Source organism: Boleophthalmus pectinirostris, unplaced genomic scaffold (genome assembly GCF_026225935.1).
Source record: "Boleophthalmus pectinirostris isolate CB_2022bp ecotype Guang Dong unplaced genomic scaffold, ASM2622593v1 HiC_scaffold_19, whole genome shotgun sequence".
NCBI classification, from domain to species: Eukaryota; Metazoa; Chordata; class Actinopteri; order Gobiiformes; family Gobiidae; genus Boleophthalmus; species Boleophthalmus pectinirostris.
Genome location: NW_026571140.1, coordinates 2,655,415 through 2,777,310, shown reverse-complemented (window position 1 = coordinate 2,777,310; position 121,896 = coordinate 2,655,415). Strand labels below are relative to the sequence as shown.

At 40.0% G+C, this 121,896-nt stretch overlaps 3 protein-coding genes and 3 non-coding genes across 6 annotated transcripts in view; 2 read left to right on the top strand and 4 right to left on the bottom strand.

The window, feature by feature from the left end:
• Nucleotides 1-7,516: 7,516 nt before the first annotated feature.
• cln6a (CLN6 transmembrane ER protein a) lies at nucleotides 7,517-35,150 on the top strand. Its single transcript, XM_020939360.2, has 7 exons — nucleotides 7,517-7,660; nucleotides 12,167-12,284; nucleotides 12,399-12,497; nucleotides 13,692-13,880; nucleotides 18,688-18,743; nucleotides 27,923-28,042; nucleotides 33,925-35,150. The coding sequence occupies exons 1-7, from the start codon at nucleotides 7,611-7,613 to the stop codon at nucleotides 34,193-34,195; spliced, it is 903 nt and encodes a 300-aa protein (XP_020795019.2). The 5' UTR covers nucleotides 7,517-7,610; the 3' UTR covers nucleotides 34,196-35,150.
• A 6,951-nt stretch (nucleotides 35,151-42,101) lies between these two features.
• Nucleotides 42,102-67,109, top strand: calml4a (calmodulin-like 4a). The gene is made up of 5 exons (XM_020939359.2): nucleotides 42,102-44,523; nucleotides 47,119-47,149; nucleotides 48,882-49,022; nucleotides 60,931-61,119; nucleotides 66,179-67,109. Exons 1-5 carry the CDS (start codon nucleotides 44,521-44,523, stop codon nucleotides 66,274-66,276), a joined length of 462 nt encoding a protein of 153 aa, XP_020795018.1. The 5' UTR covers nucleotides 42,102-44,520; the 3' UTR covers nucleotides 66,277-67,109.
• trnat-agu (transfer RNA threonine (anticodon AGU)) lies at nucleotides 59,392-59,465 on the bottom strand. The gene has a single exon. It is a non-coding gene; the product is annotated as a tRNA-Thr (tRNA).
• trnat-ugu (transfer RNA threonine (anticodon UGU)) lies at nucleotides 59,702-59,775 on the bottom strand. Its single transcript has one exon. It is a non-coding gene; the product is annotated as a tRNA-Thr (tRNA).
• On the bottom strand, nucleotides 60,025-60,098 carry trnat-ugu (transfer RNA threonine (anticodon UGU)). Its single transcript has one exon. It is a non-coding gene; the product is annotated as a tRNA-Thr (tRNA).
• Nucleotides 67,110-80,632: 13,523 nt separating the features above from the next.
• LOC110172376 (A disintegrin and metalloproteinase with thrombospondin motifs 7) overlaps nucleotides 80,633-121,896 on the bottom strand; it is a 197,634-nt gene continuing 156,370 nt past the window's right edge. Inside the window, exons 22-24 of the mRNA XM_055154811.1 lie at nucleotides 119,171-119,317; nucleotides 111,815-111,977; nucleotides 80,633-80,871 (exon numbers count right to left, since the gene is read on the bottom strand). Coding sequence (XP_055010786.1) covers nucleotides 80,633-80,871; nucleotides 111,815-111,977; nucleotides 119,171-119,317 — 549 coding nt within the window. The remainder of the gene's footprint in view (nucleotides 80,872-111,814; nucleotides 111,978-119,170; nucleotides 119,318-121,896) is intronic.

Genomic DNA, 121,896 nt, shown 5'->3' with positions numbered 1-121,896 from the left:
CTCCTGATTTTCCCACTGGTCTCCCATCCAAGTACTAACCAGGCCCAGCCTTGCTTAGCTGACAGGATCAGGCTGTGACAGGCCGGTATGGCCATGGTTTAAGGCTTCTTTTCATTTCCACTCTCATTTTTTAGAGTTTATTCACTGAAGAAGCCGATAATGCTGCTAACATATGTTGACACGTGTATGTATGTAAACGTCCTGTTGTGAATTACAAGAAGTTATTCGAGCAGGACCACGGCTCCATATGTGGTCCTTTCATTTCAAGCTGTGAGGATGTCCATGTGCAGATCTGTGTAAACTGACATGTGTCTGAAACATACACTACTGTGTGTGGTACACAGCTGTCTGCATAATGCATCACATTATTCCATACATTATCCTGAGTGTGTCTTTGACAATATTTCAGAAGGTAGATACATACATGCTTTCATTTTCATTTCATGACAACAACAATGATACATAATAATACTAATACTACTACTCCTACTACTAATTATACATCAGTAATTCAATTTACAGTCGTATGGTGTGTGGAACTAACGACTTCCAGAGTGTGTCCGTGGAGCAGGAGAGGGACAACGGCCTGTTCCCAAAGGTGCTCTCCTGTCAGGTGATGGTGCTGTGCAGGGGGTGCTGGGAGTTCTCCAGGATGGACAAGAGCTTGTTTTGGCTCCTCTTCTCAGCCACAGCGAGTGAGTCAAGCTCTGCATCCACTACAGATCAAAATATACGCAACTTTCCAGAGCCTGAGCAACACGTAACTCTTTCACACCTCTATCAAATGTATACACGCAGAATAAAATCTCACAAGATCATTTTTCCTATGTATGCACAGTCTTGTGGCAATTTGTATACATGTAAAACTTTATTTGAACTCTTTAGTGCAAAAATATGACTGCACAAAATATAACTTCACTGCATTCTGGGGCCTGGGGTAAGGGTTTCATTAATTTAAATTACAGAATTTGGGAGAAATAATCAAATTGATACTATCAGGTATTAATACCTTTTATAACCATCCCAATCAGGAGGATTTAATTAGAGAAGTAATTATAGTACAGTATAATAATGTATGTTCAATATTTCCATCATTCAAATGTGAATACAATACAAATAATACAAGGATCCTTTTGTTTTGTTTTGCTCTGCTTTATTGTTTCTGTGCACAACAGTGAGGGGGGCTGACACAGAGTCTAGACACAGAACAGCCTCCTGTACCACCTCCTCCTCTTCTTCTGCACCTCCTGCTCCAGTGCTGTGTTTATGTCCTCCAGCAGGGAGCACTGTTCTTCTGTCCTCCTCAGATGCTGCTCTAGGGCGCTGCATCTCTCCACCTGCAGGGAGCGCTCTGTCTTTAGGTCCTCACAGGTCTTTAAGAGATCTGTTTTCTCCTCTACTAGTGCAGCTTTGGTTTATGTCAGCTGCTCCACTTCCTGCTGTAGTCCACTGTTCTTTGCAACTAACACAGAGCGCTCTACCTCTGAGGTCGTCAGTAGGTCTTCTAGAGTACTGCGTACCTCTTCCAGCACGGAGCACTCCTTCAGCACATCAGCTCTGTCCTGTTTGTCCTGCTCCACCTGATGTTCAAGTGTGCTGTTCTTGGTGAGCAGCAGGGAGCACTCTTCTTCTGCAGGAATCTTCTCGCATTTGCTCCAACGTCTGTGTCAAATCTGTGACCTGAGACTTGAGGCTGTGCGTTTGTCTCTCATTACCTACAATAATGAGCTTCATCTTCCTCAATAACTGTACCTTTTCCTCCTCATGCTGGTCACGATCTCTCTCACGAAGCTTCTTGAGCTCCTCCAGCTCTTTGAGCAGCTGCTCCTCTCTGGTTCTAACCTGAGCAGCTTTAGAGGTCATTTGGAGTCGAGACATGACTAAGGCCATTCCCCTCTCCTCTTCCTCCTTAGACCTCTGTTGTTGTCGAGGTCCAAGCTGCTCTCTTTCTAACTCCTCCAGAGTTAGAAAGGAGCGGACCGCCTGGTCTGATGGTCCAGAGGCCTGATGTGGGTTGGTGGGTGTTTCCTCCAACTCCTCCATCAAGTTGAACTCCTGGGTGTAGAGGAGTTGGTCGTCTTCACTCGTGTAATCACACCAGTCTTTGGACATGTTTGTCTGAAGTGGGTCTCTGCGTTTCGTTCGAAGGCTGAGCTTAAATGACTTTCTACAGAGACTTGTGCTGCCCCTACACACGCTTCAGTAGAACCTTGATGTCATAAACCAATAGAATGTGGATGGAACGTGTTGCCAGGTGTTGTCAGGTCAAGTCACATGTCATTATTCCATATGTGGGCGTGAGTGGGTTGCTATAGTTACATATCAAGTCCAATAGAACACTGATGTATTTATATTGGTTATTAATGTAATTCAGCCTCAATTAACTATACTATTATTTTGAAACAAAGTCATATTTTAACATATTTCAGCAGTGCAACACCAAATCAACAACAATTTGAACTTCAACAACGAGAGATATGCAATTCTTTATGTAAGATTTCCTATCAAACTTTTCAGAAGTACCACCTTGTTAAATATGTGGCCTCCTAAGTAACACCAGCGTCCATTCACTATTCTTCCCACTACTTACTGATAATCCACAAGAAATGCCAATATACAAGACATGCTTCTTTCCTTCACAGACCTAGAAGAAAAAATATAATTACTACTGCTACTACTACTACTACTACTACTACTACTACTACTACTACTACTACTACTACTACTACTACTACTACTACTACTACTACTACTACTAAATGAATTTTCTCGTAGCATGCTGCTCTTTAGCATAATGCAAATAAATTTCTACAATATTAAGACACATGGACAGTTATCTAGTGTTCTTACCTCCCATGTTTCTGTTATGTTATTCCTCTCAGCTACAGACATTTCACACAATACGCTATAGATTTAAAAGTTTTGTCATAAACGTCTGCGAGATTATCCTAAACGAACCAATTCCCATTACAGTACCAGACTACGAACTAAGAGAGAGACATAATTCATGCAAGTTATCTAAAGTTCAAAGTTTAAAACGTATTTTCGCGGATTTTGACGGAATTTAGGCTGCGTTCAGACTGCAGCCTGAAGTGACCCAAATCCGATTTTTTGGCCTGTATGTGACCTGTATCTGATCTTTTAATGACTGTCTAAACGACACAGATCCAGTTTTTTCAAATGTGACCCAGGACACTTGGATATGTGCTCCTGAAACTGATACATATCTGATCTTTTGACATGTGACTTCAGTCTGAATGGCCAAAGCGCAGTTATTCGACCTACACATTATCAACAAGCCACAAACGTCACTATTCTGCACTGAAGTAGGCGAAAATTGTTAATGAACTCAGTGTCACTGAAGTGAAGCACATCACCACTCACCACTCTTGGCTCCGTCTCCACATCCACATGTTCCTTTCAACGGACGTCACTGCCGCTGTCCCACAAAACACCACGACCAAAAACCTCGTCCTTCTCCTTCTCAATCTCCTCCTTAAAACAAGCAAGTTGTTCATGTTCTGGCTCTGGTACGAGAGGAACTTTAAAATCTCCAGGTGCTCAATGCTGCGTCCATGTTTGGACAACTTCCGGTGTTCCGGATTGTCTGGTGATCAGTTTAACTGGTAAAGGCGGAGCCACATCTGGAAGCATGGGGGGCGTGTCCTCTCGGCTTCCATTCACTCCCATAGAGACACAAAACTGCCAGAGCTGTATTGTCGCGTTAAACCTTCTTTATCGTGGCGTATTATTTCCCCATAGGAAAATAATCCAAATGTATCCAGCACATGTTCCCATCACGACCTGGGGTTTGAAGTAACAAACGTTGCTCTTTACTGCAGCGCATGAACGCGCTCAACCACTTGATCTGGTCGCTGTTCCAGACGCTCCTATAACAGGTGACATACCGCTATGTCGTGTAACAAATAAACATGGTCAAGCACAAAATGCTGTCTGTGTCATCACTGTCATGAATGTTGTGTTTGTGTAGACATGTACAGACTTATATAATGTGTACAATGATCTAGTTCACACAATTTGCTACCAAAATAGGGACTGACTCATTGGATCATTTTAACACAATCACCCAGAGTGAAATATTACACAACATCTTGCTGTGAACACAACAGGTAGACTACATCGCCTGCATCCAGATCCAGATGTGTTGGGCGTGTCCACTCAGCTGCAGATGTGGTGGGCGTGCACCATGCTCCCAATCCTTTTAGTCAGGTACAAAAGAAATAACTATCATATAGGCCAAGTCTTTTACACGTTCCGTATTTGTCATCCCTAATGCACTGTTGCCCTGTGTAATTGGCTGGTCTAGAATAAATAAAAAATGTGACTGCGTTTGCTTATTATATGCTTCGTGATACAGAATATACATTCATCTGACCAGAAACAGACAAGAATGTTTTAGTATCAAGATCACTGAAAAACACTACACAATGAACATATAAACTTCAGTGACTACAAAAAGCCTCCAGTCCAAAAGGCTTGTATGCAGCCGCAGCGCAGCAACAACCAGATCAAGTGCTTAAGGCACGTGCACGCACATCTGCAGCCGAGTGGACACGCCCATCACATCTGGATCTGGAAGCAGGCGATGTAGTCTACCTGTAGTCTACAAGCAAGATGTTTTATATCTGGTTTTATCCTACTTTAGACCCATATTAAGGCAGCAAATTGTGTGAAATGTCACATTGCATATATGTACATATAATATAGGCCTATCGCTACACACGCAGACCCCTGAGAGTAACAGGACTGGCACCAGTTTATCTTTGAGTATTTTTATCGGCAAGTTTGCGACTTGAAAGACAGCACAAGAATCATATTAGTTGTTGACATGGAGCGTCTACAGCAGCAGCAGCCGCAGCGCAGCGACAACCAGATCAAGTGGTTAAGGTGCACGCCCCACCGCATCTACAGCTGAGTGGACACGCCCACCACATCTGGATCTGGAAGCAGAAGATGTAGTCTACCTGTTGTGTTCACAGCAAGATGTAGTGTAAGATTTCACTCTGGGTGATTGTGTCAAAAAGATCCAATGAGTCATTCCCTATTTTGGTTGCAAATTGTGTGAACTAGGCACATTATATAAGCCAATACACAAAAATAAAAAAATAACACAAACACTACATTCATGACAGTGAAGACACGGGCAGCATTTTGTGCTTGACCATTTTTTATTTGTTATAAAACATAGCGATATGGTACTTATTTGGTTATAGGAGCGTCTGGAGCAGCGACCAGATCAGGTGGTTGAGCGCGTTCATGCGCTGCAGTAAAGAGCAACGTTTGTTTTTTCAAACGCCAGGTCTTGATGGGAACATGTGCTGGATACATTTGGATTATTTTTCAATGGGGAAATAATACGCCACATTAAAGAAGAAGGCGAAATACAGCTCTGGCAGTTTTGTGTCTCTATGGGAGTGAATGGAAGCCGAGAGGACACGCCCCCCCATGCTTCCAGATGTGGCCCCGCCTTTACCAGTTAAACTGATCGCCAGACAATCCGGAACACCGTAAACACGGAGCACACTCGCTGCGGTTGACGTAATCGTGTCTCCAGTGCACATGTGGGACACTTTCGGGCCGTTTAATGTTCACACTGGAGATCACAGACAAGTCACATTTAATTGGAAATGTGAACGACCTCGCAAAAACATCGGATTTCACAAAAAAAATCGGAATTGAGCGTTAAGCCCTGCAGTCTGAACGTAGCCTAAGAGAGAGACATAATTCATGCAAGTTATCTAAAGTTCAAAGTTTAAAACGTATTTTCCCGGATTTTGCTGGAACTTAGTTTGTGAAGTGCGTATGCGTCAACCTGACCCAGCATCACGCGCCCGAGTAGCGTGGGTTCTGTTTACTTTCGTTTTTTTTTTTTTTTTTTTTTTTTTTTTTAATTTTTTTAAATTTACTTATTTATTAATTAACATACAAACAATCATAGACCGTATATGCAAACAATATATACAATATAAAAAAATGAAAATGGATTTATTTTATATTGGTTATTAATGTTATTAACACCATCTATCTGGAACCAGCACACAAAGAAAAGAAGAAAGCCCTCCCCCAGCACATCCAACACAGTACACAATCAATCAAGTTTATTATCATTTGATAATAAATGATTATAATATTATAATAAAGTGTAATTCCTACAATTCTTCCTGTTGTAATGAACTCCAGTGGGGTGTCACTATGTGTTGAAAACAGGGATGAAAACAGATGGGTCAAATGCAGACATATAAGACAATAAGACAAATTTGGTTACAGGGATAATAAAGTTTATCTTACCAAAAAGATGACCAGATTGAAAATGAAGTGAAATTTGTATAATTGTTCTAATCTTATATCTTTAATCAGGCATTGTACAGCTCCGAGGCCACACACGGTCCTTTGGATGACTCTGACCGGCCCGTTTAAGAACATTTGGAATTACAAAATAAACATATTTGATCAATTTAGCTCATGCATCGACTAAAGCTGCATTGCTTTTATTTTTTATTTACATTTTTGTAAGGCAGCTTCACTTTTTCATTGCTTACTATTACTACTACCATCTTACCAGCTTGCTAAAACAATGCTAGTTTAGTTTGGTTACGCTACCCATGGCGCTCAGGACTAATAAAAGATACTGCGTCAAAATCCTGCAGTGCAGGACACTTGCCTGACCAGCCAAGACCATACTCGCTTTTGCAATACTGAACAAGATGGTAGGAGGTTCTGGTTGGTCAGGCAAGGACACTTGACATTTTACCATAAGAATCAGTGCAATTAGAGGTCCACCAAAAGCCACGTTTCTCTCACTTTTCCACATATTTTAGACTTTGTATCAACAGCCACTATGTAAATGCCTTATACAGTAGTGTTATTTTAGAATTTTTATTCTAAGAAATAAGACTTTTTTTTTTTTTTTTATATAGCAACAAGTTTCACCATATCAATACATAGAGCCGCTGTTGTGCGCCCTCAAGTGGCCATTTATGCATACTACACTTAACAGTTCTCTGTCAAAACGGATTTAAACTAATAATTTATGAATGACAAGGACTGAAATCATTGGAAACTTTAGTTTTCTGATATTATATTTTGTTTGAAATAGGCTATAATCCACATAAACGTCCATTTCATTTTGTAGTTGTAACTGGGCTTTAACTGCTACATTTATGGGCTGCTAGCTTTAATTGTGAATGGATCATCATTTTTCCTGCTTCGTTGATTAGAGCTCTGGCTACATCTAAAATATATATGTATAATATGTGTAATAATAAACATCTCTGGCTTTGTGTCTGAGAGGCGGCCATCTTGGGATGACCTCCGCTGCTGTTGCTCAGTCGTACGTGAGCAACGGGCGGCGGCCATCTTGGGATGACCTCCGCTGCTGTTATTCAGTCGCATGTGGCCATATGCACGTGGTTTCTATATTCTTATATTCGTGACTTCTACCCTATTGGTAGAACGACGGAGTGGGCGGAGCTAACGGGATAAACAAGGAAGTAAATCACGAGTGAAGAGGATGCCACTACTCGAGGCATTTTACTTTGGATTTTGAATATAAAATATAATATATAATAAGTTACTGAAACGCTCTGAAAATGCAGACCGTGAGAAAACGTCGCAGTCCTCCATCCTCAGCACAGATGAGGTTTGTAAAAACTCTGTAGGCTGCTATGTGCTTTTATTTGAGCTCAAATAGAGCGGGGTGAGCGCTTTTCATCCAACTTCAGGACCTGAGCGCTCACGTGACACGCCGTATCAATGTGTGCTTAATTTATTATTACGGATATATTTATATATTAAAAAAACTTCTCTGTCTGCAAAACAGATCGTTTAAGGAGTTTTTTTTAGTTGCCTGCACTATTACTGTCTTAAATCACATCTAAACTTTGTTGATCATGCAGTTTCTAAATCTGAAAATAGACATACATTTATTTTCTCAGAAATATGGACATACCAGGCCTCATGTGAAAGCTCAAAACCTCCAGAATTCCCTCCTTGAGCTGAAGAAGCTGCACTAGCACTGACTCATGACTGGTGCAGGTGCTGGACTTTAGGGAGTGACCATTCATATCAGAGAGAAATTTTAGGTGTAAACCAACTGGATTTCAGCATTGAACCTGGCAACACAAATGAGAGAGTCATATGAGGCGCATTGGAAACTCTCTTTAGAACAAAACACCAAATTATAACAAATGGAACATGATGTCAAATACGATCTGAACATGTTCACTTCATTTCTGAGGACACATATAGGTCATGTGAAATTTAAAATCTAAATTTTATACACAGTTCTAGAGCTGAAAAATAAATTTGTATCAGATATTAGGGGTGGGATGAGACCAAATTTTCACGAGACCTGAGATTAATTAATTTACAATAATCAGTTCAATCAATTCACAGTTTTAGTCACATGATTTTAATTGGTTTAATGTTTTTGTACATTATGTTGTGAATGGGTTTTTGTGTTGATATAGTTATAAAAATCACATCATTTTCATTATGTTTTCAATAACCTGAATGATTTAAACAACTTTTATGCTTTAAACTAAATTTCTACAGTCTAAATCCCCACATGCACCACTGATTATTACAGTATACTCAATATACAATATGTCTGTTAAACTTCCTTTTTATTATTCAAATGATTAGCCTCCTTCCCCTCTCCCCCACTGTCCCCCACTATCCCCCACAGACAGAGGAGCAGCACTTCTCCCTTCTTTCTCACTTTAAACTAAGTCATCATGGAGGTCTAAGAAGGTCTAAATATTGTGGATCTATTTGATGATATTATTTCACAATCATTTTTAATCAAATTTAGCACTGATTATTTGTGTCAATATTGATCCTGTCACTACAGAATAAAACCCGAGGCACAGTTTAAAGTGCTCTCTGTCTGAATATGTGAATTACAAGTCTCTGTGTGTGGAGGAATCTTTTAGCTCCAGCTGCTCAAATATACTCAACTTTCCAGAGCCTGAGCACACGTAACCCTTTCATGCCCGTGTCAAACGTATCCACAGAGGATAAAATCTCGCGAGATCATTTTGTACACACATATGCACACAGTACAATCACCAATTCTATGTGTACCTTCCAGCAAACATAATGCAAGCACAGGAGGATTTAGTTAGATATGAGTCTTCCATCACACCTTGGATTTTGGACCAATCTTGACATGTCTTTGGAACAACTTATCAAACAGTTTGCCAATAGAATTTCCGCTGGGACTTTTAGAGGTATTCTTCTTTTTGTTATATTGTCCACACAGAGCAGGGGGAAATTGCACAATGAATGTACACATGTGTTGAATAGAGTCTTATCTACAGCTGCAAACTCAGCAAACACTGTTCATAAATAGACAGAAAAGACCACGAGGACAGGAAAAATACTGTTTTGGTAGTTTTTTTATAGGCTCGTTGTACACGGCACTTTGCTTTTATGATAGGCACCAACTTTCAACCAATTATGTCAAAACTAGAGAGAATAAATCACAAGCACTAGTGTATTTTAGAACAAGATGTTTGAAGAGTGCACTTGCATCTCCACAAACCTGTCTTGGAGGAGGGCCTCCTTGTGCTTGTTTCCATGGAAATGTTGTTCCTTTGGCTATAATATAACATAATATACACATTATGGCATAAAACATCTCTCTCCATGGAGAATGTTCTGATGTACGGTTTTAACTTTCTATTTTAGAATCAGTCAGAATATATGTTGTTTTTGTCCGTGTCAGTGGAGGCTGTCATGTAGATTAATTACAGTTATTTAAAGTGACAGTGACGTGTGTAAAGTGGCAGGTGTTGTTAAGTGGCAGGTGTTGTAAAGTGGCAGGTGTTATAGAGTGACTAGGGATGGGACAAGATCTGGTGTCACAGCAGACAAAATTGCTAGAAGATTGTGCACAGAGGAGGAAAATTATCCTGTGAGATAGTTCTTCTATGTTCAATTACATTTGGATGAGACATGAAAAGTGTTAAAGCGGCCGTTACCCACTCCTGTTGTATTCTCACACATCACCGCTAGATGCTATCTACACTAGTGCAGTCTGATAGTGACCTGACAGAAGACCAGAAATCTGGTTCACATTACACTATGATGCCATTGTTCTCCTTAATGACCCCAGTGAAGACCAACTTGAACAGAAATTCTGTGTGCAGCACTTGTAAATTCACTGAAGCGGACCACATCCTGCTTGGGCTCATCATTTGTGTCGAGCTGTAATTTAGTGACATCAGGAGACTGGTGTTGGATTACTGTAGCTGAATGAATATGTTGTGGAAATTTAGATGTTTCTTCAGTTTCCAATAGCGACTGGTCCTCTTCCTCTATTTTGGACAACACTTTTCAATTTCCACTAGATCTTTCAGGTCAGTTCCTGTTGAGTGTTGTCCGGATTGCTTCAGCTGTTTCTTCCTGGGTCCTATTATCCACCAAACCCATTGCGGCCAACATTGGCAACACATCTGTGAAAAGCTGCGGATAACGGTCCACTGATGGTGATTTTATTGTCACAGTCCTTTTTTGTTTACTTGTTTTCCCCAATCCAGTTCCTTTTCTCAGTCTGTTCCGGTCCTCGTTTTGCCACCTCCCTCCTTTCCCTACAGCTACCCCTCATTCTGTAATCAGCCCAGGCCCAGTCTATATATACTCCCTCTGCTCCCTCAGTCTTTGCCAGATTGTCAACCTGTTAAGACAGACACTCAAGCTCCTGAAAACCCTGAATCATAACCCCTGAAGCTGATCTGTTTGCTTCTTCTGCAATTCTGTGTTTCCCTGTTTGTTGTCCCTGAGTTTGTTCCTGAGTTTACTCCCAGTCTGTTTTTTACTAGTGTATTCCCAGTCTTGGAAGATATTTTCATTCACACTTAATATCATATATTCCTCTGTTGTATTTCCAGTTTGAGTTGCCATTATAAACATTTCCTGTTATAGGACACTTTCAGTTATTTAAATAAGACTTTGTTTGCCGGTGTACATGTGTTGCATTTGAGTCCAAGTTACCTGCATGATATTTATCTCCTTCTCTGTTTGGTTAACATCATCTTGGGAAGAAGAGATGTTATCTAGGGAAATCTCTTGATTGTTGATTGTCCTGAGTGTTAAAAGAGTCTGTTTCTGGTGTGTGTCTCTGGAGTGTTTCATGTGCCATTTTTGGGAAGGCTGATGTTGGTACCTGAAAGTGACACCTTACTAATGTCAGGTATGTGGGAGTGGCCAGGACAGGGAAGGGGGGGCAGGTTTTATATCTGCCATCTACCTGTGAAAAAAAGACACTGTGGTTCCAAAAAGAAAAAAAGATGGCAGTGTATTTGTCCTTTTGTGGTAATGAGTTCTTAGTGTAATTACTTAAATAAGTGGCTTTTAAATGTAGCTGTTACAGATTCATGTAGTTGGAACCATTGTGTTTAAAGGAGGCAGACTTGACTTTATACTTCTTTTCTTTTTCATTCAATTCACATTGATGTATCTAACATCATTATTTGATATCCATCTTAAATGAATGAAACAAAATAAAAAAATTAATAAAATATGATGACAGTAAAAGTATGAAATAGAGTAAATCAAAAATGGTATGGTCAAAATTAGGTACTGCATCGTGTCTAGTCTTGTGAAAATTCTGTCTCGTCCCACAGGTGTTATAGAGTGACAGGTGTTATAGAGTGACAGGTGTTATAGAGTGACAGGTGTTATAGAGTGACAGGTGTTATAAAGTGACAGGTGTTATAGAGTGGCAGGTGTTATAGATTGACAGGTGTTATAGATTGACAGGTGTTCTTGTAGCGAGAGGTTCTGATTGGAATGGACCGTAGCTTCCTGATATTTCCGTAGAATCATGCAGGTGATGTATGTCGAGGAAGTTTGACAGTGTACCTTGAAATTATTATTAGATTAATTAGGATTAGTATTATGGATGCACCGATCCATCATTATTGGTTCGATACTGGAAGCTGATATCCGATCCTGTAAATGTATCAGTATCGTCCCCAGTATTCGATATTGGTATTGATTTAGCGCTTTCCTAATTAGTATGATTTAAGTAGTAATTTCCTCTTGTTTATTCATTCATCCAAACCAAACAGAAAAATGATCCTGATGTTGATCTCTGTTGATTGTTTAACAGTCACGGTGTCTCTGTAAATGTCTTTTCCAGTTCTCCGTCTGCTCTGAAGGATCACTCACCACCGAGGAGAAAGCACTTCCACCTGGACCTGTGGATGGGCCTGACCCTGCAGAACTGGATTCTGGACTTTGGAAGGCCTATAGTCATGGTAATGGCCTCTCACAATCACAACACCGTGCTGTTTGAAATGGGGTGTTAAAATCTGGTGAGTGATGTTATAATTTGATAAAGGATGCTCAGAGATGTGTTTGTGTTGTTTTAGATCATCCTTCCACTGGAGTGGTTCCCACTGAACAAGCCCAGTGCGGGGGACTATTTTCACATGGCCTACAATGTTCTGACTCCCTTCATTATGCTCAAGGTAAAGGACAAATAGAACTCGAGGTTGAAAAACACCTGTAAAAAAATAAATGTTGTAGAATATATTAAAGTATATTGACCTGGAAACATGAACCGTGAAGACACTATGATAATGTTATTCATTCTGTTCAGTACTGTCCAGTCCGGCCATGCTTCTGTTGTAGGGAGTATTGTACATGATTTAGGCCAAAATAACTGAGCTGGCAGTAAAATTCTTTCTCAATTCACAATTTTTTGTTTTCACCACAAACAGCTATTAACAGTTTAGAAAATCTCAAAATGTTACCTAAAAATGTATACAAATTACAAAAATATAAAAGTTAAACCAACAATTTAATAAGCATTAATAAGCAGTAAGTCAGGTCAAAGATGGGTCACAGCGATGGATTTGAATGACTCCCTCCCACAGACCTCTAACACAATGACAGCTGTGAAAGGTCCACTGGGGCCAGACCTCTGTTCCCAGAGCTAAAAGGCCAGTTGTTTCACTGCCAGCTCAGTCCTTGTTATCTTGGACTAACAGAAACAAACATACACCATGCAGAGTACAAAACATGCAAAAACCAACAGTACAAAGCACCAAGTACAAGTGTAGGGTCCGCCACCTGTTTGAGATGTGAGATGCTATTGCCTTTGCCTTTAATATTTCACTGTATGGGATTAAACTAATCTATCTCCATAGAGACAGCAGGTGACAGCACCAGGCCATGTTTCAGAATACATGTTTTTTCAAGATAGTATTACCTTGAAACTCCTGAATCTCCATGGAGACAAGCAGCAAGAAAAGTGACATAGTGTGCCTTTTCAAACATTAACTAAACTGGACTAGTCCAGGACAAGAACTAGACTAAAAGAACAAAACTGGGATACAAACTCGTCAAGCACTGCTCCTCAAGCTCTTTACAGTAGTCTCATCACTACTCCATGATGACCCAGGGCGACCAGTCCAGCACACTGATAATATGTGAATTCCACTACTGTTTTAAAAAAATACATTTGATATTAATAAGCCAGTCATTATGCACGGATTCTGTGCAGTAACAGCTTTGTCCTACGAAGCAGTGAAGTAAAGTTATACTTTGCATTACATAATGAATATATTTACACCTGAGTGAGCGGACGTCCTGCTGTGATGCCTCCTCACTTGTACAGAACACAGTGTTCCTCTTTATGTGTAAACATATGTTTCTAACAGCTGATAGAGCGCAGCCCGCAGACTGTGCCGCGCTCTGCAGTCTACCTCTGCATTATCACCTTCGTCATGGGCGCCAGCATCCACCTAGTGGGAGACTCCATCAACCACCGCCTCCTGCTGAGCGGATACCAGCTCCACCTATCAGTGAGAGACAACCCCATCATCAAGGACCTCAAGCCTGCCTCTCTGGTACCAACGCACACATACACACTTGCACACACACATACACACACACATGCACACACATGCACACACATGCACACACACATGCACACACATGCACACGCACGCACACACACATGCACACACACATGCACACAGATGCACACACATGCACACACACATGCACACAGATGCACACTCACGCACACACACACAGACACACTTAGGAATTATGAATGACAAGAACCCTAGTTTGCATTTGATTCAGTTTGACATTCACTCGCAGGGCTGCACTGCACTGTTGATCTGAGCAGCAAAAAACTGAATTAAGCAGTGGTCGGTCATACATGAACTAAAGGCGAGGCCAGACTAACAATCAACTCCCTTCCTGAAATTCTGAAATGTGTAGCAGATGTATCTCCTAATTAAATACATAATAATATAATTGTAGCTTTTACAGTAACACAATACCAATGGAATTCATGATCATTTTTAAAAGATGAATGCAGTTTAACCAATTCAGTGACTTTTACTGCGGTGGATTTCATGATTTAATTGTGTTGAGATATCAGAGAAATGGACAGATTTTGAGTTTCCCACAATTCAGTTTCCTCCCGTGAACAGCAGGTGGCAGTAGTGACTTGTGACTAGAGTTGGTTTAGTCTCTATTGAGAAGGACATACAGTTTTACAGAGATGCTGCATCTAAACCCACAAGACTATGACATGTGAAAAGTGCACACATGAAGGATCACGAGTTATATCTTTTTAATGTCAGCAAAGGACTCTTTTTCACTTTAGCATCAGTGTGGCCAGATTTGTGAGGAAACAGACATGGCCCTGTGAGTTTGCACAAGCAGGAGGTTAAATACAAGACAACAGGACTATAAATAAAGTGTGTCTTTTTCACCTAAACATGTTTGAAGCAGAGGGCCACAGACCGGAGCTTAATACAGTGGATCTGTTCATTTGACACAGATTTGTTAGAGCCACCAGTTCTTGGAACACACGTTTTACACATGTATCACAAAACAAAATGAGGCATTTGATTGAGTAGTGGTAGATTTACTTACTTTTGTAGTACTAGCAAGTGGTGCCTATGATCAGTTGAGACAATTCAGCATTTGGTGTGAGGGCCACAACTGGCCACTGAGCTATAGTTTGGCCATCCCTGATCTAGGCTATTCTAATGTAAACCCAATATGGGTAACAGTAATTATTAATGTATAATACTGCTTGGATGTGTCAGATAAACATTTATATTTATGTAATATGTGAAATTTGCAATGCGCTTTGTAGAAAGGCTCATTTATTAATCAGTCAAATAGAGATGTCCACCATTTAAGAGTACACACTACTGCAGTACTGAGATTTAAGTCTAATATCATACCCATGATATATGAGACAGTTGAAGGAAATACATTTTTTACATTTGTTATGGTGACTTTTTATAATGCCAGTTTTATGTTTTATCTTTATCTGATGTTCTGATTGGCACAATTCAGGATTAGTATTGAATATTGTCTCCTGTCAATCTTCAATTATAAGTATAAATCTACCATCTAAAAATACACCTCTTCCTTTTTCCAAACTAGTGACACATTCTTGTGTATCTGTTCAGTCTGCAGTATCACACAGATATTGTCAAACGACATGATTTATCATCACATCAATCTAATATTTACTAACTGCATTAACCTGTCACGGTTAATGCAGGACGGTTAGAAGAATATCAGATTTATATCATCATTCATATAGATACAGAGATAGAGTTAGTTTATATCTGCTGTCAGGATTCATACACTTCTCCAAGCAGCTTCAGATGTTTCCCACGTGCTCCTGCTGTGAGGGGCCTCCACAAGAGTCTGTACCTCTGCATTCACTGCTCCATTCTGACATCATCACACTGCTGACAGTAAAACATCACTTGACACATCCGGGCCAAGGTAACACAGCTATTTTTAGTCACAGCTCTATGTAAATAAGACAAGTTGTATTATCAGAACACCAGAATGCATCTTATATAACACAATAGGGAAGATAGGAGCAAATTGTCGGGTAGGTTTCAAAATGAGGATTGTGTTCAAAGTGCACATCAAGGTTCAAGATGACTTTATTGCTACAGGACAGGTCATTTTTGTTATCAGTGAGCAGGCTCATTCATTCACATACACATTCATACACATCTGCATCTGGAGAAGAGACCACAGCGCATAGTGCAGGCGAACAAAACTCAAACTAGGAATAATATAGCAGCTGAAACTAGGCCTGTCACAATAACTGATATTGAAGTATGATATATCACTGAAGAAAATATCCATGATAAACAATTATACTGAAACAAATGACACATTACCCTGAAGTAGGACAACAAAAAACTCTTCTAAATGGGGTGAAAACGCAAACTAATAAATATACAGCCGAATTCAACACTTTAGGAGTTATTTTGTCTCTCTAATGAGCCATAGAAGATATTGCATTCAGCCATCTACGGCTCAAATTTTATTGATGTATAAAAAAAATCACAAAAATACACCCCCAGTGTAAAGAAAAAGTACTGCAATAATATTAACGTCTCAAAAACTGTTGTTCCATCCATCATCTATTGAGCGATAGTCATTATGGTGACTGGTCTAGTTGAAACTCGTTATTAAGAGGATGGGAGTGGTCTTTCAAAATGACCTCTGCCGGTCTCTGTGGCAGCCTCGAGTAAAGAGACGCAGGGGAAAACAGACACAATGTAAGTGCAGTGCAAACCACTCAACAGGAGCATTAACAGTTTTTTTTTTAAATCTATAGATTATTTTTTATAAAAATACAGGATATTTTGTTCTTTGCAGAAGAGACGCAGGAGAAAACAGACAGAGCATAAGTGCAGTGTAAACCATTCAACAGGAGCATTAACATCCATCCATTTTCTTGTGCTTATCCGGGGCCAGGTCACAGGAGCAGCAGTCTGAGCAGGGACTCCCAGTAACAAGTAATATCTGGTTATTGTGGAACTTGATGTTTGAAAAACATGGCTCTTCATATTTCACCACAAAAATCCAAAAGCAAGGGCAGTATGGCTAAAATGAATACCATGATTTTCCTGGAGCCAGATCATGATGAGTTTATCACAATTCATTTACACTTCATATTTCTCTATTGCCTTTAAGAAGTAAAAAAACACCAGCTTCTTCTGGAGTTCACACTTCAGTGTGATTAAATGTGTAATGTAGTGCTTAAATCCAGCTGTCACTCAGTCAGAGCCTAGAGGCTAATGGGACTAATGGGAGAGGAAACAGAATAATTATAATGCATGATTTATATACCACTTATGCTCCAGTATTCATTCACTCCACACTCTGCCCTGGGGCAGACTGAAGAGAGACTGCTAATCTGCACCATCAGTCCCTGCGACCACCACCTACACTCACACGCCACATTTATACTAGCCAAGGTGGGTGAAGTGACTTGCCAAAGGACACAGCATTTTGACACTGCTGCCCCACCTGTCACAGACCTGTCACAGTGACACATTAGGCGTTTTCAGGCCGACAGAGAACTGTGCCGGTTCCGGTTCCCGCACCTAATCTTGAACCAACTCACATGTTCACGCCGGAAATCAGAGCGTTCAGGAACCAAAAAGTTGGTTCCCAACAGGAACCAAGTAAAACTTGTTTTTTCTAAGCGAACCGTGACGACACAGAAGACATGTTCATCAGCATGTTCATCCAGCTCATACGCGGTAAAATAAACAAACAAAGAGCAACTGAAACTATCACGTATTAAATTAAAAGTTTAAGTCTACAAAAACTATTACGTACCGTTTGTTTTGCATGTATCTGTGTTTGCCTGATAAGATTACATCTTTGTATTCGGCGTCGGTGCCGTCTTCTCCACAGCAGATTGATGTTGTTGCAGAGCTTGGTGCACATAAAGAATGACTTGTATAAGTCCAAATGCTGGTGTTGATGATGAAATCCATGATAGTTATTTTCCTCTCTGTGACATCCATTTTCATATGGCCTTGTTTTTATTTGGTGGTAAATCCACACCCTCTGACGATGACGCGTCATGGGCTCCCATAAATAGTATGAACGCGGGTCGTTCACCAGTGAGCACTTTGGTTCCCAGTGGAACTAGTACGGGAACCGACACCAGCACCGTTCTGACCGGCCTGAAAACAGCTATTGTGAAGTACAGTATATCACTACAGAGAAATATTGTTAAACGTTAATATCGAAATTACTTTATGCTGCTGACTCAAAGCAGGAGAATTCCATTGAACAGATAAATAGCAGAAGGAACCACTTAGCCACAGACGTTATTTGCTCCAACCTCTACTGCTCAAATCTTATATTATTACATAAGAATGGAAAACATCTCCCCATTATTGCAAACAAATTGTACACACAAGAAATATTGAGCACCAGAATATATGATTTCCAGCTTTCGTATAGTGATCAATAAGTCGATATAGTAATTACCGTGACAGGCCTAGCCCCACTGTGGTACCTGTTATTCCCAGCAGTCTCCCATCCATGTACTAGCCCGGCCCGGCCCTGCTGAGCTTCTGAGATCAGACAGGGCTGGGCATGACGAGCAGGTAGGACCATGACTGTGAATACAAGCATGTGCATTTGAGCAGACTGCTGCATTAAATAGAGAAATATAGAATCCAAATACAATGATAAGACCAAAATAACACATTGTCACAGTGATGAGTTCGTGATTGGATTTATCCCCATATTGGCCAGACCTATATATAAATGCATAACTCAGAGGTCTTACAGAAGCCTGAAGAATGTGGAATAGCACTGCTGTGCATGACTCACTGTGTCTCTCCTCAGATCGATTCCTTTGAGCTGCTCTACTATTACGACGAGCAGCTTGGACACCTCATGTGGTATGGATACACTCACACACACACACATGCACGCACACACACACAGGTGTCATATGGAAGCACAGTGCAATTACGCAGGCCAGGAGTCCAGCCTCTCTCCATGTGCACCGGTCATTAGTCTCAGGAGTGGCATTGCAATCCTAGTGTCTGAAATATCCCACAAATCTGAAGGTGCACGTCCACAATGTGCTTATTAATGGTGTGTGGAATTCTTTTTACACCCAGCTCTATTTTATGATACATACACGGTTGGCTGCATGTGTGTAACCTAAACTATTCCCCCTTAATGGATGAAGAAGAAAATAAAAGTAAATCTGATTCTGAGACTGCAAAGTTCTACCTATAAAGATTTCTATCCAATTCTTTGGAACTGTAGTAGCCTGCATTCTTGTTGTTATACTAAACTAGACTGCACTGGACTTCATAAATGTAAAAAAAAAGAAACAACCAAAAAAAATAATTCTCACAAATGAAAATATATTTGTGGTTGTATGTATATATGTCTTTTTGCATTATGTATGTATGTATGTGTGTGTGTGTGTGTGTGTGTGCGTGTGTGTGTGTATGTGTGTATGTGTGTGTATGTATGTGTATGTGGGTGTATGTGGGTGGCTGGCTGTGTGTATGTGTGTGTGTGTGTGTGTGTATGTATGTATGTATGTATGTATGTATGTAGGTAGGTGTGTGTATGTATATGTGTGTGTGTGTGTGTGTGTATGTCTATATGTATGTATGTGTGTATATGTGGGGGTGTGTGTGTGTGTGTATGTGTGTATGTGTGTATGTGTGTATGTGTGTATGTATGTATGTATGTATGTATGTATGTATCAACCACATGTTAAGGTAAAACAATTGGGGTAGGACACGATACGTTTTTTAAACTCCAACCTCCTCCTTCTGAGCACAAAAATGGTCCCAGACATGCACTTGTACATATTCTTACAATTGGACCTTGCGCAAACAAAAATAAAAAATTAAAATGAAAAAATTGACTGCAGTTGTAACTGAAGCTGTGTCTCTAGAGCCTTAAGCTGCAGATAGAGACACATCCAAGTTTGTGTCAGTCTCAGTATGTGGACAGGTGTCATGTGAAGCTCAGAAACTCCAGAATTCCCTCCCTGAGCTGCAGAGGCTGCACCAGCACTGACTCATGACTGGTGCAGGTGCTGGACTTTAGGAAGAGACTGTTCATATCAGAGAGAGGCATTTTAGTTTTAAACCAACTGTATATATGCATTGAAACTGGCGACCCAAATGTGATTCCTGTAAATACAAGTTGGCAAACAGTCCAGTTGTTATTGAGGCTTGAGTTATTGAAAAATGTGTTAAATCCATGTATCACACCTTTGCTAACTCTATAGTTGTTGATGTTTTGCTTTTCTGTGCCAGTGGCATCTTGGATTAAATGACAGTCAGAGGTACTGCCTGATTTGAATATGAAGAGGCAGGACTAACAGACACAGAGGTAACCAATTATAGAGAACAAAAGAATAGCAAAGAAAAAAAAAAGGATCATACCTGGATGACTGAGGGATTACACAGATAATTACAGAGACATCATTTTATCAGCACAACTAGTCAAGCTCAGAGGAAGTATTTTGCTGAAGGATATAATGACACTGGGCAATGCTGGTAATGAGTTTTGAACCAACAACCTTTGGACTAGTTGGCAAGTGCCACTCTTCTGTCCTTGAGTAAGGGCGTAGATTGCTCTTGAATAAATCCAGTCTAACCCTACGAGGCACCATATTACACAGTGACTTGCGAACAGCTCCCCTTAAGTCCTTGAATACTTCATTGATTCCTGCTCGAGTGGCTGTGATACAGAAAAATCATTATGAACGCGGAGCCTCTCATGTCTCAGGGTTAATACAGTTTAATAATTCAAAAGATTAGCCTTAACCGCCACGCTCACAATGCATTCACTGAGCTCTACACCAATGGCACTTTTATACAGACGTTTATTGCCATTGGATGAATACAAATGATACTTCCTCTTATTGTGATCTCAGTCAGGAACATATCGACATCGAATTCTAATGAAGAATATTGTACAGGTGTTCTTCAGTAACCCCAGCAGCACACATCTATATGCATACATTGAGTCAAATTATTAAAGGCTACCATGATATAATGCTGTTCCCTCATCAAAAACACGCCGGTAGAGGTTTTACATTTCATCCATGCATGTTTGAGTAATCTAGTGATCTCTCCTGGGGAAAATAATATGTTGTTTTTGACAAATATAGCATTTTCAAAACAGTAAAAATCGGGGACTGGAATCTGATTTGTGTATAGATCTGTAAACAGATGTTAGTGCTGTGCATGTGTAAGTAATGAGAGTGTATGTCTGACCCATACATTTGAATCCTAATGTTGGGTGAGTGTGTTTTACAGTGCATTAGTGAGAGATGCATGTAGGAGCGGGTATTCTAGGCTTTTGTCATGTTTTCTGAATTGCGCGGGTGATGCAGCTGGCCTTGGTCCAGCAGGGGACTAAAGATGGAAATGAGCTTTGGCTACAATCCTGCATATTTACAAGTCCATGTTTGTCTCTTACATTATCTTGTCTTTTAATATGCATTTTCCCATAAATAAATAAATAAATACATACAAATACAAACATGGTGATGTAAATATGTTATGTGTTCATTGTCAATACCCCATAGAAGTGTAATACTCCCTCTTTACAGCTGCACCATGTATCTTTTCTGCTGATGGGTCTGTCACCTGCTTTTCTTCACGGACGAGCTATTGTTTTCCCTGGAATGTTCCACAGTATGGCATTGAACTGCTATCTATCTATTAAGCTATCAAAAATCTTGATAAAGATAAAGATACATTCTTGTATCTGTGAGCGGCGTCACCTCTCCATAGATCTGACCTGTAACTTGGCCTGGTAGAGCTGCATGCTTGCAGAAGATAAGTAGACTATACTGTAGAATTAAACAATGAGAAGTTTCAACATTTGTGGAGAGTTTGGAGTTTTCTTTCAAAAACAGTGAATCTCCTGTAGTTACATAGGCCCCTGCCATCCACATTTGAAATATAAGTAGATTTTAACCATAGACTGTATATAGAAATGGGCATGGCTAACCCGTGATTTACCCAGAACGGAAATATGAATAATCCAGTTCTAAGCTATGCCTACATCCGGACTGAATTAGGTATAACGTAGTCTATTGTTGGACTAAACCTAGGGTGACCAATCGTCCGTTTTTCCCCGGACATGTCCGTTTTTCCCCGGACATGTCCGTTTTTTGCGTCCTGTCCTGGAGGTCCGAGTTTTTTTTTAAAGTGATGGGAATGTCTAGGTTACCGTTCATTGGGGGCATTAAACTGAGCGTCAGAGAGCTACTCTCTGCGCACTCAGAAGGAGCAAGCAGACACAAACAGTCGGTCAGTCTGCAACATGCCAAAGCGTAAAAGTGCATTTAACAATGACTTGTATAAGAAATTCTCCGGTTTCCAGCCCAGTCGGGACAAGTGGGAGGCCATGTGCACAGGTTGCGAGGTGAGAGTAGCTCAATGTCGAGGCCCCACCCCCTATAAGGTGTCTGGGTTTTCACAAACGGAGATACGGTCACCCTAACTAAACCAGTACTGAAACCAGAACAAAAAACCTTAAATCATGTATACAGTAGATTCAAATGAGTAACAAGGCGGGAATAAATTAATCAGATCTAAAACAGGATTACATTTGACCTGAGCGAGGTATAAAAACAATAATCTAACAATCTACAAACTAGGACTAAATCAGGTCTAGTCCAGGTCTGGATCAGGGATTTTCTACAATATTGCCAAAGCAAGAAAGTGAAAATGTTTACTCAAAATGTTGCCTTCTTCTATATCCTGTATTTTCATATTCTATAAAAATGAATCCACAAAATATATACAGCCTTGTGCTATGTCAAGAGTGCTTGAATATGTGAAATTATTATAAAAAGCATAGGAAGCTCCTCTGTATTTGTGTTTAAATGAATAAAACACATGTGACCAGATAAAAACAAAAAGCAGAAATGGGCATGGCTAACCTGCCAACGACTACATGCCAAATAGGCAATGAGAATGGGTGCACTTCTGACTCCATCAATTTCATGCTATTGGAAAACCACCTCCTCTCTCTTTGTAACCGCTGCGGTGGGTCTCGTCATTTTGGTTTTAAAATGTTCGTATTAACCCACACTACATGATCCTGGTGTTTTTATTCTGCTATTTTGTTCGTAACTCAAGATATGAACATTAAAAATGGACCAATCAGGCACATTCTTTCCCTGAGATTACTCCTGCTTGTGTTGGCAAAAGGTTTGATTGACATCGTTGCTAAGTGCCCAATCCCTGCTGAACCACTGGTGTTACCTTCAACAGTCTGGCCGGATTAGCTATTTGGTTGCTTGGCAGAATTCCATATGGAACTCGACTCTAAATTCGCCCCATAACCCTAGAACTGCGACATCACACTCCCTTAGTCTGTAGCTATTTAGTACAACATCTTGAGTTCTCTGAGTGTGTTTATAGTGCTGGAGATAGAAGACGTGAGTGCAGATGATGAAACCAGATGGATGTATTGTGAGTTGTGGGTCAGTCTGTCCCCACTGTGAGCTGATGCTGCTGTAGATAAGTAGGATGGAGGACGGCTTTGTTTGAATTGAAAAGGAGGTCTGAGTGCAGCTTTTAGCCTTGATGCTCATAATTCTTGGAAAGTGAGATTGAACAATATGTGGAGGTGGGTAGTACTCAGTTACACTGATTTGAGTACTTTTCTAGCAGGATACTTAAATAAAATAACAGCACTTACTTGAGTAAAAGTCTAGAAGTGACAAAAGCTTTATGTTGACAATATGAAATGAATCCTAGTATGCCATTAAATACAGGGTGTCCCAAAAATCTGACATCATTTCATAGGCCATTAATTTTGGCAATTCTTGTTGAAATAACCTCACATTTTCACAGAATGTATAAAAACAGATCAAGATTTTATATTTAATGTTTTACTTTTGTTCTGTTTTCAAGTTTATCAAAAGAGACAGAAAACGCACACCAAAATTCTTGTAGCGGTGCAAATGCAAGGAGTAGCCAGACAAAAGTGAAAAAATGCATAGTGCACTCAGATGGCCGATGTCCAAAAGCTTTTTTATTTTCAAAATAATGTTTTGGCAAAAAAAAAAAAAGAAGCCTTCATCAGATATTTTTCTTGCTTTGGACCACTTGCTGTCACTTTTGTCTGTTTTCAGGTTTAACCAGACCGTTCACTCCCACAGAGAAGTCATTTTGTGTCTTGGAAGCTGCTCGCACACACTCCCCCAAGGCTGTGCAGCCTTCAATGTAAAACTTTGGAAAAACTTCACCAACTGGCAAAAATTTTTTGACTTGGTACCAAAAATTTAAAGATTGCTTATATAGGGCTGAAGGATCTGGTAGAGCCGGCAGTAGCTCAGTTGGTAGAGCAGGGGTCTCCAACTTTTTTCCTCCAGTGAGCTACTTTCTGTAAAACAAAAATGTCAGAGATCTACTATTTTATTGGCTGCCAGAAATTTTGTAAATATAAGAGCCATGGTAAGCTGAAGATGAGATACTGTTAGATATCTATAAAACATAAAAACTCATTATCCAGTTATCAGTGCACAAAATTAGGCATCAAAAGTATACATTTGCAAAAGAAATAGGCATTTAATCAATCAAATTTATATAAGTTATTCAACGCAATATGTATAATTCAGAAATCCCTTGGCGAGTTACTTGGAAGGAGGTGGAGAGCTGATGGTAAGTAAGTAAGTAAGTCTTTATTTATATAGCGCTTTTCACAGACATTTTCTGTCCCCAAAGACGCTTTACACAGCATTATTCAGCATTATTCATTCAGCATTCATTCATTCACTCTATACCTGGTGATGGTAAACTACTATTGTAGCCACAGCTGCCCTGGGGCAGACTGACAGAAGTGCGGCTGCCATGTCAATCGGCGCCATCGGTCCCTCTGACCACCACCATCACTCACACACACACCACTTTCATACTAGGCCATGTGGGTGAAGTGTCTTGCCTAAGGACACACAATGATTGAATTGATTGTATTTAATTGACCTTGACTATCAACTGTTCTGGAGACCTGTAGCATGTTTTGGGTTGTTGGTAGCTTCCCATCTGCAGGTTGGAGACCCCTATGGTAGAGCATTCGCCCACTAATCTGAAGGAAGGTTGGTGGTTCAAATATTAACTCCTGTTATAAACATCATTGGTTAAGCGCTCAGAACCACTGACCCACTGGTTTGCTGGTGTGATTCCAGCTCCCACAGATGAATGCTGTCGTTGTGTCCTTGGACAAGACACATAACCCACCTCGCCTCTGGTGTCTGTGTACTCTGGTGTGTCAATGGGTAAGTGTTCCTGGTTGTAAAGAGCTCTGAGTGCCTCAAAGGTGGAAAAGCACTATAGAAAAATGTGACCAATTACCGTCAACATCAGAAGACAAGGTTGAGCAAATTCTTTTTGGGAGTGAACGGCATCGCTCAACCTGAAAACAGAACAAAAATAAAACATTAAATATAAAATCTTGATCTGTTTCTATAGATTCTGTGAAAATTTTGCCAAAAGTACTGGCCTGCAAAATGATGTAACATTTTTTGGGACACCCTGTATTTCTGTCTTCATGGAGATTATCTAGGTATTTTGAAGCTGTGAAACCCCCTGTATTTTAATGAATGTAAGGTAGACCTGTTTAATGTCATACTGTGGAACATTCCAGATAGAGCAATAACATATCCAAGCCGGTGACGAACAACCAACCAAAACAGTGCACCTTCAATGTTTGAAGTTGAAATTATAAATTAGATGTTACGTCTCAATACTTACTATCTAATAGCACTTTTCAAAAATACTTTTTTAGTCTTACTTGAATCATTTCTTTGACCACTGCTTCTACTTGATTTGGTTACTTTATTGACTTCTGACAATATGACAAAACAGTACATTGTCTTTCAAATATCACTGCAGATGGATACTACTACTAAACTGATTCATCAGCAGGTTTCACTTCGTTTCACTTCAAAGAAACCGTCTGACCTTGCAGTGTTAGAATTCGTTCGCTCGACGGTAGATGGGTGCTTTTTATCATTTAACCAATCGCTGCTATTTGGTCGTGACGTATGTAATGCTCCACTAAAGGGGCTAACTGCTATATTAAGCTTTTCCCAAATCCCGTAGGAAGCAGGACAATAACGTCTTTCCCCTTGATAAAATTCACCAAACATTTTCTTTATTCCGGCTTTAAATCCTCGATCTCAGGAATCGTTGACAACACTGAATGTATGGCTCTGCACTGACTGGCTGGTGCCTGAACTCGCACTTCCGGGGTTTTTGCAAACCGTCTAATTTATTCTAATTTCTGACCTAGTTGCTGGAGAGAAATGAAATTGAGCAGAGGCACTGGGTGGCGCCAGTCTGGCTGTTCTACTAGACCTATCACACTAAACAAACAACAACTATAATACTGGAACTACTTTACTTTCAAATACACGATCGTCCCAGTAGATCCTTTTCTAAATGTAACTGTGTTAAAAAACATGAGAAGCATTAGTAGTTAGTTAGTATCTAAAATTGGTCATAGAAGTTACCCGTTTAATCAATCACCAACCAATTTAGGTTTTATTTTTACACATATCAGTCTCAGCCATGTTGCCAGGGCTTCAAACAACAATCCAGTTTTAATGCATGTCAGAATAGGAGCATGATGTCTTATTAAACATTCCCTTTAACCATGAAAATCCCACTGAATAACAATTAGCCAACCATCTGTCACCCTTCAACCCACTTTGGCTCAAATCTGATCATACAAATAACAAATCTGACTGGATGGCCGTGTGTGAGCGACTCAAGGCACGACTGAGGGAGAAGTGACCAGACTGATATCCCTCTGTATGAAAGACAGTATGAAGATGAACTGGACTAAGGGAGTGTAACATCACCCATAGCGCATGAGGGAAGTGGTTATTGGAGCGAATAGTAATTGATTTAAGGTCAAAATAGTGACATAAAAACACCAGGATCATGCAGAGCAGGTTAGGATTAACATTTTAAGACCAAAATGTGGAGCCTTGACAGCAGCAGTTACAGAGCGAGGGCTCACATTTCCTCAATACAAAGTGAATTAGAGCCAGAATCACTGGACCCAGAAGTGTCACCATGCTCATGTTGTAGTTGGAACACAGCGGCTACCGTGTTAGCTATGTCCACTTATATATACACTTATATATAAACTCTATGCCAAGTGCCTCCAAACTGTAGTTTGGGGAGCTACCAGTAGCTCTTCACGCCCTTATAAGTAGCTCACGAAGGTATTTTTGAATTATACGTATTGTACTGAATAACTCAAATTTGATTAATTATCTTTGTCAATGTGTTATTTTGCACTTTGTGTACAAATAAATGTATAATTATTTTATGTTTTATAGGCTGTTACTGTACCATCTCACACAGACCTGGACACTGTCCAGCTCCAGGGCCACATACTGCCCTTTAGTTGAATCTGATCGGCCTTTTAAGATCATTTCGAATTACAAAATAAGGCAAAAGAAGAGATTCAATTTGCCAACTGGACAAAAGTTTATTTAACTTAATAATAAATAAACTTTTGTTTTGTTTGTCCAGTTGACAAATTGAATTTCTTCTTTTGCTATCGATTCTACCTGGACGACTGAAGGATTGTACACACAAATTACAAAATAAACATATTTTATCATTTGACCTCATGCATACTAAAGCTGCATTGCTTTTATTTTACAGGTGTTTTTTAAATGAAATTTTTTGTAAGGCAACATCACTTTTCTATTACTTAGTCAGAACACAAACTCTTCCCAGTCTGACCAGTGCATCAAAACAATGATATTTACTGCTTTTTATACAGAAATTAAATTTAATATTATGCAGAACTTAAGCATTTTGGCCTCCACAATATTTTCAGTTTTTCATGTGGCCTCATAGTGAAAAGAATTGCCCACATCTGATCTAAGACTTGCCCTCTTATGTCGAATTAATAGCTCTCTGGCATTTTCATTTTTGTAAAGGTAGCTCACCAAAGGCAAAAGGTTAAAGACCCCTGCCTATGCTCTCTTTAAAAAAACAAAACAACACTGATCCCAGCCTGACTACTCTGTACATCTGTTCTTGTGTCTGTGTTCCAGGTATATTCCGTTCTTCATCATCCTGCTCATCTACTTCTGTGGATGCTTTAGCCAGGCCAAAGAGCAGACGCTCCCAGTGTCCGGGTGGCTGCTGCTGGGGCCCAGTGCCCTCTACTACTGGTCAGTGTCTGCTCATAGTCCTGATAAATGTACAAACTCTGCTGATACTTTGCAGCTGTCAGGCAACATTCCATGCTTAAACAACTCGCTCACACAAAGTTTTTTCTAGCAGTTTTTCAGTTGGTCACAGATTAAAATCAAACACCTAAAAAGGACCATGGACGCTCGGGCTGATCACCATTACATTTTTTTTTTTTACATTTACATTTTTTGCATCATTTTTTTTTTTTCATTTACATTTATTGCATCATGTCACCATAGTAACTGTTGAACATTCTGCCAGTAGACATAGATGTAGAACAACCTCAGCGTGATGTTACTGCAAAGTATCAACTCTGTTCCGACTTACCCAGGGAAAATGAAGTAACAAAAAACAATATGTAGTAATAAGGTCACTGGCTTGTCACCATGGAGATATTATTGCTTTGCCTGCAGCATTCCACAGTATGGCATTAAACTGATCTTTCTTGCATTCATTCAGTTATAGGTGTTTATATATGCCTTAAAAATACCCAGAAAGAGACGCATTCCAACATGTTTGGGATTGGATTGTAACTTGGTGGGCTCATCTGCTTGTATCCAGTTCCAGTCCCAATTAATTAGTAAGAAATACATAATACTGACTTTAAAAGAGAAGAGTAGTATTATCATGATACTATTTCAAACTCAATTTTGATACTCAGGTCTGACTCGATACTCAAAACCAATTTTGATACCACTGTCATACTAAAAAACTTTCTTTAGACAACATCCATCCATCCATCCATCCATTTTCGTCCGCTTATCCGGGCCGGGTCGCGGGGGGAGCAGCCTAAGCAGGGACTCCCAGACTTCCTTCACCCCAGACACGTCCTCCAGCTCCTCCGGGGGACCCCGAGGCGTTCCCAGGCCAGCCGAGAGACATAGTCCCTCCAGCGTGTCCTGGGTCTTCCCCGGGGCCTCCTCCCGGCGGGACATGCCCGGAACACCTCCCGAGGGAGGCGCCCAGGAGGCATCCGGAACAGATGCCCGAGCCACCTCAACTGGCTCCTCTCGACGTGGAGGAGCAGCGGCTCTACTCCGAGCTCCTCCCGTCTTTAGACAACAGAAAGCGATTTTCAGCATTAAATCATAGTACTGTCTTTTCTGTTCACATGAAGCCTTATATCTGTGTACTCCCTCAGTGCCACTGATATAAGGGTAGATGAGGCCTCAATGTGTGTGTAACACATTTTTAACACTGTAGTGGTGCATTCTATAGCGACTTCTGATGGTTAATGAAAATGATAGTAAAATAGTAACATAATATAGTTCTTTCAGTAAATCTGTAGTGACAGACAGAGCTCATACAGATAGACCTGTCTTCTGTTTCTCTGGTTCTGTGGTGTTGAACAGACTCAGCCTCACATGCTTCACTCTAAAAGAACTGCCTCAGCGCTCCCGACACGAGCCACACCAAATGACACAGTAGATGTATTGGTCACTTGACTTTTCTAAAAGTGATACACACAGAAACACAGCTCGACACAGGCGTCACTTGCTGAGCTTGACACGAGTGTTGATTCGTTTGGCCCATCACTACTACTACTCGTGGTGCATGTTCCATAGTGGTCCATGTGCGTATACTAGTCTATGTATGTACTCTCCTACTTGTTCTCGTACAGTTCTACATCATTCTAAAGCTGTTTATTCCTGTGAATGTAACTTTTTTAGTATCGATACCTGCTCTGTATCTAATTTCGATACAAGTTTTAGTTTTATCAATTAGTATCTGATTTTTTAAATACTTTTGACAACCTTAAATACAACACAATCAAATATCTCGTAATTATTCATCATCTTTAGAAAATACACTTTAAAGAGGGGGTATTATGCAATATATATATATATATATATATATATATATATATATATATATATATATATATATATATATATATATATATATACACTTAACTGGAGGCAGAAGAATATATATATAGAGAGAGAGAGATATATAGATATATAGATATTTAGCTTTCTACCTCATTTTAATGCTGTTCTCTTATCAGAAACATGCTTGAAGAGATAATAGATTTCATTCATGCATGTTTCAGTAAACTAGTGATCTCTCCTGAGTCCTATTTGAACCCTCCTTATGGTTAGCTATAAGACTCTGCCTGTGTCACTCATGGTCCCACATGACAACTCTCCATAAATATATAAGAACATGATACAAAACTGTGCACAGCAACTTGACAAACCTGATGTGATATGCAGTAGTTTCATTAGCGGGTTGCACACCGATTGTGTTGTGATAGCGCTCTGAAGCGAGGGGAGGGCTGCTAAAACAAAAGTGAAACTTATAAAACATGTTAATATGTTGTTTTCATGTGAATATAGCCTTTTCAAAACAATAAAAGTTAACATGGTGGTCTAAATATGTTATGTGTTAGCAGGTAATCCCCCAGAGAAGTAAAATAGCCCCTCTTTAAAACAGAAAGCACAGATCCTAGTATTTTTACTACTATGTCCACTACATCTGGATACATTATTACTCTGTTTCTTGGACTGGTTTGAGCAGTATGGGGGAGCACATGCCGACAGCCCTGTAAACTAACTCATAAAAATGTGCATAGCGTGTGAGTCGGATTTTATTATCACCAAAGTAAACATTGGACAGAAGGCAGCGCTGCAGTTTCACAACTCAAACAGCGACAAAACTTCACATTTACGACATAATATTATGGTCCAGAGCAGGTGGCTGTTTGTGTGTTTATATCGACTGGTGCGATGATGCGTTCACTTCAGACAGAATAATCCACTTCTTTGACTTTGGTAAGTTTTTGTGCCCGATGGCCTCACAAACACAGAGTGAAGGACCTGCCCCCGAGTCACATCACTAATCTGGTGTATGTGCTCTGTGTTGGCAGTGGTACGACTAATACAAATGATACTGGAGGATTATGCCTTCTTAAGCAGCAATCACACAGATTCAAATGAAGTGGTTCAAATTGAGAACTGAACTGTTCTATATTCATTGAGAAAGGGCAGAGTGTTTTCATTTTCAGATTTCATTAACATGACCTAACTGTGCATGTCCCCAGATGCAAGATAAACAAATCAAATACAGATTTTCCTGGTAACATTTTGTAATGCTGATTTATTCTTCATTACAAAAGCATACACGCATCAAGAATCTCGGACTTCCGGTCATTGCGCAATTCATACTGGGAAGGATTTTCTGAAAAAGTGAGCATCAAACCTCCATGTTTGTTTTCCCAGTGGGATGTGTCTATTGTCAAAGTCGATCTTTTCAAGTCTTTTGAACCATATCACTTTTGTTTCTGGTTCTGATATTGTCATATTTTAGTTTTGGAATTCGGACATCGTAATTGTGTGGTTGTTGGATCCCAACAGCGGAAAACGTCTCAAGAAATTGGTTTGCGAACTTCATAAATGCAAAAGTGAATCAGATGTGTGTGACTGCAAACCTCTGTTCAAACTGTTTCTCTTCCCAACAGAATTGAAAAATAGTGAAAGGTGAAGGTGACTGGCAGGATTGATCCACGGGAAGGATGAAAAAGGAAACCTTTGTCTGCCTAAGAAATCATCCCGAGTTTACAGAGAACATTTTGTATGTGGAGCGACGACAAAATAAAACCCCGATCTCTCGCTCCACCTTGGTTACGGATTTAAAAAATCAACGCCAAAGCGAAAGGCACCAACTGTTCACCAAGAAACACCTTCCACTGCAAAGAGACCAAGACTCAATGTTGCTGTAAAACTACAAGAACAAGAAAGTGCAGCTCAGTCTGTTTGTCTTCTGCACCTCTCGCTTAACAAACAGGATCCCACTTTGTTGTCGCTCCACATACAAAATGTTCGCTGCAAACTCGGGATGATTTAGGCAGCCAAATGTTTCCTTTTTGGTCCTTCCTGTGGATCAATCCTGCCCTTCGCCTTCACCTTTCACTATTTTTCATCCAACAACCACACAATTAACGATATCTGAATCACGAAACTAAAATATGACAATATCAGAACCAGAAACAAAAGTGATATGGTTCAAAAAGACTTGAGAAAGATCAGCTTTGTCAATAGACACATCCCACTGGGAAAACAAACATGGAGGTTTGATGCTCACTTTTTCAGAAAATCCTTCCCGGTATGAATTGCGCAGTGACTGGAAGTCCGAGATTCTTGATGCGTGTATTGGATACAATGGAGCTGTTTATGTTATAATAGGTTCTGTTCACGCTTACGTCACAAACCAAGAAGACGTTTGGAAACATGCAATGACAACTTCCGGTGTAGTTCCAGACACTGAGCTCACTGACAGACTGTGATCAAACCCACCGAAGTAAATGTGATCAGTGGTAAAATGAAGACTGCAGATGGATGTGCTGTTTGGAATCATCTGGAATTCGGATTCGCATGTACCCAGTGCACTCGGAGTTGTGTCAGTGGGGAAATGATGAAAACTGAGGGATGGTTGTAATTGTTGATTTGCTGAACAGAACGGAACACTACAATGACTTGGAGGTGGAGAAAACTGGGACATTTTCTCATTTTTCCTACATTTTGTCAGACTTTTTACCGTGAGCAGAGCCCAAAGAAAGTTGTCATCGCATGTTTCCAGACGTCTTCCTGGTTTGTGACATAAGCATGGATTTGGTTTTTTGGTTCTCAAGACAATTATCCAATCAGAAAGCAGAATGAGCCTCACACGAGTCTCTCATTTGGGTTGCAAGTTTCAATGCTGAAATCCAGTGTGTTTAAACCTAAAGTGTCTCTCTAACCAGAATGGTCTCCAGGTAAACCCCAGCACCTGCAGCAGTCATGAGTCAGTGCTAGTGCAGGTTGAGTTGTGCTTTACAGTAACTTTTACTCCAGTAAAGAACAGTAAGCTCACAGGCTACATGACCCTCTCTTTAATGAAGAGATCCTATGCTTTTTCTGGTATATAGTAATTCATTCTGACATAATATGATAGTGATTTTACATTGTGATCAGTGAACCACAATACTGAGAACTGGTTTAAGTTGTTTTCATTGTTTTTGTGTATTTGGTTTTATAGTTTATTATAACACTGTTAAGTTTATGGTAAACACTTTGATTTAACAGGTATTTTAGACCCATGTAAACAAAATCCTAGCTTTAAACTTTTGAAAGTTACCCGTAAAGGAACTGGTCCTTACTTGGGGGAGGTACTTCCTGCTGGGGGTATAAAAGCAAACAGGTTTTCTGTGCAGCTGGGTGCATGTTATAATTTTGTTGTATTTGATTTAAGTTACTTATTTTCTGTTTATTTGTTTGAACAGTTTATTTATAATCAATTTATTTTACGTTACATTGGAAAATCTGTTTAAATATATTTTTGTCTGGTCAAAGACACGTTTGTTGTTTTTAGTCTGCCTCCTACTTTGACCACGTCAGGCCAGGTTCCCACAATGTCCAATTTTTGCTGATAGTTTGATTTTTACCAGGGAAAAGGTTACATGACATGACTTAATCTGGTATTACAATATACTGATTTGACAGTGCAACCAGGAATCTTATGAAAGTGGAACTAAACACTAAATCAACTTTTTACTACTAAACTGGTTCTGATGTTTTAATCACATTATCTACTGTTCATGGACATTTTTTATTTTTATTTTTAGCAATTTTAAGTGCAAACTAGGTACATTTGTAGCTTTGTGATCAAAAAAGTATTAATAATGGACGTGTCCTGGATCCAGTGCCCAATATCCAGTTGTTGGTGACATCACAAGAGACTGCCCTGATTACAGCCAGGCATTTGTGATTAAACACTTGACTACAGGGGCTCCAGACCCCACCTCCCCTCTCCCCTTGCTCTCCCCTTTACTCCTCCAGGTCCTGCCCAGTTCAGCAGTTATCTTTCTCTATTCTTCCTGCAGGTACTTGGTGACGGAGGGTCAGATCACGGAGCTCTTCCTCGTCACCCTTGGGTGCATGGGCGCTGTGTGGGTGCTGCAGACGCGCCGCGGCCTGGCTCTGGACAGTAACGGCCGGTTCCTGCTGCTCAGCTTCGGCCTGGCGCTGCTCCTGGTGGGACTGTGGGTGGGCTTCCTCTGGGACGACCCCACCCTCCGCGCCAAGTACCCGGGTCTGGTGTATGTGCCCGAGCCCTGGTCCTACTACACCCTGCACATCAAGAACACACACTGACAGCAGGGGGCGCTAGAGGAAAGCCGGTGGTAACGGGTGATAGGGTACTGAACGATGCACTGTGCAGGTTTGTGGAGTGGGGCTGCGTGATATGACCGTGAAAATGTAATAGGCTGTGTTCACAATCAGCTGATGCTTGGACCTGGACGTGACATCACATCATTTTTATCTAAAGCAGATCTACCATATTTTCTGAACTATTGGGCGCACCTGAATATATGCCGGAACAACTAAATTTGAACAAAATTTTAAAAAATTGTACATATATAGACCGCACCTGAATACAAGTCCACGTCTTTAAGAACGTTTTCAAGTTCAGGCCGTCTGCTTTTATCGTCTCTGAAAACTTTTGTTGTCTTTTTGCTTTGAGTCAGTTCGTCACACTGCCGTTGCCAAAGTCTCACCATCAACTCACTGATGCTGAGCTCACATGTAGCAGCTCTGTTTCCTTCTTCCACAGTCACAGCAATCGCCGTTAACTTAAAAGCTGCATCATCTGCATTTCTTAGTGTGTTTTCCATGAGGAGGGTGTGTGTATGAAGCGCAAAATAACAGTTCAAAACACAAACAAACGAGCATCTTCCTCAGCGCATCACCCCGTCTCTCCCTGCGCATGTCTCCTGCAGAAAGAGTCTCTGTTCTGTTTGTATCATGTCAGTGTCTTGGAGGATTTCAGCAGATTTCAGACTCTCTCTGGGACGGGGTTAGTTCTGTCAATCAGGTCTGAGTGGTTGTGCGGCTACTGAAGTTTGAGACGTTTCTTCTCGTCATTTACACATATGGGTAAGACGTATCCCCCTCACTAATGTTCACTTAGCATTGTAACTTAATTTATCAAACGGCGATAAACTATTTGAGTGTGCTGACAATATCACGAGATAGTGTAACAACTTCATGTTAAAGGGACAGTTCAGAATTTTGGACATAGGGTCCCATTTCCTAGTGAGCCAGAGTGTTGGAGACATGTGGAGACACTTTTTGAAATATTCCATCAAGTCCTTGTATTTGGAGAGGTTGTTGGTGCTAGACTAGTGCATGTCAATGGCCATAGTTCTCCTGCCACTAAAAACAGTCTTACCCACTCCACAAAACACCTGAAACAAATCTATTATTACACCAGACTGTCCATGTAAATGTCTGTGTCAGTAGAATAATTTTAGAAGTAAAACTAAGGCAAGGCAAGGCAAGTTTATTTGTATTGTATTAAAATCATAATAAAAACAAATCAAAACATAAATAATCATGAAGATTAAAATAAAAAAAGAGAGACATAAATTGGAGAGAAGAGTGCGGAATGAAAACCTTTCAGTTATATGCACAGTCAAACAGAAATGTTTGGAGCCTGGATTTAAACAGCGTCACAGAAGAGTCTGTCTCACATGTTCAGACTGTTCCAGGTTTTAGCTGCATGAACCTGAACCGCTGACTCCCCTTGTTTAGTCCTGACTCTGGGCACCAGCAGGAGGCCGGTCCCTGAGGTCCTCAGAGTGCGAGATGGAACTAACAATGTATCGCATGAATCGTCGCACGTTGAGGGACTATTTTCTCAGCAGCAGCAGAATTTTACTCTGCCCTAGTTAGTTGTGATGACATGAATGTGACCACATCTGGACCAAGCTTCTTCTGTGCTCTCTGTGTCGCTATGGTAGTTGCAGGTAAACAAACTATTACAGAGCCAGTTGGAGCTTGGTGATATCAGTCCACCTCTGCCGAGCTTTCTATCAGGAAGTACAACACTGTGCTGCTGCTGCTCAGACATAAATCCTTCAAATGCATAGTTGGTTTTACTTCTAAAATGATTCTATTGACACAGACATTCACATGGACAGTCTAGTGTAATAATAGATTTGTTTCAGGTGTTTTGTGGAGTGTTTTTAGTGGCAGGAGAACTATGACCATTGACATGCACTAGTCTAGCACCAGTGACCTCTGCAAATACAAGGACTGGATGGATTATTTCAAAAAGTGTCTCCACACGTCTCCAACACTTCGGCTCACTAGGAAATGAGGTCCTATGTCCAAAATTCAGAACTGTCCCTTTAACTCTAGATTCGTGTTTTACCCGCCCAGACAGTGTCGTTTTCTGCACTCAGGCTGCGCATATCCACTATGTTGCCAAACCGTAGACCGTATGTATGAAAGGACAATGTGGCAAACAAAGAATCTGTCCATATATTTGCCGCATCGTTTTATTAGCCACAGGATTCAAAGTGTGAGAAAAAAGTAGTGGCTTATATTACGGAATTTACAGTACTGCAAAATTTACATTTTGTACATCGATTTTTAACCATGTTATAGTTGTTTCTTCTCATTGACCCTCTGAAGTTGTATTTGGAGTGATTCGTGCATGTTTAAGTGATCTTTAATCCCTTATTTTCAAGACGCCTTTTGCCGATCAACTCTCGTTTTCATCTCCATTGGTGCACTGTCACTGCTTTGTACTTACTTTGTTCTTCCAATTAAATTTTCTTAATCTATGATGCGCGTAGGATTCAGCGACTTCACATAGTCAGTGAAAAGAATCCACAATTCTCACAACCCTTCAAACGAAACATTTCTTAGAAAACAGATGTATAAATATAAAAGAGAGACAGGTCAGTGATTGCATTTCCAGGGCTTTCTGTTGAAATAATCCAGAGGTACAGGGTTTTCGAGTTCAAATGTTTTCTGTAGAGAGTTCCCATCAGCAGGAGACCAACACTGAAAAGCCATTGTCCTCCCTCTGTCCTGACGTGAGGGACAGTGTGTGTGTAGGCTCCACATCCTGAGAGTGCAGTGTGACGAGTGTCAGACCTGTGCTGGACAAACTCACTAAACCAGGGGTGTCAGTCATTTTGGTCCGGGGGCCGTATCCAACCTACTTTGATCCCAAAAGGGGCCGGATCAGAAAACTCATGGCATAAACCCCAAAAAGAGCAATAAGATCAAATATTTGTGCAGAGAAACACAAATCTATTACAGAAATCTTTTTTTAATTGATGAACTCTTTCTTTTACAAAATATTATAGTATTATGAACAACCTTTAAGAAAAATGCAATTTCAACACAATGTTTTAACATGAACTTGTTTGCATTTCATCGAATTTAGTCCTGCTTTGTTTTTGCTCCTGAAACTTGGCATCTTTTGTCCTGCACAAGTGCATCAATATCAGGCACCGTGTCCTGAGGAGCTGCTGTCTTCAGAATGTCATTCACATTAGAAGTTTTGATTGTGAATGGGGTGCGAAAAGTGACAAAATCTGTCAGGTTTTAAAATATAATTAAAATATTTTAGTAGAAAATCAGCCGAGGGCCAGATTAAAGGTCTTGGAGGACCGGATCTGGCCCCCAGGCCGTATGTTTGAAACCCCTGCACTAAACTATAATTTTGAATAAGAATAATAAGAAATTCAAAATCAAGATCATGGCTCAAGAAATTAAAGGTAAAGCAAATTCACCCTGATTATTACGTAACGCTCTTTCTTTGGGACAACAATATAATGTGTTATAATGTGTTGCCATGGAAACTGTTGACCTCCAGATGAATGCACCTGACTGATGTATGTGCACTGTGTGATGTTTGTGCTGGAGCGACCGCCGTCTTCTTGTCTCCATACAATAGCATCAAATGGATCTATCGCCATGGAGACGAGCAGGCGATGGTAACAAAGTGCCTGTTATTTAAAGATGCACTATGTTACTTTTCTGAACAATGAGAAATTCTCCATATTGTGTCTTTGAAATGCAAGACAGAAACGTTGCATACCTTATTTTCCGGGCTATTGGGTGCACTCTTAAGCCTCCAACCCCATCAAAAAATGACTGCGCGCCCCACAATCCAGAGCGCCCCTATACACGAATCCACTCGGGTGTCCCAGCACGACTTCAGTAAACTACAAAGCCGCACCACCCGCAGAACACACAAACACACACGGAGCAGACAGCGACCGCACAGAGAAACACACCCACAGACACACTCATCACTCCACGCCGACGAGGAACGGAACGGAGGAACGAACCGAAAAAGCGAGTGCAATGTGTCACTTCTAGACACAACTGAACAACTGAGTCACTGTGAACACGCCGACAATCCAGTGGTCCCAGACAGCACCCTCCCTACACGCCACAACTGAACAAAGCCCAGAGTCACCGTGAACGCCACAAACAAACAAAACCACTCACCCATCACACTGTTGGGTTTCCTTTAAAGTCTGGTGCGGTTTATTTGTGAAAAAAGTTTGAAAATAGACCATTTAATGACAGTGCGTCTTATAATCCAGAGCAACTAATAGCCCGGAAAATGTGGTAATTTGTCCATTTAAAGGAGCACTCTGTAAAAGCTCGGCATTTTGTCCAGGGGTCGGACTAAACGTTCCATTGTCCTGGCAAAACTGAGCTGTATTTTTTTAGACAAAAGAGAATGATAAATAATTTAACTTTACTTAACTTTATTTAACAGATCACAAAAACACAAGCACTCTTGCTGAACTTGTTGACTGTTTGTGTATTGTTTGTGGTGTCCTCTGTTGTTTCTGACGTGGTGTGTTCAAGTGTAGGCGTGCGGCGCTCCAGCAGAGGGCACTGTTTGATACTTGACCTCTGGGACTAAAGCACTGTGCTGCTGCTCCTGTGTGGGACGAACTATCACAGGCGAAACAATGTTACTGAACATCACTGTTAGAACACTTTTTTAAAGCAATAACATAACATTTTTCTTGTTTGTGTCCTTTTCTATACATTGAATTTTTTATATTACACTATTTTCTGATCTGTGTTATCATGTTGTTTCCTCATCACAAACACACCTTATATACATAGTTGTGTTTTGTTGTTTTGACACACAAATCCTGCATATTTAGTTCTTCTCTCAAGCAGAAAACACTCCACACGTCCACCTTGTGATGTCATGTGGAAATCACTGTTGGGCAAGTTACTTTAAAACTGTAATGTGTTATTTATTACTTATTACTGTCATTTCCAAGTAATTTGTTACATCACAATATTACTGCATTTAAAATGTAAGGCGTTACATTACTGTTGCAGCACTTTAAGTTACTCTCACCAAAATAACTGCGAAGTTGCTGAACTTTTGCACCGTATATGGACTGAACCAGGACTAAACCAGGACTGAACCAGAGCTGAACCAGGACTATAACAGGACTAACCTCAGGCTGATTCCAGGATTGAAGAGGAGAACTGAACCAGGACTAAACTAGGACTAAAACAGGACTCACTGTTGGGACGGGCTCGAAGGTGACCACAGGAGAAAGGACCGGCTCTGCTCCGCACTTCACGGAGGTAAGAGCGGCTGTTGCCCGATCGCGCTTAGGACGCAGCGGGAGGAACGCAATACACATTCATACACTGTAAAAACAAAAGGCATGCAAAACTGAACAAAAAATAAATAAATCAGGGAAACAGCGAGACTGCGAAAAGTGAACCGCGATAGAGCGAGGGACGACTGTAAACCAGGTCTAAACCAGAACTGACCCAGGTCTAAACCAGGTCTAAACAGCCTGGAGTTCTGTGTCGGTCCCTTCCCCCGCGGTCACCTGACGGTCTACGCGGGCGCCTCTCTGGCGTTTCACCGCTGCTGATATCGCGGTGATTTTAGTGAATTTGTACGAAGGAAAACCCACCACTTCAATCCAGGTTAAAAAAGCATTGTAACACGCTTTACTGACATTTGTACCGAGTAAAATATTACAATTTTTTCCCCTGTAATGCCGAACATTACTGCGTTACAGCAAAAAGCAATGCATTACAGTAATTCGTTACTTTTATAACACATTACTCCCAACACTGGTGGTAATACACTTTGTGCTCCACTATGTTTTTAAATTCCAGACACCTTCACTAGAATCATTTGGATTATTTGAGCCTTGAAATTGCCAATCTGTACTGAACTAAAGATAAAAGGAGCTGCTCACTTGAAGACTGCCACTTCATGACATCACAAGGTGGAACAGAGTATTTTGATGTTTAGAGATGTAGACAGACTAAAAATAAAGAGTTACTCAAACATGTGATTGAAACAAAAAGTGACTCCAGGTCTGTTTATGAGGAGGGAACAACATTAGAACATGACTTAAAGCTCACTGTTTGACTTTTTAAGTGCATATGACAGGTTTTCAAGTTTTGTCTGTTTACTGCTTGGTTTGGATGGATAGTTCCTGTGCTCAATATTTATTTATTATAGTTTTACATCAGTTAAGAAAGAGTTTATTAAAAAAAAAAAGTTGATAAGAAAATAACAGGGTTCTAAAACTGAATACCTCTACCTGTCTACTTTGGTCTGTCAGAAACTCACACAATTCTCTCCAAAATGCAGAGACAATTCCGACTGTTGAACCCTTAATTTAACAAAATAAAGGTGTTATTATTTATTTACTTAATCATATAAATAAATATTTCTAATCCTAACAATTATAATCATTGGTTAATTAGTTTTGGCCTTCTGTGCTTGTTTACAGTGTGCTTCTAACAGTTTTTACATGGGCAATGTCACATCTGCTCCAGGAAAATCATAAACCACCAAAATAAAAAGTTACAATTAAAAATAAAATAAATAAAAATAAAAAAGAAGTATATTAGTCTAGTCTTGCTGCATATAATCATTTTAACTGTGTGTGTATTGAAATGAACAGTCGAACTTGTCATATGCACTTCACTATACTGTGTACTTGTCATGTGACCATGTAAAGTTTGTAGTTTTTAGTTTAAGGCTGGGGTGGGTGACTAAAGTGTGGCCTGCAGACTGGATGTGGCCCTCCAGGGGTTTGGTTTGCTCCGTGACAGAGAGCTGAGATCTGTAAAGACAGTCTGTTTTGATCCGGTTTTGAATTGAAAAGATGAGACAAGATGTAAATGAGACGAAGCCTGTCAGTCTCCTTAAAACCACAAGAACAAGAGAATTTAACCAGAAGTCTGACTGAAGAGGACATGTTTGTTTTGACCTGTTGGGGAAAGAAAATGTGAGCATTCCCGGTTTAAGACTTAAACAGTCAATAGTGTTGGGGAGTATTACCTGTACCGGAGTTACGTAATCAGAGTACAAATTATGAGTAACTGTATTCGGTTACAGTTACTGTTTCAATTAGTGGTAATTGGATTACAGTTACTTTGTTGAAATAAGTGGATTACACTGAGGTATTTTCCTGTTTTTACATTTTGGGCTAAACCAGGTTTAAAACCATGACTAAAACCAGGTCTAAACCAGGTCTAAACCAGGTCTAAACCAGGTCTTAAAACCAGGTCTAAACCAGGTCTAAACCAGGACTAAACCAGGTTTAAAACCAGGTCTTAAACCAGGTTAAAACCAGGTCTAAACCAGGTCTAAACCAGGTTTAAAACCAGGTCTAAACCAGGTCTAAAGCAGGATTTAACAGGACTAAATCATGGTGTGTCTCCTCGTCTTCTATCAATAATATTTTTAATATGGTTCAGTAAAGTCTGGGCATTTTCTTTTCTTTTAGCAAACAAAACTTCTTATGTTACAATATCCTCATCTTTGCTTCTCTACAGCAAATCAAGTAATCCAAAGTATTCAGATTACATTACTCACTTTAAGTAACTTAATGGATTTCGTTACAAACTACATTTTGGTGTATGTAATCTGTAATCTGTAATCTGTAGGAGAATACATTTTAAAAGTCACCTTCCCAACACTGACAGTCAAATATGCCAACACTTATTAAACAACAGTAAAAAGGAGTTAAAAGAAAGCAAAACCAAAGTTGGAAGCTGGCTGGAATTAGAGATCCACTGATATGTTTTGTTTCTATGGAGTATGAAAACTTTCAGAAATATTTGTGTGCATATTTGGGGAATCCGTGCATATTTGTCTGTAGTTGATCATAAAATAAATATTCGTTAACTCTTAAATGAGTCCAGTCGTACATCAAATATATTGTGTGTATTTTATCTATCAGAATACGAACTGAGTAAGTTACAATGTCAAGAATTACAATCACCAAATGAAAATGTACAATTACACTTTCTTCAGTATGATTATGAATTCACAGACGTGACTTTACTGTCAAAAATACATCATCATTTCACAAACTTATTTACTGAACAGAAGAAACATTGATCGAGATGCCTGGTTCAGTCATGGTTCCGTCCGTATGCGTCGCAAAAGTTCGGCATCTTGATCGATGTTTGTTCTGTTCAGTAAATAATGACGTATTTTTGACAGTCGAGTCGCGTCTGTGAATTGGTACTGAAGAAAACATAATTGTGCATTTTGATTTTGTGAATGTAATTCTTGGTGTCGTAACTTTTCAATTTGTATTCTGATGGATAAAATACTCACAATATTTTATGTTCGAGTGGACTCATTTGAGAGTTTACAGATATTTATTTTATGCTCAACTACAGACAAATATGCATGGATTTCCCAAATAGGCATGTGAATATTTCTGAAAGCTTTCGTAGTCCATATGTTTCATTCGCACAAACCTTCCATATTTAGGCTGAGTTCTTGTGATCCCTGCTTTAAGAAACTGCAAGCTCATGTTTTTATTTTTACTGATGTGTTAAGTCAAATTGAGACTTTTAAGACTGCTGACGAAAGTATGACAGATGTATGTGGATTTTCTGTCATGCGTTGCTCTCATGTAAATACAATGTTGTGTTTTTTCACAGTTTACATTTGCATGAACAGAATCTGTTTATAGGTTCTGTTCACACTTACCAGAAGACGTTTGGAAACACGCGAATGATGAATTCCGGTGTAATTCCCGACACTGGGCATGTGATAAAACCGTGGATTCAGCAGCAGCGTCTTCACAACCTGACAAAGCTTTCCATGAGGGACGCGACTCTATTCACAGCTTACAAACAGCTTTTTAAAATGAAGTTATGCAAATTATAATACACAAATTAATAGGCAATTGATAAAAGGAAAAAGGAAAGAATACAAAATCTATTTTAATGAATTAAAATAATCCACATGTTTCCAAACGGCTTCTGGTTTTGTGACGTGACCATTGGACAGAGCAGAAGTCGTTGTTTATTTTATTTTGTTGACATATTAAATGCATTTCTTTTCGTTTTTTGGTTAGTATTATTATGTTCATAGTAGTGGTAGCAGTATTAGTAGTATTAGTAGTAGTAGTTTTGTCCTCTGCTCTGTGCACATGACTGAGTTACTGGTTTGTCTCAGGTTTCTCTGCTTTTGTGAAGTCATGAATAAAATATAGTGACTAAACCTCATTAGAGGGGAATACTTAATCATCTTCTGACGTTTCTTTCTTTTTTTTTTTTTTTTTTACACCCGGCTGGCACTTATTTGACTTTTTTAGACATCAGTAGTAGTAGTAGTAATAGTAGTATTGTAGTAGTAGTATTAGGCCTATACTATCACAATATTATCTTGAAGTAACAATTGGCCTTTTGAAGTTTTAACTTGACTTCTATTATTTCAGCAAAGTCCACTCATTTTTTATTTTTTTTTTTAGTTTCTTGTTTAATACAGTTTTTCTCTTGTTGTCTTAAATTAAAGCTGCAGTATGTAACTTTCTGGACCTGAATGATTCCATGGAAATCGAAAGTCAGACAAATCTTAGGCCAGAGTTTGTAACATTATAGCCAAAGGAACAACATTTCCATGGAAACAAGCAGCAGGTGGGGCCTCCTCCAGGACACAGACGAGTCTGGTATAGTTATTTTCTGACAAAAAAAAAAGTGACCTTCTACGGCAGGAGTGTCAAACTCAAATTCACAGAGGCCAAAATGAAAAACTGGGACTAAGTCGTGGGCCAAACTAAATATTTATTGAGATATTTCAACAACATCGGCATGTAATGTTAAACCTTTTCTTTGAATATTTTCTTGTTTCTTAAAATACATAATAAATAAATAATAGTTTTGCTTAAACACTGAATCCAGAACATGCTTAATATAAAATAATAACATTTTAAATAAATAATGTCTCTATAGTCTATCTGTGGCCAGTGGGCAGCTCTAATACTTATTTGATATGATCTTGTGGGCCAAATATAATTATATTGCGGGCCAAATTTGGCCCCCAGGCCTGAGTTTGACATGTCTGTACTATGGTTTTAACTTTAATCAAAATGTATTAGTGCTGTTCTGTCAGGATGATATAGTTTGGATACTGTTCCCCTCGTCTCTCTGTCTTCTCATGTCCAGGTGAGATGTTCCCCGGGGAGTGAAAGTGCTGTGTTTAAGGGGGTAATTGCGTGTCTGCCCTCCGGCTCTGGTATCAGTGTTTCCATGGCGACGCGTGTTAAATTACAGGCAGGCTGTCGCGAGCTGGACTTTGGATGGACAGGTGAGGCACGGTCTACTTCCTGGAGCACAGACAGGACGGCACCGCAGCTATGGTGAGTTTGTACGTCCTTCTACATAAATATGTGTTAAAATGGGATTAAATGTGATGTCATTACATTTTTGTGTTAAGAGCACAGGTTTATTTGTTTGGATGGATTGTGATGAGTTATTACCGTGGGAGCAACTGTGTCAAATAGTGTGTATGACTTAACCGTCCTACAGCCTCGGTACATTTTTGTACATCAAAACTTTTCTTTTTAGTATAACTTTGGCTGTATTACACCAAATAGCACCAAAATTGGCCAGTTTGTGTAGTTTGTGGTGTATTTTAGATTTTTGTGTATATTTTTTTCCCAAGATTAACTGAATGGTCCATAATCAAAATACTCACCCACACATTTTTGTTCCATTGACTTCCGTTCATATTCCATTGTGTTTTTTTGTTTTAGTATCTTTTAGAGTATTTAAAAAATATATTTTTTTCTGTTCAATATTTGAAAGACATATGAGTATTAAAGCAGAAGTCCAAATGAAAACGCTGATATAAAAAGTTGGACAAAAAATGTGTACTGCATAAAAAATATTTGGTAAAACTTTTTTCAGTGTACATTTTTGTCATGGAGGAGCACAGGTGTGACTCTGATACACGAGGGTAAATATACAGTCAGATTCTCACAATTATTTAAACAGCAGTAAAAAAATTGACAATAGTTGAGAGAAAGCAAAACAAAAGTAGGCAGGTTAGAATTATAGACTGGCAGATATGTTTTTTTTTTTTTTCATGAGCGATGCCGATACCAATTGTGTAGTATCCAGACAAACGCAGGGCCGATAAACTTTGCCGATATTTTTAGGCTGATATTTGATCATTACTACAAGCTCCTAGAGCTCGTATAACCCTGTTTTACAGCAAACTGAATACAAGGGTGTGTTCAAATAAAGTGATCATCATTATTTAATTCTTCAATTCAGATTAAATAATTTGTTCTCTGTAGTCTCACTCACTCACTCAAAAGTTCTATTATACATTGATAAGTTTCATGTGCAGAGTAGACAGAGGATTACACTATTTATGGTTTATGTTGTTTATAATGTTATAATATTTTAATGTTTATATTGTAATCGTCATTTAAACAGACCTGGATTTGTGTTTTGTTTCATTCACAAATGTTTAACGCACACATTCTGTGGATTTACCCTGTGTTTGAGTGTTAAACCTTGTGATGACATGTGGTAATACAGGAAGTGCTCCACTGTGTTTTTAAACTCCACACACCTTCACTAGAATCATTTGGATCATTTCAGGCCTAGAATTGCCAATCTCTACTGAACTGAAGGTAAAAGGAGCTGTTCACTTGAAAACTACAGCCTGATGACATCACAAGGTGGAACAGAGCATTTTGAGCTTTGGAGATGTAGACAGACTGATAATAAAGTTACTCAAACATGTGAATGAAACAAAACACAACTCCAGGTCTGTTTCTGAGGAGGGAACAAGATTATAACAGTCAATTTTGCATGTAAGAAGGTTGTGAGTTTGATTCCCAGACTGAGGCATTTCTGAGCTGTGTTTGCATGTTCTGCCTGTGTCTGTAGATTAACTCTGTGTGCTCCAGTTTCCAAAACCAGCACTGCATTGTAAAGCGACACTGCCATTTTTGTCGCTCATTTATACACGCATCAAGAATCTCAGACTTCCGGTCATTGCGCAGTTCATACTGGGAAGGATTTTCCGAAAAAGTGAGCATCATTTCTCAGTGGGATGCGTCTGTTAACAGAGTTGATCTTTTCTAGTCTTTTGAACCATATCACTTTTGCTTCTGGTTCTGATATTGTCATATTTTAGTTTTGGGATTCAGACATCATTAATTGTGTGGTTGTTGGATCCTAACAGCGGAAAACTGCTCGAGAAAATTGTTTGCGAACTCCATAGATGCAAAAGGGAATCAGATGTGTGTGACTCAAACCTCTGTTCAAACTGTTTCTCTTCCCAACGGAATTGAAAAATAGTGAAAGGTGAAGGTGATGGGCAGGACTGATCCACAGGAAGAACCAAAAAGGAAACATTTCACTGTCTAAGAAATCATCTCGAGTTTGCAGCGAACATTTTTTATGTGAAGCGTCACTGGGAAAACAAACATGAAACATGGAGGTCTGATGCTCATGTTTTCGGAAAATCCTTCCCAGTAGCACTGAGCAATGACTGGAAGTCCGAGATTCTTAATGCATGTATTGAAGGAGTTTGAAGTCTTGTGGCCTGACGATGTCACTTTTTGTTTGGGTCCATCACCTGCTTGTTTCTATGGAGATGTCTTTGCTCTGCTCAAATCTTCCACAGTGTGACATTAAACAGTTCTACTTTACATTTATTCAATCACAGGTGGTTTTATAGCTCAAAAATACTCAGAAAAACAACATTCTGACTGTGAGCGGGGTCGCCTCTCCACAGATCTGACCCGTATCTTGGTCTGATTTGGTCTCCGTGATAATAGAAAAGTGGAATACCATACTGTGAAACATTCCAGACAAAGCAATAACATCTCCGTGGAGAAAAGCATTTGACGAATCGAATTGCGGATTTGAAACGGTCACTAGAGTTTTACATATTTCACACTTTTTAATCTTGTTTTGTGTGTCCACTTTTACAGGCCAAGTTCTTCACTCCCGTTCAGATCAACGGTAAGAATCTGTGGATGTTTGTTTGTGCTGATAAGAAAATAATGAAAGTGTGATGTAGTTTAAGAAGACTGGAATGAGATGGTTTCAGAACGTCTGAGACACGACATAGAATTTAGTGCAATTTCTCAAAAATGTCACTTATTTCTCGTTTGTAAATCTTGATGCCTTTAATGTGACTGACCTCTCCTCTTCCCTCTCTCTCTCTCTCTCTCTGTCTCCTCCCTCTCTCTTCTGTCTGTCTGTGTGTCTCTCTCCCTCTCTCCTCTCTTTCTGTGTCTCTCTCTCTCTCTTCCTCTCTCTCTGTTTGTCTCTCTGTTTCTGTCTCTCTCCCTCCCTCCTGTCTTTTTGTCTCTCTCTCTGTGTGTGTCTTTCCCTCTCTGTCTCCTCTCTCTCCTTTCTTTCTTCTCATTCTCTGCCTCTGTGTCTGTCTCTCTTCCTCTCTTTCTCGGTGTGGGTCTTTCCCTCTCTCTGTCCTCTCTCTCCTTTCTTTCTCTCTCTCTCTCTTTCTCTTCCTCTGTGTCTGTCTCTCTGCCTCTCCGTCGCACTTCCTCTCTCCTCTCTCTTTCTCTCTCTCTCTGTGTCTCTTTCCTTTTCTCCCTGATCTCTCTCCCTCTCCCTCCCTCTCTCTACTCTCCCTCTCTCTCTCCCTTTCTCTCTCTCTGTTTCTCTCTCTCTCTCTCTCTCTCTCTCTCTCTCTCTATCTGTGTCTCTTTCTCCCCCCTTCCCCCCCCTCTCCTTGCTCCTCTCTCTCCTTTGTTTCTCTCGTTCTCTTCCTCTGTGTGTCTCTCTTCCTCTCTCCTCTCTCTCTCTCTCTCTCTCTCGGTGTGTGTCTTTACCCCCTCTGTCTCCTCTCTCCTTTATTTCTCTCTCTCTTCCTCTTCCTCTGTCTGTCTCTCTGCCTCTCTTCCTCTCTCCTCTCTCTTTGTTTCTTTTTTTGTCTCTCTCTCTCTCTCTCTCTCTCTCTCATCTCTCTGTTTCTCTCTCCTCTCTCTGTCTCTCTCTCTCTTCCTCTCCTGCTTTCTCTCTCTCTGTTTCTTTCTCCTCTCTCTATCCGTCTCTCTCTGTCTCTCTATCTGTGTCTCTTTCTCCCCCTCTCTCCTTTCTTTCTTTCTTTCTCTCTCTCTCTCTCTTCCTCTCTCCCCTCTCTTTGTTTATTTTTCTCTCTGTCTCTCTCTCTCTCTGTTTGTCTCTCCCCCTCTCTCTCTTTGTCTCTCTCTCTCTTCCTCTCTCTCTCTTTCTCTCTCTCTGTTTCTCTCTGTCTCTCTCTCTCTCTCTCTCTCTCTCTCTCTCTCTCTCTCTCTCTCTCTCTGTCTCTCTCTCTCTCTCCTCTCCCTCTTTCTCTCTCTCTGTTTCTCTCTGTCTCTCCCTCTCTCCTCCCTCTGTCTCTGTTTCTCTCTCTCTGTTTCTCTCCATCTCTCTCTCTCTGTCTCTCCCTCTCTCTCTGTGTTCTCTCTCTCTGTCTTCTCTCCGTCTCTCTCTCTCTCTGTCTCTCTCTCTCTCTCCCTCTCTCCTCCCTCTCTCTCTGTTTCTCTCTCTCTCTCTGTCTCTCTCTCTGTCTCTCCCTCTCTCCTCCCTCTCTCTCTGTCTTTCTCTCTGTCTCTCCCTCCCTCTCTGTTTCTCTCTCTCTGTTTCTCTCTCTGTCTCTCTCTCTCTCTCTCTCTCTCTCTCTCCCTCTCTCTCTGTTTCTCTCTCTCTGTTTCTCTCCGTCTCTCTCTCTCTGTCTCTGTGTCAGAATTCAAAGAGTGCTTCTCTCTGTACGATAAGAAGCAGAAGGGGAAGATCGAGGTGAAGGACCTGATCACCGTCATGCGCTGTCTGGGAACAAGCCCCACCCACGGAGAGATAGAGCGCCACCTGCAGGTCCATAAGATCGGTACAGTACACCTTTTTATAGAAGAAGAACTCAGTGAGTGCAGATGAGTGAAGGATGCGATTTATGATTTGATAATAGAATTGTGTTCAAAGTGACAAAGTAACACAAGAATCACATTTCAGAACACATCTAACTACCGGGTGAGAAGTTTTGATACAGAATACCGTATTTTCCGCACTATTAGGCGCTCTGGGTTATAAGACGCACTGTCACTGAATGGTTTTCAAACTTTTTTCACAAATAAATTGCGCTGTACGGAAGCCGAAAGGGGTCACAACAAACGCAAACACCGCAACAAATACAAATGCGACAACACAACAAAAAGCCACAACAAACCAAAAAAAGCCACAACGGAAATGACCGGCATTTGCGTTTGTGTTGTGGCATTTGTATTTGTTGCGGCGTTTGCATTAAAACAGAGTCCTGTGGTCATTTCCTTTGTGGCTTTTTTTGGTTTGTTGTGGCTTTTTGTTGTGTTGTCGCATTTGTATTTGTTGTGGCGTTTGCGTTTGTTGTGATCCCTCTGGGCTTCCGTAGAATTGTATTCAAAGTGACAAAGTAACACAAGAATCACATTTCAGAACATGTTTGTACACATCTAAACTACAGGGTGAGGGCTCTGGATTATAAGACGCACTGTCATTAAATGGTCTATTTTCTAAACTTTTTTCACAAATAAACCGCACTGGACTTTAAAGGAAACCCAACAGTGTGATGGGTGAGTGGTTTTGTTTGTTTGGTGCGTTCACGGTGACTCTGGGCTTTGTTCAGTTGTGGCGTGTAGGGAGGGTGTGTCTGGGACCAACAGGATTGTCGGCGTGTTCACAGTGACTCAGTTGTTCAGTTGTGTCTAGAAGTGGCACATTGCACTCGCTTTTTCGGTTCGTTCCTCCGTTCCGTTCCTCGTCGGTGTGGAGTGATGAGTGTGTCTGTGGGTGTGTTTCGCTGTGCGGTCGCTCTCTGCTCCGTGTGTCATGTATAGGGCGCTCTGGATTGTGGGTCATTTTTTGATGGGGTTGGAGGCTTAAGAGCGTGTCTGATAGCCCGGAAAATACGATAAGAGCTTTAGTTGTTTGTGAAGGAAATGATGGGACTTAAAGATACAGTTTGTTAACTTTGTGGAGGTGTAACATTACCTGCATGATTCTGTGGAAATAGAAAGTTAAAGCCATACTTTGGAACATGCTCTGTGGAGATTGATGAGTTTTATGTCATACTGTGGAAGATTATTAATCGTCTGACCTCGCAGTGTTAGAATTTGTTCGCTCGACAGTAGACGGGTACTTTTTATCATTTAACCAGTCGCTGTTATTTGGTTGTAACGTATGTAATGCACTGCTAACGGGGCTAACTTGTATATTAAGCTTTTCCCAAATCCCGTAGGAAGGAGGACAATAACGTCTTTGCCCTTGATGAAATTCACCAAACATTCTCTTTATTCTGGCTTTAAATCCTCGATCTCAGGAATCGTTGACAACACAGAATGTCTGGCTCTTCACTGATTGGCTGGTGCCCGAACTTGCACTTCCGGGGTTTTGTAAACTGTTCTGATTCCTGATCTAGTTGCTGGAGAGAAATGAAAGGAAAGAGAATGAGGCTCTTTTCTGATCTATGTTATAATGTTGTTTCTTCATCAAAAACAGACCTGGAATTGTGTTTTTTTTCACTGACACATGTTTAAATACTCCTTTATTATTAATCTGTCTTAGGGATGGGACAAGATCTCACGAGTCAAAATTGCGACAAGACTGTGCACAGAAGAGAAAAATTATCTTGTGAGATTTTTTTCCCCCCTGAATTTATCATTACATGGATAAACAAAAAAAAAAGGGTTACGAGCTGAGAAGCTGTAGTTCCAGAAAGAAGGACTACAATAACCACTAAAGTATTACATAAACGAAATAAAAACAGTGAAATAGATTGCGCAACTTATTTATTACAAATTCTGTCAAAATCTCATCTTGTCTCGTTCTCGTGGACCTGATCTCGTGGTGTGTCTCGTTTTGTGAAAATTGTGTCTCGTCCCACCCCTGCTGTCGACAAGCCCGATTCATCAGCTGGTTTCACTTCGTAGAAACCGTCAGACCTCACAGTGTTAAATTTCGTTCGCTCGATGGCAGGCGGGTATTTTTTATCATTTAACCAATCGCTGTTATTTGGTCGTGACGTATGTAATGCGCCGCTAACAGGACTAACTGCTATATTAAGCTTTTCCCAAATCATGTAGGAAGAAGGACAATAACGTCTTTCCCCTTGATGAAATTCACCAAACATTCTCTTTATTCTGTCTTAAATTCTCAATCTTGGGAATTGTTGACAACACAGAATATATGGCTCTTCATTGATTGGCTGGTGTCCAAACTCGCACTTCCGGGTTTTTTGTAAACTGCTGAGTGTATTCTGATTCCTGACCTAGTCGCTGGAGAGAAATGAAATTGAGCAGAGGCACAAGGTGGATAGAAGATTATAGCCAAAAGAACAACATTTCCATAGAAACAAACAGGCCAAATAAGAGTCAGGTTTGTGGAGATGCAAGCCCGCTCACTGTAAGGACACGTTTTTTTCTAATTATTACCAAAATCTTTTGTGATTTGTTAATTACATCCATTCAAATTTCAGTTTCAATTTGCTTACGATTCATCTTCCAGCTCAAGTATTATGATTTTCGACATTTCAGTTCAAGCCCATTTAACACTGATTTGAGTGTCATTTTGAGTCTAAATACATTTAATATAATCATCTGCAGATCAACTTTCTCATGGGAATGTCACAACAGCAGCGCTCAGAGGAAGTTTGATAAACATGATTCTAAATGAGTCATTTATTACAGCAGAGATCACAGTGCAGGGAACAGCCCAGACTAAACATGTGTTATCTGAGCTCAGAGCACGATTGGAGCTCTCACACTGAATCTACACTAAAGCTTGTGTAACGGGTGTGTGTCTGTTCATTAAAAGTCTAATATCTTGGGGCACACCCCTTAACCCTTAGTATATATCTGCGTTGTGTTCTTGAGCCCTGCACTGGGCCAAGGAAGGACCATGAGACACCGGTGACCACTGGATACACTTTTACTGGTGGTTCTGCACAAATGAAAGAAAAATACAAATCCTTGTCACATGTTACCTCATGCACGCAGGTCATCTGTCCCCTGTTAGCAGGAAAAGACATGGAAAAGGCTGAAGCTCGCTCTCAACTACATGTGATTACAATAAACTTAAACAATACAGACATGAAACCGCTCCTACATGGTCCAAATTATACATGTGGATTTGTAAATTATGATGTTGTGATGTTTTACTGTGAACTTTTAGATTTTTAGTGCCTAAATATCAGAATAAAATAATATATTGACATTAAAAAAAACTTGTGCTCACCTCCTCAGTAGCATTGGGCAAACTGAGAGAGGTGCAGATGTGCAGCGGCAAACCACGTTGCTCTTAAAGGGACAGTACAGGCAAAATGTGCAACTCTTACTAAAAGAATAATAACATTGGGAAAGAGGCTAAAACCATGAAATAACAATAGAAATTTAATTGAAGTGAAGGATTTGATGAAATTCAAAATAAAAACAAAGGTCAATTTTTCCTCGGTTATACTTGAGTTAAATTTAGATACACATTCAGAATATACAGGTGGGGAAAGATGTTCAAATTAACCTGAGTTTTACTGTCTTAAAAACCTGAAAGACAGAACTGGTTCTTTTGAAACAGTTTGCAATGGTCCAATGCTTTATAATTCTTCACAGTCATGAGTTTATAAGTATAAGTGCTGTTACGATACACACACTTCAAATGATTTCAGTACAGTGCAATAGACTCCATACTCGATACAGCTTCTAATACCATGATGAAAATAAAAAATCCCTCTCTTTCATCCTTTCTTTAAACAATACAATGCGAGGTTCACCATTAAACTGTAATACTTTTTGTACTTTCTTATATCTATGTAATCCCTCAGTGGTGCAGTAGGTTCCATAGAGTCCATGTGTGTATATTAGTCTATGTGTCCTTATACTTGATCTGATACAACTCGACATCATTCTAAAGACATTCAGGAAAGACGTTTTTAGTATCGATACCCTCAAATGAGTATAGTTTCAATACTACTTTTAGTATAATTCCTAATTGCTTCCGCTGGCAGTGCACAGCAGACTTGTCACAGTCTTAAAAGATAACTGTGAACATTTAGAAGCAGAAATCAGTGTTTTTAATTCAGTTTATACCAAATAAGTGTTACACATAAAGTTATGTCCAGATCAGGATTAAACGGGGTTCATCTGTGACCCACTGCATCCTGTAAACTTTGAGCAAAAGTAAATGCAGGAGTTCACAATTTTAAAATTGTGTCTTAGTAACTGTGAGTAATTGTAAATCCTTTTTTTTGTTTTGTTTCATTAATCCTTATTAGGGCTGAGTATCATTCAGAAGTTGTTGATACGATACATATCTTGATACAGTGCACTTTCGATTCAATACGATATATTTCAAATCAGTTTGATATGGATCAATAAAAAATAAAGGCTAAATCATGGCTGTGACACTCAAAGTCTTTGTTAAATCACTTTTTGTGCAAAGTCAATATGAAACACAAACATCAGAACAACATCATCAGAACAGTGAAAATGTCAAATGTGTAGCAGAAAGCTTCCTTTAAACAAGCAACAAAACTGTAGCTGTAACAAAATAAATGAGTAAAATATACAGAAAAATTGTCTTGGTGATATATCGATACAGCAGCCCATGATATCGATACTGTATCATCACATTAAACGACATGATATATTGATATTTTGACATTTTTGCACAACCTTAATTCTTACAATGATTCTAATGTCCTTCAGGGAGCAGGAGAAGAGAGGCAGCATTAACATACACTTTTGTACTGATTCATTTTTAAGCTTAACCAAATATTAAAGCCTAACACACAAAGAGGCTGCAGAAGAAGAAGAGCAGAAGAACCCTGGTGAGAGACAGGACCAGAGCTGGAGCCAGACACAATTACCACCAGACAAGAGCAGACATGAGATTAGGTCCAAGAGGCGAGACAAGAGACCACAGGCTACACAATTTATAATGAATCCATTGTGCGGTTCTGTTCTCCATTTTGTGTTTATTTTATTTCATATCTTTGCTGTCACTGTAGCCCTCTGTTCTCTAATCTGCTTGTCTCCGTGGAAAAGTTATTGCTTTCCACAGTGTGGCATTAAAACAATCTTTCTAAATACATGTGATTTAAATGCTAAAAAATCCTTTGAAAAACATCCATTCTTACTGTGAGTGGGGTCGCCTCTCCATAGATCTGATCTGTAACTTGGCCTGGTAGCGTCACCTTCTTGACTCCATGAAGGGTTTAATGCCATACTGTGGAACATTTCAGGCCAAGTGCAGCTTTAACGTGTGTATCAGTCATGTCTTGTGAGATCTTTTTGCACGAGATCTTGTCTCTAGACATGATTTATAGTCGTGTACAAAACTTTAAAGTACAGATTGGACTACTCATTTCACTAAAACATAATTAAAGGTGCACTATGTAACTTTTTAGTTGATGGTCTGTCACCTGCTTGTTTCTATGGAGATGTCATTGCTCTGCCTGGAATGTTCCACAATGTAACTTTTAACAGCTCTACTTTACATTTATTCAGTTACAGGTGGTTTTATAGCTCAAAAATACCTAGAAAAACAACATTCTGACTGTGAGCAGGGTCGCCTCTCCACTGATCTGACCTGTAACTTGGTCTGGTTTGGTCTCCATGATGAAGGAAACGCTTAAATCTGTTAATGTTCTGAAGGGGCTGATGCGGGTCCTTGAACTTTTTCTTAATTCGTTTCTATCCATCCATATTCTTCCACTTATCCGGGGCCGGGTCGTGGGGGCAGCAGTCTAAGCAAAGACTCCCAGACTTCCTTCACCCCAGACACGTCCTCCAGCTCCTCCAGGGGGACCCCGAGGCGTTCCCAGGCCAGTCCAGAGACAGTCCCTCCAGCGTGTCCTTGGTCTTCTCCGGGGCCGGAACGTGCCGGGAACACCTCCCGAGGGAGGCGCCCAGGAGGCATCTGGAATAGATGCCCGAGCCACCTCAGCTGCTCCTCTCAACGTGGAGGAGCAGTGACTCTACTCTGAGCTCCTCCCGTGTGAGTGAGCTCCTCACCCTATGCTAAAGCCCAGCCACCCTGTGAAGGAAACTCATTTCGAGCACTTGTATCCGCGATCTCGTCCTTTCGGTCATTACCCAGAGCTCATGACCAGAGGTGAGGGGAAGAACGAAGACAGATCAGTAAATTGAGAGCTTCACCTTTCAACATGAACGACCCCCTCCAGCCCCTGACTGCACCTAGAAATGATGTCCATAAATACAATGAACAGAACCGGTGACAAAGGGCAGCCCTGGTGGAGTCCAACATGCACCGGGAACAGGTCTGACTTACCTCCAGCAATGAGGACACAGCTCCTGCTCCGGTCATACAGGGACTGGACAGCCCTTAGCAAAGGACCCCGAAACCCCATACTCCCAGAGCACCCCCCACAGGACAGCACGAGGGACACGGTCGAATGCCTTCTCCACTAATTTGTTTCTGTTTTTGATAAAAAAGGAGTCTGAATCTCATGGACGTGTAACATGAATGGAAATCTGTAACCCACTTCTTTTCTGTCAGATCAGCTGTTCTGAGAAGAGTCTGGAGCAGTTTGTACTCCAAGCTCCCCCACAAAAAAAAGGTGTTATAAGAATCTTATATGAATTCCATCTGGACATTTTTGTCTCTAAATCTCAGGTTTAGTGAGATCTGCTTCAGCTCTGACAGGCGAATTGTCCAAACTCAACAAATACTTAATCTACTGTTTCTCAGATCATCCCCAGAGACACCAGCCATACCTGTTCTTATATTTACCCCAAAAATGTAGGCAGACTTTGAAATCTGACTTTCCTCTGTGTAGCGCTTGTTCCCACTTCAATTGAGAGTACAGAGACATTTAGAGGACAGCAGAGGCCAAAACTCCAGAGCCTCGGCTTCACAAAGAGTCCAGCCGTTTGTCTGAACTTCAAAGAGTTCCCAAACAGATTTAGTTTGAATTGAGAGTCACCTTAGTCAGACATTGTAGGAGCAATAGGTTGAAACAATAAGTCTTTTTAATACCATACCATACAGATAAAGCTATAACATCTGCTTTAAATAAAAAAAACATCTGACGGACCCTCCACCAGAACATTTACACAGTGCACCTTTAGCTTTAACCCTTTCCCCCTTGGACGCCCACTAGGAACAACCCATACATGTATTACTAGGACTACCATAGAGCATAATAAAATAAAATAAAACAAACTTCCACGAGTGATTAGAAATGATTTTCACACTCATGAACTTGATTGAAACACAGACATATTTAGTATCTTCTGAAACCTTAGACTCTGAACTCTTCATTTCTGGATGTTTAAATGTGATTCAACACATTTACAGGTTTATAACAGCTCACTGAAAATGAGAGTTTACCTGGTCAGGTGCAAAATCGAAAACAAAAAACTACATTCAGCATCTGATATCTGCATGTTCTGAGTAGTGTATTCATAAATGTTTTAAAAAATATATTTGTCAAAGTATTTCAACAGATTTCATATCACCAGATACAGTAAAGCCAAGTGTGCACCTGTTTTTACCTGTTGTACACCTGTGTGGACCTAATTAGTTTTTTCCATTTAACTTATTCAACTCATTTAGCTTATTATAATATAATAATATAATAAAACTCTTCCCTGTCAGTATTTGTCATCTTAGTTAGTTTCTCGTGTGCAGAGCTCCATGTAAGTATTTGTTTCTGTAGCAGTTCTGTCATACAGCTCATCTTGGAAAAAAAATAGATGAGCAACAACCTCAGCAACATCCAGATTTCGAGGCAATTTTGGTCCATAACTGAGTATAAAGTCCCCGATAGTTTGTTTGAATATCACATTGCTCCATGCAGACACATCACCGGCATTCTCATCTTGGTAAATTTCACTCTCCGAAAGTCCGTTGCTACTAATACTACTAATACTACTACTACTACTTCGATTAACTTTGGAAAAAAATGGCAAAACATATCCTTGAATCCTATTGGTCAGCTCAGTGTGGGTTGTAGTGGCTCCACCTATCACAGTCTCTGTTTACATGTGAAAAACATTAACCATTTCTAATGGTCGTCAAATCATGTCTTTAGTGATACAGCGGAGGTGTCAAAACATGTCTTTAAGGGTACGGGGGGTCAAATGTCCTCTTCATGGGGGAAAGAGTTAAGGTTTAACAACACATTTTGCTCAGTGATTTCTAGCTTTGTAATGTGGTTGAAATTTGTTTGGAATTTGGAATGTTACTTTCTGGATGGACTTGGGCTAAAGATATGATATAGAGATAACAAAAGCACGTCTAAACTGCACAATAGTTATGATTAGACTAATAAAGATAAACGACAACATCTTTGTTTTGTTAAAAGAAGGTTTATATTCAGGCACTATTTCAGCAGTCCCTACATTTTGGATGGAACTTTCTGTTGTAGAAGTTGTCAGCTTGACCAAGAAAGGGTGGAAGTAAAAGTCTGGAGACCAACTGGACGTCTTAAGCAGGAGAAGTTTATTTACCGTCAATAATACGGGCCCGGGAGACATGAGAAGTCAACATAGTGTGACTTCAAGCCCCTTTTAATGGTGTAAATATCGATTTTGTGAGTCAATGTTAAACTGAGAGATGCATGTGGAGGATAAATTACTTAAATTCTCTTACACTTCCTGTATTGACGACACTGAGGGATTCTGTTGTAGAACTCATCTATCTGTGATAAACATTCAGCACAGGCCCCACCCAGTCACAATTAGAAAAACATACCATTGTCTCTAGAGTAAGGTGACCAGACGTCCCTATTTAATCGGGACAGTCCCAGTTTTGAGTCTGTGTCCCTGTCCCAGCAGATTAATCCAAAACCAGTAATTTGTCCCAGTTTTATTCAAGAAATGCCCCAGGTGCATCCATTGTCATTTGTATCCATTTGTATAATTTGTATTGTCATTTGTTTTGGTAAAATACAAAAAATTGTCTTAAAAACTACCAAAACACAATGAAAATGTGACTCGTGTTCGTCATGAATGGTCTATGCATAACAATTTTCCTTATAACCCGCTAATTTCACAATTTTATTATGACCAACCACCACAAACTGAGAGTCCGTTCCCAGTTTTTGATTTTGAAATTCTGCTCATCTTACTCTAGAGCGTTAAGTGATTATGTCATTTCCAGGTCCAACCATAAACTTTACAACTGATTTCTAGTTAATTGTTGTTCCTTATTCATCAAACAAGAGACAGATTTCTTTTAAAAAGTGCCAAACATGCACTTTTAAAAGAAATCTGTCTCAGTCTAAGGAGAAACAGTCTGAGGTTAAATAGTAATGTAATAATAATCTGTCATAACACAGGAACACAGTCTTAATTTAGCCTCCCGTCTTCCCTCAGTTTATGTGCTTTTGACCTTTGGAGCTTGAAACAACTGCAGTCTCTTTTTAATGTGTGTTCATTCACTAGAATCACAATCAGGGTGACCAGAATTTCAAAATCAAAACCTGGGACACTCCTGGTTTGTGGTGGTTGGTAATAATAAAATTGTGAAATGAGTGTGTAATTAAGGAAAATTGTTCTGCACTCGGCCCATTCACGACAAACACATGAGCCTGTACAGTCACATTTTCTTTGTGTTTTGATCATTTTTAAGCAGCTTTTCTTTATTTTACCAAAACAAATCACACTTTTTGTTTCTCTTTACTGTTGGCAAAGATCAGATTAGTCAAAAATAGGGACACCTGGGACACAAATCACTGGTTTTATATAAATATTTTGGGACAGAAGACATGGGGCTCAAAACTGGGGCTGTTGCATCTGGTCTCTCCTGGTCACAATAGTCATCTAAAACCCGACAGGCTTGTCAAACCTGATCCTGTCATGAGTCTGAAACTAATGTGGAATAACAGTGGGAATCCCAGGAGCCACAGTGGGACACCGGTGACGAAAACTGTTGTTGTGTCCTCAGTATGGATGTAACAGTAACTGAAATATCATGATATCATAATGTCAAAGGTCTCACAATAACACTGTGGACCATCATAATATATCAAAGAACTCTTCAGGCACATGCACACAGACAAAAATCCAGTATTAGGTAAATAAGCCCCAGTCATACAAATAATCCAGCACATTCAAAAATTAAACCATGGCAGCATTTTGATGACCACGTGGTCTAATAGATATTGAGTCTGACTTCAGGTGAGGAGATTCAGGGTTTGAACTGCTTCGTGTTAATCAGAGTATTCTTCATTGTTTTAATGTTACTCACAGAGAATAGAACGTGAAAGGCACTGCTGGGATTTGAACCCAGGATCTCCTGTTTACTAGACAGGCGCTTTGACCAACTAAGCCACAGCACCTACACTTCCTGATGTGAACATGTAAGAAAGCAACAATTTGGACACTTGGCATATTGTAAATAATAGACAAATGATCCTGCTCATTTGCAAGCGAGTAAAAACAGTGACCCAGGAGCATGTGGCATGATAGGTCGGGCCTTTGACTTTGGATCAGAAGATTGAGGGGTTGACTCTCTTTGTGATTATCAGAGCACGCTTGTTTTTTGGACATTTACACAAGAGAACAGAAGGTGAAAAGGCACTGCTGGGATTTGAACCCAGGATCTCCTGTTTACAAGACAGACGCTTTGACCAGCTAAGCCACAGCACCACCCACATACACCTTACGCACATGCACCCAGATGAAAATCCAACATTAGTTACAGTGTAAACAAGCCCCACTTCTACAAATCATCCAGTACGTTCAAAAATTAGACCATGACAGTATTTGATGACCATGTGGCCTAATACATACTGTAAGGAGTCTGACTTTAGATGAGAAGATTGACAGTTTCAATCCCTTTGTGGTTATCAGATCATGCTATTTTTTGGATATTTACAAAAGAGAAGAGAATGTGAAAGGCACTGCTGGGACTTGAACCCAGGATCTCCTGTTTACAAGACAGGCTCTTTGACCAGCTAAGCCACAGCACCATCCACATACACATGCACACAGAGAAAAATCCAATAATACAAGCCTCAGTCATACAAATCATCCAGTACATTCAAAAATTAGACCATCACAACACTTTGATGACCATGTGGCCTAATAGATCAGGAATCTGACTTCGAGTGAGAAGATTCAGGTTTGAACTGCTCTGTGGTAATCAGAGTATGTTTGATTGTTTTAATTTTTGCTTAAATAAAAAGTTATGGTGCAGTAATAGCTAAAAAAAAAAAAAAAAAAGGAGGGAACTACACAGACCATGATCCTTTGCTCCATTTCAATGCAGACTACAAGAAGAAATAACAGTTCTAAGCAGTTTTAAGTTTTAGTTCTTTGGATTAAGTCTTGTCAAGGCATTTTACAAGTATTATACAATTATACAAGTAGTGTATTCACAGTTTTGTTAGTCTCCACGAAATACTGCAGTAAATATTGTACCATGAGATATGTATTGTCAAAATACCGTACTGAGAGATTTAGATATCATTACATCCCTAGTCCTTAGACAAGACACTTCACTTACATTGCCAGGTGAGACTGTGGTGTGAGTGTTGGTGTGAGGGGCTGATTGCGCAGACTGGCAGCCTCACTTCCACCAGCCTGCTCCAGGGCAGCTGTGGCTACAGTAGTAACTTAGCCCCAGTGAGTGCGGAGTGAATAATAATGATCTGGAAAGTGCTCTGGGTGTCATAAGAGGCTCCGTAGAAATCCAATGAATAGTTAATTAATTTTAAAAAGAGGAAATTGTAACATGTTCTTTGTTTTTAATCTGATGGACAAAGAAGTGATATCACACTTCAAAACTCTCTTGTGTTGTAGAAAAGTCTGGAGCGGTGGACTTCTCCACGTTCCTCACCATGATGCACAGGCAGATGCAGCAGGAGGACCCTAAGGCTGAGATCCTGGAGGCTCTGAGGATGACCGACAAGCAGAAGAAGGGCTACATCCAGGCCACGGAGCTCAGGGCCAAGCTCACCAGCATGGGGGAGAAGCTCACGCACAGAGAAGGTACAAGGGCTCCTCCTGTCTCCTCTCTTCCCTCCTCTTCTCCTCCTCTCGTCCTCCCTCACTTTCCTCACTTTTCTTCCCCTCTGCGCCCCTCTCCCTCCTGACCTGTACAGAGCAGATGTGTGTTAAAGAGGTGCTCTTCTATCACTAATGGAGCACACAGTGTACTCTCTGTACTTAAGTGCTTCTCCTTATTGTCTCCACTTGTAAGTATATGTCTTATATAGAAGTATCTGTCTTATGTAGAAGTATATGTCTTATATAGAAGTATATGTCTTATGTAGAAGTATATGTCTTATGTAGATGTCACTCTGACCTCCACCTGCAAGAACCATTTTCACGATTCTAACAGTTTTGATATGAAAATAGCACATATTAAAGAACAATGTCACTAATGTATGCAGAATTGTGTCCCAGCCCAGAATCGAGCTCAGTGCTGTTTGTTCACATGTTCATATGATCATTTTACTAATAACAATGTAATGTAGATTTATCCATAATTACAAACTCCACATGACATGGACATGATGATCATTCTCAGTTTATGTTCAGGCCTCCAGAAGTCCCTCCCTGAGCTGCAGAGGCTGCACTAGCACTGGGTTTAAGGAGAGACAATTCAGATCAGAGAGACATTTTAGGTTTAAACACACTGGATTTCTGCTTCCTGATTGGATGATCTTTTGTTTCTTTTGTTTTGGTAACTTAAGAATAAATGAGCATTAGAGTTGTCATCAGTAAAAGCTCTAATAAGACTAATGTGTTTGGAGACATGATTTTGGAAAAGAAAAACTAAAATTCTAAACACTCCCCTTTCATAAAGACAATAGTCATTAACAGTGTTATAATAGAGTTCACTAATCACACACTTATGAACAAACACCAGCTGTATTTTGACTGATGCATGTTTGGACGACATCTAAAACCTCTTGAAGCATGTTTTGATCTTTAATATTGCATTTGACTGTTAAAGACACTGTACTCACTTTTCTCTCTTGTATTTGAGCAGAACTTTCTTTTCCTCTGTACTGTTGTGTGCTGTTTTCAGCTAATTTGAAACTACTTTATTGGCTGATAATCAGAAGGTATGTGTTAGTATGTTAGTTGTTGTTAGCTTTACAGTGATGTCAAACCACTACACTTGTCTTAAAGTTGTGGAAAGTGCTCATCACAGTGAATAATTAGGATGCTCAGAATGCAGAGAGAAAAAACACTGCAAACCAACATCAAAATGTGTGGAAGCCAAAGAGTCCACAGAAAACAATCCACCTTCACATAAAACTGAGTGTATTTACCATGTTTTCAATGTAATTATTAATAGTTAAATTTGTCGTTTATTATCCTCTCCAAAATCCAAACTCCAGCTCCAATAGCAGGATTACGGGGTATATGTAGTGCAGAGATAAGAGGAACAGTATCTTCATCTGAATGGCCTGTTGATGATCTGAGCTGTGGTGGTTACAGATGGTTACTCGTCTGTCTGTTGGTCAGTGGGCACTGGACCATGGTCAACCTGTTCCAATATGGCAAAAGAGTTAGTGAAAAGTTTAAAGGAGAACTAAACACGTAAACTCTGCTCATTACCACATGTCAAATAGAGCTGATAAACTGGGCACCTGGAGGATTAAAGGGGACAGTGAGGGGGAGGAGGGGTGGGGTCTAACAAGTATCCACACTTCAAACTCACATTTACAGGACAGTGTTTGTAATGTCACGTAGTACTTGAAATTGCAGCACAGGCTCAATTTGTGACTGTTTTGAACAGGATTTGGAAACAATATTATTCAAAAACCAAAAGAAAAAAGTCTGTATGCAATTTACTATTTTGTTACTTTGTCTTTGTGGTACAGTAACAAGGGATTTGAGCCTATAATGAACTGACTGACTAATGAACTGATTTAGAAAGTCTTTCCAAAGCTTCAGGAGCGTTCACACTTGTCCTGTTTGGTCCCGGTTTGACTTCATAGTTGAGTCCTGGTTTGTGATGTTTCGAGATGTGCCGAGGCTTCGAAGCGTGTGTAGAGTAATGAAGGGGGTGTTTCCGTGAAGCACGTATCAAGGCTCGCTTCACTTGGGGGAGGAGCCAAAAATAATGACGTCCGAAACCTCGCTGCCTGGCTGTACCACGTGACTGCTTCAGGAAGTGGTTCACATTTTGCAGCGAGCTGTTACAGTGATATAGACCATCAGGCTCCAATCAAAATGTGGTTGTTTAGAGAGCTGCGCTCAGTTGAGAGTTTGATTAGAGTTTGGAGAGTTTGGATACTAGAGTCTGGATAGAGAGAGCATTCATTGTAATTCATTCAAAACCAAAAACTATTGAGAAACTCTTGTTTCTGAATAAAAATAAATAAAATTTCCCCTGTCCTATACATCATCGTGCAAGTTACATAAGCATAATCTCTGCCCTTTTCCTAGTTCCACAAGCACTTTCACTGTCCTCTGCCTGATTATGGCCTTGCCATTTTCAGAAAAAACTGCTTCACCTGCCATATTATGATATTACCATTTTGGGAAAATTTACACACACAGAATACAAAATGTATTCTACACATATGTGATAATATATAGAGAGAAATGATTTGGTCATAAATCTTTTGTAATTCATATTCATTCCCAACAGACAAAACAGAAATTCGATGCATCAGACATGATGTGGTTCAGATCCAGCTGCCTGTGATTACACATTTGGCCAGTAGGTGGTTTCGTGCGCACATGAAGCTTCAAGAAATGAATCCTTTCTTGAACCAACTGGCTCAAGTGGTTCAATGCCTCATGAGGCTTCATCTCACCATCACTAGTCCTGGTGCAGACTTGGTTTAGCCCCTGTCATGTGGTGTGTGTGCAGGAGCTGGGGCACAACATCAAACCATGATTTTCTCTTGTTAAAATGTGGAGAACTCATTTGGCTGACACTCAGATGTAAAGTTTTTATGGTTTGTCAAATAGTGTGTGGTGTGATTTGTCATTTGAATACAAAGTGTAATTCTTAGTGACACTTGTGACAGAAGAACCACGTCTCCTCTGGATGTGAGCTGGACCCCCCAGTCTGCAGCTGTCACATTAGTGCTTCTGTCTGCTACAAGGAACTAACACACTGTACAAATCACATCATAAAAATATAATGTATATATCAAAAGAGATATTAACTGACAAAGTGCTCAAACTTTTAAGCGAAGAAATAAATGATGAGTTATTATTAGCAGCTCTTCACTTTGGGGGTAACTAACTGGAGAGTTGCTGGTTCAATCTTGTCTGTGTTCACACTGCTGATGATGTGTGGTCACACTTAGGACAGAAGGAATCTGATGTTAAACATACAACCTACAAACAAACCCAGAATCAAACCCAGACTGAAGGATGGAGGTTGTGTTCATGCACCATTTGATGATGTCATAGTTTTTAGTTTTTGACCAACTAAGGCTACGTTTACACTGAAACAAATCACTGTATCACCGTATTACTATATTACTCTATCACTGTATTGGAAATGATCTGTGTCCACACACATGGTTTCTGTGTCCACAGGCCTTTCCTGTCCTCACAGCTTTGAGCAGATTTGTTTACGTTTTACAGAAATTAAACTTAAAACCTCAGTTTCAAGTGCTCAAAAAAAAACAACAGCTCGCTATTGTGTTGATGCGGTTCAGCTTCTGTGGGACTAATGGACACGACTCAGTGGAATATGAGTGTTCTTTCTGTGACAGAGGGGTGTTCTGCTGATGGTGAGTCTGTTCTGTGTTTCTGTCGAGTTGGAGATGGTTCATGTGAAACTTTTCAGAGATTATACGTGTGCAGGTCATACACACAGACACACATTTATATGAATGGACACATATTCTAATCTCTTAGTGTTTTGGTGGTGAATTACTTCACGGTGCACAGACCTACATCAGAGTATCAGTGTTTTCAGGCGTCCACACAGTGCCGGATCAGATCTGTACTCAGATGAATTTGTGAGAGCTTGAGGCACCAGATCGTTCCATCTATGGAGCCGTTTTCAATCAGATTAGTGTGAATGAACACTACATCCACAACGAAAACCACTCGAACTAGTGTGGATGACTGCAGTTTGAGCAGTTTGTTTTTCCTGTATCCATAGTGACCATTCATGGTGGGGCTAGCTCTATTAACCGGCTAGCTCTGAAATGCTACGGACATTTTACACCAGATATGGCAGAAGATGTCACCGAGGAAATGTCCCATCTCATCACCGATCGAAACACCAGAGAGGAGAGAGAGGATTAGGAGAGGCTTTGCTGTGTGTCCAGAGGTCACCTGATGCCCCCTGGAGGCTGCAGGACACAGAGGAAGGACACTTTTATCCTGAGGACTTTTACTTTCCTCAAACTGATAGATATAGAACTACATACTGATATAGAACCTGATGACGTGTTGAGCTGCACTGATGCTGTTGTTTGAACGTTTCTATAAATGTTATATTTTACTGCTCAGTGTGCTTAAGCTGCCTCTTGGGGACAAAAGTGATATTAATTTCCACCATAGAACTGTGACCTGTCCTCCAGCTCTGTTGTTGTTGTGCTGTTGTTATGTCACTTGAACACTGCCTATTAACTCGACCATATCGGGCATTATTATCAGACATAATTAGCATACACAAGTGAACATACGGTATCATTACATCACTTGACATACAGTGTCTTTGTGATAAACAGGATGAGAGGAGACGCTGGAGCAGATGGCGCTGCATTAAAGGGTGTTTAAGAGTGATTTATTCTGCTAAATGGACTTTTGGAGCTTTTGAACATCACAATTAGACATTGTTAAGTCATTTATGTTTTACCACTCCACTGTAGAACAATGAGACCCTCAAATGTACATGTTTAAGAGAGAGACCCCCGAAACTCAATACAACCAGGAGCCCACAGCCAAATGAATTCAACAGCAGTGAAATAAGTTAAATCTGGTTCAATGTAATCATGATAACTGCTGAACATTCTGTTATATCGCTCACAGATGGAAGCATCACCAAAAGAGAGTAGATTATATTGAAATACTGCTGATGTTCAAAAGTCAAAGTTGTACTTGTGTTTGTTTGCAGTGGATGAGCTGTTCAGAGAGGGCAACATCAAGCCCAACGGGACCGTCAACTACAAACAGTTTGCTGAGATGGTGACGCTGCCCCCTGTGGACTACTGATGGCACTGCAGGAGGACGGAGGAGACAAAGGCTGAACGTGTCCCCTTAGAATGATATGGTCCCAAGTGCCTTCTGGGTATTTGTGGGTAGTTTTTAACCTCTCACACAGCAAATTAGACACTTGGAAATTGGTTTTGCTCATAAAAAATCTCAGAAAACATCCAAAATGTAAGAATAATTGAATCAGGACTTAACTGTTGGACAGGACCATATCCTTTAAAAGGGACACTGTGTTCATTTACAAATAAATATTCTTCTTTCTTGAGTATATGTTTGTATAATGCATTTACATTGACTTGTTCTTTTAATGTGTAATAAATAAAGGCAAATCCCAAATGTTCATTAACATCTTTAATTGTTTAATGTTAAACAAACTGTCATTGTATGTTTATAATAATGTGATGTATAAGAAGTGAACATTATTCAAAAGAAGACTGTTTAGATCAGGGATAGGCCACATCAGCGAGTCGAGGGTCAAACCTGATGCCAGTTTGCACATCAAAATGTTCTTCAGGAATGAGGTTTAGGATTACATTGACTTCATATACTGGCAAATTGACTGAACTGAATGAAAATAGATTCTTATTTCAATTTCAGCACCAGGACTTGGACCAGAATTAGACCCTTAGAGGACCACATCTAGCCCGTGGGCCCTTCTTTTGGCACAACTGAGATAATGTGTTTTTATTTTAATGTATTTATGCAGTAGACAGTTTTAAATTATAGATCACATTTCAAACTTGATAAAAGCTAGTTGATCTTATTATTTCTAGTCAAAATAAAATTCATCTGTCCTGTTAATTTATTAAAGATGCACTATCACCACTTTGAAACTTTCCTTCATCTATTTTGTATTTATGTTGTGGCGTCATGTGATAATAAGTTTTGTAAGTGAAGTATAATTATATGTTAAATGTGTTTTTAAACTCATACACCTTCACCAGAATCATTTGGGTGATTTCAGCCTTGAAACTGCCAATCTCTACTGTCTGCTCCCCCCTCTGCGCCCCTCTCCCTCCTGACCTGTACAGAGCAGATGTGTGTTAAAGAGGTGCTCTTCTCTCACTAATGGAGCACACAGTGTACTCTCTGTACTTAAGTGCTTCTTCTTATTGTCTCCACTTGTAAGTGTATGTCTTATGTAGAAGTATATGTCTTATGTAGAAGTATATGTCTTATGTAGAAGTATCTGTCTTATGTAGAAGTATCTGTCTTATGTAGAAGTATCTGTCTTATGTAGAAGTATATGTCTTATGTAGAAGTATATGTCTTATGTAGATGTCACTCTGACCTCCACCTGCAAGAACCATTTTCCTCATTCTAACAGTTTTGATATGAAAATAGCACATATTAAAGAACAATATCATTAATGTATGCAGAATTGTGTCCCAGCCCAGAAACGAGCCCAGTATTGTTTGTTCACTCAAAAACAAACTCTTTAAAAGAACAGATGCAAAGTCAAGATTTTGTATTTTACTACTTTTGGGTAATGATCATTTTACTGATAACAATGTAATGTAGATTTATCCATAATTACAAACTCCACATGACATGGACATGATGATCATTCTCAGTTTATGTTCAGGCCTCATGTGAAGCTCAGAACCTCCAGAAGTCCCTCCCTGAGCTGCAGAGGCTGCACTAGCACTGGGTTTAGGGAGTGACCATTCAGATCAGAGAGACATTTTAGGTTTAACCCTAGAACACTATCGCCGGGTGATTTTCACCCGAGCAAATGTATTTACATGATTTTCAATATGTTGCAAGTGATCCTGCCACATGTCAAGGGTGACAACATTCAGTCTCACCATATTTACTGTCCCTCTCTGACATCTCAGCTAGTGAGTAACACATAGGTAAGGTTTAGGTAAGGTGTCGATACTTTTGACCAGATGTGTGGTCACTATGGCTGTGGAAGGAAAACCAAGAGATGGCCACTTTGTGTGTTCTATGGTATGATCAATGCTTGTGTGATTAACTCCTGGATCATTCACAATGGGAATGCGATGAAGAGAGGTGACAACCAAATGCAGAGGAGGCCTTATATGCAGGCTTTGGCACTGGCACTCATCAAACCATGGGCAGAGCAGAGACTGTCCTCTTCAAATCTGTCATGTCAACTCAGAGTCCTGATCTGTAGTGTGCTAGACATCCCTACCTCTGGCACTCTTGTGAATGAGGCAGGACCAGTGGCAGCAGAAAGCAATAGTCCCTTAGTGAGGTGTGCTGACTGCCCCGCAGGCTCGGACAGGAAGACACGGCACAGGTGCCATGTCTGCCGTCGACCGGTGTGTCCACGCCATTACTACCCTGCGTGTACTGACTGCATGTAAGGAATAGGTAAGTAAGAATGTTCTTGGAATGTGTATTCTAGCCTTATTTAGTGCAGTGGTTATGAATATATATCACAAAGTGGTGATTTCAAAGTGAATTCTTATGGTGAAAACAATATTTTAATCAAGTGGTCATTTTTACACACTGAAAAAATACTATTTTTTGTTCCTCTCTCCTGTAGCTGTTTGCGTGCCAAGGAGTCTGTGCCTTCACCAGGGAAGTCTCACATGTCTCAGGAATGGGTGGACCAAAGACCAAGTTTCCTCTATCATTTTTTTTTTTTTTAGGAATTTTTTGTTCTCAAATTCCAAATTTTTTAGTAATTTTCAAGCATGTTTGTAGGATCTTCCTATTTTTTTATTTTCCATTTTGTTAAACATACCACAGTTGAAAATAAAAGAAAACCACTCTAATTTATCAAGTGTTGTCATATTTTGATCTATTTTTTATGACAAGTACCTTTTGTTGGGTATATTATATCGGGTAAAAATCACCCGGCAAAAGTGATGGTGTAACTTTTTATAGCGAAAGTGTTCTAGGGTTAAACATACTGGATTTCTGCTTCCTGATTGGATGATCTTTTGTTTCTTTTGTTTTGGTAACTTAAGAATAAATGAGCATTAGAGTTGTCATCAGTAAAAGCTCTAATAAGACTAATGTGTTTGGAGACATGATTTTGGAAAAGAAAAACTAAAATTCTACACACTCCCCTTTCATAAAGACAATAGTCATTAACAGTGTTATAATAGAGTTCACTAATCACACACTTATGAACAAACACCAGCTGTATTTTGACTGATGCATGTTTGGACGACATCTAAAACCTCTTGAAGCATGTTTTGATGAGGGAACAATCAAAAATAGATAGAAATAGATTCTTATTCAAATTTCCACACCTCCTCTGTACTGAAAAATGTACAAAGTAGCAGTTAACTTGAAAACTACCACTTCATGACATCACCAGAGTTACATAATCAGAGTACAAATTATGAGTAACTTTATTCAGTTACAGTTACTGTTTCAAGGAGTGGTAATTGGATTACAGTTACTTTGTTGAAATAAACAGATTATAGGGCTGTATTTTCCTGTTTTTACATTTTGGGCTAAACCAGGACTAAAACTAGAACTAAAACAGGACTAAACTAGGACTAAACCAGGTGTAAAACAATATGACACTTCACACTTAACATTAACAGTAGTGTGGCCATAATTTAAGCAGCAGTGATCTCATATAAAAATCATTTCTCTATCAATAATATTTTTAATATGTTTAAGTAAAGTCTGGGCTTTTTATTTTCTTTTAGCCGATAAAACAAAACACTTTATGTTCAGATCCTCGTCTTTGCTTCTCTACAGTAAAACAAAAGTCTGTTCATGGAGACTTGGGCTCAACAGACAATTTGAAGAAAACAAAGAAGAATTTTCAGGATGTGGTTGTTACATTCATGTAGTTTTAAAAAGCATGACAATATCAAGTAATCCAAAGTATTCAGATTACATTACTCACTTTAAGTAATTTAATGGATTCTGTTACAAACTACATTTTGAGGTGTGTAATCTGTAATCTGTAGGGGAATACATTTTAAAAGTCACCTTCCCAACACTGATTATAGATTGTGCAAATTAAAGATACACTATAATTATAATAAAAAACATAACTTCTGTATTTCCTTTGTCATTTAAATAAGGAAGAGCCACATGCTGTGCTTTATTTCTCACAACCTCACACTTAATAAAGGCTGTTACATTCAATTAAAAGACTAATCAGGCGTCCTCTCCTACACAATGTCCATTCCTATGAACGTCACATTAGGAGCCCGTCATGAAGATTAGCGTTGCCATGGTGACTCCACTCCCTAGCTTCACTCAGAATGCCGTTCTTTACATATCTTGTACACCAGATGCTAACACTTAAGAAGACTACCACATTAAGACACTGTACAAAGCTGAAATACAAAGATGTCAAACAAATTATAGTAATTTGTTTAGGCCTGTCAGTTTTCTGTTGATGTAGAGCTTAAAAGAGCCCCATTCACACATGCACTGCAAAAAAAACTTAAGATGTAAACACTTAGATCTGTCAGAAAATGATTTAAAAGTAGTGAAATGATCTTGCTGCATAGACAGATCATTTTACTTGACAAGTTCGCTTAAAATAAACGACCTTTAGACTAGAATGAAACAGTCTCAGAACTAGTAAATAGATCATAAATCTGAAAACAAAATAAATAACCTGATATAAGTTTTAAAATCTTGGCCAGATCAGAAAAAATAGCAGTGTTGTTTCTAAACCAAACTCATAACAAAAGAAATCATGTTTGTAACAAAGGAAATAAAGATCGTTGCCAAGTGTCATGTCCCTTATTTGCTAAAAGACATACGTCATATAAAACAGTCCATAATGAAGTCAACAGATGTTTGGCTTTTTATTTTGGAACCAAAACATTCAAAAGAGTTTACATAAAATGGTGCGAGGAGGTGCGTGTGAGTTGTGCCAAAAAAAACTAAATCACAGTATAAAGAAACAGGGTCGAACTGAAACCTGTTCCAAGGAAACCAATTTTAACTAAGGAAACCAAGTCTGTAAACAAGGAAACCAAGATGTGTGTAGAATCCCTCAGTGTCCAGGTAGAATCCATGGCAAAAGAAGAAATTCAGTTTGGCAACTGGACAAAAGTTTATTTTTAACTTAACTTAACTTTTTTTTTTCAAAACTTTAACGTTTTCAACCAAAATAAACTTTTGTCCAGTTGACAAATTGAATTTCTTCTTTTGCCAATTAAACCAAGTTTGTAACACAGGAAACCAAGATCGTAACCAAAGAAACCAAGATCGTAGCCAAGGAAACCAAGATCGTAACCAAGGAAACCAAGATCGTAGCCAAGGAAACCAAGATCGTAGCCAAGGAAACCAAGATCGTAACCAAGGAAACCAAGATCGTAGCCAAGGAAACCAAGATCGTAACCAAGGAAACCAAGATCGTAACCAAGGAAACCAAGATCGTAGCCAAGGAAACCAAGATCGTAACCAAGGAAACCAAAATCGTAGCCAAGGAAACCAAGATCGTAACCAAGGAAACCAAAATCGTAGCCAAGGAAACCAAGATCGTAACCAAGGAAACCAAAATCGTAGCCAAGGAAACCAAGATTGTAACCAAGGAAACTAAAATCGTAGCCAAGGAAACCAAGTTCCCAACCAAGGAAATCAAGCTTGTAATCAAGGAAACCAAGTCTGTAATTTAGGAAACCAAGTTCATAACCAAGGAAACTAAGATTGTAACCAAGGAAACCAAGATCTTAACCAAAGAAACCGTACTCCAAACCAAGGAACTGACATTCGTAACCAAGGAAACCAAGTTTATAACCAAGGAAACTAAGCTCATAACCAAGAAAACCAAACTTGTAACCAAAGAAACCAAGATTGTAAAAAGAAAACCAGATAGATAGATAAAATAGATAAATACTTTATTGATCCCAAAGAAAATTCTATCCAAGATAGTAAAAAAAGGAAACCAAATTCATAACCAAGGAAACCAAGTTTGTCAACAAGGAAATTAAGATCGTAACCCAAGAAACCAAACTCATAACCAAGGAAATCTATTTCAAAACCAGAAGAAGAAACTAAACATTGGTGCTTGAATTTTTTTTCCATCCATACATAATCCCCAACTTCATTTTTCTGGTAATTTACCTTGAAATTTGCCAGATTAAAGTGTAGGGAAATCAGTTCTTAAATCTGGGTTGTGTTCGTGATTTGAAAGTGGATGCCAAATTCTCACTACACAGTTCAAAGTCAATATAAGTGTATGAGAAGTACAACATCTTAGTAAGAAATATGCAAATGAAAATCTAAAAATTCTGAACTGAATTTACAAATTACGACTTTATGTGCAGTTATCAGTATCCCGTTTGTGAGATGTTAAAATTGACCATAAAACAGTTACACACACCTGTTATCTGACAGTTAAACAACAATTTCTCCCATAAGTCTGACCATGAACCCACCCCAACACTGTATTCACCGCTCCCCACGGACTGTTAACGACACAGGTTTAGTTTTATTATTTATTATTTATTTATAAAGCCAACAATTCAAATACAATCAGATTAATGTAAGTGAAGGCTATATACAGCAGGTTTTTTAAGAAATGCCATTGTTACATACAGAATATTCACATAAACACACAACAAATACATTAAACATTTGTGAGCACGTTTTCATTTTCAGTTCAGTTCAAAATGACAAAATGTCACTGTTGTCAAAACTATCGAAAATCAGATTCAAATCGATACTAAAAAGGTCCATGTACCATTCTTACTTAAAAATATAAAATGAGAAAACAGTTTGTTATTTAATTTTTCCGTTTTAGTGTCAAACAAAAAAACTGATTTCGACCTCTATTTCCAATGTTTAATTTAAAGTTTACTTCAAATTACATAGATCAAAAAACAGTCTTGGTGCCTATTTTAATTTTGATATTTTATTCTTTCTGGTTTATTTGGCCTGGAAGTTCTGCTGCTCAGTGCGCCGTGTTAAGGGAGAGATTATCACCTCGCAGCTTCTAGTCTCTCACCATGGAGTTCAACAAAGACTTTCTAAGACGTGAAAATAAACGCGTCACTATAAAAGAATTTGCAATGATTTTTCAGGTGAGTCCTTCTAGCAGCAGAACTTCCGGGGCAAATATACCAGAGAGAATAAAATATCAAAATTGAAGTAGGCACAGAGACAGTTATTTGAAATAAACTTTTAATTAAATATTGGAAATATAGCTTGAAATCAGTTTTTTTGTTTGACACTTATACTGGACATACACTGCAATATTTTTGATGGTTTCACTCAGCTCCAGCTCAAACTGTACGACCAAATCACAAGGTTTAAAAGTTCACAGCTCATGATTCATGTTCTCACAAGATACAAACTACTTCAACAGAGTGAAATCCTCATGAGAGGCGACTTGATTTTAAACAGATTTGATATTCTTGTGACCTACAATTGCCGATCGGGCTGGTGGTATTAATCGATTCTCTTTAACCACATATTTACTACACGAAGCACGACACACGATTAACCTAAAACTTGGCCCGATCCCAAAAACAGTCGCACAAGTAAGTAAGTTTTAAACAGGTTTGATTTTCTTGTGACCTACGACTGCCGATCAGGGGCTGGTCATGAGGTATTACTCGATTCTTGTTACCACATGTTTACTACAAGAAGCACGACACATGATTAACTGAAAACTTGGCCCGATCCTAAAAACTGTCGCACAAGTAAGCAAGTCCGTAAGTTTTTTATTTATATAGCTCTTTTCACAGACATATGTCACAAAAACGCTTTATTTATTCACTCCATACCCAGTGCCAAATGAAAAATCTGCTCAAAAAGGGCCAAAAATCACATCGTGTATGCCCTGTTTTACCATTTTTTTGCTTTTCGTTCTTAATTGAAATTCAAAAGAACGAATTGTACATGCACCTAAAAATAGTATCAAAACTACATACTCATTTGAGCAGGTATCAATACTAAAAAAGTCACATTGACAGGACAGAAATGAGCCTTTCCTGAATTGCTTTACAATAATCCTACCTGGACCACTGAGAGATTACACACATATAAAACCACATGCTAATATAAAAAAAGTACTACAGTATCATGGTATCAGTATTGGTATTGAGTATTGAATCTATTCCTTAATATCAAAATCGAGTTTGAAGTGTTAGTAACGTGAAAACACTATTCTGGAAACAAACTGACAACAAAATAAAACAGTATTTACAGGAGCCTGGTGTGGAGACGTAGACACTGAAGCGGTTGCAGGTTCCATTCCGCTGCTTTGTCAGAGAGATTACGGACGTGCTCATTGGCAGCAGCACTTAGGGTCCTCGCGCGTGTCTCTGGGTCGGCCGAGGTAAAGCCAGGCGTTCCGTGCAGTCGTCTTCTGGGAATCGAAGTATAATGGGATCCACAGTTCAACCTCGACTAACATTTTTATAAAGGAAAACCAAACAAAACCAAACAAAACCAAACGAACACAAACACGTCCTGGATTCTTGCGAGGTTTAAATCATGTAAGAATGATGTTCCTCCTCAAAAACAAACCTAGACTTGTGTTTTGTTTCATTTACACGTTAGTCTGCTGATAATAAAGCTCAAAATTGTTACGTTAACAGCTCCTTTTATATTTAGTTCAGCAGAGATTTGAAATTCCAGGGCTGAAATGATCCAAATGATTCTGGTGAAGGTGTTTGGAGTTTAAAAACACCATGTATTATCATGTATTACCACATGACATCACCAGGTGGAACAGAGCTTTTGGAGCTTTGGAGATGTAGACAGTAGAGGTGGGACGAGACATAATTTTCACAAAACGAGACACACCACAAGATCAGGCCCAGGAAAATGAGACAAGACAAGATTGAAAATGAGACAAGACAAGATTTTGACAGAATTAGTAATAAATACGTTGTGCAATCTATTTCACTATTTTGTCTTTACTATTTTTATTTATTTTATGTACTGTATTTTTTGGACTATAAGTTGCTCCGGAGTATAAGTCGCACCAACCAAAAAATGCACAATGAAAAAGAAAAAAACATATACAAGTCGCACCGGACTATAAGTCACAGTTTTTGGGGAAATGTATTTTATAAAATCAGAGACCAAGAACTGATATTTTATCATGAAAGGCAAGTTATAACAACAGAACAGAGAACAACAGACTGAATAGGTGTTAAGATGTTAACGTCACATATGAACAGTTCTTCAGATAAACTATAACATAAACAACAGAACAGAACAAGTTTACCAAACTCTCCATCTCACTCCAAATCACTAAATCCATTCAATTCTTCATCCTCAGTGTCACTTCTGAGCAACCGCCAGAGATAAACCATAGATCCATGAGGTAAACAGAGCGCCACTTCCTCTTCTGTGTCACTGTAGTCAGTCTCAGCATCAGTTCCAGTTACACGACATGATGGTTTCAGTGTCACTGAAGTTCAGGCTTTGTCCATCCATCCAGTGACTTCAGCAAAGTTGCCGGTTGCCGTGAAGCTCTGTTCTTCATTCCCACTTTCCTCCAGTCCCTCACAAGTTTCTCACTCACTCCACACTTTCTTTCTGCTGCTCGATTACCATTTTTAGCTGCAGATTTCACGACTTGCAGCAGGACAGAGGCTCTTTCTGAGACATGTGCAGTAGAGTGAAGTGACAGTGGTACAGGAGTAGCAGATACTGACACACAAGTCTAGAGCGACCTCTCATGACTGTCAGTGTGAATATTTTAATATATAAGTCACACTGGAGTATAAATCGCAGGAAACACCCAAACCATGAAAAAAGTGCGACTTATAGTCCAAAAAATACAGTAATACTTTAGTGGTCATTGTAGTCCTGCTTTTTGGAACTACAGCTTCTCATGTTGTGTAACTCATCAGCTCTTAACCCTTTTTTCATCCAAGCCAAAGGTTAATTCAAGGGGAACCAAATCTCACAAGATAATTTCTACATGTTTGCACAAACTTGTGGCAATTTTGTCTCGTGAAATCTTGTTCCATCCCTAAGACAGACTGATAAATAGAGTATTCAAGCATGTGTGAATGAAACAAAACACATCTCCAGGTCTGTTTTTGATGAAGAAACAACATTATAACATAGATCAAAAATAACCTAATATGGGCCTCTTAAGTACTTCCCTTGAATTTTTTTCATTTATTACAAATACAAAGAAGTTCCACTCATGTCCAGAGAAGTAAACACTTGAGATTTACTTGAGTACTTTGTTATAAGACTCATGTTTGCCTTCACATTACTCAAACATGGGTCTTATTAGTACACAACCATTCAAAAGTACAATGTTTTTGTATTAAAATGTCCTCTGCATGTCCTCATAGATCCAAGGACCAGGGACTTTCTAGTGATGAGGCCAGATGTTCCACTCTGTTACTGTACCACCTGTGGCCTCATCTGCTTCCATGTTGCATCTATCAATAGATTGGTTCATCTTCTAGGTTTTGATGATGTTGCCATTTCAGCTTAAGAGTGAGTGCCACTGAACCTTTTCATTCTTGGTTTGGGATTGGTTCCACAAAAGTGTAATATTAACCTCAAGGCTTAATGTCCTTTCAACTGACAACAATCACGTTGGGGAACTATGTGTTTTCGTTTCATGTGGATAGGCCCACATGCTTTCTGACAGTGAACTGTATGTAGCCTGCACTCTAACTGTTCTAAAAATATATAACAATCACATCTGAACCTGTGTCTCCAGAGCCTTCACCTGCAGATAAAGACCCATCCAGGTTTGTCTCATTCTCAATGTATGGACAGGCCTTGTGTGAAGCTCAGAACCTCCAGAATCCACCCACTGAGCTGCAGAGGCTGCACTAGCACTGACTCATGATTGGCTGTGGGTCCTGGATTTCAGCACTGACCCTGGCAACCCAAACGAGAGAGATTTGATAATCATCTGTAATTAACAATAAATCAGCATTACAGTTGTTATGAGTAAATGTTGTATTTGATATATTTTGCTTACACCTTCTGTCTGGGGACACAGATGAGTCTAGTTTAGGAACATTTTTATATATAATTCCTTTAAACTGCTTTGCACCATAGAATTTGAACCTGTCCTCACACTCCCAGATGCACAAATGTTGAATCTGATCGTTTATATTAGTGACTAGAAGAAGAAGTCTCTCTTCAACAATATTTATTTAATGCTACTCCACATTTGTATTAAATAATACTGGCCTATATTGTGACGCCATGTGAGCCCAGCAGCAGAGCTTCTGACTGTTGTGATGTCACATGAACACGGCCAGTCCACATGTTTTCTACAAATGTTCCATGGGTTAGAATAAAACACACGATTGACACGTTTAAATACTGAAATCGTTCGGCAGTGGGCCAGCCAACTCCGGACCATAGCACCAGACATCTGCTGTAGCACCGTTTACAACATCTGCTGTAGCACCGTTTACACGGACATGAGCCAAACCCAGAGTCCACACAGAGTCCACGCAGAGTCCACACAAACACAGAGTCCACGCAGAGTCCACACAAACACAGAGTCCACGCAGAGTCCACACAAACACAGAGTCCACACAGAGTCCACACAGAGTCCACACAGAGTCCACACAGAGTCCACGCAGAGTCCACACAGAGTCCACACAAACACAGAGTCCACACAGAGTCCACACAAACACAGAGTCATGTACGGACTCATGTTCAGTCTGCATGAGTGGTCATGAACACAACAGGACAAAAAAATCCACCACAAAACAAACTGTGTCCTCCTATTTGACTTTGAGGAGTTTTAAATGGAAGATCATTTGTTTCATCATATTTTGTTTTGTGTGTTCACCTTTTACATTTTCAGTACAAATATTTTCAAAACTTGAAATTCAACAGTCAAAATTCAGAGTGTAAAATTCACAGTGAAAAAGTTTGTAACAAAGCTCCAAGATGCCAGTGGATCATGTGGGACTGAGGAGCACAGAGTTTAGGGAATCAAAGAGATGAAGTTTTGATGAGGTTGATTCTGACCAGTCACATCTGTTCCCTGCACCATTTTCTGGTTGTTACTTTTAGATCAGGATCGACTGTTTAGGCCTTGGCATCTTGGATCTGATCAATGTGAATAGTTTCACTGTAAATTTTACACACACACTGTTAAATTTGAGAGCCTGATATATGTGGATATGTAAAAGCTGATTTTTTTCTATTGAAATTTCAAATATACAAAGTATACATAAAATTTCATTAACTGAAATTCTAAATAAAAACAATTCCAACATGTCTTTAAACAGAAAGTGACCCTTACTGGAAAATGTAAAAGTGGGCAAGGTACAAACCCGAGGCACTCCGACTGAATATATTAAAAGTTCTTTATTACCTGAAGGGACGCCAACTCGTTTTGACCAGCAAGATGGTCTTCGTCAGGGAAAAGTGTTAAAAACAAGACACAACAGTGTCATTAAATACTATCAATCACATGACAACATCACATGACAATTGGAAAAAGACAACGAGCAATGGAATATATAGGTGATGAGCCTATATATTCCTCGGGTTTGTACCTTGTCCACTTTTACATTTTCCAGTTAGAGTAACTTTCTGTTTAAATTCTACTGTTTTAACCCTTGTAGAACACCTGCACTGCAATTTTTTACTCTTTTATGACCCAGTGAAGTGCTCAACCTCTTTTTCTTCAACTGATAAGTCCAACATGTATTTTCAGAGTAAAAAAAATCAAAATGTGGAATTCATCTGCATGTAAAAAGAACAATGTGATGAAACAAATGAGCTTCCATAGTTTCAGTCCAGACAAACGTTGAGTGGTGTTTACAGGTGGTACTTCAGGTTCAGTCCCAACGTCCTATAAAATGATTTCTTGAGCTTTCAAATGTCTTAATAATGTTTCCTCGTCAAAAGCAGATCCCTCTGCAGAAGCTGAAAGCAGGTCTCAGATGTTGATGCTTTACAATCTTCAGATCCATCAGTGTTTGCTGTTAGCCTCATTTAAAGGTGTCAGTCCTGAGTGCAGCAGCAGCAGCAGCAGCAGCAGCAGCAGCAGCAGCAGCAGCAGTGCTCTGTCTGTCCTCTGCTGCAGTAATGTTCATGATCAAAAGTTTGCGACGACTTTGACTTGTTTTCCATACATGATTTGAAGACCAAGGTTAAGTGGCCATATGTATGCTAACACCTGAATAATGCAGTATGGCGGGGCTTTAACACGCTGCATGAATACTGCACACTGTCACCTCGGTAATAATCCTGCTCCCTGACGTCAATCATGTACCACATTTACATGTTACTGTGTTTACCATTGTACCAGAGGTTAAACAGTTCTCTATTTACAACATGTGAAAAATCAGGGCCGTTTCTAGCTTTATGTGGTCAATGCATGACACTAAAATAGTCTTAATACTGAAGAAGAAATGACGTTTATAACCCCCTTTAAAAAGGTCACACTCAAGGCCCTAAAAGTCCTCTTACAAATACAGCTGTAAAATCATCATAGATTAACCACTTTTCATACTTTTTTTGACTAAATCCAAAGCTCTATCCCTGCTCTGATTAAAATTATCATTAAAAAATCTCTCTCTATTTAAATACTGTTTGAAAATTTTGATTTCACATGTGATGTAAAAATCTAAAATTGAGAAACTGTATCTTCCAGAAAACTGAAGCCTAAGTATAAAGAGGTACAGTTTTATATGTGTCCTAAGAAGCTCCAACTTTGTCTAAAATTTGAAGTTTGTAGCAGTTTTAGTTTTTTGTAGGATCAGATAAGAAAAAAAAGGCACATTTAAGATCCTAAGGACATAAATGTTCACTTCACATTCATATCAGTGCAGTAGCAAAAAGGGGATAAAACCTTCAACTAAAGAAAAAGAATTAGGCCTTTCCACTGAATTTAAATAGAGGTGGGCTGACTAAATTAAAAAAAAGAAGACAAATGCACATAAGGAAGTCTGAGGATTAAATAAAAATGAAAGAAATAGCAGATTGTTTTGTTCTGTTTCATATGTTTTTTCATCAAATAAAGACAATAAACTAGTGAGGACTTTGGAGAAGCCGGGGGTGTGTGTGGATGTGTGTTAGAACTAAGCAAAGGTCTGCCACGTCTCTGCACACATGTGGAAAGAGTTTGGAAGCACCGTCCAACATAAAGTCTCCCTGAGAGTTCGGACAATAAGGATGAGACAGTGTGGGCGTGTCTGGGACAGTTATCAGATCAACAGCCCCTGAGCTTTAAGACAGGACTCCGACAAAACACATCAAAATCCTCCTCATATTTGAAGTTTCCATTGTTGCTATCCAGAAAGGCAGTTGTTGAGATGATTTTGTGTCAGCCTGGGTTGGTCTCCATGGCATTGCAAAACACATCGGCCGAGCACAAAGTTAGAAACGGCCCTGTTCATTCTATTTATCAAGTGCAAAAAACTGTACATTCTTTTTGCATAGTCCGGATAAAACGCCTCCACAAGACTTCCGCTGAAGAAGAGTCGAGTTGTCTTCACCTGAGTGCTCCTCTCGGCTGGGGCGCTTGGGTTCCCGGGTTAGCTGGTGTCCGTTGGGCCCCTGGAGCTCTGGGGCCCGGGTTAGCTCCGGTCTGTCTGCTGCCGGGCTGGAGGATCCGCGGGTGGAGGCTACACGTCCGACAGCACTGGGTCCTGACGTTGGCCAGGGAGCAGCGGCCCAACCAGCGCAGAGTCTGACAGAAGCGTGAGGTGAGGCGGTCGCGCGCACACACTGCTCCTGCGGCGAGAGGAGGCACACATGTAAAGGGTTAAATAAGACACAATGCATTATCAGTGTTATTATTGGCTTTAAAAGTAAAACTAAACACTAAATCCAAGTTTTTTTTTGCTACTAAACTGTGTCGATGGTGTTTTAATTGCATTATCTACTGTTCCCACTCATGTTTGGCAGCTTCAGTGCAAACTAGGATATAATGACCAGATTTTCAATTAAAAACTGGGACACACCCGGGTTGGGATGGTTGATAAATAAAACTCATGTGGGTCAATGTATAATCTGAAACAAAATACAGAGGAGCAATCTTCTGTATTTTGGCTGAACAAATGCAATTTCTCTGGTTTAGTCCTGGTGTAGACCTGATATAGACCTGAAATGGTCCTAGTTTAGTCCTGATTTAGACCTGGTTTAGCCCTGAAATAGCTCTGGTTTAGTCCTGGTTTAGATCTGAAGTAGTCCTGGTTTAATCCTAGTTTAGACCTGGTATAGTTCCATTTTAGCCCTAGTTTAGTCCTGGTTTAGTTCTGGTTTAGCACTGGTTTAACCCTAGTTTAGCCCTCATTTTGTCCTGCTTTAGACCTGAAATAGACCTGATATAGACCAGATATAGTCCTAGTTTAGGGCTGGTTTAGTCCTGGTTTAGACCTGAAATAGTCCTCATTTAGTCCTGGTTTTACCCTAGTTTAGACCTGATATAATCCTAGTTTAGCTCTGGTTTAGTCCTGGTTTAACTGTAGTTTAGACCTGGTTTAGACCTGAAATAGACCTGATATAGTCCTGGTTTAGACCTGGTTTAGACCTGGTTTAGATCTGAAATATGCCTAATATAGAGCTGATATAATTCTAGTTTAGTCCTGGTTTAGTCCTGGTTTAGATCTGAAGTGGTCCTGGTTTAATCCTAGTTTAGACCTGGTATAGTTCCATTTTAGACCTAGTTTAGTCCTGGTTTAGTCCTGGTTTAACCCTAGTTTAGCCCTCATTTAGTCCTGGTTTAGACCTGAAATAGACCTGATATCGTTCTAGTTTAGTCCTGGTTTAGCCGGAGTTTAGACCTGATTTACACCTGAAATAGTCGCGATATAGACCTGATATAGTCCTAGTTTAGGGCTGGTTTAGTCCTGGTTTAGACCTGGTTTAGACCTGATATAGATCTGATATAATCTTACTTCAGTCCTGGTTTAGACCTGAAGTAGTCCTCATTTAGTCCTGGTTTTACCCTAGTTTAGACCTGGTTTAGTCCTGGTTTAGACCTGGTTTAGTCCTGGTTTAGACCTAATATAGACCTGATATAATCCTAGTTTTGTTCCGGTTTAATCCTTGGTTTAACTGTAGTTTAGACCTGGTTTTGACCTACTATAGTTCTATTTTAGCCCTAGTTTAGTCCTTGTTTAGTACTGGTTTAGCCCTAGTTTAAACCTAGTTAAGACCTGGTTTAGACCTGGTATAGTTCTATTTTAGCCCTAGTTTAGTCCTAATTTAGTCCTGAAATAAATTTAGACCTGAAATAGTCCAAAATAGTGACACCTGGGACATTTCTTGTATATTTTGTGTGATAAATACAGAAGACATCCAATATATAATACAAAATATATGGAATTATGTAACTCAACTATATTCTTTTTTACATATTATATTCAAATCCTCACAGTATCCACCTTTTGTCCTCAACGTTTATTTGAGTTATTTTGAGTTTCTATTCTGTTTGGCACATTCACAGCTTTCATACTTTCAGTGAGAATCTATTGTATAAATAATCACAGAAATAAAGAAGAAAAAGGGGTGAAAAGTATGTCCAAACTCCTCCTTTGTCTCACTGAAGAATGAAGAATGAGCAGAGTAGAGCTTTTTGAGAGGTTCTGACAGCTCATCCAGTTCATTAGAGGTGAGACATAATGGCGTGTAAGTGTACGGCGTTACTCTCATTATTACGTCATCTTGTCATGTTTTGAAGAGAATGAACACCTCAAGCTTTTAACCCCGGAGAAAAACAAGTTGAGTGAAGAGGCTCGATGTAGAGGCCTCTCCACCTCGTCCTCATTCGCTCTTCCCATTAGGAGCAGGCCTGGAGCTGCACTCTTCCAGGAGCCCTCGCCTACTCCCCCCTTCCTCCTTCCCTCCTTCCCTCCTTTCCTCCTTCCTCCATCCAGCGCCCCCTCCTTCCTCCTGCAGTGTGAGCTCAGGTCAGTGTGTGTGAGAAAGAAATAATAACCTTCAACAAAATGAGAAAAACTACAAAAGAATGCAATACTCTACAACAACTCACCCTCGTGGAACAGATAATACTCCCTACAACTCACCCTTATGTGACAGATAATACTCCTTACAACTGCACAACAACTCACCCTTATGTGACAGATAATACTCCCTACAACTCACCCTTATGTGACAGATAATACTCCCTACAACTCACCTTTATGTGACAGATAATACTCCCTACAACTGTACAACTCACCCTTATATGACAGATAATGCTCCCTACAACTGTACAATAATTCAACATTATGTAAAAGATAATACTCCCTACAACTGTACAGCTCACCCTTATGTAACAGATAATACTCCCTACAACTGTACAAAAACTTCACCCTTATGTAACAGATAATACTCCCTACAACTCACCCTTATGTGACAGATAATACTCCCTACAACTCACCCTTATGTAACAGATAATACTCCCTACAACTGTCCAAATCATTTCCTTACAGAGAGGACAGAGTAGAGCACAAGGTCCTGGTGTGAACACATAAGGACACAGAGATGTTTACCACTGCCTCAACAACAAACACTGTGTAAGGTGAAAAACATTGATTTATCAATACAGTATTTACAGTGACAATTCAAAACAGAAATATGTGAAATTGTCCCTGTAAATGTCTTATGTAAAAATGCCGTATTGAACCAGACCAGAAAAGAATGAACATTGGCAGAAGCACCACCTGCTCTTGAACTGAGAGATTCTGATGTAAGATTAGACTTTCTGAACTATATCTTTCACCAAAACAGTTACATAAAAAAAAGCTGTAGCAAAAGTTCAGACTAGTGTCATCACAATACAAAAAAACCTGATTTTGATACTATTACTCTTTATTTAGGCAAAAGAATGTTATTTTCCATGTTAAATCCTAGTACTTTTTCTGTTCCCATGTGGTTTTGTGTGTGTGTAATGTTCAGTGGTCCGGTGGTCACACTGCTCCATTCTGCTACAGCTCAACATTAATCTATGGTTCATTTCTGTCCTGTGAAAGTGACTTGATCAAGATCTCCACAGTATCGATACCTGTTCAAATGAGTATCTAGTTTCGATACTTGTTTTAGTATGGATTAGTATCTGATTTTTGTTACTTATTTTTGTGGTTATTTTTTTTGAGCTTGTCAAAGTCTGATCCCGTCAGATCTCAGGAGCTCAGCAGGTCTGGGCCTGGTCAGTAGAGCCACAGGGGGCACCAGCCACAAAAACCGTCATTGTGCCCTTCGACAAAACACTTCACCCACAGTGCCTGTTATCAAAGTGGTGTGTGTGTGAGAGTGGGTGGTGGTCGGAGGGGCTGATGGTGCTGATTGGCAGCCTCGTTTCTATCAGTCTGCCCCAGGGCAGCTGTGGCTACAGTCTTAGTTTACCACCACCGGGTCTGAACTGTAAAGTGTCTTTGAGTGTCCAGAAAAGTATTATATAAAACTGATACATTATTATTTCCCAGGCATGTCCCACCAGGAGGAGGCCCCAGGGAAGACCCAGGACACGCTGGAGGGACTATGTCTCTCGTCTGGCCTGGGAACACCTCGGGGTTCCCCCGGAGGAGCTGGAGGACGTGTCTGGGGTGAGGGAAGTCTGGGAGTCCCTGCTTAGGCTGCTGCCCCCGCAACCCGGCCCCGGATAAGCGGACAAAAATGGATGGATGAATGGCATTATTATTATTATTATTATTATTACTGTCCAGAAACACACAGAGCAGCCAAAAGGTGGGAAAAGTACTACCTAAATAAAAGTAACTTAAACAGTAACAGTCGAGAAGAAACATCTGATTTATAATGTGAAGTGAATGTCATGTGAAGGACAAAACATTAAATATAACACAAAATCTGGTATTTCCAAAGGACTGACACAAAAATGAGACAAATTAAATCAGATGAAGGAGCTGCAAGAAACACAAATGTTCAAATCATTTCAGATTATTATTTGTCACTTTAGACTCACTCACAGTGGGAGGAGGAAGCACAACTTTTATTCTACTCAACAGTACAGTACTCAACAGTACTGTTACTCCAATAAGAATATTACTCAAGTAGTAGTAGTAGTGTAAGTAGAGAAGTAAATAAGGAGTCAAACGTCAGATGGCTGCCACTGCTTTTCTCTGCCTAAAGACATTCAGCAAAAATCTAAACATTGGGATAAATGCTGAGTTTATCCACTTTCATTCTGTTGGATATTTTTTGATAATGTGGTTTATCAAACAAAAGTTTGTGAAGGTGAAAAGAACTGTAAGGTGCTTTACAGTATGTTATAGTCCTGCTACTATTTGAAGCAAGATGTCTTCTTCTAAGTTAGTGGGTGAAATGGCAGAGACAGGATTCTGTGTTCTCCATGTTAAAGAACATCAAAGAAATGGTTGAAAAACAGGAAATACTGACAAGCTCCTGAACAGAGGTGGATGAGAGGACCTTGTGATCTCTACAGATCAGACATGAGAGCTGTGCTCGAGCTGCTGGTCCAACTGATGATCAAAGGTGAGGACACACCATCTGAGGAGCTGCACACCCTGCAGCAACAAGTGATCTGATCCTTTGGTACAGGTTCATTCTGTCTTCAGCTCTAAACTTAGAAACAACAATGCCAGGGTCATCTGTGCTGAAACAACAAAGACCATTAAGATCCTCAAAAGAGGTTCAAGGAGCATGAATCATGGTGAGGGAGCGTACACCCTGTCACACACATGTGCTGCAGAGATGGAGAAGGTGTCAGACTGTAGGGGGCGTAAGCTTCTCCTACTACAAAACCAAGTAAAAGAGTCTACACGTCACTACACGTCACTACACGTCACTACACGTCACTACACGTCACTACACGTCACTACACGTCACTACACGTCACTACACGTCACTACACGTCACTACACCAGCATGTGACTCTTCTGAGGAGGATACAGGAAGCAGCTGAAACATGTAAAGCAAGTAAACAAACTCTCCTGTCTGACAAAAAGAATCTTTAATTCTAAGTGATCAAAGTCATGAAAAGCAAAAACACTTATCAAGACTGTCAATACATCTCAGCAAGTCACACTCTACCAAGCAAAGATGGAAAAAAGAAGCCTGCAATCATTGTTAGATTTTTAGATAGAATAGAAAGCACAAGGTGGAAATCCTAAAGGAAGCAAAGAAACTTACAAGGCACTGGGCTGTACCTAACACTTCCCCAAGGAAAATACAGACATTGCTTGGACCTTTTGAATCTCCAAAAAGCAAAATAATATTCAAGCCACCTGGATCAGGAATGGAAAAGTGTTTATTCCACCCGAGCAAGCTAAAGTGATCACAGTAAGAAAAACTAAAAGACCTGGATCAGTACTTTTTCATGTCACTGACTCTTGCAAATATGACACAGAGGAACTACTCAGTAATGTTCAAACTGATAAGACATTTCCTTCAGTTCCAGAAATCTACCAAAAATCTTACCAAAAATCAATCATTTTTAGACGTATTAAAAGGGAGATTAAGCTGATTGCATCGTCAGAGACCTGGATCAACAAAAGGAAGAAGCAGACCTAGAAAAGGATGGCTATGACTTTTGTTTTAGTAGAGCACATACATCTGGAGGAGTGGGCTGTTAGATCGACAGTGCTTTAAAATGTAAACCAGTTAAATGTATGACAACTGTAACTGATGATCTAATGCAGGCATGTCCAAACTATGGCCCTCAGACAACTTTTTCTTGGCCCAGAGGCGTCCAGGTGAATTGACCCAAATGACCTTTTATCAATTAAAAATTAACTTTCTACTGCAAGTTTTTTGAAAATATACCTTGAGAAAGCTCATATTGAATATTTTGAGTGTGGTTTTAAGGATCTTAGCGTGAATAAAGACTGATGGCTCGCTCTAACGTGTTAAATGTGTTAAAGAGCCATCCAACCCTTTATTTGTTCAACTTAAAGTGTTGAAAATGCATGACATTGTTGACTTAAGTGTCCTCAAAGTCATGTATAAAGCAAAGAGCAGAGTGTCACCTGTAAATATTCAAAGACTGTTTGAGATGAGAACAAGCCACTGCAACTTAAAAGGAACCTTCATGTTTAAAAAAACCCAGATTCAGAACCGAGGTTATGGAGCAAAGCATCACTGTGAAAGGAGTTCACTTATGGAAGAGTCTTGACAAAGATATAAAAGAATCAAGTACAATGACGACATTTAAAAACACATCAAATCAAATGCAATGTGTTTGTATGAAAAAGAAAACTAAGTTGTTGTGCAAAATAGTGAAGATTTCTGTTTACAATTGATTAATAATTGTGCCTGAACTGAAACGTACTGATTTGAAATGTTTAGTAACTATCAGTGTTGATGTTTTGACCTGAAAAGAGAAAAGGAGCAGAAAACATAAGATTATTCTTCTTTCTGCTCCTTTTCATTCATTTCTTGTATGTTTGATGTTGTGACACTGTTGATGTCTTTTTACACTTTATGAAAGAAATAAATAAACTAATAAAATAAATAAATTAGGGATGTCCTGATCAAATTTTTTTGCCCCCGAGTCTGAGTCATTTGATTTTGAGTATCTGCCAACATAGTCCCAATCAGATACTTCTATAAAAATAATGAAATGAATTAAGAGCAAAGAATAAGATCCAGGATGTTTGCAGGATCAGATTGTGTTGATTTCAATGTGAAGTATTTGAAAAATCAAATGTCCAAAACTTAAATTTGATTAACTTTTCTATCTTGACTTTTATCACAGTCTGGTCTTAGAATCTGTAACTTAGTAAACTTAATGAACTGGACAAAACAGGAACCAGACCAGAATCAGATCAGACCTGAGACTCGACTCTGCCCAATCTACACTTTGTACATTTGATATTATATTGAAGTCTGTGCATAATGTTTTAAACATTTAGGCTCATCTATGAAATCCAAATAATACAAAATCTTACCAAATAAAAACTAGATGACAGAAGCCCCACAGTCTCTCTCCCCCGGCCGCCCCCACTCACCCACAACACCACCACCACATCCACAAACCCACAGTGGAGCGAGCAATGCAAACAGGAGCGCGCACCGCAGCATCGCTCCCACCGCTCAATAGACGCTTCATGCCGCTGTTCCCATCCTCTCCGCCAAAAGCAACAACTCCGCTGTGCAACATGCAAACAAACAGCTCCGTGTGATGACGCCATCGGCCGCACAGGTGTGAACACGAGCCACAGAACCACAGGTAACAGCGCCCGAGCACGACACGCCCCAAAAGTCCCAGAGCGAGTGCTCCTCTAGTACAACAGGCACTGGGACAGACAGTCGCGCTGACTGGACGTCCCTGAGCAAATCCCACACCTCAGTTTACAAAAAAAAAAAACAAAACTGTTGTGTGCTGTGTGTCCTGTGTGTTATATACATATATTATTTAGCCAATACCTGATCGGACCATAATGGCCGAGTCCGGATCACGTGATCGGATTGGGACAACCCTAAAATAAATAAATAAACATGCACATATTTCAATTTTTCACTGTACTGAGCTCCAGTCTACAGCCCTCGATCAGCCTCTGCTTCGTTTATGTTTACATATGTGGCCCTGTGTTTATGGAAGTTGTCCAAACATGGACGCAGCATTGAGCACCTGGAGATTTTAAAGTTCCTCTCGTACCGGAGCCAGAACATGAACAACTTACTTGTTTTAAGGAGGAGATTGAGAAGGAGAAGCATTTTTGGTCGTGGTGTTTTGTGGGGCAGCGTCCGTTGAAAGGAACGTGTGGATGATGAAGAGTGGTGAGTGGTGATGTGCTTCACTTCAGTGACACGGAGTTCATTAACAATTTTCATATGACAAGAAGAACGTTTGTGTACATTTGTCGCTTGTTGATAACGTGTAGGTGATGAATGTGCTTTGACCGTTCAGACTGAAGTCGCATGTCAAAAGATCAGATATGTATCAGTTTCAAGGAGCACATATCCAAGTGTCCTGGGTCACATTTGAAAAAATCGGATCTGTGTGGTTCAGACTGTCATTAAAAGATCAGATACAGGAACATAGGGGCCAAAAAAATCAGATTTGGGTCACTTCAGGCTGCAGTCTGAACGCAGCCTAATTGGACGTCTAACTTAGTTAAACATTTGAACTGTGGACTGGGGGACTTTTTTGAACGTCATGGGGACGTTTTGACACAGGCGCAGGAAAATGACCTTATTAAAGAATATAATACTTTTTAAACATGAATTACAAATGTCAACATAATAACAAATAATATTCATTAAAATTAATTTTGATTATTTGTGATTAAACATTTATTATTAATCACTTATTTGAGTACATGATATTTTGCCTGTTTTCTGTTTATTGAACTAATTTAGGTACTTAGTTTATTTATTTGGAAATGCAATTTGTGGAAAAGCTCACTCATCCAAAGGTTGGTGGTTTGAATCCCACTGTCGACATAAAACATCATTGGTTGAACGTCAGATCCACTGACCCACACACATGAACATTCACACAGACATGAACGTTCACACACACATGAACATTCACACATGAACATTCACACAGACATGAACGTTCACACAGACATGAACGTTCACACAGACATGAACGTTCACACAGACATGAACGTTCACACAGACATGAACGTTCACACAGACAGGAACATTCACACAGACATGAACATTCACACGTGAACGTTCACACAGACATGAACGTTCACACAGACAGGAACGTTCACACATGAACGTTCACACAGACATGAACACAGAACATTCACACAGACATGAACTTTCACACAGACATGAACATTCACACATGAACATTCACACAGACATGAACACGGAACATTCACACAGACATGAACTTTCACACAGACATGAACATTCACACAGACATGAACGTTCACACAGACATGAACGGAACATTCACACAGACATGAACGTTCACACAGACATGAACGTTCACACAGACATAAACGTTCACACAGACAGTGGCTCCTCTTTTCTGCATCACTACAGGAAAAACAAACACCAAAACTGGACGTCCAGAACCCGTTGGAAAAAAGACGTCATCTATTGTCACAGTCTGCACTTCAATGGACCGTGATTGGACGTACAAAAATGTCCCTAAAAAGACGTTTCAATATTTCTTTGCGCAGTGGGGAACTATTGGAAACTGCAGAGGTCATTGGAGGCAGCACAAAGTTTTACACCGGAAAGCTGCAGATTTACCTAGTTAGAGTACAGAACAAGATCCCCTGGTCCTCTCCCCAGCTCTCCTTCCGGTCGCTCCTATTGCTCCTCCTTTCAGTTTTCTGACTCTGCGCCAAGTCGATCATTACTGCTCAAATACTCCTGTTCACCTGTTCTTTCTCTATTGTGCTGTGCTGAAGCTGAAGCTGAAGCAGACTACCACTGTGGAGTCTCTAATCTTTCCAATGGATTAGTGCAAACCTGAGCATTGTCCAGGTCCAGATGTCCATATGGACATTTGGTCGACTCTGACCGACTCGTTTAAGATAATCTGGAATTACAAAATGAAAATATTTTAAAATTTTACCTCATAGATTAAAGCTCCATTGTTTTTATTTTAGATGTGTTTTTTAAAATGACATTTTTTGTTGGGCAGCCTCTCTTTTTCATTGCTTAGTCAAACATAAACTGTGCCCAGTCTGACAGCTTGTCCAAACAATGATATTTACTGCATTTGGCTCTCCACAATATTTTCTGTTTCTCATGTGGCCCCATGGAAAAAAGAATTACTCCTGGATTAGTGCTTAAATGAAAATGAGTTTAATCCAATTTATTTAGCGACATTTGTTTTCTCCATATCAATTCTCCATATTATTTTATTATCATAAGGGAATATTCAGTTTCATTATGACTTTATACTTATTCTTAGTCATTTACCGCACTAATTCATTTGTTCTTGTCCTATTTTAGAAAACAAAACAAAACACTCTGCCTAACTAACTCCAAATAAAATCTTAAACTGAACTTGCTGTTTGATTATTAATTACGTTGACGACATATTACATGAAACTAGAGCTATTATGGATACAGAGTCAGCAACAGCTCCCAAAATAAACACATAAATAAGACTAGGAACACATGATAAAGCTATTAAAACAGCTTATACACAGAGTAGTAGTAAAAAAGTTGTGTTTAGTTCCACGTTAAGCACCCTCGGAGTGCAGAGTGCGCTCTCATGTCCACCCCTGCACATGTCCAGCTCTTCTGACACATTCAGTTACCTCAGAGCATTTGCCTCTTGTCTCTAGTCTGTCCAAATCATGAAATAGTTCAAACACATTTTACACTAGAGGTTTTGTCTCTCTGTGTCTCCAGCTCACAAAACACAAATCACGGAGCTCTCAAACCTCATGTGCGTGAATGGAAAAACACCACGACCACGAAATACAAGTGAAACAAAAGTGTAACAAAAATCAATAGAGGCAGCAGCAGTCAGGGTCCCATTGATGCAGAATAAGTTTCATAGTTTTCATGTTCATGGATGAAATATTCTGTAGAGGCTCAATCCATATTTGAGATGAGGAGCATGAATGACTTGGTGAGAATGAACCATGGATCAATATGAGTCTGAATAAAGCCTCCAGTGACGTCTGTTACTGTCGGCGTTCTGAAATAATATGAGAGTGTGATGGGTGTGGAGAGACGACGGCTGCTTTGTGCAACAGGAGTGTGAGTCAAGGCCACAGAGGTGCATACTCAGGACGACAGGTGTGTGCCAGGGCATCTAGAGTGTGAGCCAGGGCCACAGAGGGGTACACTCTGGACGACAGATGTGTGCCAGGGGTGTACACTCAGGATGACAGGTGTGTGTCAGGGCCACAGGAGTGTACAATCAGGACGACAGGTGTGTGCCAGGACCACAGAGGTGTACACACAGGACGACAGGTGTGTGCCAGGGCCACAGGAGTGTACAATCAGGACGACAGGTGTGTGCCAGGGCCACAGGAGTGTACAATCAGGACGACAGGTGTGTGCCAGGGCCACAGGAGTGTACAATCAGGATGACAGGTGTGTGCCAGGGCCACAGGAGTGTACAATCAGGATGACAGGTGTGTGTCAGGGCCACAGAGGTGTACACACAGGACGACACGTGTGTGCCAGGGCCACAGAGTGTACAATCAGGACGACAGGTGTGTGCCAGGGCCACAGAGGTGTACAATCAGGACGACAGGTGTGTGCCAGGGCCACAGGAGTGTACAATCAGGACGACAGGTGTGTGCCAGGGCCACAGGAGTGTACAATCAGGATGACAGGTGTGTGTCAGGGCCACAGAGGTGTACACACAGGACGACACGTGTGTGCCAGGGCCACAGGAGTGTACAATCAGGACGACAGGTGTGTGCCAGGGCCACAGGAGTGTACACTCAGGATGACAGGTGTGTGCCAGGACCACAGAGGTGTACACTCAGGACGACAGGTGTGTGCCAGGGCCACTCAAAAATGAGTTCATGTCATTTTGTTTGTATGTGAGAGCTCCTTTATCATGTGAATAAATATGTGAAAAATATTGTGCTCAAATTGACCTTTGACCCTTGTTTGTCAGTTCCTGTTCTCTGCCTTTGGATGATGAGCCTAAGAGTCATGTAAAGGTCAAAGGCAGTAACAGTGTGTGTTTTGTTTGTGATTTAGTTCATAAATATATTTTATTTTAAAGTCCAGCCTCTCACCTCCTTCTTTTTGTTGTGGTCTTGGCACAGAGTCTGAACACATTCAATAAATAAACCTTTATATTCAATTATACTTCAGTGATGTTTAAAGTGAAAGTATTGTGTGTATTTATTCATACTGTACACACTGTACTGCAAAGTCACTTGTGTCAAACTGTTTCACTGTGTAAGTGTCATGATCCTGATCAGCACTAAACAGGAAATCCAAACCTCTTCAGGATCATTTCAAACAAACACATGATGACTGGAGCTTGGTGACGTGTTTTATAATGGATGGAAACAGGGTCGGACTGGGAACAAAATTCGGCCCTGGCATTTTTCTTCTAGACCGGCCTACCCTTCAGTACTGTAGCTCCCCATACAAAGAAACAAGAATCACACTGACTAATAAAAACACCAAGTTTTAATAAATTATGTTGTTTACACACAAAACAGAAAAAAGAACAAAATGAAAATGTAAACAACATGTCAGGATCTTGAAACCAGAACGGCCGCATTAGAGACCAACGACTTAACACAGTGAGCTAATTCACTTCACCTGTTTCTTCTGAGTGCTTGTCTAAATAAATGTGCCAAATGAGGGGCTCTCTAGGGGGGTGTAAATCTATTTTAGACTCACTGTATAAAATAGATTATGCCCAAATGTGGACTGGCCCAGATACAGGTACAGGTACAGATTGCCAGTCTGAGCTTGGATAGAGTCTGGGGAAAACCAAGCAAATAATGATCATGTCAGTTTCTGCCTTTTGCCTTTGCATGAAAACTTATTTTTGGCTCATGATACAAAGGCAGAGAAGAGGAACTGACAAATAAGGTCAAAGGTCAATTTTGAGCTCAATATTTTTTCAAATATTTCTTCATTATAGCAACTAGTTGTCAAATTTTGGGAGCCCTACCTATTTTACTTTTGTCTGGACAATACAGAAACTTTGAAGTCATTTTTCTCAGTTTCACCCTCTGGAGAGTTAAACTCTTTTGCCTTTGTAGGACAGTATGGCTTAGTCACTTTTCAAATGCCACCGTTCATAAATATCTGCCCTGACTTGACAGATAACTGATCACTGATAACTGACATCTGAGCTTACAGCTGTGATGCTGTGATCACTGCTTTATTGTCTAAACCATAAAGGCAGTTATGGCTGACATGATTTCTTATCCACATGCACAACTGTACAAAAACTCACAGCAGTCAATACTGTAAACCGTGACTATCTGTTTAAAGGTCACATATTCAGAAGAGCTTTTCCATTACACATGCAGAAGGCCACAATGCTGTAAGCCTCTTCATACAACACATGTCAGAGGTCCAACAAAACACAAACAATAACACTAACGTCAGCTCCCACTGGGCTGTTTTCTAACGTGGATGTCAGTACATTGTTTCTATTATTAAGCTGCTTTAGTTTAAAATGTTCATTTTAAATTCCAGATTACAACGTAATGATTCTGAAAGAAACTAAACTAAAAGATCTTTACAGATACACCAACATTGGTCACATTTGATAATCACACAGAATTCATTCATTTCATAACATAAATTCTCAAAATGCCATGTCTTTCAGGGCACGAGGTCCACCACAAAAATCGACCCTTTCAAAACTCTGTTACATCAGCGTGGGCAGGCGTACAAGGCTCGATCATTTCCACAGTAACAGGAAGTCCTCTCAAAGACCTCCATTCATCAGCGTCCACATTGTACTTGGCAGAATGACCAGTGAGAAGTGTAGAAACCGATCCTCCTCTGTCCTTTCATCTGAACCTCTACACAGATCTATGTCGTATTGTCTAAGCGCTAAAAGCAGGCCAGGGTGAGCACATATGGAGGACATGTTCTTCTAACACATGGAGCGCTGTGTAAAAAGCACAGTGCAGTCGATGCTGGAGGAGACTGTGACTAACACTATCTTTGTTTAAATCCAGTTGCCACATTCATAAATGTATAAAGGTCACACATTGCAAAGACCTTTTCAGTTGTGCACTATTCAGTTACACAAGCAGAAGGTTCACTGTAAGCCAGAAGAACAGCACTGCCCACTGCACAAACTCTGCTACTATTTTAACAAGTACACTGAACTACTAACAGTACTGCTTGGATTGTGGGAAAAAACTTCATGATCAAATACAAGATATTTGAAATGATGTATATACTAGGGCCTGACTGATGTATTGGTTGGACCACATTATCGGCTGATATGGGCACTTAGAGACATATCGGCTATCGGCCTAAATCTTGCCGATCTGGACCGATAGTCCGTGGACAGGTTATACCTTGTTAATAAGCATACACTCTCTATATTCAGTCTATTTAATCCAATTTACAGACAGATAAATATTCGAATATGTGGAGCCGCATCAGTATTCATCAGATGAATAATTTGAGTGTTACAAATGTGTCAGTTTTAGAGTTATTTTGGTTCTTTCTCTTCTTTTGGGTAGCGCTTAGCAGAGGACTGTCCCGCACAGAGGATGTCCCGCAAAAGGACTGTCCACAGACATAAACAGACTGTGTAAAGTGACTATAATGTCTGTACATGTTACTGGACCTGCATTGATATGTAAATGAGCTGTGAATAGAAGTGTGAACGGTCTGCATTTACACATATAATGAATTACCGCGGTGCACATGCATTTACCTCTAAAGGCTTAATAGTGGTAGTTTTTACTATGTTTATAATGTCATGCAAAAATGCTATTAGGCCTGCTGTCTTTAAATATGACCATAAAGAGGCAAAAAAACAGTAAATGTCACCTAAACAAACCCAACATTAAATCTAATAGAGTCAAACCTAAGTTTTATAAGATTCAACGTCACTTTGTCAATTCCAGCTGTTATATCGGTATCATATCGGCATATGGACTGTTTTATAATGTGACCAAACAAATCCACAAGCACAGCACAGATACCATCCACCTCAGAAACCACCAGTGAAAATGCAAGAGTGAGGAGGAACCTGCTGCTGATGCAGCAACTAATAATGGTAAGTGCAAACAAGAGAAGAGCCGAAAATATGCAGATAATTGGAAAGGAACTGAATGGATTTACCTTCAAGGAGAGAGATGGCATTGAATTTCCAGTATGTGTCATTTGCTCTGCTGTTCTTTCAAATGCATGAAGCCATCAAAGCTGCAGCATCACAGCCACTTAAAAGATAAACCTGTTGAATACTTCCAAACTAGCCTCAAATCCCTCCAAGGTCAATGGATAGACAGGAAGATCAGCCAAAGTTGTTGAGCTATAGCTTTGAAATGCTCTTATCAAATTGCTTTGTGGATTGCACCAGAAGAAGATTTAATACTGACTTTAGCAATCAGCATGTGTAAAACAGTGTATGGGGATAATATTGACATTAATGAACTGAAAACCATGCCACAACCATAGCTCACTGTATGAACGAGATGACATCTGAAGTGAGGCTGCAACTGATAAAGAAGCTGAGGTTGGAAGATGCATTTGCATTACAATTAGATGAGTCAACAGATGTGGCTGAGGACGCCCAGCTCCTGACGTTTGTGCGCTTTGTAGATGAAAAGGAAATGCAGGAGTAGTTTTTGTTTTTTAAGTGCCTTCCTCAACGCACAACTAGCTCTGAAATCTTCAAAGTGATCAATGTTTTTTTCAGAGAAAATGACATGAGCATAATGTATTGCACTGTGCCCCGATGGTGCAAGAGCCATGGCTGGTTGAAACAGTGGACTCATCGTGCTTGTAAGGGAAGTGTCTGCACAAGTCATTTGAACTCACTGTATTCTCCACAGATGTGAGCGCTGATTTGGCTGATGTCATGGATTCAGCAGTGAAAGTCATCAATTTATTCAAGAAGAGCGCTTTATGAACACGTCTCTTCTCTAATCTGTGTGCTGCTGAGGGAGAAGAACACACTGCGCTCTTACCATGCTGTTCTGTACTCTGTACCATTCTGAAGTTCGATGGCTTTCACGTGGAAAAGTGTTGTCATGTGTGTTGGAATTACACAACTCCATTCAGGAGTTTTTTCTTCTCCAAAAGTGCACAGAGCTGGCTGCACTTTTCAGTGACAATGTTTGGGTCACCAAGCTGCTTATCTTGCTGATATTTTTGCTGAACTGAACAAACTGAACAGTTCAATGCAGTTCAAGGCCGCAGTACACAGGCCATTCACCTGGATGACAAAATGGAGGGCTTTATTCAAAAATCTAAAGATGGAGAGAGCACATCAGGGAGGGAATATTTTCTATGTTTCCATCAGTGGATGAGCTGGGAGATTCTGCTGTGCTCTCGCCCCCGTATATTTATAAATGACACGAGCACCCTGTACCTTGTACTTGTTTGAAGTTAAAACTTTATCAGTTTGTGGGTCTCTGGCCTGAAAATGTTGAAGACTCCTGGTTTAAGAGAAATGGAAACACTGAACATTTATTATATTTTAAAAGGTCTATATTCCACTATGTTCTGATCTGTTATGATGTAGTTTCCTCGTCACACAACACACCTGGAGTTGTGTTTTGTCTCATTCACATGTTTAACACACAAACCTGCATATTTAGGCTGAGTTCTTCTTTCAAACTGAAAACCCCTTGTGATGTCATGTGATAATACACAAAGTGCTCCACTGTATTTTTAAACTCCATACACCTTCTATATAAAAGACTGTCCAGAGAGCCCAGACTCCTGTTTATACACTTGTTCAGTTGTTGTTCCTTGCTATACCTTGTTGCACCACCAGAGGTGCGCGCTTGCACACCGAGTGTGCCATGGCCACTTCAGTCAATAGACCTTTTTCACAATGGCTGGAAGTATCCCGCTGTAGGTTTGCGAAACTACTGGTTAATGGTTTTCTGTGGCAAAATGTGTGTTTAAATGTCTGGCAACCAACAAGATCTATGAAGGATAAACATTCTTCCATGAAGAATTTATCCACAACTGTCAAGAGAAGAAAGATGAAAACTTAAAGGTGAACAATGATGACGCATTAGTGAACAACTGAACAAAACTAACGTAATGGTGTCCTAGAGATGTCTGACATTCAAACTGCACTCTGAGGTAACAAGTTCATTATGTTTTATTCATGACCATAACGTTAGTTTCGATCAGGGTTTTACTTCCAGCCACTGTGAAAAAGGTCTACATGGCTGTGTGACGCTCTGTGCATCAGTTCTATCTTGGACTCTTTTAATGTCTGAATAATAGTGTAAGTCTCCTTGTGTGCATGACTGGTATTATGTTTAAAGCTTATAGGTATATGACAGCAGTTTGTGCAGCTTTCGTTTTTTTCTGTGTAACTTTGGTTTCTGTATAATGAGGTAGCCTCACGCCTGCATAATGTCACCTCCTTACACCTTTTCAGAACACTGATATAAGTACCTTTGCTTTATTTCACATATTTCCATCTACTATATTGAACTGTATTTGGCACTTTATTAAACCTGAATCATGTTATTTATGTCCATGGTATTCCCACTGTACAGACCTTGGTGACCCTGTATCTGCCCTGTGGTTTGTTATGTAACCACCATTTTGATTTATTATTAATATATTATTTATATTCTTGATTCTTTCTCTTGTAGAATACCACACACACACACACAAACACACACATCCTCTCACACTCACACATTACAGAAATGTTCTACTGTTATCTGGATTCTTCAGACCTGAACATCTCTGCAGTCCTGACCTGACACCCTGGAGTGATTGTTAACAGCATTCAAGCTTTTACATATTTCAGTCCTCATTACACCTGCACTAGAATCATTCGGATCATTTCAGACCTAGAACTGTCAACCTCTCCCTTTCACCTTCCCGTTTATTCATGTTTTTAAGAAAATCAGGTAGAGTGCCTTACAAATCAAACAAACAAACCCACACAGCGCTCGAGCTCATGCAGTTCAAAGTTTCCATTTGAAAATCAACTTTAGGGAGCAGGGGACTCCCCAGCGTCTGCAGCTCTGGACTGGTGCCTCTAAGTACTTGAACACATGAACGGTCATCTTTACATGTTTCACTTGAACGCATCTCACACACATGTATAAGGTAAGGTTGACATATTCTTTATAGTCCCATAGGGAATCTTGTTCTCTTCATTTCATCCTTCCATATTGCTACAGATGTGTGTGATTTGCAATGATTGAGGGACTGTACTGGCATAATGAATGTACCTCAGAGCGTGTGCAGGAACTCTGTGTCGAGTGCATTTCTCAACGATCATAAAATATAATGTTCACTGTTTCACATTTCAGGCATTTGTCCGTCTGTGTAACAGCTTTTAAACTTGGTCTATTCGATATCCAAGTTAAATTTGATCTAATTCGATGATTTTCCAGCAGCACAGATGTCACGATTAAAGTGTGGTATTGCCATTGTCAGTGAACATTATTCACAAACATGGAACTAGCTCGGGCATCCTGAGTGTAGGGAGAGTAGGGGAGGGGGAAAGTTATGTCAGATCACGATTTTGATTTGATCACAATTTACTTACTAACGACGTGACACAATTTTCACAAGATGAGATGAGAACGAGACAAGATGAGATTTTAACATAATTCCTAATATATACATTTCACAGTTCAGTTTCACAATTAAAACTGTGAGGCCAAAATTGGAAACTGGTCCATGTACCATGTATTCTTTTGAATTTCAATTAAGAAGGAAAAACAATAAAATGGGAAAACTGTTTATTTAATTTCTCCATTTAGTGTCAAACAAACAAACAAAAAAAACAACAAAAAAAACAACACAGATTCAGCCTCTATTTCCAATATTTAATGTAAAGTTTATTTCAAATAACACCAATCAAAAAACAATCTCAGTGCCTATTTTAATTTTGATATTTTATTCTCTCTGGCTTATTTGCACCGGAAGAATGAAAAGAGAATGAAAATTGAAATAGGCACCAACTGTTTTTTGACTGGTGTTATTTGAAATAAAGTTTAAATGAAATATTGAAAATAGATGTCGTTGTTATTTCATTATTCCGTTTCAGTGTCAAATAAAAAAACTTGTTTGACACTAAAATGGAAGAATGAAATAACAAACTGTTTTCCCATTTTATTGTTTTTCTTTCTTAATTAAAATCAAAAGAATGAATGGTACTTGGACCAGTTTCCAATTTTGGCCTCACAATTTTTATTTATTTGATTTCATATGGGAAATGAATGGACTTGAATGGGAAGCCTAGTACTGCTTTTTGTAACTATAAGAGATGTAAGTCACCAACACGTCACTCTTTTTTGTCCAATCCAAATGTAAACACTTGGAAAAAAATCTCACAAGATCATTTTTCTCATGTGTGCATGATCTTGTGGCAATTTTGTCTCTTCAGATCTTGTACCATCCCAGTTTGTTAGTATCTTTATACAGTATTTAAGAGGCAACTAAAGCTACAGTGTGTGCTGTTTCTGAACTGTTTCTACACTGAGATTGGTTATTTTTAGGGGTGTAAAATTATCGCGTTAATTGTTGTTGTAATGTGTTGTTAGGACACAGTTCCGCACTGTGCAGTCCTGCTCTGCTTGCTCCCGCAAAAAATTGTAATTTTCATTCCCGTCCCGCCCGCATTTACGATAAACCTGCACACGTCTGATCTCTGAAAACATCGCGACACAGACAGAACAGACTCACCATCAGCATCAACATCCCTCTGTCACAGAAAGAACACTCATATTCCACTGAGTCGTGTCCTTTAGTCCGACAAAAGCTGAACCGCATCAGCGCACAAGAGCTGTTTTTTTTTTTCTCTGCTTAGTTTATGCAAATGATCCATGTGGTTTTACGTTTTGTTTCTGTGAGACTTGCGCAAAACTGCATTAAACACATGATAATGTCAAACAGGCTGATGTGGCTCTAGAGTGGTGATGGTTTGTATGTTGTAAAGTTTAATTTATTTATTCAGATTAATAATAGTAATAATAATGACGATACTTATTATATAAAACGTTAATGATTAATCGAAAATCTATCGTTAATTCTCCTGACTATCGATTAAGAAAATTTCATCCAATGCCCATGGGGACATTCACTTCCTTAAGCTCTATTAAACTCTGAGAAGCGGAAAGGTATTGTGTAAAATGTGTGCAAGGTTAGAGCACATCCTCAAATTCAGGCTGCTTAAAATGTTTTTATTAATGCTAAAATAAAATATCCAGCACAAATGATGTATGAGGCAAACATGAATCATTTGTATATTTACTTTACTCTCATATTTAGTTTGCAGTACTGCAGTTTATCATCTCACCCACCTGCTCCCGCATCATGCAGTCTCTTTCTGCCCACGCCGCAGTGAGCTTTCAGAATATGTCCTGCATTGCACTGTTTTGCATCGGGTCCTGCGGGTGCAGGGCTCTAACCTGATGTTTTATTTTATTTGTATTTTCTAATTATTTTTTACTTTACAAATGACTTTATAAAGGCACTTTTTGTTTTATATCAGTCTTTTGATCTGCCACAGTAATGTATTAGGTGAGATTAAAAAAGAGATTAATTAGGTCAATTTATTACAGATCATGATTATTTCATCTCTCCATTTTTTAAATCGCTTGACAGCACTAGTTATATTCACCTGTCTCTCCTCTCTCCCTCAGAGAATGAAAGCCTGACCAATAGGAGGAGTGAGGGGTGAAAAGTGTCTCATTTTGGGCATAGAGTTGCGTTAAACAAAAAGCAGTGACTCACGATATGTTGGAATGAGATCACAATTAGATTTTGATCATTTTACCTCTCTATCAGAGTACAGACTGATACTAGAGACACGTAACCCTCCTGACCCTTGCGCTGAAACAAAAGGATCGTCATGTCTTGTGGGTGAGGAGGGAAATATTAGACGTAGAAGCACACGTTGAGTTCAGACGCCACATTCCAACATAAATAAAACGAGCTGTAGAAAACCCAGCTGGCGTCCACACCGAGGGCCAGAGAATGTGAGAATGTACTTTTTTGTATTTCCAGAGCTCAGTCAGAGAAAATCTAACAATAACTAAGTCTGTAGTCAATTCAGTAAATTCTTGCCCAACTAAAAACTACAATAACTACACTGTATACAAAGAAGTACTCGTAACTGCATCTTCATAAGCGAAAAGGTATGAAAGGGCCCATATTACATCATTTTCTCATCCACTGTATATTCAAATGTGGTTTCTTCATCAAAAACAGTAGTGACGGGCAAATGAGTCGGAGCTCTGGAACACGTCTCGTTCTTTCTGAAACAAATCACTCTGAAGCTCTGCCTCGGAGCTCGTCTCACAGCAGCCGCTCACGTGACCAAAGTGTGGAAGTGTCGGTCCCTCCTCCTACTGCTTCACTCTGTGTGTCAGTCGCTTCAGTGCATCGAAGCGTTTCATTGGCTCAGCGAATGTTCTGCTCTATGATTGGTTCAGATGCTTCAGAGTGTTCAGCGCACTTCCGTGGTTTGACAAGCGCTAAACTGCTACAGTATAAAAGATGCACCAATATTTCTTAAAATGTTGGTAGTGAGGAGTATTGTGTGACGTTAGTGGTGATGTCGGTGACTTTTGGCATTTGTTTCATTTTCGATGGCATCTACAAGTAGAAAAAAGTGATCCATGGTTTGGGATCACTGTGATCTAATTCCACCAAACAAGGTAACACCTATTCTCTTATTTACAGCTGCTATTTATGTTGCTCTTTTCATATTATTTTAAATCATCATTATTGTTGTTATTGTTAGGTACGGTGTCGCTCTGCACACAAGTATTGTCTTACATTAACAATACTTCATCGATGCTGAGACACCTGTGTGCCAATGGTTCAATTTGTCCACTAGAGGTCAGTGTTTGTCCGAGGCCTCAGACACGTCCAACCATTTGAGACAATATTGCGACTGAGGCGTCAATGCTTCACGAGGCTCCACTCGCCCATCACTAAAAAACAGACCTGGAGTTGTGTTTTGTTTCATTTCACATTTAGACTGAAAACTGAAAACACCGTTCCACCTTGTGATGTCACCTAGTGCTTCATTGTGCTTTTAAACTCCACACACCTTCATTAGAATCATTTGGATGATTTCAGCTTTGGAATTGCCGATCTCGACTGAACTAAAAGTAAAAGGAGCTGTTATCTTGATGACATCACAAGGTGGAACAGTGTTTTCAGTTTTCAGAACTCAGCCTAAATGTAATAACAGGGTTACTCAAACATGCGTGAATAAAAAAAACAAACAAACCACAACTCCAGGTCTGTCTTTGATGATTAAAACTCACACAATTCATTTTGCGTAATATAGGATCATTTCGAGACTTTTAATGTTAAGATATAACATTTTGCTTAGAACAGTTTCTTATGGAAGTACAGTACTTCAGTCGAATAGTGTTCGTGTTCCAGAGGTCGTCCATTTACACTAATATATGAATGACTGTTATGAAAATGTGTGTGCGTGTGTGCGTGTGTGTGTGTGTGTGTGTGTGTGTGAATGTCTCCTTGCTGTAAAGTGCTTTGAGTGACTTGAAGGTACAAGGTGTTATATAAATGTGAGCATTTTCATTTATTGATATTGAAATTTTCATCATTCTGAGACATATGCATTGAACCACGAACATTAAAGAGACACAAATGAAAAAGAACAGAGACGTGTGTACATAGTGTTCTCTGCGTCTTTGTAGTTACATGGACAGGTCATTCATGTTTTGTGTGAGACTTGAAGTGAATTTGACATCAGAGTATATTTTTCTAAGTGTGACTTGGTTTGGTGGATAGTACTGCGCTCAGTGTGTATCAGAGTTTTACATCAGTTAAGTGGCAGTTCATGAAGAAAAGTAGAAAACACAAAATGTAAATCCAGGAAGTAGGAGTGAGATGAAAAACAAAATCCCTCTACCTGTGTCATCAACAAAGACTGTATAAAGAAGAGGACTAAGGGTTCTTTCACACCGGCAGCAGTTGATGCACTAAACGTTCCATTTGAACCAAAGGCTCTCAGTTCAGTTCGTTTTCATTGGTGTGAAAGCATCAGCCGCACTAAATCAAGTGGAGTGAGACCTCAAAAAAAGAGGTGGTCTTGGTCCACTTGACCACCATCATGAATTGAGCGCATGTTATGAGGTGTGACGGGTTCCAGGGTTGAGTCTGGACACCTGCCCTGGCTGGGGGTCTGAACCTTAGACCGGCTTCCTCTTGGGAAGCATAGGGACCAGCCCGTGCTGTCTGTACCCCACAGAGGCCATCGGGAGGTCTGGCGTTAGGGAGAGTCTCAGCCTCCCCAAGTCACGTGCAGTCAAACCCGATGTGTGCAGGAGCCTGGGATATATGTCAGTCAGTCCAGTTTTGTTTGGTTTGCAGGTGTGAAAGGACCACACTGGAGTCTATATGCTACATAAGAACAATCTTATTGTCTAGTGTGGACCAAATAATTGAGTGTGACATCACCCACAGCATTCAGCTCCACTCAAATGAAGTTTGAGATGCTTAAGCTTACAGGAGTGAATTTGGAGCCAGGTTCTTTATTAAAAAAAAGATTTTCTTAAATGACGAACTAGTGGAAAAAAACACCAGGAACATGTAGAGCAGGTTAATACAAACATTTTAAGACCAACATGACGAAGCTCACAACATCAGGTACAGAGAGACGGGCCACAATATTCCAATGTAAGTCAATGGGAGCCAGAGTCAGAAGGAGTCAGAAGAGCCACATGCAAACTTTCTGTTTGGAGCGCAGCAGCTAGTGTGTGTCTATGTCCATTTATATCTACAGTCTATGGTCAACAATTATCAGACAATTTACACTCAAGGAAGTCAACTTTCTGACCATGTAAACGTTCATTTAACTAAATAAAGGCGTTGTCTTTTAAAACTATTCTGTAGATGAAGGCAGAACGCTTCAGTGGGTCATAAAAAGTAAAAAAAAAAAAAAAAAGCAGAAGAGTTGCTCTACGAGGGTTACATTTTGAAGTCTCAGCAGAATGTAGCTCTTATTGGAAAATGTTAAAATGGACAAACCCGAGGCTCACCGACTGAATATATTAAAAGTCCTTTATTACATGGACCACATTTTGACCAGTAAGATGTTCTTCAACTAACTCTTATGAATAACTCTTGTGTAATTTAGACAAGTTTTTGCCCTTGTTGACCTTATGGTTGGTAGGTATGTCACATCTGCTCCCTGTATCCAACCAGGAGGTAAAATTATAACCTACACCATGCTTTTTTTTTTTTTTAATTGGATCATTTGCAGGCAAACTGAGAGTCCAAGCTGAAACAAAGGTACCAAATGCATGAACAACAAGTTTGCATTCACAACTCCACTCACTGGACATATAAGAGACAAAATAAACAAAAACAGTAAAAAAATAAAAATAAAACAAAAATTAAAATCAAAATAAAATTAAAATTAAAAAAAAAAAAACAAACAAAACTCAACGCACAATTCATCAGCTCCAGAGCTCCATATTTTCCAAAACACAACAGTCTATACTCTTTTTAAAAGGTTTCTACAGTGTTGGACTGTTTAAGTTATTGCTCCAATTATTTTACAAACCAAAATCTCAACCAGAAATACAATCACTTTCATCGTCATTCTTATCCCCCCCGTTTATGGTCGTACAAACTAATAATAATGTTAACAAAGTCTTTTTTGTCTTAAAGCTAATGATGTTAAGTACGTTTAAGAGAAATGAGGAGTCTAACCTGTCAATCGACATTTTAACCTCAATTGACATTTTGATGGACCGTCATGGAGGTGGGAGGAAGAAAATCCATATTATTGCTAGGGAAAGATGGAAAACTAACCATAAAAGCTGCACATAGATGATTAAAAATTAAACATGGGTCACGAAAAACAACCAGGCGTATAAAATGTGTGTTTTTTTTGCAGTACTTGAACCACGACCATGACATTCCCAGACGTATTTTAGTTGATTTCTGATGGATTGTTAAAATATCTGATTATCTCATCAACATTTTTCACTCTCGTCCACCCATGTTATCAGGTAAATTTATGACCAGTCCTCCCACACCTGACATCTACCACCACCAGTGTTGGAGAGTAACAGATTACATGTACCTCAGTTACGTAATCAGAGTACAAATTATGAGTAACTGTATTCGGTTACAGTTACTGTTTCAATAAGTGGTAATGGGATTACAGTTACTTTGTTGAAATAAATTGATTACACGGCAGTATTTTCCTGATATATTTTTTCGGTATAATTCCACTCATTGCTGGACACTAATCCAGGTCTAAACCAGGACTAAACCAGGACTAAAACCAGGACTAAACCAGGTCTAAACTAGGACTAAAGGACTAAACCAGGACTAAACCAGGACTAAACCAGGACTAAACTAGGACTAAACCAGGACTAAAGGAAGGACTAAACCAGGACTAAACCAGGACTAAAACCAGGACTAAACCAGGTCTAAACTAGGACTAAACCAGGACTAAACCAGGTCTAAACTAGGACTAAACCAGGACTAAACCAGGTCTAAACTAGGACTAAACCAGGACTAAAGGAAGGACTAAACTAAACCAGGACTAAACCAGGACTAAACCAGGTCTAAACTAGGACTAAACCAAACTAGGACTAAACCAGGACTAAACTAAACTAGGACTAAACCAGGACTAAACCAGGACTAAAACTAAACCAGGACTAAAACCAGGACTAAAACCAGGTCTAAACTAGGACTAAACCAGGACTAAACCAGGTCTAAACTAGGACTAAACCAGGACTAAAGGAAGGACTAAACCAGGACTAAACCAGGTCTAAAACAGGAATTAACAGGACTAAATCCTGCTGCGTGGACCATGTTTCCTCCTCTTCTATCAATAATATTTTTAATTTGGTTCAGTAAAGTCTGGGTTTTTTATTTTCTTTTAGCAGACAAAACATCTTATGTTACGATTTCCTCATCTTTGCTTCTCTACAGCAAATCAAGTAATCCAAAGTAATCAGATTACATTACTCACTTTATCTAATTTAATGGATTCCGTTACAAACTACATTTTGGGTATGTAATCTGTAATCTGTAGGGGAATACATTTTAAAAGTCACCTTCCCAACACTGGCCACCATACACACACACACACACACACACACACACACACACAGACACACACATACACAGACACACACACACACACACACACACACACACACACACACACACACACACACACACACATACACAGACACACACACACAGACACACACGACACACACGCACACACACACTCACACACACACGCACGCCTCAGGACTAAACTATGCACTGATAATTGGAAATCTAATCTAATTTAATGAACATGTAAAATGGATCAAATACCACAGACGCCCTTAAGTGCTGTTCTACCCTCACATGTAGAGTCCACGTGAAATTTATAATAATATTGGCGGTCTGGGCTCCTCTCTGACATGCACAGAATTCTCGGTATTCTGGAGTAACTCGGTAATGTCTTATTAAAGTTTAAGTCCTCAGGTTGAATTGAAGAATGCCATAAAATAGAGTGACCAGATTTTCTAAATCAAAAACTGGAACGTCCCCAGTTTAGGGTGGTTCCTAATAATAATACAATTGTGAATCGAGTGCGTTATTAGGGAAAATTGTTCTGCACTCGGGCCATTCGTGACTAACATGTGAGTCAGTTTAGGCACATTTTCTTTGTGTTCTGATCATTTTTAAGCAGCTTTTCTGTATTTTACCAAAACAAATGACAATTTATGTCTCTCTTTACTGTTGACAAGGATCAGATTGGTAAAAAACACCTGGGACATTTCTTGTCCTGGGACAAATCACTGGTTTTGTTTAACTCTGCGAGGACAGGTGTGACGGGGTTCTAGTCTGGGGTAATGATGATGGCCTAGTCAGAAGGATGTTTTGATGATTTAATTAATAATAACGTTCCCAAAAAAGAAAAGTCTGAAGAGTGCTTCAGTGTACAAGTCCAGGTCCAAACTGACTGAGGGAGGGAGAGTGGCCCTCCCCCCAGGCTCCTCCCCCAAGTCAATTAACCCAAAAATATGTGTTTTCACCACTGAAACCCAAATGAATCATAGTAACAAACATATAGAAAAATGCAGAAAAATACTTCACACAACATGGTCATGAACCAGGAGAAATAATATTGATAGTTTATTGAGGGAAGTGATATTTTGCAGTGACATCATGATGACATCAGATGCCAATGTCCCGCGCACGAGGACGGAAACAGAAAGGCACTGAAGTCGGCTGCAGTGGTAAACGGATGGTTAATGTAGCGGGGAACAGAGTGGACGGATGGGAACAGGAAACGCAGTGGAAAAAGGAGCGAAATGATTGACAACAGGTAAGTGGCTTGTGCGGGCTTTGACGGGGCTACTCCATCACAACAGGGGACACAGGGCTCAAAACTGGGACTGTCTCAGGTAAATAGGGACATCTGGTCACCTGTGACCAGCCAGACCCTTCTACATTCTGTTTCTTTGTGGAGTTTGCATGTGCTCCCTGTGTCTGTGTTCTGATTGGTGTGATGATGAGCAGATCGGCCAATCAGAAGACACAAGGTCCATTCAAATTAAAACAAACATGAGAAAAAAATGAAGGCTGAGGAAAACAACACGATGGACTGAAAAACATCACAGATTTCTATAGAATCAATGAGTGAAAAACAAGACCCTTACTGAGAAAATGATAGACGACCAATGAGCTCCTCTGTTTTCCATGGAGCACTAAAATCAACTCATTTGATCAGCTGACTCTTTGTGTGTTGTTGTCAGCTAAGTACCAAAGTCTTAGCCAAGCTGGCACCACCTAGTGCCTCCACTCAATTTAATTTCTCTCCAGTGACTAGGTCAGAAATCAGAATACACTAGATGGGTCGCAAAAACCCCAGAAGTGTGAGTTCGGGCACCAGCCAGTCAGCGAAGAGCCAGACATTCCGTGTTGGCAACGAAGTGAAACAAACTGAAACCGGCTGAAGAATCAGGCTACCAAAGTTTGGCAGAACAAAACCCATTACACTCAGGTCTTCACAGGTTTGAGAGATATGACCACTAACACCACTAACACCATGAACACCAAACAAGAACGTGAGGCGATTGGGACCAACTCAACCCTCCACCAACCCCTCAATTTTTTCTGTGGCCAATTTATCAGGGACGAATCCAGAGCCGTTTTTTGGTCCCAGTCCGAGTCCCAGTCTCTCCTCTCTCTTAAGTATGTAATGGTTTTCATGAATACAGCATTTTCAAAACAATGAAAGGTAACATGGTGATCTAAGTATGCTACGTGTTGCAGTTAATGCCCCATAAAAGTAAAATACCTCCTCTTTAAAATATTATCTGAACATTGTGATGGAGATAATGCAGTTTTTGTCAGTATGGCCCACCTCTCCAGTACACTACAGTGTGTGTGGACCCTCTGTCGGTGAACAGCAGAGACACGTCACACACAGATTTTTTCATCTCTTATCAAACGCTCGTGTGGATAAGACTCCTGGAGCTCAGAGGCCTTCAAAATGTCATCGGGCCTGGGAGCCTCTCAGACGCTGTGGGGACATCAGGACTGAGCTGGCCCCGATAAGCACCACACAAATGCCACTATTCCAGGAAACTGTGTGAAGCCAACGAGCCTCTAGTCTGCGCTTCATCAGAAATGGTGAGATACTGGACTTGACTGTTATTTTCTCATTAAAATAAAAATGAGTCATATATGGATTTCCTTTGTTTATCACAAGTTTCTATTCAATTTAATTTTGTCTGATTAAAACAAGTAAAACATTTTAAACCAGGGGTGTCAAACTCAAATTCACAGAGGCCAAAATTAAAAACTGGGACTAAGTTGTGGGCCAAACTAAATATTTGTTGGAAATTTTTTCTTCTTTTGAGATCTGTAATGTTCAACCTTTTCTTATTCAAATAAATGTTTAATAATAGTTTTGCTTTAACATCGAATCCAGAACAAGCAGAATATAAAATATTAACAACATATTAAATAAATCATGTCTCTATAGTCTATCTGTAGCCAGCGGGTCATCTCTAATACATATTTAATATGATCTCATGGGCCAAATATAATTAGATCATGGGCCAAATTTGGCCCCCGGGCCTGAGTTTGACATATCTGGTTTAGACAGTACACACTTATTTCATCATGGCCATTATACATAGTCCAGTTTCTTCCTTTAAAGTGTTCCATCTGCTCCAAACCACGTGTTTTTTTTTTTTTTTTAATAACAAAGGACTGGCCTCTCTGTTAAAAGGATCCAAACTGTTCACTGACCATTAGAAACGACAGAATCACTATTAAAACTGCACAGCACTATGAAGATATCTCTTGTTGTCTTGTTATTTATACATATGCTAAACAGTATAAATAACTGAGGTTATTTACACCTTGGAAAGTCAGTGAAGACTTCATAAAGAACCTCTAAAGAACAAATATTCTGCAACATCTGTATTGTAGTTGGTTTTAAACGTGTTCTTTAGTAGCTTTCCTTTGCTTTGGCATCATGTTTTACAACTTGACATGACAATGTATAGAACCAAACATTTTCCATCTTGCACGCTCCCCATGCTGAAATTTGTAGGGCTTCATCTATTGGCAGCAGTGAGAATTACGAACCTACGCAAATCACAAACATGCCCTTACATGCTGACGTTAGGAGGTAAAAATGACGGCAAAAATGCAATCATGCAATCTATGATTTATGAAAACTGCACAAGGTGTCTACCAGTGATGCAACAATCCTGGGAAAATTCTCTGAGACAAAGGATTGCTGAAACCAGGGTGAATGAAGCTGACTACAACTCCAAGTACGGCTGCTAGATTAACTGCAGTCTAATCGAAATCACACTTTTAATGGACACACTTATTAAACCGCAAAGGATGCAGTCTTTGAAGCACCATAATTTACTCCACAAACACAAAATCTGCTAAGCCTGTACGATCTGTACAAGCAAGTTCAAACATACACCGCAAATCTCCTCACAATCGCAATGCTTGTCAGAAAAAAAAAAGAAGCAAATGTTTCGGAGGAGAGAGCAATATTCTGACTTGGTTAAAAGCTCAAAAAAGTAAACTTTGCATAGTATTTGTCCTTGAACAGGGAGGATGGGCTGGTGCACGTGGGCAGTACTTCACAGTACACGTGAGACTCTGGCCTTTGACTGACAGGTGTGGAGAGGACAAAGGAACAGCAAAACGTCTGCATAATGACACTGAGCTCTGAATGAGGAGCTTCAGGAGGTCACACTCCACTGTCCAGTCCACAAAGAGCCTGTGAACGTCTGGAGACCCTGCACTTCTATAGCCTTATTTGAGTACTATGGACATCTGCATCTATTGTAGTAAGTAGTTGTAGTGGGTGGACAAATGCACCAAGTTGGGTATTGTCAAAGGACAGACCCAAAAATCTGCCAGAAACGCAAATGTTCAAATCATTTCATATTGTCACATAAAGTTTTTGTCACTTAAGACCAGGGATGGGCAATTATTTTTGCTATGGGGCAACATGAGAAACAGAAAATATTGTGTTCTGCATCATATGAACTGTATTTCTTTATAAAAAGCAGTAAATAGCTGGTAAGACTGGTAAGATTTTATGTTATGAGTAAAGCATTTTCCTAATTTTTTTCCTGTTTTTTGGAGACCTAGTTTTTGGTATAATACTCAGTATACATAGCTGTAAATCTAAATTTAGTTTTTCCTTACAAATACTTTCAATTTTCTTTTTTACATTGTTCCAGTAGTCTCTGATTAAACATTTTTAGCCTTATAGCCCCAAGCTGAACATAAAAATGTGAGGAAAAAAATCTCACAATATCATTTTTCTCATACGTGCACAGTCTTATAGCAATTTCTACAAACAAACCAAGAAGACGTTTCAAAACATGCAATGACAACTTCCGGCGGGCTCTGTTTGTGGTAGTAAGTCTGACAAAATCTAGGATAAATTAGAAAATGTCCCAGTTTTTTTCATCTCCACGTCATTACAGGGTTCTGTTATGTTTGGCTCATCAACTATTCTAACCAGACCGAGCCCAGAGTCGGGAACTACACCAGAAGTTGTCATTGCATGTTTCCTGGTTTGTGACGTAAGTGTGAATAGAGCCTCTCACCACCCCTGGTAAACTGAACAAATCCTACATGTGTGTGTTGTACTGACCAGTGGGGGCGCTCTTGCACTCCTGCAGCTCACACTTCCTGGTGCTGTCGGGCTGGGGCTCCTGGTTGCAGTGAGACGGTTCCAGCTCCTGCGCCGGCTCTTCTCTCGTGTCCACACATTTGATGAGGCGAAGCTGCAGGCCTCCCCCACACGAGGCAGAGCACTGTCAGAGGCAAGGACACACGCATCACACAGCAGCACTGGCAACAGGCTTTTTCGGAGTGTTTTTATTTGGCCATTTGCAGCACTACAATGACTACAACGTTAGTGTTTATAATTTTAATAGTACTGTATTTTTCTTACTATAAGTGTCACTTTTTTCATGGTTGGTTGGTTCTGTGACTTATTCTCCAGTGCGACTTATATATTAAACTGTTGAGAGTGAAGCGTGGACAGGCTCTAGTCTTGTGTGTGAGTATCTGCTGCTCCTGTTCATACTTCACTCTACTGCACATGTCTCCTGCAGAAAGAGCCTCTGTCCTGTCTGTATCATGTCAGTCGATTGCATCATTACTTCTGCACCACTGAAAATGTAACATTTAAACAAACTTATAAAGACGACTGAGAAGACTGAACACAAATGCCCCCAAAAAGAAAATCAGATTTTGCAGATTACAAACTGCAAGTCGTGAAATCTGAAGCTGAAAACGATAATCGAACAACAAAAAAGAAAGTTTGGCGTGAGAGAGAAACTTGTGACACCGGGAGGATGCACCATGAAACTCTCCTGAAGTCACTGGATGGATGGACAAAGCCTGGACTTCAGTGACACTGTAAACCATCCTGTCAGGATTCAGAAAGACCCGAATAATTCTAACTGGAACTGATGCTGAGTCTGACGACAGTTTCACAGAAGAGGAAGCGGCGCTCTGTTTACCTCCGGAGGTCGAGGCCGAGTTGTTCAGAAGTGACATCGAGGATGAAGAATTGAATGGATTTAGTGATTTGGAGTGAGATGGAGAGTTTGTTAAACTTGTTCTGTTCTGTTGTTTATGTTATAGTTTATCTGAAGAACTGTTCATATGTGACGTTAACAGTCTGTTGTTCTCTCTTCTATTGTTTTTACTACAACTTGACTTTCAACAGGAAATGTCCGTTCCTGGTCTTTGATTTTATAAAATATATTTCTCCAAAAAAGTGCAACTTATAGTCCAGAGCAACTTTTTTCTTTTTCTTCATTACGCATTTTTTGGGAGATGCGACTTAGACTCCAGAGTGTCTTATAGTATGAAAAATATGGTAATAGTAGTTTAGTAGTAGTCATTTTGCAGCACTACACAACAAAACAAAACATAGACTACAACCCCATGGATCATGACTGAAAGAGTTTAGGCTGAAGTAAAAAGTTCTTCTAATGCCAAACCCTCTCCCACATTTTTATAACTGATAAATAAATAGATAAATAAATACAGAATAGAGCTTTTTGTGCAGCACTTTTGTTCCTTCTCAGTGAGATTCTGTCACAACCACAACAGCATCACTTCACATCCACTTCATCTGTTTGGTTTAGTGCTTTACAACAGTTTATTTACTGCTATGCCAATAACCAACACAAGTACTGCTCTAAGCTCTTTCAACAGCTTCACACCACCAATGCTGCAATAACATTTTTTGAAAGCTGTTTGCTATGTCCTGTCAGGAACGTGTGACTATTCTAATTCAATACATAGAACTTTTGTTTAAAGAGGTCATATTAAGGATTTCTACCATGTTATGACATTGTTCCCTCATCAAAAACACGCCTGAAGAGGTTTCAGATGTCATCCATGCATGTTTCAGTAATCCAGCAATCTCTCTTGGGCCCTATTCAAATCCTCCTTATGATTAGCTGTAACATTCTGTACAAGGCTCCGCCCACAAGTCTACGTCACCCAGGCTCCCACACCACACTTTCCATAATTATACAAAAACATGATACAAAATTGTACACTACAACTTTATATGCTTTATACTTCTGATGCGATGTGCTGTAGTTTCATTAGCGGGATGTACATTGATTGTGTTGTGAGCGTTCTGAAGGGGGAGTGACTTAGCGCAGGAAGTAAAGGGATGGGGAACTCAGAAAATTTAATACGAAACTGAAACTTAATAAAACATGTTTATGCACTGTTTATACAATGGTGCTCTAAATTTACAAGGTGTCCCAAAAAGATTTACAGGCCAATAACCTCAAACCTCAGATTTTCCTAGAATATATAGAAACAGATCAAGACTTTATGTTTAATGTTTTATTTTTGTTATGTTTTCAGGTTGTGCCGTTCACTCCCACAGAAAAACCTCTGATGTTCAACACCTAAACTGGTCAGTTTCATTGAGCTGGACTTTAATAGTTTTTTTAATAGTTCAAGATAATTTCTTTTAAAATCCATCCAACCATTTTCTTCCACTTATCCGGGGCCGGGTTGCAGGGGCAGCAGTCTAAGCAGGGACTCCCAGACTTCCTACACCCCGGACACTTCCTCCAGCTCCTCTGAGGTGTTCCCAGGCCAGTCCAGAGACATCGTTCCTACAGGGTGTCCTGGGTCTTTCCTGGGGCCTCCTTCCAGTGGGACATGCCCAGAGGTGCCAGGGAGGCATCAGAATAGATGCCCTTCCTTCTGCTGATCCTCTCGACATGGAGGAGCAGCGGCTCTACTCTGAGCTCCTCCCGTGTGACTGAGCTCCTCACTTTACGTCTAAGGGAGCGCCCAGCCACCCTGCGGAGGAAACTCATGTCGTATCCATTTTTTTGCATCCATGATCTTATCCTTTCAGTCAAGCTTTTAAAATTATGTCAATTTTTTTGGGACACCCTGTATTATGTGTTCGAAGTTAATACCCCAAAGAAATAAAACACTTCCTCTTTAAGTACTCGTGCTAGGATAATTAAACAATAGCAGAGGTCCAAATACATAGAGTGTGAGGATTTAAAAAGTGAAATAAAAGTGATTCAGTTTTACAGCAGGAACCAGGTAAAAGACAGAAAGGTACATTTATGGTGACGGTCAGATGTCACGCTCCAGCCCCATGTGCTTGTGGGTGTGTCCAGCAGGGGGCCTATCCACAGGGCCTATATACAGAACTATATGCAGCTCCAGATGAGTTGGAGGATTAGTATCACAGAGAGGTCGTATCAGAAAGAAGAGCTTTTTCTATCCCCTCTATCCACGCTGGACCCATGCGGAGCTCAACACGCCTTATTACGGGATGTTTGGGAAAAGAATAGGAGTTCTAATCTGGGACATGGATGTGAGGAGCTGTGTATGTTCAGATGCACCTTTGAATTGCAAACGTGCTCTGGAGATGTGAAATACAGCAGTGTGTTTGTGTGCGCTCAGTACAGGGAATCAGTGATGACCTCAATTTTATAGGACTGTAGTCATTTTGTCATTTTGTGAATTTATTTAGATAATAAAGGTTTATATGGGGCAACAGCAGAAAGGAGAAGAAAGTGATGAGTTAGATGAAGATTTGCTATTTTTTGGTACTTTAAGTCATGTTAGAATGTTGTTCCCTCCTCAGAAACAGACCTGGAGTTGTGTTTTTTTTCATTCATACACGTTAGAGTAATCCTGGTTTATTACTCTGTCTACATCTCCGCAGCTCAAAATGCTCTGTTCCACCTTCTGATGTCATGTAGTGATAGTTTTTGAATTGATAGCTCCTTTTTTAACCTTCTGTTCAGTAAATATCACCAATTCCAGGCATGAAATTATCCAAATGATTCTAGTGAAGGTGCACGGAGTTGTATGGAAACACAGTGGAGCACTTCCTGTATTAGTGATGACATCACAAGGTGGTTTCTATTTGAGAAGGTGCAGGATTTGTGTGTTAAACATGTGTGAATGTGTGAGTGTGTGAATTTAGAGGTCTATCACAACAAAAACAGCGTATATCCCACTAATGACACTACTGCACATCACATCAGGTTCGTGTAGTTGTTTTTTTTTTGTGGTGTGGGAGCATGAGTGATGTAGGCTTCTGGGTGGAGCTTTCCACCGAATTTTACAGCTAACTGTAAGGAGGATTTGAATAGGGCCCAAGAGAGATTGCTAGATTACTCAAACATGCATGGATGACATCTAAAACCTCTTCAGGCGTGTTCTGGATGAGGATTGTTGAGGAGTTAGGTGGGGTTTTCTCCAAACTGTTCCAGCTGCTCCTCAACAGCAGCTATGTCCCTGACCTGAGGAAAGAATCCACACTGATTCTAATCCCTGAAAACACACACGCTACTGATCCAAAAGACTACAGCCCAGTGACCCTGACATCTGTCTTCAGTCATTTATCCTGTGCAAATGTGTGGAGAGAGAAGTGTGAGTTGTCAACTGACATGGATGTTACAGAACAAACTGGATCTGCTCCAGGTTGTCTATATGATAAAGCCAGGGGTTGAGGATGTGAGCCTAACTCTTCTGAACTCTGTCACTAAGCAGATGGACTCTGGCTGACCATACACCAGGTTTTATTTTATTCATGGATTCTTGGTCTGCTTTCAACACTGTACACATGGACACACTGCTGCACTGCCTCTCTGCTCTCAAGATTCATAAATGGTATTAAATCCAGCACACTGGTTTTAAAAACAGGGCACCCACAGGGCTGTGTTCTGTCTCCCCTGCTCTTTTCTATATACACCAATAACATCGAGCACAGCAGGGCAGAGATGAAACTGCTGAAATATGCAGACATGGTCCTGATGGATCATGTGGTGAACACTGAAGCTCCAGTACCAGCAGGAGGTGGACGCTCTGCTCCAGGTGTTAGCTATTTGAACATTTCCAAGACAAAGGAACTGTACTGTGCCTAGAGGACAGTTCGCACCTGTTTTGGTTCAGCGTCTCACCACAGGGTCAGCAGGTGGAGCAGGTGCAGTTCTTTAGATACCCTGAAACTGACACTGCCTTGCGCTTTAAGCAGCATGTTGACATATCACTTATAGAGACCATCATCATCATCATCATCATCATCATCATCATCATCATGACCTTCAGTCTCACATTCTGGTGCCAGTTCTTGACAGTAAAACACAAATCCAAACTCTTCTGTGTCATAAATCAGGCAGAATCACGAACAGAATCTAAACCCTCTGTCAGAACTCTACAGTCACTCAGTGAGGAGAAAAAACACTCACATCACTGAGGGCACTTCATACCTCCTCCTCTCATCCTCTGCTCATCCTCCTCTCACGTGCTCCATACCTCCTCCTCTCCTCCTCTACTCACCCGCTCCATACCTCCTCCTCTCCTCCTCCTCACCTCTCACCTCCTCCATACCTCCTCCTCTCATCCTCCTCTCACCCACTCCTTCACACTGTTACCATCAGGCAAGCGCTGGCACTGTTTTTTTTTTTTTTTTTTTTATTGTGATGTGTTTTTTAAATGTATCTTTGTATGTCTTTATGATGAACGTTGTGCATTGTCAAAGAAGACAGACAATAAAGCATATCTATCTATCTATCTATCTATCTATCTATCTATCTATCTATCTATCTATCTATCTATCTATCTATCTATCTATCTATCTATCTATCTATCTAACAATGTAAACATGGTAGAGAGCTAAAAAATTATAACACCCCCCTTTAATCAATCAGCAGGACAAGTCTTGAGTGTTACTATTCCAGGCCTTCTCCATACAGGAGCCACACAGAAAACACACAGAGCCTCTAATGTCTGGAGTGTCCCCTGAGGCCTGTCTGAGCTTCTATCAGAGGTCTTCATCAAGTCACAGGAAATGAGTCACGTCCACAGAACAAGCAAGAGTGCACTTATGTCACCAAACTAACATGACAGTCCCACAGATCATTATGTTTTATTTTCATTATTAAAATAAAAAAATAAAACTAAAATAATTAAAAAACAACTCCTCCAAGCCCGTGCTGCTTTCAGTGGCCTTGGAAATAGAGGTCTGCGTGGGACAGAATTTTCAGTCCCGCTCCCGCAAAGAATTGCAATTTTCAGTTCTGCTTCCGCCCACATCTGCAATATTTTGTCCCGCTCCCGCCTGCAAGTCCCGCAGGATGGGAACATTTGCCCTCTTAAAGTCTATCAATCACGGAGAAGTGAAAGAAACTAGGCTGAGTATGGAAGGAGGCGCGGTGGGCGGTGCGGTGGGATGGTTAAGTCCTGACTAAATCCTGTTTTAGTCCTGTTTTAGTCCTGTTTTAGTCCTGGTTTTAGACCTGGATTAGTCCTGGTTTATTTCTGGTTTAGTGGCGCAGCTCGTGTATGGGAGGAGGGACTGCCCGTGCGGCGTACAAGACAGGGAGGACGGTCTACGTGGCGTACGAGACGGGGACGGGGGGGGACAGTGTATGGGACAGGGGAACTTTCCACATGCCGTATGGGACGTGGGGACTCTCCGCGCGGTGTACGGGACGGGGGGACTCTCCGCGCGGCGTACGGGACGCATGGCGTACGGGACGTGGTGTAAGGGACGTGGGGACTCTCTGTGCGGCGTACAGGACGTGGGGACTGTCTGTTCACCGTAAGGGACGTGGGGACTGTCTGTGCAACGTACGGGACGTGGGGACTGTCCGCGTAGCGTACGGGACAGGGGATGGTCTGCTGCTTAAAATGTTTTTATTAATGCCAAATAAAATATCCAGCACAAATGATAGGTGATGTGTTTACATTCATCATTTGTATATTTTACTCTCATATTTAGTTTGCGGGACTATAGTTTTTCATCCCTCCAGCCCACTCCTGTGTTGTGTAGTCCCGCTCCCACCTGTGCTCGCAGTGAGCTTTCAAAATATGTCCCGTGCCACCCTGTTTTGCGTCGAGGGGTTGCAGGGGCTCTGCTTGGAAATGTCCAGTAGTTGGTGACATCACACAGGATTGCTCTGATTACAGCCATGTGTTTGTGATACACCAGGATGCACCTCCCTCACTCTCCTCTTTACTCCTCCAGGTCCTGCCCACTTCAGCAGCTCTACTTCATACACTATATGTGGTTTTGGGGAGTTTAGGTGTTTACTCACTTTCATAAATAAATCATTAAAGCCTTTATCAGTGAAACTGGACTCTCTGTGGAGCCGTTCTTCATTGTACATGAGAATACATGTGTATGATGAGTGTGCAGCTAAACACATGATTTGAATTTTGAAATAAGAGACAAACAAGAAGAAGAGCAAATTATACAAAATCTGATGCTATTTTTGGTTTGGTTTAAAGTAAAAATCAAGTAGAACTTTATAACAGTAATTCTTCTGATATTAAAAGGCCTGCACCTTTATTTAATTTTTAGTTCACACTTTTTTATATTAAATGACCCCATATTATTTTATTATGAAAATCACAAGTGCCCTGCCTGCTCAGCCTCTGGAAGTGAAATTCTTTTTCATTCTAATAAAATGTTCGCAGTGTACTGTACCTGCCCCCAGGAGCCCGTGAGCCACTGTGCACACGGCTGATTGTTACACCTCTGGATGTGCTCTGGCTCATGGTCTGGGTCACACTGGTCCTCCTCTGGACACGTCACCATCCTCTGCTGCTGCCCACCACCGCACACCTCTGAGCACTGCAACACAACACATACAACACACATGTTACATACAGCAGACATGTTACATACAACACACACATGTTACATACAACACACATGTTCTAGACAACACACATGTTACATACAACAAACATGTTACTTACAACACACATGTTACACAGTTACATACAACACACATGTTACATACAACACATGTTACATACAACACACGTGTTACATACACACAATGTTACAACATGTACATACACACATGTTACATACAACACATGTTACATACAACACACATGTTACATACAACACACATGTTACATACAACACACATGTTACATACAACACACATGTTACATTTACAACACACATGTTACATACAACACAGCATGTTACATACAACACACATGTTACATACAACACACGTGTTACATACAACACACATGTTACATACTACACATGTGTTACATACAACACACATGTTACATACAACACACATGTTACATACAACACACGTGTTACATACAACACACATGTTACATACAACACACACGTTTACATACAACACACACATGTTACATACAACACACGTGTTACATTACAACACACATGTTACATACAACACACACGTTACATACAACACACGTGTTACTTACAACACACATGTTACATACAACACACACGTTACATACAACACACGTGTTACTTACAACACACATGTTACATACAACACACACATTACATACAACACACGTGTTACATACAACACACGTGTTACATACAACACACATGTTACATACAACACACACACGTTACATACAACACACATGTTACATACAACACACAAGATACAAACAACAATGAAAAATGTGAAAAAGAGAACTACATTCCGAGCATTCTAGATAACAACTAACACAACTTCCTGATTATCAGACAAGAAAATTGTAATTAGATCCAGACAGTACACAACACACTTCTTCTGACCTTAAGAGCTGTTCTGGGCAAGACACATTTGTTCAAATACATGGAAAAAAATCAGGTCCTTGCATAAAACTAAGCATGTAGATAAACACACTTTAATTACAATGTATTTTCAATAGACACAGGAAGAAGAAATGTGCTGCACTGAATCCTGGTCAGTCCTGCATCAACTCCTGACATGGAGCTGCAGGACATGGGCATGGAGGTGCAGGACATGGACATGGAGGTATAGGACATGGAGGTGAAGGACATGGACATGGACATGGAGGTGCAGCACATTGGCATGGACATGGAGTTGCAAGGATATGGACATGGAGGTGCAAAGACATGGACATGAAGATGCAGAACATGGACATGGAGGTGCAGGACATGAACATGAAGGTGCAGAACATGGACATGGAGGTGCAGGACATGAACATGAAGGTGCAGAACATGGGCATGGAGGTGAAGGACATGGACATGGAGGTGCAGGACATGAACATGAAAGTGCAGAACATGGACATGGAGGTGAAGGACATGGACATGGACATGAAGGTGCAGAACATGGACATGGAGGTGCAGAACATGGACATGGAGGTGCAGAACATGGACATGGAGGTGCAGGACATGGACATAGAGGTGCAAGGACATGGACATGGAGGTGCAAAGACATGGACATGGAGGTGCAAGGACACGGACATGGAGGTGCAAAGACATGGACATGGAGGTGCAAAGACATGGAGGTGCAGAACATGGACATGGAGGTGCAGGACATGGACCTGGAGGTGCAAAGACATGGAGGAGCATGACATGGACATGGAGGTGCAGGACATGGACATGGAGGTGCAGGACATGGACATGGAGGTGCAGAAAATGGACATGGACATGAAGGTGCAGAACATGGACATGGAGGTGCAGGACATGGACATAGAGGTACAAGGACATGGACATGGAGGTGCAAAGACATGGAGGAGCACGACATGGACATGGAGGTGCAGGACATGGAAATGGAGGTGCAGGACATGGACAAAGAGGTGCAAGGACATGGACATGAAGGTGCAGAACATGGACATGGAGGTGCAGGACATGGACATAAAGGTGCAAGGACATGGACATGGAGGTGCAAAGACATGGAGGAGCATGACATGGACATGGAGGTGCAGGACAAGGACATGGAAGTGCAGGACATGGACATGGAGGTGAAGGACATGGACATGGAGGTGCAGGACATGGACATGGAGGTGCAGAAAATGGACATGGACATGGAGGTGCAGGACATGGACATAGAGGTGCAAGGACATGGACATGAAGGTGCAGAACATGGACATGGAGGTGCAGGACATGGACATAGAGGTGCAAGGACATGGACATGGAGGTGCAAAGACATGGAGGAGCACGAAATGGACATGGAGGTGCAGGAGATGGACATACAGGTGCAAGGACATGGACATGGAGGTGAAGGACATGGACATAGAGGTGCAAGGACATGGACATGGAGGTGCAAAGACATGGACATGGAGGTGCAGGACATGGACATGGAGGTGCAGAACATGGAAATGGAGGTGCAGGACATGAACATGGAGGTGCAGGACAAGGACATGGAAGTGCAGGACATGGACATGGAGGCGAAGGACATGGACATGGAG

What these genes read in the sequence shown, in the direction of transcription:
- calml4a (XM_020939359.2), top strand. An exon ending in CACTCCCGTTCAGATCAACG is followed by an intron (nt 47,150 to 48,881) that starts GTAAGAATCTGT and finishes TCTCTGTGTCAG; the next exon opens with AATTCAAAGAGTGCTTCTCT. An exon ending in GAAGCTCACGCACAGAGAAG is followed by an intron (nt 61,120 to 66,178) that starts GTACAAGGGCTC and finishes GTTTGTTTGCAG; the next exon opens with TGGATGAGCTGTTCAGAGAG.
- cln6a (XM_020939360.2), top strand. Translation starts at nt 7,611, where the DNA reads ATGCAGACCGTGAGAAAACGTCGCAGTCCTCCATCCTCAGCACAGATG. An exon ending in CCATCCTCAGCACAGATGAG is followed by an intron (nt 7,661 to 12,166) that starts GTTTGTAAAAAC and finishes TGTCTTTTCCAG; the next exon opens with TTCTCCGTCTGCTCTGAAGG. An exon ending in CAGCTTGGACACCTCATGTG is followed by an intron (nt 18,744 to 27,922) that starts GTATGGATACAC and finishes TCTGTGTTCCAG; the next exon opens with GTATATTCCGTTCTTCATCA.